The sequence below is a fragment of the Centroberyx affinis genome, unplaced genomic scaffold (genome assembly GCF_046629955.1).
Source record: "Centroberyx affinis isolate AG114_WGS23_722 - 3 ecotype Tasmania unplaced genomic scaffold, CSIRO-AGI_Caff_v1 ptg001058l_1, whole genome shotgun sequence".
Classification (NCBI taxonomy): domain Eukaryota; kingdom Metazoa; phylum Chordata; class Actinopteri; order Beryciformes; family Berycidae; genus Centroberyx; species Centroberyx affinis.
Genome location: NW_027279609.1, coordinates 244,346 through 388,524, shown reverse-complemented (window position 1 = coordinate 388,524; position 144,179 = coordinate 244,346). Strand labels below are relative to the sequence as shown.

At 40.0% G+C, this 144,179-nt stretch overlaps 3 protein-coding genes across 4 annotated transcripts; 1 reads left to right on the top strand and 2 right to left on the bottom strand.

Annotated features, from left to right (window-relative positions):
• Window positions 1-76,093: 76,093 nt before the first annotated feature.
• On the bottom strand, window positions 76,094-94,071 carry kcnj3a (potassium inwardly rectifying channel subfamily J member 3a). Its single transcript, XM_071523019.1, has 3 exons — window positions 93,394-94,071; window positions 91,854-92,070; window positions 76,094-76,683 (listed from the first exon to the last, which is right to left on the bottom strand). The coding sequence occupies exons 1-3, from the start codon at window positions 94,069-94,071 to the stop codon at window positions 76,094-76,096; spliced, it is 1,485 nt and encodes a 494-aa protein (XP_071379120.1).
• Window positions 94,072-110,497: 16,426 nt separating this feature from the next.
• galnt13 (polypeptide N-acetylgalactosaminyltransferase 13) lies at window positions 110,498-132,479 on the bottom strand. 2 transcript variants are annotated; one of them, XM_071523047.1, is made up of 11 exons: window positions 132,338-132,479; window positions 124,196-124,364; window positions 122,148-122,314; window positions 121,634-121,841; window positions 119,799-119,969; window positions 118,605-118,722; window positions 118,316-118,496; window positions 116,290-116,429; window positions 114,010-114,108; window positions 112,876-113,010; window positions 110,498-110,683 (listed from the first exon to the last, which is right to left on the bottom strand). In XM_071523047.1, exons 1-11 carry the CDS (start codon window positions 132,477-132,479, stop codon window positions 110,498-110,500), a joined length of 1,716 nt encoding a protein of 571 aa, XP_071379148.1. The 2 variants fall into 2 exon arrangements, with proteins under 2 accessions (XP_071379148.1, XP_071379149.1); XM_071523048.1 differs by having other exon boundaries at window positions 110,498-110,653.
• A 6,451-nt stretch (window positions 132,480-138,930) lies between these two features.
• On the top strand, window positions 138,931-139,296 carry rprma (reprimo, TP53 dependent G2 arrest mediator candidate a). The gene has a single exon (XM_071523067.1). It carries the CDS (start codon window positions 138,931-138,933, stop codon window positions 139,237-139,239), a length of 309 nt encoding a protein of 102 aa, XP_071379168.1. The 3' UTR covers window positions 139,240-139,296.
• The last annotated feature ends 4,883 nt before the right edge of the window (window positions 139,297-144,179 follow it).

The following is a 144,179-nucleotide window of genomic DNA, read 5'->3' as shown; positions in this document are numbered from 1 at the left end:
ACACTTAACCCAGTCCAAGATATAGGGTCGTGATGTGACAAATTCCATTAAAAGAAAGTAACCTCGAGTCCCCCAGACTGATATATCACACTTTAATTCAATAGAGAGTATTTACTTGCGATCATTTCAATAAGGTGAAACGGTCATGTAAAACAGAATTGCGGTGGCATGACAGTTTGGTTAGATCGTCTTTGGAGAGCTCTTGCTGCGGGCAGAAATCATGTCTCTGTCATTCTATATCATCAATTTTAATTATCCTCACAAGTGCTCATTCTGCTTCAGGCACTAGCAGGAAAGGCAGAATCTGGGAAAAATTCCTTTAATCTATTTGGGACCTGAAGTGTGAGACCCCTGTCTGTCACAACACCCCCCAAACACACACCCCCGACCCCCACCTCCCCTTCACACACACACACACACACGCACACTCACACACACATTTGCGCTTGGATGCACACGCACACACACACATACAGTAAATGCTTGCTCCACACTCAAGTTCATGCTTGTACAAATACATACATAACAAACACAACACAAACACACATATATAGGCCTACACACAAACACTCAGTTATGCTACGTGAATGAATAAGTCACTTAATCTGTGATTCTACAACACAAAATGATATAAATTTTTGCCTTTCTTCCTGCTTCAATGTTGTTTCCAGTGTTGTTGCTGCACCCCACTAGGAGTCTTCCAGTAGGTCAATATGAGCAAAGGTCATGCACCTCCTTGCCAATCTCCTGCTGTAATTGACCACCACAGACATTTAGTGATCATTATGACGCCCCCAGTTCCTTCTGTCCTCACTGACATGGCGGGGGTCCCTCTGTTCACCCCCCGACCCCCCTGCCCCCACTGGGTGAGACCACCTTCTGTCCAGTGACAGACCATACGAACGGCAGCCACTATCTGTAGTCTCTTATGTGCATCTTTTTCTTCTGTTTGTGTAATTGGCTTGTATTGTTTGTTTTTTACCTGCTATGGATCTCTTTTTTAAGATGAGTCTTGAATGAAGTTTGAATGAATGAATAAATGAAGGCTATAGCTGGATTGGGCTGTAGTAGGTGTGAAAGGTGGGATGAGGAGGATGCGGAGACAAAGACATCTGGTTGGACAGGAACGGGCTGCTGATGTTGCTCAGAGTTTAGATTACTGGTGTTGATCTGGCAGTTTAAGGTACAACATCACCTGCCAACCAGAGTTTTTCAGTCGACCGGTGTTCCCCTACAGGCACACTGACACAACACCTTCTATTTAACTGCCGACTGTTACCATTACACCACCCCAAATTTGAGGTAATGGAAAAGTTGGGTCCTAACATCACTGAAGGGAAAAACAGAGATGATTATATTTGCTTTCCTGATCCACAGAGTCGCCCCCCACCCTGCCCATCCTGTAATATAAGAGGCTGACCCTTGTCTAGGGCCGTGTCCTCATGCTCCTGCTCAATGTGAACATATTAAAGTCACAAAAAGCCAGATGAAAGGCTGACAGGGCCATCCACAGTTGTTATCACACTTACCAAAAAAAACAATAAAGATAACAGTTTTGGACACTGCAGATAAAAGGGCAGGTGAGTACCTCATATTTTTGGGCTTACATCAAAACAGGAGTATAAAAGGGATATTCCAACATACAGTCATTAGATAGTGATTAATACTAAGCCTTTAGCCTTTAGAGATTTCAAAGTATCCAAGACAAGTTATATTTTTTTTTCATGGAAATGAAAATGGGACGTTTGCAGGACAGAAAAGTTGGGTTCAAGTTTTGTAGTGCTGAGTTCTGTCACTGGTCCAAATTTATGATATACAGTCGATGCAACCATTATAGAATACCATAGCTTCGGTATTTTCTGGCTGTTGATGTTGCCTTTATTTACACTGCCTGTAGTTCAATAAATCTGACGGACTATGAGCGATTGGAAATCCCTATAGCAAATAAGCATGCAATATAGTTAAATCCAATTGAGGCAAATTGCATGCATTTTCTGTGATCATTGAGTTATTAGCAACACTAGAGGGGGCACAAAAACACTTGAAAAGATTTCTTTGCTAATTGCAATCAATTCCTTCCTTTCAGAGAAACTTCCGGTGCCTTATAGGTCTTTTGCTTTCATGGATTTCAGGTGGGATTTCATGGATCTGCTTTACCCTAATAATAGCAACAGTGTTGTCGGCCACCGAGAGAGGAACTCTTGAAACATGTCTGAGGATATATAGCTCAATATTGTAGTTCACAGGAGGAGATATTTAGGTGCTACTCTGCATACAGCTGACCCATTACCAATAAAGTGTGGGCTAGGATGACCCATAAAAAGACACAATTAATTGAAAAGGGAGTATGTATGATTGGCAACCACCGAGAAGTGAAACAGACAGAAATGAGAAATTCATAATGAGTTCTTGGCCTCAGTGAAAAATTCCTCTCGCCCCGGGGTGAGAAAGAAAGCTAACCCTCCTCTCCATAAAAAGCAAGGATAAAGGAAATAAGTTTGGGAAAATCACTGCCCAGCTTTTATGTTTCACTCTGTCAGCTGAGTGTCAGGGATTTGCTGTCATAAAGATAGTGAAAGCTCAAGAGCTGGTGCTTACCAGGAATTAATCAGTTTAGGTTTTGGTCCTGAACAGAAAATGTCAGACATTGGCTCTCAACTCTTGTAGGTGATTTCTTAGAGCTGAACAACACAATAATCCCACTCTCACTCCTATAGAAGGTCAAAGTTGGTCAGTCAGCCAAGAAATACCATATCAGAGCTTCCTTCCTCTTCAATTGCTGCGAGTATAAATTATGGAATTAGTGTATTGATTGCCAACTATGACTTCAAGCAATCACTTTTACAGCCATGACAAGATTATTTTATCCTACTTTTCCTGTATTATTATATGTTGTGTTTGAGTTATTCTTCCAGCATGGGAAGTGACAGCTTGAATTTATTCAATAAAGCGGGGCAGTTAGGGAAGCCAGTGAGGCAAAAAAGAGAAAACGCGGCATGAGGGAGAGAGACAGCATTCCTGCCTGCAAGCCTGCCATCCTAAATAAAGAAAGATTTCTGCCCAAATAGTGCGCTGATCAATACATTCATACAAACACAAGCACATCATTTGTTAAGTCTTGGGTGATATCCTCGATGTGTTGCACATGGGGAAGGAGTGAGAAAAAAAACACACATCATAAATTACAGATAATAGAGTTTGCAATGATTTGTAGTATCTGAATGGATAACGTGCCCTTGTTTTTGATAATACACTGATCTAGTTTCACAAATTATTAAATAGTATTATTACACCAGTAGCAGGTATTCTCACATGTATCGGATTGGAGTTAAATAAGTCGAAAGTGAGTGTGCCTAAGAAGGAAAAGGTCATGAAGTTCTCTGTATGGAAAAGCCTCCTGTAAGGGCAGGGGGAGATGTCTATAGTGTACTCTATATACTGTATATCTACTATATAGTGCAGAACTTAATAAGTCCCACAGTTCTCTGCAGTCATACAAAAAAGTAAATCCAGACTTTGATCGTAACTTTAACATTTCTAATTTGTAAACGAGATCTTAATTTCAAAATGCGATTGAGTATAAACTCAGTGAGTTTATAGCAGCCAATTAGTGGAATACCTTTTTGGCAGTGTTGTAAAATCATACAGAGTCCAGGCCATCTGTCTCTCTCTGCTCAGGGAATGCCCAACTACTTTCTCTCCCATACTCCAGATGTTTGGCTACAGACAAGTGTTAATGCAATGATCCATACAGCTGCTTTACACATACTGAGCCTGCTATGCAAATTGTTGTCATTTACAGACTGTGAATTTCAATGGATCTGGATCCAGTTATGCTAATCACCAATTAAATTATGTTGTGTGCATGATGCTGAATCATGCGTATTACTCAGAGGCAGGCATGCTCTCGCACAAACACACACTATGTACACTCGCACAAAAACACATGTGCACACACATGTAGACAAACACTGATCAAACACAAAATAAAATAAAAATGTAACTTTAGATGTAATGAAAGTATTTTTGTCTCCCATAAATGATACAATTTAACTGGTACCACAGTGGTTGGTCGAGGTAAAAAGCAATATTACATGTGAGCTCTGATTGATGTACTTTCCCATTTATAATCTCATTTGTATTGGCTTTCCTTTTCTCAACTGTATACCTGATACCTGTTAGTTTCCTCTTTCAATTTCATTACACTAGATTTACAATCTAAAATGTAGCCCTTTACATAAAAAAAGGTTTGAGACTTGATACCATGAGTGATTTCCAAAAATAATGCCCCAAACAAAATACTGTGTAGAAAATTAGTGAAGAGAATGCAGTTTTCACACTGAACTGTGAAAAGCATGACTGTATCAATGCATAACAGTGTATATGGCTGTTCTCGCCGGTTTAGCAGTGAATAACCCAGTAAGAGGAATTTAAAGGAACCAATTTGTGCAAAAAGTGTAAAAGATAAAAACAGCGGCTCAGTCAGCGGAAGACAGACAAGCATCTTTGGTCTGGTATTGCATCGAAATGACAGGCCCCAACCAGTAATCTGACACATCTTGATCACAGCACAGTCCTGATCTTTCTGTCACACTGGGGATTAAAACAGAAAACACAGGGCTAACAAGGGTCAGATATGAAATTTCAAGGAAGTGACACATGACAGGACAAACAATTAAGTGTCAGTACGCTGACCTTGGGGCAACAGTTTTACACCATGACCCTCTATGCATTAGTCATTCCACCGGCAGCGATGGTGGGGAGAAAAAAAGGGGAGCCTCGATTCTCTTGTTCATCCATTGCCACGGGCCCAGTGTTGTTCATTGTTTAGTCATTATGATTAAAAGATGTACAGCGCTATGGAGATGGGAGAGCTTGCGATTTGTCTTTGTCTGGCCCACCTCCTACAGTATTCAATGCGAGTCACAGATCCGCATCTTAAGCTAGTTGTGGTCTTTATCAAGCACGCACAAACACGTATTGCACAGCATACACACAAACACAAACAAACGCGCGCGCGCACACACACACACACACACACACACACACACACACACACACACACACACTTGTCATTCCTTTTCAAAGGGGTGAAGACAAAACATAAATGAGGATGCAGTTCCCCCTTATCGGTTTTGGTGCCATGGTTTGCTGTCCAATAAGACAAGGAGCAAATTAAACTTTTTAGCATTTGGCTATTTTAATGACCTACACAATGAAATTACAACAGAAAACTAATCCTTCACAAGAGGGGCCTCTATCAATCTTAGGATTTTTCTAATGTGGAAGCTATACGATTGCATCTCAGAAATCAAGGAGGTAATTACTCATGCAGACAGCACAAAATGAAGGAAAAAAAGCCATGTTCTGCTGAGTATTCCTTTTAGAGTAAGTAACCGAGCAAGCAATGGTGGCGCTATAATCAGTCAAATACCACTGCTAATTTTTCAGGTGGTGAAGGCTACAGCATTTTTACTTTAGTAGTACCAATGTTCCACAATAAGAGAGTTAACTAGGAGATCCTCCCTTTCATATCTCTCCCTTCTCTATCTATCGTTACATGATAAACATGACATCTATTTACAGTACTATAATAATAACTTATAGACAAAAAATACTAACCTTTTTTAAAACCACTGACAATGCACATATGTAACAGCCAACCGGTTGAACACAAATAAGTGCAAAGCAGTTTTGGTACAGGAAACAATCTTAAAAGTAGTGTCAGAACATTACTGTAAATTTAATGCTTACCTTTGGTCAACAGGTGGAAGTAATTGCTGGAATAGCAAATAAATATGTAAGCAATATCAAAAGGTTTCATCTTTTAAAAAAAAACCATTTTAAAACCATATTCAAAAGAACTTTTTAAAAGATTGAATAATGCATGTGGTTGTATCACTGCCTTGCACATAAAACAATATTGTCTAATTAGTCATTAATTTCTAAATGTGTTTTTAATCATCAGAGACATTGGCCAGTATGGTCTCATTTCTCTGTGACAGCTGGTGATGCTTTCCTGCGATTCACGGTAATCCACTTTTTATTATGAAGAAAATACTGGTATTTTTTTATACAGCCGGGAATGAATAAATATTATATGTGGCAGGGACATATGGTACTGAATTGCTCGTCTAAATCAGAACAGCAATTACATAGCCAAAATTTCAGAAACAAAATTCAGCACTTTCAAAGCTGCAGCCTACAATTAATCAAGCTGTTTTGGTTTAATTAACTTAAGGATATTCATAGGTACTTGAGGAACTGTAGGAATTGTTCACTAAAACACTCTTAACCCATCATTAACCCAATATGTTATAAAGAATTCAGGGCCAAAATATATTTTGAATAAAAACAAACTTTTATACCTTCAAAAGTATGCTTGAAACTTCATTTTATTGTAGATGACACAGATGTTGAAATTCAGGCCAAAGATCTTGGCCTGAATTTGTTTTTTTGTTAAAAAAACAACCTAAAAAACGATATCTTAATGTTTATAGTGTTGCTTGCACTTTGTTTTCAGATAATGCTGGCAGCGGCAAGAACACAATACACCCACATTCAGACCAATGAATGGGTTACAATTTATGACACCTCACAAAGAAATTTGGCATAGTCACTGTAGTGATGGAATTAGCCAATTAACCAAGGCCAACTGCCACAATGAACCCATGAGTCCCACAGCATGTAATATCCCCTTTTAGCTGGCAGAGCAAACACCATAAATACTGCAAATAATACAGAATCTCAGAGACATACATTAACTTTTCATGTAACGAAGGTAACACGCCAATGATGAAGTGTAAGCACTTTGCCTCATACTGTAGTTTACTTGCTTTTATAATGCATACTATTATGTAAATGAACATGACATGACCCAAATCTGCTCTGTGTAAATTAATGTATTTTACCTTTAAGATAAGATGTGTTGTATCCACCAAGCCATTTGTGTAATATGTTAACAGGGAGGTATAGCTCAGATTTAGTAGCTAAAAAGCAGCATAAATTACATTAAGATGAAGCTGCTGAGCAATTCTGCTACTTAATGATTTCCATAAAAAGCATTAATATCATTCTATCAGCAATAATAGTGTTCACAAGGTGCAAAACAAATGCCATTAGTCAGCTGTGGCCTCTGTGCTATAATGGTACAGTATGTCAGTTTCACTAACTTAGTTCAGTAATTTAGTTTTGGACCAGTCAACACAGACTCCAATAAAGTTCACACTAGCAATTTCATAGTCAGGCTTTGATTCAATAAATATTTGCTCAGGTAAAAACCAACAGTATATAAGTCTCCAGAGGCAATCAGCAATTATTGCTCCTCTCTGGTAATAATTGTCTTTTGTTGTCATTTTTCTAAATACAGCTTAATGTGATAAGAACCTCTGGGAATCAGGATGTCAATATTCATTCCCTTTTGTTCAAAAATGTCACACTTTGACAGAATTACATGACTTTATGTTGCACAGGCACAATGTATTACAATTAATTAACCAATTTTGCTGGATAAATATTCACTTCTTGGAAAATAATTTGGGAGGCGCAACTTCCTAACATCGGAAACATCAAGGCAAAATTCCAAGAAATCCTGACAAATGTAAACCTGAGATCGCAACCGTACAAAGAAAGAATACCAAGCTTGGCAAATTAAAACAAACTAAACAAACAAACAAACACACAAAAGTCTAAGAAGCACATAAGTGGGGTTATGACCGCTACAATATGAAGCGGAGAGGTTGACTGGATGGAAACAGGGGGCTGGGGACACCTTTTTTAAACTACTTCTCCTGCAAACAGCATTATCTTGATTAAAGTTTAATTAAGGATCACATTTGGCTGTGCCTTTCACAGCGATCTACATGAGCAGATTTCCTAGGGCTTAACTCTATCGCTGGGAAAATCCTCCTTTATTACTTTCAACCTGTTGAAAAGCTGTTGGCACGGAGGGACGGCTGCCTCATTCACTGGCCTTGTTTGCTGCTGGAAAAATCCCAAGTCTCTGGAGATCTCCCCACAGTGGTTCAATTTAATATCTGTCCTATCACTACAAGGCTCGGGCTCATTATTAATGATACTATTCATTAATTTCTTGTTGGGCTGATGTTATTTATTAAAATATTAAAGAAAGCTCCTGAGACACTCTCACGTAATGAGGGATGTGTCCTCCTTCCACTACCCCCCCCCCCCCTCCCCTCTCCCCTCCCTCCTCGCTCCAACCCCCCTCTGCTGGATGGATGGAGGGTGGAATTACCCCACTCGGACGCTGCTAGCCTGCGCTCCCTCATTAGTCGTTCTCCAGGGCTGAGTGACACCATAAATCCATTCTACACGCCGACCAATGGCAGCCATATACAAACGCACACCGCTCGCCTTGCCCCGTTAATGAGCCATTCCCATGCACAGGGAATTGACTACTGTCCATCCACCATAACTGGACAGTATTTTTTGGGAGAGCTAAATTGCAGCCGTGGTGTAGATTTAGGGCATCGGATGACAGTTTAATTTCTAATTAAGAAACTATCATGATATAAACTTGGAACTGAACTGATTGGGCATTCGGCACTGTTTACTATAGTAGTAAACAGCTTACAATAGTAGTAAACAGCAGCGTGCTGATAGTGTTAATGTTGATCAAAGCAGCATACCTAATAGTTAGAAAGACTATAGGCAAGTAGAAAACAAAGCAAATGACCCCACATTTATTTCAAGCAATGGAAATTAAGTAGAAGTTAGAAATAGCATAAGCCTGATTTTCACCAAAGGGTATTTCTTTATTAAAACAAATAGTCAAATATTAGCAGAGACAATAATCTATTTAAGTACCATATTAACAAGTATATTTTAGAAAAAAAGCTGTTATATGATTTTGCCAGAGGGAAGATAATTGTAAGAAAAAAATACAGACCTTTATCTCCATAGAGAGGCTGAGAAAGTTCCCTGGTAAAGACGTTAAAGTGAGTGGTTAAAGAGGCTTGGACATTACACGCTCAGCTAGCATCACTCTGGCACCTTAAATTTGTGTATGTCGTCTGTTTGAAACCCGCAGTATTAATGGTTACACATAGAAACCAAGAATCCATTAATCATAATAATTAATCTGATCCAATTATATTGCATAGAAATATAACAAATTGCAGGGAAAAATAATGATCTATCACTGCCATGTCATAGGGATATGGGACTAAAGCAGTAATTAGACGGAGGGATTTTAAATAGTATACACCAAGCGAGCAGCTGATGGCTCTACTGTTTGGATCTGATGATGTAATTAGAGAGGAGGGTGAACACAGTGTCTTCGCTGGTACAACTAATGAAGGTCTAGCCAGAGGTCTAGCCAGCTTTTCAGAAGCAAGATGTACAAGTAATTAATGTTTTTTTTTGTTTTTTGTGATTGTAAGTAAAAAAAAATCACAATTGTTGTTTTCATTTGTATGGTAAATGCTGTTTGCCTTTGTTGGGTGAAATCTGGACCAGACTTGTGTATGCAAGGTACCTTTTATAGAACAATTACATCTCACTTCACAAAAAAAAAAAGCCTGCACATTGTTAGAAGTATTTGAAATTGACTGCAAAATACTGTAACCTATGGTTTCAAACTGTACGCTATTGTTTATCTAAATTTGGCAAGGGAAAGTTCATGAATGCAGAAATTTCTGGGGTGTGTGGGCAGGAATGCAACAAGAGGCCTCGGCAACTATGACAACTTTGATCTCAGTGTTGTGATGAGTACAAAGACGTCAGCCGCTTATCACAGCTGCTCCAGAGTGTCTCCACAATAAGACCTCAGAGATGCTCTAAAATATGTTAAGATGCAGTAATTTCCTCGGGCTGCAGATAAGACTCACAAAGAAGGTAAATCCTCAAACATAAAACCCATTCAATATTAATACAAACGCACTATTTTTCACTGGATATAACACCATGTGCCAAATGCTACAGCATATATGTTGCTGCTATACTCTCCACACCACACTTAATCACAAGCAAACTACCCTTAATAGGTAACAATAAAATTCAATAAGGACATAAACAGCACTTTGTCAAACACCCTATAAAGCCAATAAAAACATAAAGTAAAGAGACGGAGTGTTCTGAGCAAAAAGCCCCATAGAAATCCTCCTCCGCTCCTTGTTGTGGGAGCCAATTGTTGGCTTCTCGTGAGTACAGAATTAATCACCTGCCTGCCTCCCCGGTCTCTGTGCTAGGACCTGAGGACGGAGGTAATAAGACAGGCCCTTCAGGGACGCACCACGGAGAGTATAAATATCAGCTGCTATGCATATGTAAATCACTCCCACATTTATTTATTTATAATTTTTTTTTTCCTCAAAGGCTCAAGTGTGCTAATATCAAATAGCAAGCTTTTAGGGAGTGTTTAATGCCTGTTGGTGGGTGGTAGGGAGCGGCGGACTCTGGAGCGTGCAGCAGTTCATGAGTAATTAAGGGGTGTTTTGCTGAGCATAAATAATGCTGTTTGTATTGGCCTTACACAGGAGTGGAGCGAGGAGAGAAGAGAGAGAAGGGGGGGAGGCTGGGGAGAGGGGGCAGGCAGGGACAGCAGGGGTTAACCCCTCCACACACACCTCCCCTCACCACTCAGCACCTCTTAACACAACACACAAGCAGGGAGAGACTCATTTGTTAGTTGTATACCACTCAACATTACTTAAAGAAAATTATTGTCCGTGAAGACCGCTATGACGTGAGGAAGCGGGGAGAGTTACAGTGTTTTTTTTTCACTACCCTCCCTAATCACACTTTGTTAAAATACATGACATAATTGGGATAGATGGGTACTAATATGGCAATGAGCACTAAAACACAGAAAATACAGTTTTCGTCGTAATGTATGAGTGTAGCATTGTACAATATTAATAGTACTGTATATAAATATGAAGAAAAAATATCTCCTCTGCATTGTTTATTGTGTAGTCACTGTTTCGGTTGAAAGAACTTCCTTAAGACAAACAAGCTTAATAAAAGATGCAGAGGTTTCTTTCTTGAAAATATGGAGGGCAAACTTTGCGTGTTATTCCTCTCTATTGGTATTAACAAGACATTATGTTAACTTATCAGTATTATCATAGAGCATTTGTAACAAATTGAACATAAAAGACTGTTCTCCAATCATCTGAACAGTGTGTACTTTAAGTGATGTCAGAGCAGGTGATTTTCAGCAGAGGTAGGAAATATAGTTATTTCCTCACACCTTTGTAAAGGAGTTGACAGGCCATAGAATGTACTGCACTTGAGCGCACTAATGGTCAGTGAGCAATCCCCTCACTGCAGAGACCAAAGCAATGAGAGCCATTTATAGATCCCTCTCTCACGTTTCCTTTCACCAACATGTTCCCTTGCTCTTAAAAGTACCGCGGTATAAGCAGGCTTGTGCAGTTCTACTTGCCAAGGATGCCACTCGAAGTGCTGATTTTTTTTTGGCCACAGAAAGAGCACACAAGCTTGATTTAGAGTGAGTTTTTCTTATAATCAAAGTGATACCTGGGCTACATTTTCAGCAACACAAAACATTTATCATGCACATGAAAAATGTATCTTGTTAGCATTCATCCAAGCAACACAGCAAGGAGTATCGCCATGTGAAAAAAACAAAGCTCTAGAGGAAATATCTAAGTGATTCTAAACGGTGCTCTACTTTATGAAACTGTGTTCCAATATTGCTTCTAACAAAGAGGGAATAGATATCACCCTCCTCCTTCCAGTTTTAGATGCCACAAAGGACTATGCTCTGGAAGAGAAACAGGCTCACAATATAGGCTTACAAGTTCCTCTGGGTACAATTATACCATATCTCTCTAGTAACAAGTGGCTTAGGTAAGGGGACAAGGGGACAACCTCATGAGTGAAACAATTTAGCTGTCATGACTGTGTGGCAGGGCCCAGTCCTATTTGGGAAGCTGGCCAATCCCCAGAGTCACAAGATAATAGTGTCCAGCCCAAAGAACCAGTAAATCAATCTGGTTTAACAACCACATTTCACAGACCTCTGTTTAGCTCCATCAACAAAAAACATCAGTATGTGCCTTTAAAACAAGCCTCGGCTATTTTTCACCGTGACATCCACAAATATCAATTCACTTGAACGGGAGCAGCATTTTATCTATATGTTTCTCTGAGCATTTCTGTTTACCTTCCAGTTAATTAAAAATTCTAAAAACACAATTTCATATATTGCTGCTATATTCAAACATATAGTAACTGAGACTATTATCCAAGACTGCTAAGAGAATATGAAAAGTTTATTCCACTGAACTAAAGACAATCAACTCTATGATAATGTACATGGAAAAGAGCTGTTTATTCATTAGACTTTTAATAAGCCAAGGTATCACAGCAGATGCATGCTGGGATTGTTTGTGACTCACCAGGAGGTAATGTAAAGCTAACAGGGACTGGCAGCACCTGTGCCCCCATGTTCAAGCTGCCAGCACTGTGCTGCGGGGCCCAGGAGAGGCGCATTAGCCGGGGCTGCAACTGGAGCTCAGCTAGCCCGGTCCCCATGCTGGGGAAATGTCAGCAGAGAACCAGCCAGGTCCACCGAGCCCTGAGCCTGGCTCTGGCGCCCAGCAGGACTCTGACGTGATCATGGACGGCGGTTGTGACACATGTAAGCAATGACTCCACACAGCTATCTGATCAGCATTACGCCTCTGTCAGAAGGCAGTGACTACAGGAGCGTGATGGGAGCTGTGATAGGGCTCCCTCTCTCATACGGGTCAAAGATGGAGGTGGCCCGTCCAGCTCCCCAAAAAGCACTGAACTCTACCTCTCTAACACTAGATCTGCATGGACAAAAGACTACTAGAATAACATTGAGAATATCTTTCCAAATGTGTTCATAATTTTAATTTTTTGTATGTATTTATTTTTAATGAACACACAAGTAGGATTTAAAATACGTCGGGAGCAAAACAAGCATTATTTGTCATAAGCCTGTGTGTGCATCAACCATCAATCACTGCCATCAGAATTGCCATAGTCTGCTGTCAGGCCCTATTACCGCTGAATTCATTTCCCTCAATTAATTCAAAATCTAACCCCTTGGCAGCCACCAATGTATGTTTTTTTATATCCATCCTCCCACCTATTTGTCAAAATGGACTCAGTGACAATACAGTAATGCACATTCATTATAAAAATGAGAAACAATAGTCCACACATATCATTAATTAACTCAACATTTAGAAAAGACAAATATACAGCAATAGGTAGCATTTCTGTAAATACTGTGGTAACCACAAGAGTAAGCTTAAAAATGATATACTTAGATTTCCAGAATTAATCTATTGTTAAGCAACTTTAAGCAATTTATTTCTTACATGTTTTGCCCAAAATAGGAATAATGCATTCTGTCTCTATCGAGAAGTACAAATCTCTTTTTCAGAGAATATTTGTTTTCAATGATTAATGTTAGCAAACCCAAATCTTCTTTGATATAATTAATAATTTTTCAGACCACAATGAACTAGCAATGCTGATTCTAACCAAACATGTGAGATCCCATCAGCTAAGTATGAAACAAGAAAAGACAAAGAAATGTCACTGGAGTGTATTACTGTCTGATCATTTGTCTTATCTAAATCCACCCCCCAGACCCCCACTCCCCTCCACACACACACACACACACACACACACACACACACACACACACACACACACACACACACACACGGGAGCGTTTGTGTGCATACACAACAAAATAGAAAGACTATATAATTAACACACAGCACAAAGCATAACTATCCTTATCACTGTGGCTATACTATAAAACAACAGTTTTGAATAGAGGAGGACAAGGAGACATTAATGCTTCAAATGTAGTGTTTAAATTAATTAACTGTAAACATGATTTAACTTCAGGATATCATTTGAAAGTATAATTGCCCACTGGGATTAAAATGAACTCTGTGGGCTACAGTGTCACCCCACTGAGCTCCCCATGTTGGGAAATGTCCAGTGTTAAGATTAATTTGCATCTTTGAGGGGAAAGTCTTAATCTCAATCTTAAAGGACATAAAAAAAAACAAAAAGAACACTTGGAACCTTCCTTGCAATCAGATGCAATTTGACTACAACGTTCACCATGCAGAATCTGCGATTACATTTTTCCTGTGCATGATTCCAATCGCTTTAGCGGCTGTGCGGGGAGCATTTCACCGTGCATATTAATTACACAGGGGCTTTGTCGTGTGAGGGTCTCAGCGGCCATGCCTGCTAAGCCGGCTCATTTGAACTGAGAGTGCAGCTTTGTGAGCCTGCTGTGCACATCACGCCCTCAGTCAGGAGGCAAAGGGCTGCAGAGATGGGTTGCTGGTATGATTACCGGTTCAAAAATAAATACCAATTTCTCACCTGCACCTGCAGAATTCATGCGCCTAAGCATCGCACAATAGGATTAAAGTGCGCCTATTAGCCTGTGTTTATTAGTGATTAATGGATCAACGCTGGAACAGATTAGAAAGTTAGGAAGACTGATACTTCTGTCCACTTACAAACCTATGACATCTTCTAACTGCACTTTAAAACTTAAAATACAAATTGATTTTGCTCCAATAATGAGAGTGAAGAAATTCCTTTAAAATATCCTGTACAAAAAACCTGTACTAGTGTTGATTTAGCACCACAGGTGGTGCTATTCTCCAGTTTTGTAACTTTAAAAGCACCTGTTCTTCAAAAGAATTGATCACTGGGTCATGTAAATCAATCGGTCTATTCCTCTATTTGTTTCCTTTGCGGTGCCATTGCCACAAGTCTTAGTTGACATGAGCTCATGTGACATTTGGGAGGAGGGACGCGCAGGAGTCTGGGCTGGTTAGGCATACAACACTGACTCAGCTTGCTGATGTGTGGGACATTTCTCACATTTCTCTAGGCGAACCCCCGTACCAAACAGCTCCAAATAGCTCTGATTAACAATTCCCAGACAGGCAGAAAAGAGATTTTCTTCCCATTTATTCCGAGGGGCACAAACTTTGAAAATGACATGCAATTATGTCTAAAGATCACATGAGAATATGCCCTCAAACATGTGTTATGCTTTGTTTTGATTCCTCCTGTACATAGTGCAGAGAAAAAAAACACATGTTCCTGATGTTGAAAGTAAAATATCTCATGTTAGGATTCCTGACATACTTCTAAAATAAAAAAAACACTGCAAATAATCCAATAATCCAAATGATTATGTGTTATAGACACATAAAAAGTGTGATAGATAATAATTCACTGTAGTGCTGTAACTCACATTATGACTTTGACAATCATGGACAACTCAAAGCAGGGTCAGTTCATCGCTATTTTGTGACCTGCAAAGGGTTAATTGCTTGGGTGATGAGATATACAGGTGATCACACTTGTTTGACTAAATCTAAGGAAGTAATGATTGTCCAATTTGATAATATTTTATAATATAAAACATGATTGTAATGAACGCACAACACACGGTATACATATTTTCTGTGGTATTTGCATCAGAAAGCCACATCTGCAGCAACTCTGTGTCCTTGAAATAATTACAGTACTGCTGTTATGGAGGCAATAATTCATCCTCATTGTCCTGAACTTTCCTGTATAAAAAAGAAATCTCAAGACACACTGTTAATGTCCATAAAGCATTCATTGTTCAGTGGGAAGCATGAATTAGGCCCCATTCAGTATGTAGAAATGATATCCAAATCCTGTGATGTGTCCTTTTGAGGCACACCTAACAAGTTTGCCCGTTTCTGATTAGCTCAGCAGAAACTGTGATAGTTTACCTTGATAAATTAGAGGAGGCAAGATTTAATGAACGGAACATGGGGGTCACCTTTGTTTCTTGGGGTGATAGAATAAGAAAAAAACAAACAGATTTTTCTTACTGCCACATGCCTCTCCTTAATAATCAGATTTCTCATCCTCCTCGTAATAGAGGGTGCACAGAATCTCATTACCTTCTCTAGCTGAGGGGAGAGAGGCAACACTTCTTCTTTGACTTCCTCAGTAAACTGGGAGGGGCGGGGGGCTTCGGGGGGTTGGAGGTGGGTGGGGGGAGAATGGGACACACAGAGTTCTGCTTATTTGCACATACATCGACATCCCCTTACAGATATGTAAATGACTCAGGCAAAACCCAAATGCTAAAGTCTACACCATTAGTTTTCCACTTCATAATCTCCACATGGGGCCGTTAGAGGGATAATGTACCATACAATACATGGTTTACTTTTAATTAATAGGAAAAACGTATTTTGAAATGAATATTAAATCTAGATTAATGTGGAAAACCTCCCAGCTCCTTTTAAATTTAAGGCTGTGTACCATTGCAAGAAAGGGGGGAAAATGGTGAAAAGAGTTTTGTTAAGAGAAAAGGTTCTATAAATATTTAAATTCAAGAGGCATGAAATTGTTAAATGGAACAATGGGAGATCACAAGTTAATTTCCTGCAAAATAAGGGGATGGCATGGTTATCTTGTCACCGGAGGAGAGACACAAAAGCACGGCGGAAACAAAAGAAAAATGTTCACATTGAAGATAAAATGTTTCATAATTGGTATAGCTGTAGTAAATGCTGCTTATGTATCCTACCTTCAAGTGTCAGAGGAATACAACAAGTCAAAAAATAGAAAAGTCCACTTCCGTTTGAAAAGCTCTTTTCTGTTCTATTCTATTGGCTTGAGTAGTCAGACATTGCAAATACGATTATCATGCCAAATATAACTCAATACTGTACAGAACAAAGAAATCTCATAATACAATATACAGTAAACTCCATCAGTCTCATTTTTTTTGCATTGACTATTGTAAGATAGGACATGTAAAAATAGAAACGCCCATAGAGAACTTCATTCCAAGCTAAAATCCTATGACAGAGGCCCAGCCGTGGTCTAGGTTTGGAGCCAACATCAGTCCTCTTCTGAGGTTTTAAACAACATCTTGATCTGACATAGTCCACAAAGAAAAAGCAAAAGCAAAAAGGACAGCTCCTCCACCACCCAAAGTGGCATAACCCTCTACACCCTCTCTGCTCTCCCCAAATGCCACACTTTATTGCCAGGTACTGCCCTGGTTAGGCCAATCTGCACTTCTAAAATCCCCTTTCATCACTTTTATTGTCAACCTAGTAAATCCATCTTTGCAACTTCACAAACTTCCCTGATCAATGTACTGCAGGATTCTTCCTTTAGCCCACAAGCACGCATGTGTCAACCGAGCTTTATGGCTAAAGATGGGATGTTTGTTTATATCCGTCACTGATGGCGGTTCATATACTAAGTGTTTATCTTCTTTTCTTAGCACATGGGGTTCTACGACTCCCCTCAGCAGTAGGTGACAAAGCATTTAGCAGCTCTTCTACAGTAAGTGACACATTTGGCTGCAGTTTGCATCAAGTACAACAATTAATGCATGTTAATTCTTAATTATGCTAATTTCATTTGAAATGGGCTGTGAGGTTCTAACAGGGTGGCTGGGTGAGAGAGGATCTGTTGGCGACACGAGGTTGTTGTTTTCTCTGGTAATGCTCCTAGCACATTCACATGTCCTCTGGTGTTAGGGACCCTTAATGAGGACGGAAGTCCAAACATGACATGTTCTCGGCTCATAAACATAATTGGGGTGTTTTTTATCTGTCAAAAAAAATCACAAACAATGTAATTCACTTGCATGCATCCCTACCAAAATTTTTACTGGTAAAGAAGAGTAGTTTAAAACACCATGATTGTGTTTTTAAAACAAAAACTGTAGTGCACCCAGGATTGACTGAAGGTCTTTTAAAACACCATTTGTGTTCTTTGAAACACAGTTTTCACAAAAGAATTACCTTTTTGGTAAAAATACCAAAAGACAAAAACATTCTGTCAGTCATAACCTTAATTAATTTAATTATTATAAAGGATCATATTCTTTTCATTTGGAAATATTGAAGTGTCATAACTTGGAATATGGATTAAGATATAATTTGTCTAGAAAAGAGCACAGTGACAGGCAAGAGTGGCTGAATAGACATATACACTCTCCTGGGAAACTGTTTGCTCTGCCTTTATGGTTTTAAATCTAGCTCATGCTATACTATGCTACAGGCCTACATCTCTCTCCACTATTCCCAGTCTATTTTCAATATATTATCTGAAAACAAAACCTGTTGTAAAACGCTTCTGATGGACTTCATGTTTAACAAGAAGCAGTTAATGCTCTCTCCGTCTCTACTCATTAATATACGTATGGTCAATCATAATTAGAATGTTAAAATTCATCCATCTCAGTGTCATCCTGCTTAGAGCATATTGCCTCTGAAATGTTTGGGTTCAGTCCTGTGTCCGGTCAGAGCTTCACACTCTACATTATAATTCCCCTGAGGATAAAGCCCTAAACCAGAGAAGTGATCTGTCTGGTGGGTAATGTACTGTACACATATACAGTAATGAGATAAAATGAAAGCACACAGTGTGTAGACAACTTAGTGTCTCTAATTTTTAGATTTTAAATTGTACATTTCTGATAGATGTGCCACTCATTTTGGTGTTCTACATCTACATGACCACATCATGTATCGTTGTATTGTTATGTACCGCTACATTGAAGTTGTAAGAGTTCTAAGAGTGTAACAGCACTGTAGCCCTTAAGGGTATAACCTTGTAAATAAAAAACATAAAGACAAACTGATGAACTGTGTGTTGAGGAGATGCAGTGAGATTGTTTAAATGGAGTTTATGGGTTGAGAAATACTTTCATTATGCTCCTAAGATCAGGGTGAAAGTGAGGAAAAATGTGTTAAAGTGTAAAATGCTGTAAAAACTGAAGCATCATTTTGAGTGTTGAAATGACTTCACCATGTCTAAAAGGTATTCAAAATCTAGAGATCAGGTGTTTATTTAAGTAGGACAGTAAAATGTGTCCCGGTGTTTCCAAGTGTGGCTGCTTATTTTTACATAATACCACAACTGGAAACCTACAAAATGTGCAATTTTGATTTTACAGTTCCTTACTCTCCTGTATTGCAGGTATTCAAGGAAAATGAAGAGGACATGGTTTTGCACAGTTAAAGACTGTGGCAGTCGGAATATTTCACCTGACATGAGCTGTGCAAGTCGCATGGCACAACCAACCACAATTGGGCCATTAAATATATGTAAATGAAGAGAAACACAAGAGAGCCGGGGCATAATAGCACGCACAAGGGAGAAATGGATCCTGGGTAGTGATTAATTTATTTGATGATGCCTCTAGTGAGGAATTTTAGGTCACAAATGAAGTGACAGGATGACAAATTACCATTTTAAGGAATTTACTGGGAATCATTAACGAACAATTGTCAGGTAGTTTACGGCAGGCAGAGAAGATGGAATAAATGTAGATCTTTTTCCTTATCTGAGATAAATTATTTTTTTTATTTTTTTTGGCAAATCCTTGTTAGAGTGCTTGTCTTATTATCTGAAATGTATGATGTAGTTCGAGCTAAACAGTAAATTCATTTAGGACGGGAATTGGCACAATTAAATTGCTGGTTAGCAAGAGATAGGAAATTAAGTTAGAAGCGGATAAGGAGAAGCAGTAGACTGTCTTTTCATCAGGTTGCCAATCCGGCTAAACCCTGCTGTCCCCACTATAGTTTCTTATCTATGTTTACGTTAACAAGCAACTAAGAATTGTAACACTAGAATTTCAGTCTTGACTTGGCATAGTGTAGCCTAGTGACTTCAGTTGATTCTGTGAAGTCCCTTGGATGGAGTAGTTTCTATTGAAGCTCTGTCACTACTTCAGGGAATATAGCTATCAAGCTTCCCAGACTGGGGAGTAGTGATTTAGGATATCACCTTGATCATCCCATTCATAATGACCTGAAAAATAATACAGTAATCCTACTGTAGATCAACACTTCTAATGATGCTTGATAATTTCCATCACAAGCCTAATTGAGAAAGAGCATGATTATGCAGAGTGATGTAAAACATGGCTTAATCCTTATAGGAATAGTATACAGGATTAATTTCTTAGTAATAAATAAAAAAAGAACACCCAGGAAGTGTTGGGAAGAGTACATTTCATACATAGTTACTGAGCTGAAGTCGTCCTTGGGGACTTGCTTCTCATGGCATCTTTCAAACTATTTGGCTTTCTAACTGACAGAATAAATCAATTCATTAATTAAAACTAAGCTCGTGTAAACGATGGTATCATAGCTTATTTAAGTGTTAAAGGAGACAGATGCTCTGGCAAGAGTCTCTGTCAAGCTTGTCTGTCCCGTTCAGTTTGCTGCCTTTAAATGGCTTTTAAAAGCCAGTGGTAAGAGAGAGTTGAAATGACAGGAGGAATTTTCACTGTGCATATTAATTCGACAGATTCCTTGATTCCCCTCCTGGGCCCCTCTGGAGGGACCCAATGCTTCAGCGACTCGATGGTACATTACAGTAGGTGTGACAAATGTCTTTGGTTTAGAAGTGCCAGTGGTATGTTGCTTCATAGATGACATGTCACTGGGATGTCTAGAAACACTCATAAATGCACTTTCCAAAAGGGAAACAGCCTCCCAATTTGGTCCACGCTGCAATCATTTGTCCCGGAGAGGAACCTACTCCGTGTCTGGTATCGTTAGATTTGTTGTATGTGAGGCATCATACTAGAAGAGCATATTTTTGCTTTGATGGCCACAAAAGAGAAATTCAAAGAGAGTGTTGCCTTTGAAATAGCTGCTATTTAGGAGTACAAAAAGCTGTTTAAAAAAGTTACAAATGTAATTTCAACATGGCTGCATGAACTATACACCAGAATTTACAGAACAATGTGGTCTATTTTTCAGCCCCTTATACTAAATACTGAATATCTACTAGATGAATGGTTATGGAAGCCACATTTTAAGAGTTCCTTATGACCCATTAAATAATGGTATTATTCGCTTTTAGCTAGAGAGTAGGAGTTGCACCTCTGCCTGTCTCTAAATTCACTGACCACTGCAACCTGGGCAGGGAAACACACTGTCGATGTGATAGAAAAAAAAGGAGCATCTCAGCATCTGCAGGACAGAATGAATATGAAAAAATGCCTGACAGTCCTCTTTTACATAACATTTCCTTGAAGCACTTCTCTTGATTTATGCTACAGTACACAGCAGCAGTGCACCCATATCCCTTCCTCTGTCCCAGAATGCATTAAATCAAATATCACAGTGGGGCAACTTGGTGTTCCTACGATAGATCTGGGTTATTTTGCTCACAAGTTTCCTCTAAATTAATTACATGAATGATTACTTTGCTCAGAAAAGCAACACACTTACTGAACTGAAGTCTAGCAGTAACACAACAGCCTATCACAACTCACTGGTGCAGACAAAGCCTATTTTTACTCACTACTTGCTGAGTTTCAGTATTGCATTAGAGGGAAAACATGGTGAAATTGGATGTTGAAATTGAAAACTCTTCTTTGAAAAGTTGGCTTCTCTGAAGAATGAGCCACTTCTCTTGTTCTCTTTCACCAGTCAGAAAATAGAAACTGATTTATTGATTATTTAATGGGGTGGTTAATCATTTGTCAAGATGTTTGTTGGCACTCCAAAAGAATATATCATGCATTTCTCTTAAAAGTTTAATTTGAATAATTCAGTTTTGCTGTGACAAACAGCATTCCTGCACACTTTGACCTCAGACAGAATTGACCAATACACAGACATAACAAAAGGTCTATGGTCACTTTATTTTAATTTCAGGCACGTATTATCATGCTTTTGCAGAATTCTTCTGGGTGAACAAAAAGCTGTAGCTAATCTGTTCATCTCCACAACAAACAAACAAATACATAAATGACCTATACAACATCAACATGTAGATCCAGCAGAAAAGGTTTCCCTTTTTGCCTCTGAACTGAAATAAAAGTATTTATGTAATCCATATTTCCACTGTGAAGCTGTTTTTTTTCTTTACAGGTGAGACATGGATACTCTACCTCTACATAACCCCTGACCAGCCCTTTTTGGTGTCACAGCTGAATGCATGAACGACCGGGGTAATGTTCACACTCTGCATTGGATACACATTGCATGTACCATGAAAGTGAGTATGAGCTTCTTTCCAGATTGTGCCCAATTTCATGGTCCTATACACACACGGCATCAGTTGATCACACTGATTTGGCATATATACTGACAGTGTTTTCAGTAGTTTAAGGTACTGTCTACGGCATGCCTTATCATGGATAGTAATGGCACAAATATTATGCCGCATTCTGCATTTTCAGTTATACAGTCCTCCCACCAATATATCAAACCATATCTTTTATGTTTTAAAGAGGTGTATGGGACTCTATCAGTGAATTTAATGTGCCCTTTGTATCATTTTAAGAGCTAAGAAATTACATCATAAAGTCATAATGTAAAATTGGGAAGTTGTCCTTCCTACACACAACCTGTTTTGAGATAACAGAGACCATGCAGCTAATTCCGTTACAAAACACACGCAGAGTAAGTGAGATCATTTCCCCTCAGTGATACAGAAAAAGAAGCAGATATTCCTCCTCTTTTTCCTCTTTCCTGCTCTTGGCCTGTGTGATGAGAATAATAAGCAAGGCTGAATACGAGGGATGTTGTGTGTGGTTGTGGTTTGATTAACCTCTGCTCCAAGCTGTTGCTCCACACAGTATCATTGCCTATTGACCTGCAGATGCTCAGAGCTAGGGCCGGTGCAAAGGTCTGGAGATCTGGGACCAGCAGTGGTAACAGGCCCCGGCCTAATTGTCTGTTCTTTGTAAGCTGAAGTTATTGGCAGCTGCCACTGTCTCAGCCGCTCCGTCCTAGCCCCGGCAAAACGAACCAGGGCCTGCTAATTGCAATGGCCTTTTCATCATCTCAAATCAAACGCTTTCATACAAGCCCAGGGAAGCAGCATCCTTTCAGACCATTAGTGAAGTAGGTAGCTACTGTAAGTATAGAGCTGAGCTCAGAGCTGGACAGGCACACAACCACCACCACCACCGCTGGGGTGTTACATGTTCTCCCTCGCTAGCTATGGGAGTATTTAGCACACAGCCCCATTGACCTCCTCTCTCTCTCCGTACCTGAATGCCATAACCCGATTTTACCAGTCATTTAAGAGGGTGGTTGGGAGGAGAGCGGATAGGAGGGGGGCGGTGGGTGTAAGTGGGGGTGTGATGGTGGGGTGGTTGGAAAGTTCAGTGGTGCTGGATTGTAAGGGAAGGCAACTGGTCCTCCTGACAAGAGATCAATACTGTCCTCAGAGTGGCTGGAGTCAAGCTGCTGGGTCTGACAGGGGGCCGTGTGGCGTAATTGGATCAGGGGGCGCAGCAAGTCGCCTGCCCACCCCCCCTTCAGCACTGTCACAGCTGTCACATGTCATCCCCCTGCACCGCTGTCACCCCAGGAGGCTAGTGGTTCTCTCTCTCCCCTTCCCCTCGCACCCATGCAAATGTCCACTTAGCAGATGAATGCCGCTGATATTAGGCACATTCTTCATGCTTTTATGCAAAAGAAAGATCTATGTCATCTGAGAATTTCATGGAAATAAAGTCGGCATTTATTCAGCGCCGAAAGAGTGAAACAGCCTGTAAAAAGTGAAAATGGTTTGGTTCAGCTTATTAAAAATGGAAGCAAAATAAGGCTTTGGAAAAACAAACAATAAAGGAGTTCGGGATAAGGGGAAATCGAAAGAAATAGCTGATGAAAAAAACTTTATAGACAACATACAGTAATGAAAAATCTCCCACCTCAGTATTACCTCATATAGCACACCAGCAACATCTAATCCAAAACTATTGATTGACTGATGTGTAAGATCTCAGAATGTCTGTAAATAAAACCTTACATTGTGAGATGTAGGACTCACAGAATATTGTTAGATCTGGCTAAAGTCACTGGATCCTCAAGCATAAATGGATGAAAGAGATGTGTAGTATCTTAATTTTATTCTAAAATGAACTACATGATCACTTTAATCTGTCATTTTTCAGTACAACACAGGGGAGACGATGATCGATTTCAGCAGGGAAGATTGCGTGCTGTAAAAGGACAATAATGGAGATAATATGATTGTCTTCAGTTAATCTAGCCAGTATGAGTCCAGTCGAAAGCCCTTAAAGATTCAGAGCAGTGTTCAATTCCTGGCAGAAACTGAGATGATATTTTGTCCACCGTGACTAAAATGCTTTCTTAAAACTAAGAGTTTGAAAGCTGCAGTAATTGTCACCATTTTATCAAAAGGAGCCCAAGCACGTTTGGAATAATCACACATCATGTGACAGACGCAGACGTTTCCGACGGCAGACATCACAGAGCTGGGTGGATTAAAGGCTGGTTAAACATTAAACAGGAATCCATATGTAAATTTACAGCACCAATTAGGAGACACTGTCTGTGATGTAATCCTCCAAGAGACTCTCTGCCCTCAATTTTCACACACTTAATCAAATTAAAAGCTTAGGAGCAGCATGATTATCGGATTATCAATGATACATGTACAATTCCTTTTAGTTTGGGCAAATAATGAGTGGATTCTGGTACAATCTATCCAATGGCTTAAGTCAATGTTGATTTTTTTGGGGGATATCTATTGTGTTGCTCCCTTTGGGGAAAAAACAACAAAGTTAGAATGACTTTTATTATATCACAATCAATTTATCCCACTTCAATTTTTTTTTCCTAGAAACAAATTTAGCTAATTTCCTTTTGTTGAGCATGCATTTATATTACGCAATGGGCTGATTTTGAGCACAAGGCATGTTGTAAAGGTGTAGACAAGGCCATCAGTTCCATTTTTGTCCCTGGTGACAGGGAGATTGGTTGTAGACATTGGGAATGGCAGAGTTCAGATGGCACTGCTTTGATCATGAGTCCTGAAGGCTCATGGACCTCAGGGCTGGAGAGGCTTTTCAAACAGGCAGAGCACGTATCACATACACACACACGCATGTGTACGAACACACACACACACACACACACACACACACACACACACACACACACACACACACACACACCGTGAGGGTTAATACACACACGCGGGTGAAGCTGAATCATTTAGTGTTTCACTGCTGCATTTACATGGAGCCTTTTAATCAGAATAGTAGCCCAATCAGAATAAAAATGCCTCATATAAACGCCTCAATCAGAATAAACTGGCCAATCCGAATGAAATTTCATTCTGTTTGAGAGAGGTGGTATAACCCTTTCATAATCCGGTCGATGGATACAATTTTGTCATGTAAACACTCATTCCGATCACTTTCTCTTCTTTCTCTACTAAAACTGTTGCTTCATCAGAAAGAACAGCGGTAAAGAAACAACCGCCGCAGGTCCATCTTTGAAAAACCTAAGCCCATGTTAGAGTGCTGGATTCGGTGTTTTGCGCATGTCAGAAACCTTTATTCTGATTACATACTGTGGAGCATGTAAATGCACATCTCAATGCGATCGTTATATATTTAGCGCTCATGTAAACACTTGCGTGGCAATCTTCCTTCGGAATGATTTCATTCAGAATGAAAAAAAATGTCTCATGTAACCGCAGCTTATGACAGCAAAGCCTCCTTCAGGGACCACATGTTCACCTTGGCAGTCTCAACGGTTCAGCGGCCCCAAGGATGTGGTTAACAAATGGGGAAAAACCTCTCCAACTTCAGGGCGGTCTCGGGCTTGTGCTAAGTGATCTGTATTTCCTGTGAATCTGCTGTTGCATAACCCTGTGAAATTAACAGCACTTCCTGAAACTTGCCCCCCTGACCTCTCACATAATACAAAATTCACAAAGCACCATGCATGAGTGTCCTTGTGTAATGTAAAAAGGAAAAAAAAGGGGTCCAGAGCCAGGGCCAGATATTTGCTGGCAAAGACATATAAATATATGTAATTCAATGTAACTGCGCCGCAACATACCATATATGCTCAAATAAGATGGCTATTTAATCTTGAAGAATTGAAATTTTTTCTTCTCTCTCTCCATTTTGGAGACTATTCTCAATAGTAGGAATTCCAGGAGGATGTACCCAAGTTTTGATATCTGGAGGAAAAAGAAGTGTTTTGTAGACATAATTTATCAGATACCACCTGGTGTATGACAGTGAACAATATAAGGAACAAGGCTCTCGGAGTATCCAGGAAAGTAAAGATTGGCAGGTGAAAGTGAGGCTTACAGGCTGACCTACACACAAGACCTCTTCATCCGTGACTCATAATCACTACTCTGGGGAAGTCACATGGTCTGCTAAAAGGCAGCCAAAGCCATTATGGGGGTGCTTAAAACTCCACTTAAAGATCACTTTATAGCCTATTACTTTAACTGTGGTTTGGTATTTACATGACACTTCCAGCAGCTTTTTGGTTTGGTAATACAGTGGCTCGTGGGTAGAGCATGTTATGTGAGGATCTGCTGTGACAAAAGCAGTCAACATCCAGGTAATAACAATATAAAGGCATAGGGGATTCCCGCCAAGCCATTTAAGCTCTTGATGTTATTGTATTGAGGCATACACTATTCAGAAGCATCTGATGAAGCCATATAGTCTGGGATGTGTATGACAGGTATAAGTACATTTGAAATTATATTTTATGATTTGTAAGAAAAATCCACAAGTCTTTGTTACCGAACACCATCACAATGTCTTACAACTGAAATTCTATAGATTTCTTTATTTTCTTGGAGGATATTTGTATGGTGGCATGAAATAGTGCTGCCGCTGCTACATTGTGTATTGCATGACCAGGGCCTGGTCCCCCAGCAGGGCAAGCTTGGATCAGTGGAGACAGCCCCTACCCCGGGGTCAGCCGCGACCGCGCGACCACACCGCTCTGATGTGATGTGGAGCCGGGGTGATGGTGTGTAAATAAAGGGAGAGAATTGTGAATCTCGTCATGGCTGCACCGAGCAGAGCAGTTCAGGCAAAGATGGTTGTCCGCAAACCTGACCGGGAGGTGGTTTGTGCGTCTTTGTGTGTGGCGGTGGCTGCCTGGCTGGCTGGGCAGAGAGTGACTACGACACCGTCACCGTCACCGTGTCCCTCTCACTGCCTCCCTCTGGCCTGACAGCTCAGGACCAATTCACCCGACTGCTCATTGCTGACATATGACTTAATCACCCGCATGTGCTCTAATGAATAGCCATATGAAAACAATTATGGCTATCAGACTGGCCATGGCAGGTATTTTGTTGTTAACAATTCAAGCTTTTTCTCTGCCTCTTAATCATATCCGAGAAAGTATGATTACATATAGTTGTCTCTGGTCACTGACAACTTCTAATTACTACTTTCATTTTTTTCCCCCCTACACTTTGAATGTACGATAGATAATCACACTAAATAAAAGGCCATTATCAGGGGTATTCTGACAATTAAGCTTCAGATGGATCAAAATTATTATTTTACTTCAATATTTCAATATCCTGCTCTGTGTGAACCCCATGCATTGTGCAAATGTCTCCTCGACAAAGGATTACAATCAATTAAACATTTATGAAAATGACATCGCTTCCTGTAACACTGGGCTGATTCCTCTGACATTTTGCACCCATTATATTTTCAGACATTTGATGCTGTTCCGACTCACACTTGGACATTTTGATAAACACGGGCATGGGCAAGAGTGAGACAAGGTAACCCAGTGAATCTCTCTAGTCTGATTTTAAACAGCAACTTGTGTTTTCCCCATGGTGGGAGGTTAAGAATAAGTCATTCCTAGGGTTTTTTTCAAAGCTGTCAGAAAGGCCATGAACTTGCAAATCACAGGCTAATCATAGAATAATTATAATCTTTACCAATTGCATTTATAAAAGTGCCTTTAGATGGGGGTAAGCATTCTCTGGGACTTTACAAAAGTGTTTAACTGTTACTTTTTATAGGCCTGAGATGTTTGGTGTGCTTCTATAGCTGTTTTCATCTGTAGAGTAAATACATGCTACATAACCATCATTAAATTCAAATGAGGTATGACAGAAATGATAGTATTAAGAAATATGCTGATATGATGAACATTATCTTTTGCTTTAAAAATGCTGGACTGAGATTATTAGAGGTTTTATTTCTTGCATTTCCATTTCCACTTCATGAGCGGCGCTTTTGCCTGTAGCTTGAAATAAGCAAACAGAGAAAACAGGAGATGTGAATTTATGTAGGGAGAGTATCTATGGGTTGAATTGGCAGACACCTTTACCATTGAATAGATTCATATCCTCTGTTTATCATTCATATCTATGTTTATGCATAATACCATTTCACATTATATAACTCAGTTTAATCAACAGGCTTTATGTGAAGCAAACTCCTTTTCTGACAGAGTTTGTCTAATATGAGTGAGGCCATGGGGAGAGGTTGTCAATGTTTGCCAGTGGGTTTGCTCAAGGATGAGAGTGTGATGAACATCTCACTTCTCTATATGCAGGAGACGTGATTTTAATTCACTGTAAAAACACAACTCACCACCTTGCCACTCAAGGCTTGAAATTCTTAAATATTTCACAAAAAAAGTTGACTATCACACTTATTCGCCATACAGTATACGACTTCCATATTGTAAATTGTTTATTAACTTTGCCTGTGATCTGGTGGTGGTTCATTCCTATCTTAAAAAGGGAAAGCAAACATTACTCTGATATATTCATTCCACATCGCCCTTCAATAATGCATTATTTCAAGAATAAACCTTGAAGTCTTGCTTGCCTTTTATGCATTTGTACACTGACAAAAGGTCTATAATTCATGCTGGAATTCTGAAAAAAAAGAATAGTTTGGATAAACAGCATGGTTCATTCCACCGTAATTCTTTATTCAACTGGCATATCATGGAAATTTCAACAGTCATAGTAGATTAACCTTGTGTGTGCTTTCTGTGGCTCCCTCTTTGATAGATTTACATGCATCCCGATCAAAACTCTGTTTGGAAAGAGACAGACGCTTTATTGCATTTCCATCCTTTTCTCACCACCTTGACGACCTTCCTCTTGCAAAATAATCACAACTGTTATGTTGGAATATTTAGTCATAATAATTATATAAATAATGAATCGCCTGAGGTTCAAGTATTCTAAATGGACCATGCACATAGAGCATGCCTGCCACCTGGCTTGTGACATGCAGTCTTCAAGACCACAGTGCATAGGAAAGATCATACCTGGAAGGTCATATTAGGCAGCAGTAAATAAGAGAAATAGGTAGTTTTGTTTTCTGAAATATGTAGTTTGCTTTCTGAAATCACTTCCCAATGTTACGAATTATGAAATGTTTGTATTTGCTATTGTCTTGGATAGAGTTCCTCTCCAAGCACTGGCTTTGTGACAATGAATGCAACATTTGTTAACCTTGCAAACCTCGCATCAAAATCCGTTTGATGTTCAAAACCGGCTTGAAGATCTTTAAAGAAGCTCTGCAGGACCAGTGGCATTCCCTCTTTTTATTAAGCTGCCTAAACTCTCTATGTATTCAGAGCTACACCACTGCAAACACAATCATGCAGGGATTCAAGGTTCATCTATAAGTCTGTACTGTGTTTTTATCCTGAAATGCAAGTGCTCTGCTCAATGAGCTTTGAATACTTATGTTTAATACATGGCTTGGACATTCCTCTCTTACGTCCATCTAAAAAGAGCTATGATGTCCTCTATATACGCCTGACAGTAACAAGTGCTGCCTCTTTCCATGACATGGTTTGTCCTCTAAGCAAAGTTGCTGACATTGTGGGAGGATGAGTGAAGACATAACAGAGCGGTGCTTGTGATTTGCTTCACATCGGACCCCATTCACACCACTTTACACAAATTAGTAATGGTATCCCCAGGTGGGGTGCACAATATACAACTGTGTGATTACAATATCCATATGCACTGTGGGACCCAAGATATGTAGCAGAAGATAGGGATCCTCCATACAAATATGAAAATCAACAGTGTCCCCCTATTCCATATATAATCAGTCAGCCCACTGCAGGAAGAGATATCAGCCTAGCATTCCATTTGCTGATAGTGGCATGCGGCGGCATTAAGAAATCACCCTGAATGTGCTGGGGTAGATAACTGAACATGTTGGGTGTCTACAGGAGATATATTTACACAAAACAGGGAGCAGACAGGGTAGATCTAATTGACTAGGTAACAGTTTGCCGAGGTTGGTACGACAGGTCTCAGAGTCGAGTGGACGAGGGGCTTACGGAGAGACCGTCAGAGAGCAACAGATTAGTGCTGACGTCTCTGCCACATCAATTACAACCCGCTGCTTGGCTGGGGAGGAATCCCCACCACTGTCTCTTCATGGCCACCAAGCACAAACTGGCTGTGTCAGAGGTCATCCAGGGGAGGAAGCTCAAGGCCTTGGCCCTCCCAGTGGGAGTCACTCCGGTGGGTTGGTGGTTCAGGCTCCCCTGTGGAGGGAGGTGCCACAGAGAGTTTCATAGCAAACCTCAGACCTGTCACTCACTGGAGCCGCATGGTCCTGCACAGTAGGAGGGGAGTGGCAAGGCTGGAGAATGCTATTTCTTTTGTGCAGGCTGTTTTCATGTTTTGAGCATAGGTCTGTATATTCTCATACCATAATCCTGTGCTTCTCCATTCACTTCTGGATTACAAATCAGCAATATGTTTTGGCCAATTCAACAGTCCAAAGACATGTCGAACAAATGTATTCCCAAAATAATAATCAAAACAGCAACTTCAATTGTTCATTAACAAAATATTGTATAGTCAATAATAACAGAAGGCCATGTGAATTAGTAGATAAATAGTGCTAGCAATGAGAGTTAGTGTTAGGGATGTGTTAGGAGGACCCAAGTAGAACAATCAAGAAAGCATGCTATACAGTTTGTGTTGCCGATATTTCAATGTTATGTGGAAAGGGGACAAGGGAAATTTTTGAAATGGTTTCCCACATGACTCACATTTATTAAAGTTAATGTGAATATCATGGAGAATCTTCTAACAGAGTTTCCTCACAAAGGCTTAATGGCTATGCAATATAATGTTAGTGATACCTTGAACTCACAGTGCTGTTCATCAACCCAAACATCCGATCCACCTATAATTCAACAGTTCCAAAGCATCTCTGACTCTCAGCTAACATGTACACAAGCTCCTGGTGTGCTGGCTCAGTGCCGGAAGCCACCAGGACGGAACGGCAGGAAGCCATCACATAGAGTTACCCTGCCTTCTCTGGCTGCCTGTTGTTGTCCAGCCTGCCCAGCCGAGGACCAGTCAGAGCCCCCACCACAACACACCCAGATCCGCGTCCCTGTCGGTGGGGGGCTGACACCAGGCATTAGCCAGCCAGGGCCTCTGATAGCACCAACACCTCCACCTACAGCCCGAACCCCTACCGCGAACCTCCACCACAAAGCCACAGCAGCACAAAACCAGGAGCTAGAATCTGCAAAATACATTTTGTTCCTTGACATCAGCAGTATTTTAATGGAATTGTTAAGAAAGGATGTTTTCTGTAAACATAGAAAGAAATTTACCCCAAAATCACACTTTTTAAAATTATTCTTCTCTCATAACCCTTCTGAATTTTTCCAGATAACATTTATTTATATATTTTTGTATACATCTCACCAGATTTTGACTATATTAGTATCACCTCTGCTTTACTCTCTACCCTAATACTAAATTTAGCCATTTATTCAGTCAATTATAATCATGCATACAGGAAAAGCAGAGTGATGAGGCACTAAGACAAACAATCTTATAGAGGCCCAAATCACTATAAAGCAGGACTGCAGAGACTGATACAGTGGCATCACAATCCCATTAACTTTAATTAGATGAAAAGTGATGCTCACCTTTCTTCTGTGACAACAAATTAATGATAAGCCAAAGAGAATTAAAACCATGGTAAGTGAAACCCTTTTCTTCCCCCCAAGCTGCTCTACTGGGTCCCAGCCTCACCTAAAAGCTCATGAGAATTTAGATCAAACCCCTCCTGTGCAGAGCTGAGTGAGACCAGCCATAAATTGCTAATAGACTAAATGAAACGAGGTAGGAGGCTCCTGCTTGGCAGCAATTACCCCTTAGATCTAGTCATTCATATCCCTGCATGTCTCGTTTCATCAGGCTAGTGCCGGCACTTTGTCAGGCCCTTTTTGTTGTGCAGCTCTGGCTTGGTTAGAGGACTGACCATGCCATCGATATGCTGGGGAGCATTTGAAACAACAAAGTGCCGTTTGACTGGCTGGCTGTCCACAGGAGCAGCTCCTCTTCCTGCCTTTCATGTGCATGGGTTTATATAATCAATTATTAATCAAAGTCGCGTTTTGAAACCCAAACTCAAAACACACTTCTACCACACTTAAGTATCTCTCTGTGTTTTTGTATTCGCTTGGCTGCCTTTTTATGACTTCATTTATGATGCCCTTATGAGTTTCTGATGAGCTGCTATTAAGGTACAAGTTCATTCAGTAGAAGGTTCGTTTTTGTTATGGTGATCTATACTAGACAAAAGACACACATCATGACCATGAATTACTACAGCTTGAATGAATCAATTACAAATACCTCACATCCAATCCGAATATAGGGCTTGTTTTGCTTATTAATAAAGCCATATCACCTGCATACCATGCAGAAAAGCAACTAAAGAGTGTCATGAGAGATAGCATCCAAACTCAAATTAATATTCAGTTACAGTATTGTATTTCACAGATTTAAGGGATAATGCCTGCCTTTCATGTTATATCCAGATGGCTATTTGGCATGAGAGTAGCAACAATTGCTGAAACTGAATGCAGAATTTTTAATAGCCATAACAACATCAGTAAAATGTAGCCACTGCAAATGAAAGCAAACCATACATGCAGTCATTGTAGAAGATTCACTTTTTACTTACTTTTATTCTTGCTGCACTACTGTTGCAATGTTGTTTTACCCTGGAGAGAAAATGTTTGCAAACTCTAATTCTGTTCACTATCCAGCTGCCAGGAGGTGTAATTATATATCAGCCGGCTATTTGAATGACATTTTTTGTGTTTCAACATACCTAATCAATTCCACTTTACATTTGAGAAGCAATAAACTGAAATGGCCACCATAACTTTATAAAGATTTGACATGTTTGCACTCATCGATTGAGTGAGTAGCTTTGTGGCTTCACATTATGTCCTTAATCTTGAAATAGTTTAGGCCTAATGCCTCTTGTCTGGCCCACCTATCTGTTATTAGCCTACATTTTTGACAAGATCAATGTTAAGGCTGGACAATCAGACATGAGGGCACTCAGACAGCACAGACCTCCTGCCAAGGTTCGTGCTATTATTGCTTGTCCATGAGTCGGATCCAGATCCGCTCCAAAATGTAATGGGTTCTTCCTTGGCCCATGCTACACCCTTCCACGAAGTTTCATGAAAATCGGGCCAGTAGTTTTTCCGTAATCCTGCTAACAGACAAACAGACAAACAGACAAACAGACAAACAAACAAACAAACGGCAGCCAAAACATAACCTCCTTGGCAGAGGTAATTTATCGGTTTATCCTTGGGGGACTGAAAGTGGGTGTAAGAGGGTCACTTGCAGGTGCAGGATGGCTTAGCAGATAGAGCGGTGTGTATGGAGTGCAGTAGAGAACTGGTGTGAGTAGGTGAGTACAGGATGAAGAAAATCAGGCCCATATAGACCTCTGGACTTGTTGTATGGGTCACTTTTCAACAGAACATCTCTGTGAATAAACCCCTATGAATAAATATTGTGCCACTTGCAACTCAATTCAACCATTCAATAAAAAATTCATCCATTCTTTGGGAGACTCCAACTCTTCTGTCCACCTTTTATTGTTAGACAAATTGAAGTGTGCACTGGGAGGGAGGCCAGCGGTAAACACAGAGAATCCATTTAGCCATCCCATCCCAGGCTGAGAGGAGAACTGGGCCCTTCAAAGGCAGAGGCAACAATGTGAGTGACATCAGGTCATCCTGCCTCCTCACAGTCACCTGCCTGATAGAATTGTTCTGGGGCGAGATAGGAGGCCCTGTGAAGCACAGCTTTTTTGTCATTGCCATATCTTATGATTGATGGCTCCATGGCCGCAGTGAATCTGCCCTTTTTAAATAATTTATGTTGCCCATCGCTATGGACAAGTAGCTTATAACCGGGTTGTTATTTTTCCATTGACTGGAGAGATCAATACTTTAAAGACATGACATTGCCACTAATGAACTATTTAAGTGGCTCTCTGGAGTGCAAAACAATTGCAGTGTTTACTCAAAGCAAAGAAAAGGGTGAAAACAGTTCAACTTAATTGCATATAATAAAGTTCTACTTTATTGGATAGAGACAAAAGAAGACAGTCAGCACATACAAAAGGTGCAGGCCAGGGTTAGGGTCAGTTCACTTTCAATTCACTCGATTCAACAAGCAAATAGAAACTGTAATCCAAATAAAAATGATGGAGCCTTCATTCTCAATATTTTTTTATAGAATATATAAGAAACAAAAGATTTCTGTTTTCAATTTTGATGCAAATCCACATCTTGGTATGGCTGACTTGAAGGTAAAGTGGCCTAAAAAAAAGTAACTACTAGAAGTAATCAATCTTTCTATGCGGGTAGGAATATTTTCATTATATCACAATAACTTAGTAAGCTGTAAGATCATAAAATATGCCTATTATTATCACATGGTTGATTTGAAGTAGTGAAGTACTGAATCACCTATTTCACTGGCCAAAAATCATACAAATAATACAAAGGGACTGAGATCAATCAATAGTGCATCTTTGATGCTGCTGTTAGAACATTATAACACACAATCTAAGACCTCTAAGATACACTGTGTAATTCCCTAAACCAGTCCAGCAGAGTTATGTGTTGTAAATCAAGACGCTCTTGTTCATTCTCCCTCTAACAAAGTGACAAATTAGCTGAACAATAGTGTTTGAATTCTTATTAAAGTTGATTAATTCATATCATTAGTTGATCACACAACAGCTCATAAAATATAGTAAATTAATTTCTTTACTGTGATTAATATGTGAAACACTTGAATTAACATCAATAAATCAATTTGTGAATCAATTATATTATCATGTTTAAATACAGAGCTAATAGTGTACATTAACTAGTGGTGTAGAAGTGATCATATATCATTTGACATTACAAAGAGGAAGAGCAGAAGAGCAGCCTTAAATGATCAACGATCAAACAGATCCAACTTTGACCTTAATGGGTCCCAATACATTTTGCATGACATTGTTACTGTGAAACAAGGGTAAGTGATCCACCACCAGAATTCAATGTAAGTCATGCTTCCTTTGATCTTACATTTACTGTATTGGACTAGTTACAAGGGAGCTGCACTGTTCCCATCAAATTACACACAGATAATCCTGGTGGGTGCTTTTTGTTACTGAAACAAGAAGGTGATGTGAGCCATTAAAGTAATGCCTCAGCAAATCAGTTAAGTCAAATACAAATACTGTACGCATAGTTGGACCTACTCCAAACAATTGAAATATTTGAATCAAAGTCCATCTCCTAAAGTGCAAATTTACAGATAACCAGATTCCCTGTATCAATTATGTGTGAAGTTGAACTTGGTTTTAGAATATATGTTAAGTATACTGTAGCTGAAGTGGAGACACTTCAGAATCCAATTTAGCACTTGAAAATTGCCTTGTATAGATGACTGCCTGCTCCAGTATGAACAAGCCAGGTATGAAACGTGTATCAAGTCTTCCTTCTGGTTGCACTGCAGAGAGCTACAGACAGTGCCGCTCCCTTACAGGGTTGCTGCTCAGGGGTGTGAGAGGTCTACTCAACCAGCTGTTGTGTGGATCAGTCAACAGAGTTAACGTGACACACTTTGTAGAGAATTACACCTCTACCACAGCGAGCTTTGGGCCTATATGGTCTCGTTAATAAACCTGGACCTTGTAATGGCTGTCTGATCGCTCAAACGTAGGAGCAGCAGCTAAGGGAGGACAAGGAAATGTCATCAGACATGGAGAGGGAATGTACCTCCACCTTTGTTTAAGGTTCATGTGGGTTGAGTTTGATTGGTCTCGGTGTTTGTGCCAGGGCTTGTTATACTATATATGGGCATAAGACCAGACTGTTTTTTTTTTACCACCTGGCTTGGTTAGGAACCTGGCTTTCCAATAGGTTGAGTTTATCAAAGATGAATGCAGCTATACAGTAAGGGGTGCTGCATATGATCTGAACAGAGAGTGTATAGGCCTAGTACATGGAGTACACTACCAGTCAAAAATGTTGACACACCTGATTGAATGTACTATGATTTTCATTATCTTAAAGCCATTTTGATCTAAAGGCTTATGCTTAAATGCTTGAAATTTGTTTCTTAGACAAATATAAATAGTGAAGTTGATGCCTATGTATGAATTTCTTTCCAAAGCCTTTGCCTTTCCATCAAGGCAAAGGATGGCTACTTTAACGAATGTAAAATATAAGATAGTTTCGATTTGTTTAACACTTTTTTTGGTCACTGCATAATTCCATTTGTGTTATTTCATAGTTCTGATGTCTTAACTATTATTATAAAATGTGGAAAATAGTAAAAATAAAGAAAAATGTGGTGTGTCCAAACTTTTGAAGCGTAGGTCTTATATTGCTGACAATGACTGAATCCATTATTGCTATGCCAAAACTGCAAACAAGAATGGATCAATAAGCTTAACTTAAATGTCCTCAAGGTCAGGTTGTGGTTAGTACATGCCTTTTCTGACATAATATCCTACTCTTGTGGCCTATATGCCACAGGGGGCACACCATGATGGACATATGATTAGGGCTGCAACTAACGATTATTTTCATTGTCGATTATTTTCTCGATTAATCGATTAGTTGTTTGGTCTATAAAATGTCAGAAAATGGTGAAAAATGTTGAATGTTTCCCAAAGCCCAAGATGACGTCCTCAAATGTCTTGTTTTGTCCACAACCCAAAGATATTCAGTTTACTGTCATAGAGGAGTAAAGAAACCAGAAAATATTCACATTTAAGAAGCTGGAATCAGAGAATTTTGAATTATTTTTCTTAAAAAATTACTCAAACCGATTAATCGATTATCAAAATAGTTGGCGATTAATTTAATAGTTGACAACTAATTGATTAATCGATTAATCGTTGCAGCTCTACATATGATCAATAATACAACATCATAATATTCGCATATACAGTATGTAGCATAAATCTCATGTGCCAATTCATTAAAATTTTAGGTATTATTGTATCTAAATCTTTTTTTTTTCTTTTTCTGTAGGATTGTAAGCATCTTAAAGCATCCCTTGACTAAACTCCTTGTGGTGCACTGTGGGCCTGGCCCATTCAAATGCCACAAACGCTTAACAAAAGAAGTCTCTTCACAACAGATGTAACAGCCAGTGGATATTAGCCCCATGTTGCCCTCTTGTATCTTCTTCCTTAGCTCTTCCCATTGACTCCACTGATGTATTTTATCACATTCTAAAAGACATACTTACAAATGCATTACTGCATCGAAATGCTTACCAACTTGAAACAATCCATTATCATGGAGGGGATTGAATTAATTCCTTCTCTTGCACCAAGAATTGCTTGACGCCTCAGAAGATAATTTGCCATGTAATTCTTTTCACCCACACAGATGCACCAACATACAGTACCCACAATATATATTTTTTTATTTAACCCTGATAACAACCATTAATTCATCAAGAGTAAATAAAATGTTTAGTTGGGAAGGGACATTAATTATCACATTCATCTGCTTGCTGTTTCCAAACTGGGCTATAATGAAATGTGCTGTAATAAGAGATTGCTCTTGGGGAGGCAAGCCGTTTATGAATCGCTAGAGGTGCAGCAAGCTGCCTTCCCCCTCGAGAGATAGAAATTTATGCCGTACACCCCGCTGATTGTTGAGAAGGTAAAGAACCAATAGCAGCATGTTCAGAGGTTTAATTTAAAGTGTGTTTCTCACTAGGCTGCTCACAACACTTAATTAAACTCTGCTGTTTTGGCAATGACAAATGCTGCGGTGCAGGAGGAAGCTGGGTTGCTGTGACTGAGAGGCTTTTGTAATTTCTTTCATGTGCAGCGACGGCCAGATCCAGGTCAGAAACTGTAGAATTAAAGAACTAAACAAGATTTAGACATGTGGGATGGGGGAGGGGTGTGCGAGAGTGTTACAGTCATTTCTTTCACGGGAATACATCTTTTTTCTCTCTTTTTTATGTTCTCACTCATTTTGGGAAAGTTTTTGTCATAGATTTATGTGGGTTGAGCTTCTGTGCCTGGGTTTCTGCATTTATTGCTTTTCACACTGCAGTTTCCTAAGGCATGTGTCTGCTTGATGGAGACTTCAACATTTTACTGAAAGGTATGATGAATAAAATGAATAGTAGGCTCATGCACAGCATATCACTCCTATTATTTCAAAGAGCCTGATCTTTCTATTAGTCTCTTAGCATGACTCTTGATTTGCCGAGCCATATTTTCACCAAAGTCAGCAATACTTTTAAAATATGCAAGTAAGTAGGGGATTTAACGTCAGAGGTAGAGCGCACAAAACATCAAACTCGGGGCAGTCAACAAACTGACAGAGAGTGACTAATAGCTTTTTTTCAGAGTAGAAATCCAATTCATGCCAAACAAAATCTTATTTTGTTTCAGTAATGGTATGACTGTATTATTGTGCATTTCATGAGATCCATTTAAAAGGTGGAGCCAGCCTAGCACATACCCACTCCACAGCCCTGCCTGCTGCCGTGTTATGAAGAACTCCAGCTATACTACCAGGAAATAACCACAAAGATGCCTGCAAGGCACAAACAGGAGCTGGAGCATTTCATTCAATAATGTAATCCAGACTTAAGTAAAAGACCTCAATTCTTATGTCCTTTTTTATTACTTGAGTGAATGGTACCACGTTATTTTTCTGTGACAAGCCAATGTTTTTGCAGAGAAGTCTATCAAAACTGTATAAATAAGTAGTGATTTTACTGCGTATGTAGCCAAGAAAACATAAGAAAAACAATAAAGTACGCTGGAGCAAGTTGGAGAATCTTTGACCACAATACACTCACCGCTACAATGTAAAATTTTTGTTATCAGGCAAAAACTATTTAAAGCCTTAGATCAAATTTAAACAAATCTAATGGCAGCTGTATCTTGCATCACATCTTAAACATTTCCAGTTGTCATGAAGATAAAAAGACATCAACTATTAATCATCTACAGAATAACAAATCTTAAAGCACCTCCAGTCATATGATAATGCTAATCATAATTTAATTAAGGGGGGCACAGTATTTACATTGCACTAAGCCAAATTGTGAAAATTGATCAATGCAACTGCATTAATGTACATGGACAGACAATTATATCTGTTTTCATTACCATGTGAAAAATGTCACGCTCGTCAGTTCATTTAGACATTTAGAAGAAATTCCACCATAAGTGAAAAAGAGTAAAAAGAGAGATCACAAAAAAGGAATAATGCTTGCCATATGCAGATAAGAGAAAATATAGTATTTATCCTATTTGATATAGAGGATGAAAACAGCCCCACATGTATTTTGGTGTTCTGTAAATGCCAGTGAGACACAGCAGCATCCGTTGGAGTTAACGGTGCAGCACTTTTGTGTTCAGTAGCACAAATCATTAATCATGAGGCCGGCCATATTCTTGTAGTGCCTGTGCTTTCATTACTGGGCCTAATTAAACAGTTCTGTGAACTGGAATCTCAGATTCCTCTGTTACAGATTATCATTAATTATGGTGAAAGTGCTCAGAGATGTTGGACTCAATTATATTCTGCTCAACCCTGGCAGTGGGGTGATTCATTGTTCTGAGCACTCCACAGCCGTACTGTCTCTGCTTATCACCAACCTCCACTTTTGTAAATTGGGCTCTGCCAGCCAACAAACTAAGAATTATGTGCTGCTTTTTTCATTACAAACATGTTGGAGGAGCACAGACCAATTAAGGCTGGGATATTTTGTGTGGAGTGATGAGGCAGGCATTGGTGCAGGGAGATGGGGGTTGGTTGGGGGGGTAGTATGGGAATGAGCTCACCATGCTGAAGTTGTGGCTTTATTACCATGTGTGATGCAGCCCACAGCCAGGGCTAGCGACTGATCATGCCCAGCGTACTTCCTCAATATCTCAGAGCTCACAGTATTGTAATGGTTGTTAAAATTGGAATTTTGACTGAATATTATATTGATATTTCAATGCAAGTGTGGTAAACAGATTTCCATTGTACTGGAGGAGGGTTTAACTGGGGATTTCTACTATATTGTGGCAGCTATGAGTGCGTATAGCTTAGAGGAAAGTGTTAACTTTTCATAATATTTGTGTATGACATGCAACTTTTTATGCAGCTGAACAATGTCAATATTACTTCTCTGGTCTTATGTAGGGTACCTTGGGGTCTATGATGGAATAAGTGTGTGAATGAGATTATTGGCCACCTTTTTTTCGGGTCACAGAATCTAGAAGGAAATCTGAATCAAAGAGAAGCAAAAGTTCCAACAGTAAGCCTGGGCCTTAGCAGTTTGCACAATTTCATATGCCACAGTAGGTGGTGATTTTAATATATATGAAAATCAGCCAGTGCTGTGTGCATGTGTCTCTTATAACATCACCGGTGGGAGATTTTCACCGCCTTACAAAGCAGGACTGTTTTTGTTTCCCCTCGCTACAGTGTTTACCAATACCAATCACAATAAAATATCTGTTTGGGTTCCTTTACCTTCAAGAATTATCATATTGAGGTAAAGGGATAATAGTCTGAGAAAAAAATAACACAAAATTTAAGATTTCACAATTTCTTCCTTTTCCCTAAACTATGGTTGGCCTAATCCCATAATTCCCTTGGCAGAGGAGCAAGAAGTGGGATCTTTCCTAGTCGTGGCATAGTGGCAGCTCATTGAAAATGTAATACACTACTTCCAAGTCACAGGTCAGCTGGCAATCTGAATTTTAAAAGGACTGTGAATAATATTCTGTTTTATTTTGAAAATGAACTTTGTGGCCTCCATCATGAATCCAATATATGTCTTAATCTTCTGGGCTCTTGAAGCCCACGGCTCTTGGAGAGGGCCTTTGACTCCTGAACCTAATAAGGAAATCACTTGTTTTCTCATCCGTCTTCTCATTTTATAGGGACTGACACAAAAAAGTCCTTTATTTTAAAAAATAATTGACAAAGCATAAAATGTGTGTTATATAATGTAAAGGCTTTCTGAGATGTCAAGTTTTCCGCCCCTTTTCTACATACATTGAAATTATGTCATACTAGAGGGCTGAAGCACTAACAGAAATAAATAGAACCATTTAAAACAATCTAGACTTTTCCAAATGGTAAACATCAAAATGGAGCAATTGAATTTGGAATATCCTTTCATGGATTGTTCTTCTAGATATTAACACAGCATCTTGCATTTCTGTTTTGTGGATAATTGTACATATAAGGCATGGGGAATTGGGCACTTATCACGTTTTGCTTTAGGCATTTTAAACTATTAATATTATTATTATTATTATTTATCTCATAGGACTGCTCTCTGGCCTGTTCTATGGAATTGTACAGGTCAATATGCCTACTGTATTCTAAAGAAGAGCAGATTAACATCTGAGCATCTATTGTTATTCTGAACTGAACATGGCTGACAGTGGCAGTGAATTTAAGCGTTAATTACGCACTAACCTTTTCAGAATGGATATTTAGACATGCTGTGTCCTGCGACTCTGAATGTTCAGGAAATGAAAACATCCAACGACCAATCAGTATCTACTCACATTAGCATAGTCTTTTAAAGCCCATCGCCCCAAAACATGGCACGGAAATCCTCTCCTATTTATCTTAAAATAGCCACTTAACTTTGACTGACACTAATTCTTACTACATGAAACTGTAGAAACCCCTTCATTTCCCCCTTCTGTCTCTGTCAGAAAATTACAAAAGACAGAGTTTGTGATGTCCCCAGTGCGCAAATCCCTTTATTCTGTCAGATTACAGCATTTGATATGACGTAGCACGGCATGCTGGCCTCACACGCCTGCCAGAGAGAAGAGACCTGTCAGCGGCGGAGGAGAGCAGTGCAGATCATCACTCTGACTGATCCACAGGCCCAGAGACTGTCATCTCCTCCGACTGTACAAGTCAACACAAATAAAAGTGAGGAGGCAAAAGCCATAATGGCTGGGAGAGATCCAGGCTCATTGTGGCCATTACTTTTATTCAAACCTTACAGATGACATGATGTGAAAAATGAGCCTGTGTCTAGTCGGGTGCCCATTAGTGAGTGAGCACATTATCTCCCCTTTTTCACATTGAATCTCCTCCCTGCATGCAGTGGCAGATGCTCCCGAGGAGTCACTCACTTTTATGGGCTTTTGACTGCCGTACTCTTTTAAATACAGGGGCCTGCACCAGGCAGAGATGACGTATGGCTGTCAGTGCTCTTTACCCCACTGACAGATGCCTTCAGTGGATCCTTCCTTAAACCTTCTTTTCGAAACTGAGGGGGACAGCTAACCTCTTCCCTCACAGAGCAGACAAGCATGCATCAAATAGATTATTACAGCAAAGGAGGTGATTTCTAGCAATTTCTATTACCAGACAATTACAGTGCAATTTTCTTAAGTACTGTCTAAAGGGTCATTCCGTGTCAACTCAACCAGAGCTCGGTGGCTCGAACTTTTGATTTTGATCATTTTTCTCCTGGAGGAAGATATACATAAATGATGAAGAAAGTCCAAATATTAAAGCTCACTGATCATCATTTACTGAGTTTCCCCCAATTTTGTAGAATGAGGGTCAAAACGATAATTTTCGCCTATGATTTGGAGCAAGTTTATGGGTCTAAAAGCGACACAGAGAAAGGTAGCAGCTCCACTATTTTTCTTTTACAGAGAGACTTGGAGGTAGACTACAAGATTCTGGCAGTTTCAGCACTTGATTTTGTGATGTGTGCCTATGACAGCAGCCGAAAAACAGAAAACACATGAGTGAGTGATTTTTCTGAAAGTTTAAATATCAATCACTCCAAAAGTATCAAAGATACCCCAATGTCCTTTTCCTTCCTTGTTTAAAATAGAAATATCTCAGTGTCTATGCATTTGCAAGGCCCTGGGTGTTTTTTTCTCTTAGATAATGACCTGTGAATACAGCTCCAGAAATAAGTAGTCAAATTTGACATGTTTTCAAAGGTCAAAAACCAACTGTGTGACACAAATAAAATCTTACTTACTTACATGGTAGGAAGCTAGTCTTTTGTGTCCATAAAGAAGAGGTTCTGAAGTAAAATAATATAAAAATTGGAAATGTATCTTTTTCCTTCATTAAAAAAAAATAGGGCAAATATGACCAAAAAAAAAAAAAAAAAAAAAAAAAATATATATATATATATATAGTTTTCGAGGGTCAGAAATACACTACATTGGCAATGTGTGACAAACCAATACATTCATTGTTCATTGTTGTGCCTGTAAATTGAATTAAGAACTTTTCCTCCTGAAATTCACGGCTGGGGGCAGAAAGTGGCAAAGTCAGGTCACTCACTCATGGACGGTTTGCAGGATCCTGGGCTTCGTCAGATGGCCTCTAGAGGGCGCGCCATGGGTCTGCAGAGGATCTGTGCTTGTTTTTTGTCACATTTGCCCTAATTTTGTTTTAATGAAGGAAAAAGATAAATTTCCAAATTTTATATTATTTTTACTTCAGAACCTCTTCTTTATGGACACAAAAGACTAGCTTCCTACCATGTGTCACACAGTTGGTTTTTGACATGTCAAATTTACCTACTTAATTTTGGAGCTATATTCACAGAGAATAAACCACCCAGGTCCTTGCAAATGCAGACACCAAGATATTTTTATTTTAAACAAGGAAGTAAAAGGATGTTGAGGTTTCTTTGATAGATTTGTAGAGATTAACATATAAACTCTTAAAAAAACACGTGTGATGTTTTGTTTTGTTTTTTTTTCATTTTTCAGCTACTGCCATAGGCATACATCACAAAATCAAGTGCTGAAACTGCCAGAATCTTGTAGTCTACCTCCAAGTCTCTTTGTAAAAGAAAAATAGTGGAGCTGCTACCTTTCTCTGTGTCACTTTCAGACCCATAACTTTGCACCAAATCATAGGCAAAAATTATCGTTTTGACCGTCACTCTACAAAATTGGGGGAAACTCAGTAAATAATGATCAGTGAGCTTTAATATTTGGGCTTTCTTCATCATTTATGTATATCTTCCAACAGGAGAAAAATTATCAAAATCAAAAGTTTGAGCCGGCGAAGTTTCTGAAATTTTGTTGATTTGAAACGGAATGACCCTAAAGGCATTCATGAAATACTATTGCTAAAAAGCCTTACAGTGTTACCACACAGGAAAACTGAAAACTTCATGAAAATTGAATTTCATTATGCAAGGCTTTGTGCAGAAGATAATCCTGTATTTGACAGTTAATTGCTAATTGTACAAAGTCATTCCACATATTATGTTAACACTATAAAGACATTTTCTCTGAGGCTTTGATGTTAACAAACATGAAGTTCAGGCCCCTTTTTCTCTCACCCCTAATAGTCGTTAAAACACCTCCTCCAGCTGATGAAGGAAAATCAATTACTTTCTCAAATCACTGTGTTCCTGTCACATTGTTGTGGCTGGGATTGACATGACGAATGACAACTGCTTCCTCGGCACTTCGTCCATCTATTCAGAGTGGAAGAAGTTAGCAACTCCACGCACCAAATCTACTGGCACGGAGACACTTCTACCACGATTTTCACACTCTCACTTGGTTTCCAACACAATATCACATAAATGAGGCATATAATTTACAACCCCTTAGTTTTCAGGGCTGTCATCACCCTTTCGTAAATGCGTCCAATAAGTACAGTGGGACTTTAATCCGTTGCCAACAGCACGCATCTGATCTATGCAGAGTCATTTTCAGTGGTTGTTGGGATCTGGGTTGAACATCACCAAGCAGATTGACTGACATTGACTGAAAAAATATTTAGTATAAGATTAGACTTAATCCACAGCTGGGAAACCAGCTATGAGATCATTAAATGATCATAAAAACACATGCATTATTGACTTCATATCAATGGCACTATGCCTACAACGAGGCACATGTGAGAGATAGGCCTATCCCTTTCTTCATTTCCAAAGAACAATTACGCACCAAAGCACTGTATGCTACTGATAACTATTCAACAGCATGGAAACCCCCATGGAAGGAGCCTATTTTAAAATACCATATACTGTATTTTAACAGAAAATACATCTGGATGCTCTGCTACAGAGTTAAAGGAACAAGCTCAGAGGTTGTGGTCAGTGACAGAGAGTCTTGGCCTCTCCCAGGCATGAGTATGAACCATAGCCGCTTGGTTCAATCTAATCTCTGACATGAAACAACAAGCCTTTGGGACGCCCTCCCAGTCCACCCCTACACCGCACAACATCATAAGCAGCACAACATAGGGGGTTAGATCTACTGTAGCTGTCAGGGGAGGAATATGTTTCCATTTTACAACTTCACTGGCAGAGAAGACCATACAAATGCTCCTCTATTTCTCCCACTATTGCTCACTCGTTTGAATCTCATGTCAGTTTTCCCTCAGTACACACACTCAAAGGATTCCCTGGTGACTGAGTCCCATTACTGTCCGGAGACTGCTGCACAACAGAGCTGCGGCACCAACATCCCCAACGATGCCAGTCAAATCCCCACATCCCCAAGTCCAGCAGCATGTAAGAGAAATGGGGTTTTGTAGTGGGGCCACAAGTGCAGTTTCAACAAACTCCATCTCTTCACTTCTGTCTTTTTCACAACTTCCTGCCTCATTTAGGCAGTAAAAATAGGCCAATATTCGCCAATGCTCCTCAGAGTACAGTAGTTCTCATGTAGGTTCAGCTTTGCATTTCAGATCATAATGAATGAAATGGTCAAGGGGCCTGGTCATAGTGATCTGCTCTCATTGGCCCCAGGGCCAATATGAGGATATTGATTAAATTAGAAAAACTTTCAGTTCCTCAATGAGGCAATCTATTGGGCGGCATAAAAAACTCAACAAAAAGTCAACACACTGGAGTCTACTCTCATTTCAGCAATAATTCCACAGCGATTAAATAAAACAAGGCATACTAAAATTAGTAAAGTGCATTGTATGATAGTTCTTATAAGGTCCGTTAAAAAGAATAGAGAGGTTGTTCACATGGTTCCAGTTTGCGTTGTCAGTGTTTATACAAATATACCAATGTTACTACCTATCATTCCAGAAGGATTTCAAGTATGATTGTGCTAATCACCTGACACACCTGATTTCCCGATTCATTTTCTCCATTCATCTTGCATCTTGAGCAAATGTAGCGACAGCTTGCAATCTGTTTGTTTTGAGTTGTCAAAAAGGAACCAAAGGCATGTATCAACACAGAATAAATGCTGCTGCAAGATGTCACCAGCTGCACATGATATGATGAATTACAATCATATGTTAATCAGCAGGAGTTGCAGTAATGGTTTGTTTACACGGCATTCCATCACTAACCTTCATGGACTGTTTTCTCAGGAATTTTTACACCGATACAGATTCTTGAACAGACAGGAGTGGACTATCATTTGCAATACCAATATCCCCAGATTGTTTTTTTGATTTGTTTGTTTGTTTTTTCCCAGCAGTATGGAAACAACTAAAAATGCATTTATAAAATAAAAAGTGTCTTCCGTGAAACATTAACTGAGTTTGTTCATGCATTCATAATTACTTCGTCTAAATCTGCTCGCTTATATTTAGCTGTTGTCACACATTTCATGTAAGACAACCGCTGCCCGAGACACAGCTGACAATAATGGAAACCCAATACTGTTTTTCATCTTTCATTATTCACTGTAACTCTCCCAGACATGCATGCACAAGCATATAATGTGTGCGTGTGTGCGTGCGTGTATATATGTGTGTGTGTGTGTGTGTGTGTGTGTGTGTTGTGCAAGGTTGGCTACAGAGCAAACAGCAGTAGGTCCGGCTACAAGGTCAATACCAGCCTAAGTACCTTTTTATTTCCCCAGCCACCCACAATGTTAGATCCTGCAGTTTGTCCAGCAAACTTACTAATGACTGAAATAGCCCTGCTGCTCCACTATTGTTTTCCTTATCCATGTGTGGGTGAGTGTTGAGGATCTGCAAAGTATCTAATTAATGGACACTGATAAAGGTGCTATTAGAATACATCTATAGCGTATTAACTACATAATTGGATTTAGGATAACAAAATCAATATTTAGGTTTGAAGTGTCTTAAAAGCGATCTTGAAATCAAAGCATCCCCTCAATATGACATGTCGTTAAAATAGGCCTAATCTTTTTCATATTATTTACAGAAACAAATCTACATTTTGTATGAATATTGATGTATAACAAATATATATTTGCATGAATATAGCCTATACATTCATAAATTCCTTTTAGGTAGATGTCCTGAGAGGACACCCGATCCTCTAAAAAAAGAAATCACTGACTTATCCAAAAGTCAGACTCCAGTCAACTGGTGCGCTCCCATGATACCTGGACATCAAGAGGACAGGTTCAGACCTGATACCCTGGGTGGCACTACTATCTCATCCCTGGATCTTCTTTAACTGGTACCGCACAACCTCTATCAATCATCTCAAACATATATTGTACATACAGTATAATGGTAAAGGCACCTGGAGATATAGTTTAGAAGTCCTTGGTTAACTTGAGGACCTGGGTAATCCTGCTCAATGGAAATAGCCACATACTGACAGGGAAATATTAACTCGATGAAATGGCAAACAATAAAATATTTTTAAAGGAGTGAGGAATGACAATATAAAGTAATTATTACAATATATTTTAAATTATCTAGAAAGGAGGCTACTGTGCAGTGTATAAATAAATGAGAGTCAAGAGTAAATAGAGATATCACAAGCACAGTCACACTTATAAACTATGCTACAACTAAATTGCTTCCACACACCATGGGCTCAATATGCGATTTAAAGGAGCCTGGCGGTGGCAATATTCCTCTGATATGGTGTTTAGTTTTAATAGGAACCCTCAGCTCAAATACGAGCTGACAAACACAGCAAGACAAACACAGTCTCTCTCCGGCAATGAAATATACACTATCAAATAGACCTGTACCTTTTTGAATCCGCTGTGTGGGTGAAACTAAAGCGCAGAACAAACAGCGTTCTGATATGGCTTTGAGGGTGATAACAGCGTCTGACAGGGTGGAGAGAGCAGGCTTTGGGCTCGGTGCGAAAACACAACCTGTGATTGACATGATTCCCTGGCCTTAGAGAAGTTTACCTTTTAATAAGAGCTCAGAGAGGCCCTCTCAACAACCTGGTCCGGGCTCTCACCGACAGCAGGCGACGGCTGGGGAGGTGCGTGCGCGTGTGTTTGTGTGTGTGTGTTTGTGTGTGTGTGTGTGTGTGTGTGTGCGTGTGTGTGTGTGGATGCACATGTATGGGCGTGCATGGGTGTGTGTCCACTTGTAGCAGATTTCAATCAAGGATTTCAGCCATTCCCAAATATCCCTTCTCTTTTGGGCCAAGCTGTTTGAAGAAAATGAGTGGATTCAGGATCAAGAGCCTTTCTGGAGGAATTTAAGTCTGTTTGAGGATTATGACTTCTTCATCCTGTACAAAGCCTGCAGAGAGGGCTATATGCTAGCCCTTGGAGGCCGGGCTTAGCAATGCATTCCAGACGGCGATATAAAAGTGATAAAACCCAGGCAAGACACCACGCTTTTGGGCACAGATCTTCAGAATAAATACAGAAGTTGAAAACTTTTAGTTTGACTCTGGATTATAATTCTGACACAGTGTTATAATATGCATGCGTACAACATGTAGTTATGGATTTATTAAACGCAGTAATAAAGAGTACATAAGGAAGTAATGAGGCCAAAAGTAAAGAAAGTCTTTCCTCCTACCCTCACGTAATGCTTCTGAAAAAATATAGCCATATATTCCTCCCTCACAATCTCAAACGCCCCCCTCTTCAGCTAGTGCAACATATTTCCAAGCCTATTTATTGCCTATCTGAAATAAACATTTGTCTGATCCTCCCATTCCCGGCTTACTATTCCTGTCGGTGCTTGTTTCCTTGGACCCGACAAACTGCTGCAGCAACCACACCTCCTATCATCTGACTTATAAATTACAATTAGTACACCAACGCCTCCCCTGCCAGCTCTGATCAACATCCTCAGTTTTCAGCAAGAAATTCCTGTAGCATTGACAACATGCCTGATCTGTTTCTGAGACATGTCACCACTGACCTACTATTCATTGAAAAGCTGAAATGACCGCGATGGCCACTTTCCAAAACCTTCATTAGTTACACAGCCGCTGAATGAACAGCAGAGCCTAGGTCTGGATCATCTCTGAAGGGACCTTCACTCAAATCTGTCATTATTTACCCTGTTTACAGCATAACCTGAAAGCAAAACAAGTAATCAATAGAAAACAGGGACAAATTATTGTATGTGCCAATATTTAAGACAGCTGAGATAAAGGGCTCTCAGCCTGTAATAGATTCTTTGGGGGAATACACTCGATTTACCTTAAGCTTATCAAGTAGAGGGTTTGTCAGTTGCTGATAAGACCATTAGCTGGTTGTTGATGAAACAATTTGGTATCATTATAATTCTCAATTTTGTAAATGGAGATCGTTCAATAGATAAGATTAACATCCAGCGAATATGCCAACTAAATTTTATTGCAGGATATTCTCAATTTACTTTAGTAATTTTTTTGTATTCCCGTTTAAAACTGACAGAAATTGTAGGCTTTAGTGTAATTCCTTTAGCTTACCTTCAGAGAGTTTAAAGTGTGTCCCTATGTAAGCAAAATCCACTATGTAAAGCCTACAGTCCTGTTGTAATCTAAGTGGGTTTGGAACCACTTTCTAGAAACCAAGAGACAATCATCCCTCAGACACCATGTTACCTAAGATCCTCGGCATAACGGACTATGAGCATTTAAATCTTTCTTAACTAGCCTGAAAACTCTGACCAGGAATCATGGACGCCGCTAACAGTCTTATCTAATCGTTTAGTCAAAAATTCTTTGCTGGAGCGCTGTTACACAAGATGTTATGGCAGGCAGCAATTACTCCATCACCACACACTCTGAAAAGGATGCTGGGACACTGATTTCAGCAACCATTTCACCAGCATGAGAGTCTCAACTCTGCCAGCTTCGTTGAGGAGGTCATGGGACTTTTTTTTAACCCCAGAACAGTGTGACTTGTGTAACTATGGCTCTTCTGTACTTCACTTATTATAAATCTTTTGTTCTTGATCAAATGCGCCCACCCCCACACAAAAAAACAGCCAGCCAGACAAAGTGAGGCGATCCTCCTGAGCAAGGGAAGCCATGAACGAGTAGGAGAGGGGAAGTAGCTTCTCCTACAGACAGTCGCAGCAGGGGAGGGACTAACTATAGCCACATCAATGACTAACTCTCACAGCAAGGACACCTCCCTTCACTTTGAAAAGAAAATAAATTAAACAACAAAGAGGGACACTGACATTCACTGCCTTTCAGTTTGTTACTCCAAATAACTGCTTGTAGTATGTCCACAACAGGATCATTGTTGAGCTCAGTAGCCACTAAGACAACAGTAAAATGAAGAAGTGTTTTAAGAGCAAAGTTTGCTGCCCAGCAGGAATGATAATTTGTATGTGGATTCCTAGATGAAGCAGAAAAAGTTACCTCATCTACTGGCCTAATATGGTCATTCCAACACAGGAGGAGACCCATCTCTGCACTTCTTCATGCATTACACACACAATCAATAATGGAAAAATATACACTGCGAAAGGCCTTAGTCGCACTGCCTACAAACGGCATTGATAAATGATTTTGTGCCAGTTATGACAGCAAGGTGCACACAGTGAAGAGAGTGGAAGGCCTTTTTAATAGTGCAAGGAGAGAATTAAATCAAACCCAGGAGGGCCTCCACTGGAAAGGAGGGATGCTGCATCTCTCTGCTCTAAATCACGGCTCTACTTAAGCCCAGCCCTCTCTTTGCCCATTTTTCTACATTATCAGAGGAAACCTGTCACTGCCGTCTATGGGAAAGTTTACAAATCATGATTTATCAGAGAGAGGAGCTCTAAACACCTGTGTGAGAAAATAAGCATCTCCTGCATTATTATTTATAGGCCAAAAAGTTTTTTTTTAGTCACCTTTGAGTTAAGCAAGTATCTCAAACAATGTAAAGATGTTTTTTACTGTACTCAAGATTTAGAGTTTTATCTAGTTCATAGTTTTGTTTAATGAATGCATTCAATTTTAAAAGCCAAAAAAATGCCCTGATGAAATATCATCGCTATACCTGTACACTATCACCTCTGTATATCTATACAATTCCTGTGCAAACAGTGTGCTCATTCCATAAGTCATCAATGTAAAACCCTGTAGTGGGCAATACAACACACAGCACCTTATTATCTCAGGTGGGGAAAAATGAAAAAAGGGCTTAAAAGGGAGTGAAAAGTTTCCAAAGGTCAAAAATTAATCAAACTCATTACCTGTGGAAGAGAGGGATTATTCCTGGTTGCTGCTAACTGGTTTAGCAGATTTTTAACCTCTGTTTTCTTTTCAAAGGGCTGAAGATTCCCAATGGGGCAGATGTCCATGACTCCTCATTTACAACAGGATAAGTGAATCATAGCGGTCCTCCTGGGCCTGCTGGAGACACAAACATCATGTTTTTGAAAAAAGAAAAAGAAACATATATAATACATACAGTAAACTCTTTTATTTATCTTGACAAACATGGCTATATTATACCAAGCACATTACACCACATGGCTAATTATTGCTTGTTTTTAATCCTGTGACTTTAATTCCCTGAACCACAACCCAGTTTCTAGTCAGTCTGTGCTCGAGAAACCGTCAAAGCCACACCAGCTGGGGAGAGAAAATCCTGCTTACTGGCCACCAAGGCCAGTCGCTACCACTTTATCCAGTAAATACTGCAGAAGAAAGCGACAGAGAGCGAGAGCCGAATGAGAGGGAGAAGTGGTTTATACTCATGAACCCAGGGTGCTGGGCACTCTGGTCCACTCTCTTCTCTCTGGTCTTAATGCAGAACTTTCTACAGGCAAGAGGTTTGTATCGGGGAGACGCACTGAACCTGACAGACAGAGGCAGATGATGAGACAAGCCTGAATAGGCACAGACCTTTTGTGTATTGGAAAAATATTAGCCAATCATTACTGCAAATGTCTTTACAAATAATTTAGCTGTCAATGGGGAACAACGCGTGGATAGTTAAATGTTGCTGAGTGGAGATTGATGTTGTCAGATAATAAGAAAACCAATGTATATTATTAATACTACATCCATATGTTAACTGTGAAAGCATAAGATTCAACAACAAAGTAATTAAGACAGATCAAACACACACACACAGACATACAGACAAGAGACTATTACACTACACGAGAGCGTAAGATTTAGCATGTTATCACATCAAAAAAAATATCTGCAGATTTCGGAATGTTTTTTTTACTTATTTTTTATATTTGTGATTTAAAATGTTTGTTTTCCATTTGAATATGAAGACTACATTTTCCATTTTTTACAGAATTGGTGAAATAATTTATATCAAAATGTGGATTGTCTTGTCTTTTCAGGGGCAAAAGGATACGAGATAGCATTTAGGGTAATTTCTCATGCATATAAGCCTAATTTTGGGTTGTAAAACCTCATGTAGCCTAAACATGGAGAGTGGTTGATGCTAAAATTTTAAATCTCCATAGAAATGTAAAGAAAACATGACGAATGGTAAAGTGTCCACATGGCAACATCGTGCATTGGTCTTTGAATTAGAAAGAATTAACCTCTCACTCCACTTCCATTCCAAAAAAGTAGTCCTTTAACTGTTTTCATTTACTAATTTGAAAGAATTGCAGATGTAAAATAATTTAGCTTCATTTTAACATTTAAGACAAAGTGCAATTTAACATGTAAGACCACAACATAAAAATATAATTTCTATGAATTTTATTAGTACTAAAATATAGCTTATCAAGAATTGCATTTTCCCCATCACAAATGGAAAAAATAATCTTAAAAAAAACAAAAAAAAAACAATCATAAAAAAAAGAAGGAACCGTAAACGCTCTAAGGGAAGTCCAGGCTGTAAATGTGCACAATATTCCACATTATATACATGTCATTTCAGAGTGCACTCCGAGTGACGCAGTGTCAAATCTGTGTGACAGATTTAGGTGAACGCTGGTGAAGGAGCCCTGCGTGGGGAGAGCGGCTTAGGGCTGACTCAAGCAGCCAGTACACGATCTCCAGCAGGCAGAAAGGAGCCCCGTTCACTGCAGGCCGCTGCCTGTCCAGCCCACCAACACTGACAGCCAAGCAATAACCTGACACCATTGCCATCTTCTGACAATATTCACACATGACTCTTTGTGTCGGCTTTTTGGGCCCATTCTAAGTTGGGATGGCATGGCATTTGTTGAGGGATTGACATGAAAACAAAGCCAAGGCATTTAGGCTGTAAGGGCCAGTGTCATATCTAGTAATGAAAAAAAAATAATGCAATAAAATATATATGTAAAGTAGTCTGGACGAATACCAATTTGGCTTATAAACTTTATGGTTTATAGAGCTTGAGTTAGTGAGACTGGAAATATGAGACATATGCAGATGATTCTCAAAATGAGCTCATTTTTGGTCATCATTTTTAAGGTAATGTCTCCCTCTTTTGGCTGATACTGTAGGATGAAAACAGGAGACACAGTTTCATGATGACAACAATCAGCTTTGGATCAGAACATCAAAATAGGTGTATTTAGGTCTTGAGGCCCTTGGCTATATGTCCTTCTTTTATAATTGTTCGCCTGAGTTATTTAACTCTCCAGAATGGTCAGTGTTTTCATGTAGGCTATTCTTATTATTTTATGCAGGGAAAATGCATTGATTAATTTTACTGTTACCTGAAATCATTGGGGCATGAAGGTGTTTTGATTGTACATGTGATAAGCAGTCATATTTTTCTATTCAGTTGGATTATGTTTGTTCAAAATAAACTTTAAAGTAAGGCACTCATCAACGAGGGATGAACATGGGGGAGCTCCTTCTGAAAACTGGGAGCTCCCTGACATCTAGTGGACAAAACCTAGACTGTTTGGAGTTTGGAGTGTAGCACAGGCCTTCTGCAAGAGCGAGGTGGAAAAGACCCTCTACAATTTGAATTTACACTATGTTCACATTGTTTTTACTGACATTTACAGCTTAATATATTATAAACTTGTCATTTCTGTCCAGTTATGCAGAACCACAATGGTACAATAGGCTGTATTATCCATAACTTAATAAGCATATGGATTTATGGATCCATACTTGGCATTCCAAGTATAATAACATAACATATACAAGTATAATAACATAATATTCCAAATAACATGGTGAAATATTGACTTATTGATTATCTTCAAAGACAACAACCTTCTGTTTCTTAATGTCTTATACATAGGTCTGTCCTTATTGCTCTGGATAACCAAGTGTACTATTCAGGTTGAGCATATATCACATTATCATAGGTTCATGGAATAGGGCCTATGATCTGGAGAAAATGTGAAATAAACTAAACACTTTTAGCAACATTTATAGTCTTAAAGGCACAGTTTAGTTGACGGTGTAAATTTAGGATAAATTCACGTTATTGAAGAGTTTGACTTACAGTATAGTAGATGTAAAATAAGAATTTTAGAACTTTCTTAGCCAGTCATAAAACAAATCAGAAGTCTCTTTTACTCCAATGATTGAAAATATAAAAAATGTAAACAAACATTTACAGCATAATAACAGGCTACATGCAAAATTCACATTTGAATGTCCCTTGCTGCGATTAAAGCAGTCCTGTTAGCCCCCCAGTGTTAGACTAGAAACTTCAGAATAATAAAATCTTCAGTCCAATAAATCACTATGTACAGGTAAAGAAGCCAAATACTGAGGTGACTGTTTCAATACTTAACGCCATATAGGCCTACTGCAGTTATGGATTGGGCCTTCAGGGTCTGGCCTTCACTAGTATGGAGACAGGAACTTGAAGGGTAAACCCTAAAGTCAGCTTACCCACCTATTTATTTTAGAGTTATATATACTTTACCCTCGTTTTAAGCTACCATGAATCCTTATGGTATAAATTCACAGTAGGCTACATCATAGTAAGTAATATCAAAACTGGTCTAAGTTATAGGGTCTTTTGAGAAAGAAAAAAACAACAACAAATTAATGCTTCTCTGAAAATATAATGGATTCTTGTTCATATTGGTGGTTATTTACCTTATGTTTACCTCTCTTTCTTTACCCACCTTTTTATTTACATCACTTGACAAACCCAAACCCAACTTGAATCAACTGAATTTTCTTGTCTCTCATGCTAATGTCTGTACCGCCCGAAAAGCGTCTCGCTGTGAGGAAGACAGGCTAGAAAGGCTATATTGTACTACCGTCCGACGCTAAAATGATCCTAGTGCATGGGGATGTGACTGGACAGTAGTTTGACACACCTTTACCTCAAGTAATGCGGTTCAAAGTTTCTTCCCACTGAAGCATAAGGAGGTCTCCGGTGCAGGTAGGTCTTCGGCGGGGAAAATTAACCGACGCAGGTGGCTAATTAGGAAACAGGCAACATCCTCCACAGGTTTTTGGCCGTTATATTAAAGTAGTCTAACATGATGTCGCTGGAGTTTATAGCTTATTCTGTGGGGATTGCCTTTACTGTCACTTTTCCAGTTCCCACAAGTCCTGAAGTCCGAGCAATAGCGCCCTCTGTTGATAGACTTCTTCTTCTTCTTCTTCGTCTTCTCTCTCTCTCTCTCTCTCTCTCTCTCTCTCTCTCTCTCTCTCTCCAGTTTCAATTTCAATTTTCAGTTTCAACGTGCTTTGTTGGCATGACATCTAAATATATCTGTGTTGCCGAAGCATACCGGTTGATATAACTGACGAATAAAAGGAAAAAAAGAAAAAAGAAACATCTGATAATAACAATAAAAGTAGCTAAAGTATAAAAATGATTAAAAAAAAAAAAAGTTACACATTTTCTCTCTCTCTCTCTCTCTCTCTCTCTCTCTCTCTCTCTCTCTCTCTCTCTCACTGACACACACACACACACATATGCACACACATGCGCTACATGCACATGCTCACCTCTCTCACTCTAGTAGTTAAAAATAGACCAGGCCCAGACTGAGGTCCATAAAGATGACAGCCTTTTGTTTTGATGTCAATACTGCTTTTGTTTTTATTTTACTTTTCACCACAGCTTTGAGTGGCTGCCATTTCATCTACTTGGTCCATTATTTAAAAAAAAAAAAAAAAAAAAAAAAAAAAAATCTGAAGTAGGCATGAAATTGTGTATCATGGTCACAGTGCTCTGAGACTTACTAACTGTAAACTTCACCACTGACTCATCATCACTGTATCCCAGCCCTGGTCTGCCATCTCTCTATTTGTTCAGCTTGCTTTATTGGCATGACAACTACAATAAATACATCTCTGTTGCCAAAGTAGATAAAAAAAAAAAAAGTAGTAAATAATAAAGAAAGAGAAGCATGGTGTAGGCTATAAAAAGGTGAACATAAGATTAGGATCTAACAATTAAATAAAATACACAAGTGAATTTAGTGCCCTACAATATGGTACTATGTATATTATGTCTCTCTCATTTTCTTTCTCTGGCTTTGTTGTTGAATGTAGTGAAACTTTATATTATTTGTTTGTCCATGTGGAACTACATGTGTGCTGCTAGATAGATAGATAGATAGATAGATAGATAGATAGATAGATAGATAGAAAGAAAAGTGTTACCGGAAGAAGTGCTCATACATCAGTTTGCTGAAGCTGATTGGAGCTGTGATTGCTGCACCTTTACAGAGTGGTTTGTGGTGGCAGAGAGTGGTACAGTAGGTAGAAATCTTGAGTGACTATAGTGCTCTCTCAAAGAGGATATATGGGCAGGTGTGCTTAATGGAGGTCTTCATAGGTCATAAAACCCAACCCCAAAATAACCAAACCCAACTTATACCCAACCTGACAGGACATGACATTGGTGACTTCAGCCCACAAGAAAAGAATATGTTGAAGAGTGCTTGGCCCCCAAGTAGGCAAAGAAGAACTGCCAAAGATCAAAAATAATATATTGTTGTCATGATATAGAAGCTCAGTACTCCTAGCAATGAAACTGCACCAAGGACCAGGCCAGGTCAGGGTGAGTAGCACTGGTTTTTGGGGAAGCAAGTGTAGCCGAAGACTTGTAGTGCCAGTCATCGGACCACATAGGGACCACATAATTTCTCTATCTGTCTTTAGTCTAAGGTCAGGCCAAAGATGTCTTGATAACATAGAAGGTGGAACTACATTATTGATCACGGTTGTATTTTAAGTCGATGATAACTAAGCTGAAAGGTGGGTGTATACTATAGGCTTGTATACACCAGATATAGAAGTGAAAAGTTAAAAAAATAAAAAATCACTTGTAGAGTGAATTCATTTTCCTCTACAGCCTCCTTGTTTTCTCTGTGGCCTGGAAATTGGAAATTAGTAAAAAAGCTGCCTGCACTGCTGTTTGATCTGAATTATGGTAAATGTAACCAACCACTGAAAACAACAATGTGTGAAACTGGACTGTTGTCAGATGTATGACTTCAGTATGGTTTAAATAGTAGCCTATATTGAAATCATCATGTAGCATGTTAACATTTTTCTCGTACTGCATATTATTACAGTAGACTGTACGGTTAGGAGGGACACCACTAGCTCACTGTAGGATTGTGTATATAGTGAACAGTTTTCAGATGTTGCAACAGAAGTGTTGATGAGTGTTGCTCAGTTCTGTTCCACTTCATCACGTTCTGTTCCCATCTTCTCTGGTGATAACTTTTTGACATAGAAACAAGAAAGCCCTTCTGCTTTTCTGTACAACCCTTACAAACATTTCCTCTGATGCTTAGAAGTGTTCTTGTGGTATTTCTGTGTGGTACTTGATTTAAGATTAAGAGGATAGACCAATTCTGTGGTAATTTCCCATATTTCCCATGATAATGTGCCACAGACATTACCACACACCACATTTGTTGTGATGATGCACCACAGGCTTTATGTTGCTGTACTGCAGATGTTTACACATAGAAACCAAACAGAGTGCCATGCTGTAAGTATCAGACAAGTATGGCTCGGGTACAGAAAAGTCTGCCCAAGTACCCAGTATCTCAATATAAATACTAAAGGTGAGTAAAAAAAATCCTATCGTAACTTGTCCAACAAAACCCCACAAAAAGCAGACTATGACAAGAATACCACAGTAAATTTTCACAGAACACAACGGTTACCGCAGGAACAGTTTCTGCTGTGCTAGAACCACAGGAACATGCAGTGTTTCACCACTGGATATTTTTGTAAGCTGTCTCAGCTGGGATGGCCCTGAGCAGTGTAGAGACTGCCAATGATTCAGTGAATTGTAATGCCTCTTTATAAATACAAATGATATATTATAATTTACTTATTTACAATATAACTACAAACATTCAAAAAGCTTATTAAGGAGGGCAACTCTCTGCAACATTTACTCTTTTAGGTCCCGGTAGTGGAGTTGATGAATGAAGCTGCTTAAGGATCTTTGGAAGTCTCCTTATCAGAAGATGCTCAAGATTTTCAACTTGATGTTGCCCACTAGGGAAAAGAGGTAGGTCTGCTAAATTTGCCCACTATTATCAGTATCTTCCATCTATTGGTATTATAAATATTCATGACTCACGTGGACCTACATCTTGATGTGTCAAGATAGTCATCAGACTAAAACTTGATCATAAATATGCTTCAAGCTGATGGGGAAAATCTTATTAATTTAGTAGTTTGCATATTAAGGACTTGGACAATGCACAGTCATGCACTTATGAACTACAGACAAAACCACAAATGTTCCAAAGGCTGACTGTCTTTTTGTCTTTTTTTCTCTATACTCAAGTGAATCCTCTCTCAAGATGGCAAAGGCCACAATTTTTTAAACATGCTTGGGGGCATTTGAGTTACATCTGCTTTGTCTGCAGAATGTGAAAGTTTGTTTCATACACCTAAGACACAATTTGGCAAAACATTGGTACTAGCAGCAAGGGAGGTTCATGCCTATGAAACAGAAAAGGGAGCATGTGCCAGTGAGGCAGCGGCAGCATACAAACAGTCAACGAAAGAGTGTGGTAAATCTGCAAAATTGTCAGAAAACTCAAAAGAGTAAATTGTGCTGGGTCAACAACTGTGTTGGCCATGTGGCCTTGGCTCCTGTACATGCCGCTATCAGCGCTGGTTTTGATTGAGCATCTGGTGTAAGACATTCTTCAAATAGAACGCAGACTCCTCCTACTAGACCTGCCTCCAGCGTATGCTGACTTGGTCTACTGGTATTCTCATAAATATTCAAAGCTGGGGGATGCTTGTCCAGGTCGATGTGTGTTGTGCTCATTTCATGTCAGGCCCATCATAGAGACTAAAACTTGCTATCATAATATGTATCACAACTGCAAATATTTCCATGATATGAGATAGTTGGATTATCGTAAAAACTGAATGGCATTAATTGATTATGGAGGATCTGTACTGGTCTCTACAGAAAACCTGGCAGTGCTGTCCATCATAATGTATCTTGTCTAGAGTAATGGACAGCCAAATAATGGACAGTGACATATATGGCCTGAAGCTTACATGGACTGCATACAGTAATTTACCCAAGAGCTACTGCAACCTGAAAGTGGCTAGGGAGACAGAGACTTGGGAAGAGGCTCTGGAGTACTGCAGGAAACATCACACTTCTGTCACTAGCCTGGAGTCTCAGAGTGAAGTGCCTCAAGCTCAGAGGGAGATCGGGGAAGAAAGGGGATGTCTGTATGTTGGCTGGCCTCCACTACCCAGGATACCATTGGCAGTGGGTGAAAGGTAATTCTCCAGAGAGAACTGGCACCAAGGAAGACACAGGCAGCTTGGAGTCACTTCTGTAGAGTTATAAGCAAAGACTAACCAAGGGACTGTGCAGTCTCTATTATGAATGCTTCCAAGAATCAATAGAAGAGACTGAATAGAATAATACTTTGGCTCAGTAAGGTTAATTCCTCAGTTTGAATTGTGCAATGTTGTTGACAATTCTCCTTTTGAGCATTAGATGGCACTATTGTCCTTATAATGTAACTTGATGATTGCACCTCCAGACAAATCAGAGTGATCTCCAGTCATTAAACAGCATGATGGATAATATCAACAGCTAGTTCTAGGCTATATCCCATTGGGAAGTAGAAAATGGTTTCCATTTTCATTTGAAAAGTTTTGCACGCTGTGCATGTGCTGTTTAATATGGTTACAAATTGGGTATCATGAATGCAATTTTTAGCAGTGATGGACGACATGTGGAACGAAATGTCTGATTGTCAGTGATTTCTCCAATGATGCATTGCAGAGTGAGAGGAAAATGCTGTCAACAGCATAAAGGAGCATGAAATCTGATTGGTTCGGAACATGTTGAAAAAGTCTATTGTATACTGCAACAAATCAGCGTATGCACTGCAATGTACATCATCACTTGTATGAGTATTGTAAAGATTATGGAAATCAACACATTTTATTGTTTACATGCATTATGTATTCAAATGCAAAAGCCATCAAGGCAACTGTTATCTGCATAGTTTTTGGTCATGTCTGAGAAGTGTCTTAAACAGCCTTTGGTTTTTCTGTTGTGATACCTTCTATCCCTCCAAAGGCTGCCTGGTGTTTTATTTACCTGGAGTTAGTGCCTCAGTACAGAGCAAGCCCAATGTTGTCATTTTAAATGAAGATGCATGGTGCCAACAGGCTTACATCCTGCATCTACTTCATCTTCATGTGTTCTGGTTGTACTTAAAGAAGGTAAAGATAACCTTGCTTTTACAGCTTACATGCTCTCACCAAGGTTTCCAGTGTTACAAAGAGTAGCTAAGCATACAGAAGGTCTCTGAGTGTACTCACAGAGAATATTATTTGATCACAGAGGAGGAATATGCTTTGAAAAAAGACAGGTCATGGTGATCGTAATTGCTCGGAAGTGTTCGTGAAGGTAAATAAAAAGATCAGACCTGTCTCATGATAACTGGAGCAGACAGAGAAGTATATTTGTGCAGGATTTCGTAAGAATACAGCGCATACAGCCCAGAAATATGTAAATCTCCCTTCGCTGTCACAAAGGATTACTCCAACAAACTCTTCTAATCTTTCATCCTCGTGGTGTCATGCTTGTAGGAACCCCAACACCCACTCTTGGTGAAATCATTGATTAGTAAATAATGTGAGGATGGTATGAATGCACAATGCAACTGTCCACAGAAATAAAGCTATTTGTACAATTATCCAAAGCATGCCATGGCATAACGATTGAACTAGAAGCATATTCACTTTATTACTTAGTATTTGCCTTTTTGCTTGATCCCTTGTCAACATAGATTTGACTCTGATTGCTGAACAAACTTTTCTTTTAACCATGCATTTGTTTTAAGTGATCTCCTCATCAGCTCAACAAATAGCACATTGAGGCTGTTAGGTGAAAATCTTTTAAATCAAATTTGGATGCTTCATATGATCGGTGTGTTTTGTGATCCTAGGCCTTATCAAATCCATTCAGAACACATTGCATTGAGTGTATACTTGTATATGTGTGTATACTATACAAAAAATTAAAAAACGCATGGTTGTTAATATGCAGTTCTAAAATTACAATAATGCATGGTTGTTAATCAGAAATTGAGTCAGTTATTTTTAAATTCCTGAAAAACTTTTTGGAAATAGAGTTTTCTTCCAACATGAGTGACATCTGTCTTGGGGCAATGCAGTCATTTCACTACAAAGTTGAGATTAGTGCCAGGTGTACACTATGAACAGCATGGGGGGGATTATGTAGGGGGCTTCGTGGGGGCTGAGGGAGGAAAGAGACGTTTTCTTCCAACCCCTACAGAGAAAGGTGGCCTGCTCAACATCAAAATGGAAAATCTTCAACACCTGACAGAGCTCGTCTGACAGAGGGAGAGCTGTGTCTCATTATAGGTGACTCATTATCTGCTCTACTTGGTGTGCTGTGTGTATGTGCAAGTGTGCATGTCTGTGCACGTGTGTGTCTCTGTGTGTGTGCGTGTGCGTGTATGCTCGCGTGTTTTTTTGCCTGTGCGTGTGCATGTGTGTGCACAGCTGTGTGGTATGACAGGGAGACAGAATCACAGTGAGGGAAATGCCGTATCATTCCTGGCATGAGGGGATTTTCCCTTTGAGCATGCCAGACATTTGCAGAAGAATTACATTGTATCCAAACACATTGTGACCATAAGTGGGAGTCTAAGTTTAATAATGTGACCATAAAGGGACATAACAGGAGAAAAGTGGTCAGTGTTTTATTAAAAGTGACAATTCTCTGACCTTTATGTTCATTGTTGTAAGTCACGCACACATACAAAACGATCTTTCTCTCTCTGTTTCGCTTTCGCTTTCTCTCTCTCTCCCTCTCTCTGAACTTCGCTCCACTGTATGTACACAGGGATATAACTATATCGGCTCTAGCTGTGGCTCTGCTTCACTGGACAGACCTGTTCTCAGCCCCCAGTTTTCTGATTTAAATGGGAGGCGTGGGTATCTGAGCAAAACACCGCGTTTTCCATTGGAGTGGCAGTAAGGATGATATTAATTAGCATAATTGCAATGACCATGCGGACTGAGATTATTGTGTGGCTGCTAGGCTGTCTGTTCTATTGTAGCTCCTCTCAGAGCCTGTGGATTGCTCATTGACTCACCCAGCAGTAGCGTTTCCTAGCAACGCCTCTTGAATGTACTGTACAGTACTTCCCCATCTCATGGGCGCCTTTAATAATCTGCTTTGCTATTTCCATGTAAGCGTTGTTAAAAGATTTATGATGCATCTAAAACTGTGCTTTTCTGACTGCTGTTCTCTCAGTGTATGGTAGTAAATACTGTAGATTCACAGGATGATATGTGGCACACAGCAGGCCAAATGATTTTTTTTTATATGCATCCCTTTCTGTGATGAGAGAATTATAACGATGCAAGAATTGAAGGACTCCAATTCACACAGTAAGGGAAAATGCGGACCACCGCTCACAGCTCAGAATGAATTGCCCCAGTGTGATGCAGTGCGCTGTTGAAGAATGGCTTTGACCTGGGTAATTTCATTAATTGTACCACACTCCTGATAGACAGTTTTAATAAGTGAGGATAATTGCACTGATGTCCCTGGAGGGACCTTGTTGTCATGACGAAACAGTCTGAAGCCAGACATCGTGTCATGGTATTACACAATACAACTAGCCAGAATTTACAGTGCGGCCTCAGTCTCCTCTGTTGTGTTATGGTGGAGAAGTAAACATCAAATAATAACCACAAATGCCTCATATAGTCCAGGTTCACAGGTTTATCAACAGCACCCAGTCTATAAATGAGCAGGAGTGCATTAGATAGCAGCAAGCTAAGGGTAATAGGAATTGAGAAAGGTTATCTGTTTGCAGGTGATGAATCCCGGCGTGACATGTATTGTTGTTGCCTGGGTCCAGCTGAGAAATTTATGGCCCATATAAAGGCTCCTCATCATGTGGCTGACAGACAGTATATATTCTCAAAGACAGGAGATCATGACTCCTGCTGCCTATGTGAAATTGCGACAAGGATCTCTCGCTGAATCAACTGGAGAGAATCTGTCTGCATGTGGGTTGGTATGTAGCCCGCGTCTCCCTGACTTTGCCCTGAAAATGAATATGTATGCCTGTGTGTTTTCTATTTTCCTTTGCAAGTCCCTCACCTCCATCACCTCACCTTTATCCTGGCTAATATATTTGGAATCCCACTATCGTTACTCAAAACGCCCCCGACCCCTCCCTCCCTCCCTCCCCTCCCTGCACAGACGCATTGATAAGGATTCTTCGGGGGTCTCTCCAGCATTAAATCACCTGCTACAGTATCTGACTCACTGAGCGTGTATAAATATTAAGGTCTGCAGCTCCTCAGCACGCAGCAGGAAGCCTCTTTGGGAGCTCAACATGTTTTCCTACATCCTGCTCACCGCGCTGTTCGACCACCTTTTCACAGCGTATTGTTTTATTCATGTCTCATATTGAACTTCCTCTCCTATCACCGAGAGCTAACCTAGACCCATGATTGCTGCTTGACTGCTGCATCCAGCGTTCTTGTGTCAGGCCCAGAGTTAGCTCCTATAATTCTGTTTCTGTTGTTTTTTTTTTTTGTATCATTCTCTCTCTCTCTTTCCCTGTTTCTGCCCAGTTCTTTTCCCTGAGGTGAAGAAGATGTTGTCTCCCATCTGGCTGACTTCACAGCAGACTGACAGTCTGTTTGCAACTCTCTTGTGACTTGCTGCTGCATGGTGTTCATCCCACTGCCAGAAGCCCCTCTGAATTAATCCATGCACATTTCTCTTTGAGTTTGATCGTGTGTGTTTAAATGTAACCGTAGTCTTTTGTTTGTTCGTCTCTCAAACACCCAGCATCAGTAGAGAGAATTCCACCTGGGATATTATCACAAAGACCCTTCTTTATTCCAGTAACACACAGCACATTAGTGGATGTCCGTATCTGAATTAGCTATTTTACTTAGTGTCTGGGACAGTAAAAGAGCTGGACTGAGTATGCAGTGCAGTTTTTTCTTTTGAAACGACAGTCATCTAGAATGCTTAATCGCTCTTTAGCGTCAATGGCTGCAGGGAAGAAATCTGACACTGAAACTATCCCACCGAGATAAGATTCTCTTCAAATCTGTGCCTATATTTAATTTGTTTGCCCCCCCTCGACATCACATTTGGAGCCACAGTTTTACAAGGGTTCTGAAATCCTGTGACTAATGGCTGAGTGTATGGCTTCCAGCATTACTAAATGTTTTCCCACAAATATTCTCAAAACACATCGTCCCCTGACACATTTGCATACTGTAATAACTGGACATTTTATCATGTCATTCCAATGATCAAATTAAAGAGAGTCAGTCCAAAACAAGATATCTGTCATTTGAAAAAACTAACATCTACTTTTACATGAATGCTGGCCTAAAATTAAGGCACTAATAAAGTTTTAACTCATCTGCAGACCTTTGCTTACAAGATAGCTATGTTTTTTTGTCTGGGTTTTTGAAATATTCAGGTCAAGAAGTTGTATCTTTGTAGTATTGTGTAGAGCTTTAGATATATTCTAATTAAGCCATCAAGCGGCACATTTTTTCTTAACACTGGACAAATTTGGTGTTAAAGAGCCACCTCAGCTCTCCACTGTGACTATTTTCCAGGCCAGGTGGTTCTATTTGGGCAAGGATAAACTGAAATGAGAAAGAGTGAGTCAGCAGTTAGAACTCACAGTGAGGTGATTAAAGGTAGTAGTGAAGGCCCTTTCTGGGAGCAAGAGATTAAGACGATGCTACTCTCTCATCTTCCTCAAAGTCAAAACCATTTGATGTGGTCCCTATAGGCTACTCGTCCAAAGCCAACTCAACGTTTCCTGGCAACAGATCACAAATGAAATACACATATTCAAATATGTTTTGATGAGAGTGGCTATCATTAGAAGATAAATTGAAAGATTGGCTTGGCACATCACAGAGCATTTGAATTTCCTCCTGCTGAGGAGTTGGCAACAGAGGAGATTTTATATGGCCTGAGCCTAATATTTGCAAATATATAAAGTCGTTCCTCTTTCACTGGTGTGTAGGACATTCATATAATACATGCATTTGCACTTTATCACCCCCATAACAGTGAATGGAGAAACAAATAATTGTTTAATTGAGATGGTAAGCAGCGCTAAAAGCATCCTGGCCTCATAAACTTTGTTTAAGCTTTTTGTTTGGATGTCCTGACTCTACCTGGTTTATCTTCAACATAAACAGTAGCCTACCTGGGGCGACAGGCCTTAAGGACTTCAACTTTTAATCCTTCTGTTGAAATGCTTTCCCCTTTGGCAATAGTTTGTACCTCATCAAAGGAAGGTCAGAGTTTGTTTAGGAACCTACACAAGCTCTCTTGCTGCAGTCTCTTGAGACAGCTTGTTTGTGAAATGTTGTTCAACGTTTAATTTAGTCCGTGGATCATCCGGTGTATGTGCATGTGTATGTGTAAGTGTGTGTCCGTGCATGCGTTCATGCATGCATGTGTACGTACAGTATGTGTGTGGGTGTATGTGTTGATGTGTATGTATTTATACATATGTGTGTGCGCATGTTCGTATGTGAGTGAAAGGCCCATTACATATTCCACTTCCATATGTCCCTTATTTTACTCAGGGGGATAATCACATTAGAGTGAGTCACACTTGACCTCCCTTGCACAGGATTTAAATGCATCATAAATACTTCTCTAATGTGGTCAAATCATTGATATATTGCATGTAAGGTTGCTGAATGTGCCAGTGATTGTGTTGTCAAAGTGGTGAAATCGTAATAGCCGTTGATAAGAGTAGGGACTAGGGAACATTCATTAACTGTGTTCCTATATGAGCATTATTATCCGTGGTCTTTGTCAAGTTTGGAAGCGATGGAGCAAATGATTCAGATAAAGAGCTGTTTTGAAGGCATTCATACAGTGCATTTATGAGCTGAGGTCTCACTCCCTCATTGCTTTCACTGATTTCCTGATGTAGAGATGGCCATTGTACGCAGATGATGCAATTAGCACAGATACATTAAACATGAGCCATGAGCCGGGCACCGGAATAAAATGGAACAGATGGTAAGCATATTTTGAGCTGAGCCAGACTGAATAATTTCCCCAACTGATGATACAGCACCGCCAAAACTGCTACCGAAACTTCCAACCGGTTGTTAGCAAAGTTTCAGTTCATATATGCAAGTCGTCTTGATCTGGCCCTGTGTCAAAAATCTTGGAACAGCACATTTTATTTTAAAATGTTTCTGACAAATCCCAAGTTTAGGAAAATGTGAATGTGCAGGGCCGTTCTAAAAGCGTTCACGACCATGCTCAACAAGCTCCTCCATTAATTTAATTACTTCAGCGTAAACTATCGACAATCATAACGCACCTTAAAATCATTAGCAGTTACTCATAATCCCCCTATATAGGTAAGCTCCATTTAATCCTTGCAAACAAGGCTTTGTTGCATGACATTCTGTCTTCTGTGTCAGACAGCATGGCGCCGATGCAGCAGGTTAGCATGTCACGTTGAGATACTGGATGTTTTTCCTTGAGGGACAGCTGCCCTCAGACCTGCCTGTCAGTTTCAATAAGAGATGGCACAGCATTTTGCAGTACATTTCAAAAATGTAATATGCCCTAATTGTTTTTTTCTGCAAAGTTATTTTCATTATCTAGGAACTTAAACTCATTTATGTAAAAGGTTTAGAAATTCTTAAGTAATGGTTTGACTTGTGACAGCTCCAGGAGTCAGCAAATGTTTTATTGAACCAATTGCCTGGTCAAGCGTGTAGCTTATTATGCATCAAGGTCACAGGTTTCTTTATAGGAAAGGCCCTGGTTTTGTCACTCCACTTGTCACTGACAAAACTCATATTACTGGGGGCAGTGTGGGGGTGTCTAGATATTGATGGGCCCCCACAGGTCAATTGCTGCTTTCAAATATCAACAATTTCCATTGGAAAGCTCTCCCATCTGTTTATAAATGACAATTTAGTAGATGATTATCCATGTGCACTTGCATTACATTCATAACTATACAAGCTAACTCCGTCTCACAGCTCACTATTCGATCTTATTTTGTTTGGAAAGCTTTCTGGTCCTCCTATTGAAGTTTACTTTTGACTTCTTTGTTTATTTGTTATGACTATATTTGACATTTGATGCTGAGGCAACCAAGCCAAACCATAATGGTCATTAGTCTAAAAATGACATTTTTCACAGTAACTTTTTGTTTGACTGCATTATGCATTACGGTGCTGAATGATTCATTCACTCTGACAAGTAGCCCATAATTGAATGTAACCTTCATATGCAATGCTGTGAAAGCTATCAGACTCACCCACGTTTGAGCTCATTGCCTCGGGGAAGCCTACTCCCCATTCTACCCCAATTAAGATTGTTTCTCCATGTTATTACTTTCAGCTTAACTCTCTAAAAATGAAATACAGTTAAGAGGGAGAAAGGAAAGAAGGGTCAAATTTACAATTGAGCCAACCAATTAGGTAGTATTTTCATGGTCCCACACTGTTCATAGTAGGGTTTCTATAAACAGATGTGTCATTCATTTGTCTAGACGAAGACAAATAAGGTGTTCTTTCCGCTGTGTATGGTGCTGTTCACCTCTTTTCAATCTGTCTCTGCAGGATGGAAAAGCAACATTAGCATATTTAATCAGGAAACTGTCAGTGGGTTTAAGTAAATTATGCGCCAAGTTGTTAAACTAATTCACTTAAATTAAAACGTGTCTGTGAATTATCTGAGGAAAGTTTCCTTGTGATACGAATCATGCTTAATGTAGCAGATAACAAGGGACTTACCTTCGTCATTTTATCTTTATCTTCATTGTCCAAGGTCCTGCCACTTATTTATCTCATCAATCCTTAAAAACAACAGCAAAGGTGGAAAATTAATATCTTTTGTGGTTACATGGCTCCAATAAAAGGGAAGGCAGAGAGAAAGAAAACAGTGGGATTTAATGTTCTATTCTGCAACATTTAGCTCAATCAGCTCCCTGTGGCTGAATGCTGAAGGGAGGCTTGACTCCTGTGGTGAAAGAAAGTGGCGGCTGTGAGTCTGCTCTACTTTATTTCTCTATAGCATCAAAAATGCATGCAGGTGAAGTGCATTATGGCTTACATGGAGTGCTATGTGCGACATATCCATACAGCCTATGCATTTTACCCCTCAAGTACCACATGTTGCTACTTAGCATCTAAGCATCAAATATGGCTGGCCCCTTCATAATGAAGCATCCAGCATCTATTATTAATAGAGTGTAAAGTCTGTTCTGAAAATTATTTCCTAGAGACAAAAATAAAGCAGGTTTCTCACCAGTATTATTACATACGAATTTGCTTGACAATAATATCTGGACTAGAGGTTTGTATCCTAAGAAACATACAGCTACAGATTCTTTAAATATTGATTTTAAATTGTTGTTAGTGAACAGGATTAATTAACCAGTTTATCACAGATGAATATATTAACATGTTTAATAATAATTGAGTGGAAAGTTGGGGTGTGTTCAATAATAACTAAGTGGAGAGTTGTAGGGTGAAATAAATAGGGGGACGAATAGCAAAATTATGTTGTAATTGAGTATTAGCAAACAGCCAAGTGTCTGTGTAAACTGAACAGGGTTCTTGGCAGCATTTAAACACCTGAATACCTGGGGAACAGTACTACACAGTTTACAACTAAGGAAACAAATGCCGCACAACCCAGACTCTTGAAATATTCATCCCACTGCTAAAGGAAACACTGAAATGGCAGCGAAAAACAATGATGAACTGAATGACCAACAGCAGGACAGATTACAGAGACTTCACCTAACTAAATGAGTCCTTTCTGGAATTTACTGTGGATTTCAGTGCAAGAATAGTAATCCAACCGGTCAAAATAGAAAGAGAAATCATGAATCACAATCTTCCTATATAAAACATGTACAGAAAACGCTGAATTTAAATTAAGCTTGAGTGCTAGCATTATGAGGACATCATTTAATCCAGTAGCAGTTTGCTGTTGCTAGGTAACAAGTGCTGTAGGGGGAAACCCTCATCATGAAGTATTTAAAACGCATCATTAATTACTAATTTTCAGACAAAAGTATCTGAATACTTCTCTTAATAATATTATTCACCTTAGCAACAGCTTGCCGTGTGGTTACCTTGATTTCTTCACATAGTTGGGGTTATTTTTAAAAGGAATGCAAGCACTGCTCATGTGGTAAACTGAATTGTGTTGGTGAACATTTGATTTTAATAGGGTGTGTATGGGCCATTACTGTACTGCATGCTAGATCAAAGCAGTCATGTATCTCACATTTGCAGATGGATAATCACACACATACACACACACACATACACATGCAATCTCTTTCTCATAACTCCATAACCCTGTACTTATCAAACAGTTGCCTCCACAGCAACAGAGCTGAGGATGCAGCCGAGAATCCACCACCCTCGTCTGAACAGGCTTATTTTTAGCAGGCATGGATTATGTGAGAGCACTTGTTTTATTTCAGTCCTACTGGCTCTGCTTGAAGCACCACAATTATTTGATGCCCTTCTAGTATGCAGAGTAATTTTCCTCAAGCGTACATCCAACACATGGACGAACAAAGGTGGTACAATTTCTCGAGGTTCCTTGCAGCGCACAGAAACATTCCTTGTGGCCAGTTATTTGGACAGGCACATCCTGGCTTTGCTTCTTCTGTAAAATCACTTCAGTGACTTGAGTAATGGGGTAATTTGTCACGACTGAAAATGAAGTCCTCTTTCACAAAATTTCATGCAGAAAATAACATTAATTATATCTTGTTTGCTCGTTACTGACGTAAAGGCACAGAGAAACAGGAGATACAACTCGCTACACATCACACAACATGACAGCAAAAAGAACAAACAAGATATTAAATTAGACCATAGATCATTTTTCAGTGACAAATTACTGTACCAAGGAGGCCAGCGCGATGTCTGTACTGTCAAATACATGTTGAACTGTGCAGCGGCAGTAAACAAACCACAAATCATTGTCCGTGGAGGTTCATGTTCTCTACTGGACTAAAGTGCGGCGGCTTTCCTTGGCTGGAGAAAAGGCAACAGAATAGCTCATGCTCTCGGAGTAATATTTTTGGCAAAGGAGGGCGACAGTTGCACACTGATCTTAAAGCAAACATGAAATGGAAGGGAATAGATAAAGAGAGCATCAGGCAAACAGGCTCAGTATTCCACAGAGAGTGGGCTTGGTGTGATGTGTCCTCAGCTCCTTTTCCCTGCGCTGTTGGCGACTAAAGCAGAGATGGATTCTGACTCAGGTGCAGACAGAGCTGTTTTGCAGACGCCTACACCAGTTATCTTACAAATACAATACACCAGAGACGAGGCATCTGTTAGGCTCTGTGTGTGTGTGTGTGTGTGTGTGTGTGTGTGTGTGTGTGTGTGGAAGGGGCGTGGGGGGTGGGGGGGTGGGCGTGAGGGTGCGAAGATGTGAAGGTGTGTGTGTGTGTCTTTGTGTGTGTGTATACATGTAAAACGATGGGAGAGAACAACTGATTCTGATAAGTATTTGACTTGTGTGTACAGTTCTAAATATGCCGGATGATGAAGGATTATTTAACATCATTTGACCTTTCCATCTTTCTGTTACTAGTGTTACTGCATGAAGCAAACTCACAGCGATATGCTGTAGAAAATAATCAGGCAAAACAGGGACAATCGAATCTCAACACTGTATAATTCTCCTGAGATTAAAATGTGCAGAATGCAAACTACACAATGCAAACTGGACCAGGCAATGTGTTGTCTTGATAGCAGTTGCACTAGGCTCTGGCTGCTGTTTCCACACCCGGTTATCAAACCTGTTTGTATTGTCAGGATACGGAGGAGCTAAGGGATCTAGAGTAAAAGTGTAAATGTAAAACAAGCCATGACAGAATCTGACAAGAGACAGAAATATCCTCTGCTCCTCTCTCCCCCTCTGGTGTTCTCTTTTACACTCTCTCAACCATTTTAATCTCCCCCTTAATACCATCCCTTGCAGACTCAACTTTGATCACTGTCATTTTGCAAACTTACAGGATTGGAAGGATTGAGACGTATGCATTATTCATCCCACACACCAATTTAGGTCTCCTCTGCTGCCTGTAATGCACTTCTCTCATCTCCCTGTCAGTTTTGTCTTTTGTTCAATTGCTCTGTCATAGGATGGTACTGATCTTTGGGGATCTGTAATGGACTACAAAGTTTAAACCAAAAGGAAGTCTCACAAAATGACACAGTGTTAACAGTTTTTGAAAAAATAAAAATAAAAAAGAATCATATTATAAGAATATATATACGATTATTAAGGTTTATTGTCCTTTTTGTCCAAGTTCACTTGAAAGGGCAAAGGCCCATTACTAGTAAATATGTCATGTTGTTTCAATGACATATATATATCGATATATAGTGAGAATCTCAGTCTTTCCAGTCCCACACACCCATAGCCTTCCTAGTGCATTCGGCATCAGTTTAACTACAGTGTCAACAGGCGTGTAAAACAACAAAAAAATAATATGGCCCTCATATTTGTTTCATTGTGCGGGTATTGTCTAACCAAGGCCATGAGCGCCTTGAGCAAGAACAAACACTTAAATGCCAGCTCCCCTGACCCAACCTGCACCTCACTAAATCACACCCAGAACTCATGAGTCATGGACTCCATAGCCGCTGCAATGAAAATGAATTGGAAATCACAGCAGCCTTACACAGTAGATTCACTTTCTAGGCAAATGGATTTCAGACTTATCTGCACTACTAAAAGAAGATCACCATGTAAGAACACTTGACATTTCCTCAGCTGATTTATGAGTACATAAAATGGCATGTGTTACTGTAAGAAAGGTTCCTTACAAATCACTCCACATGGAGCTCCAAGTAAGTGGAAATGACACAAGCTGACTGACAATCCAACGAGGTTGCATTTTTATACTAAAACTGGGTGCACACTGACCCAGGATTGAATAATAAAGATCTGTTTTCAGTACACCGTGAAACACACTTACATGTTGCATTTGAAAAGGCAGACAATGCATGTCATTAAAAGGGAAAACATCATCAAAACAAATCATTGTAATGCTGTGACACTTGTCTTGCTTCACATTGTCTCGTTCAATACAAAGCGACCCGCATTTCCCCCATATGAAGTACCACTCTTCGTATTTGATACACCATGAATCATTCCATCTTGAGGCTGATACATGAAGTGGAGCAGTCTCTTCTCTTCACTGAAAGGAGTGTCAGTAATCAAACAATTTCCCCCTAAACATTTTTTGGACAAGACAACCTGTGAAACAGCTTTATATTTAGCAGTCACAAAGGGTCTGTTAGAGTGTCACTCAGCGAGGGACAGTGGGAGAGGTGTGCAAACAGCCAGTCATCTTAAGTCAACATGCTATATTTAGCTTTGAATGTTCAACCCACTGTTGTGGTTATGAAAACAAAGTGGAATTATCATTGCAAATTTCTGACTGGAGGAACTCATCTGTTTTTCAGCAAATACATAGATGGAGGTGGGGGTATTTATGAGAGCCATTTGGATTCAATAGAACTCATGAAGGGAATGGAAAATACAGTCATTTCAGTACAAAATTGTGTTTCATTTGTCCTGTAATCAGCAACGAATACCAGCTGTTTCCTTGCCACAGGCTGCCTCTATGTCAGATATCCATTCTTAAGAAGCCTGATAATGAACATTATCAAAATATCCTTCAAATGTTTAAATTTTTTTTGCACAAAATGCTAATGAGTCTTTAAACTCAGAATAACCATTTTCTTGCCTCCTACTACAGCATAACAATACTCCCACATCTTCCAAATACACTTGAGTCAATTACTGTAGTATTGAAATGCTATTTCTGTGGTGATGCATTTATGGATCTCCCCTCCTCCCACTGCTATCAGGACAAAAGAGGAAAGCAAAATGACACCTAGAGCAAAGATCTCCTTGGTGATAAAGGCTGATTGACTCTGGGAGAGAAAGTGCTGATTTAAGGTGCAGTAAAGGGATTTGCACCCTGTCTTCAAGACTTCAGAGGATAATGCCATCAGCAGTTCTAATATTCTGATCCATCCCATAGGTTTATTTAAGAGCTTCAGAACAAGGGGGTTATCTCTGGATAAAGACAGAACAGCCCAGAATTAATCCAACTGCCTGTGATTCCTACAGTTGCGGCACTGACTGGATTTATCTGCACAAGTCCTTTAGGGTAACTCTTGAAATACAGTTATTATTTACACAGCTTATTTGACAGCAACAAAGTGTGCACTGTGAAATATGAACAACTGCAGTGATTATACAGGGTATGATCAAAATAATGAAAACGCCAGAAGAAAGACTTCTCTCGGTGGCACTGGCTCTGCAACGTTGCGGGATGCTTTATCTGACATGGTTTTGGTCCAGATTTAGAAATAGATCACATCATTTCACAGGCCTCCATGTCGTCTCAATAAGGAGAGATAAATTTACAAAAATAGTATGAGTGATTCATTGTGAACTTTGTGTCTTTCATGTTTTACAAAAGGTCTTTAGAATGTACCGCCGACTCCAAAAAGATACAATCGTCTGCATCTCTGCCCCTGAGATTTTTGGAGAGGGTTACAGTCCAGTTATCTGCTGGAGCACAAGGTCAACATCAATCAGAGTGGAATTTTTAAATGATCATCCAAGCGTGTCATCTTTATCAGGCCGTTCTGACTCCTCTGATTAAGTGTGTACTTGTATGAGGCATTTACAAAGAAACAATTTCCTCTAAAAAAGGCTGTTGGGAAGCCGTGGCACACTAACATCATCATACTGTTGACACTACAGTATGGTAAGTAGGGGTATTTTCGTGCTGAAAGACACTGCATCCCAGAGAGAAATGCATCATATGGATGGAGGTGATTGTGGCCGCTCAGAATTGTTATGTCTGCAGTGATTTGAATATGCTTAGCCCTAGGCAATGATTAAACCTAAACTATTGCGGGAAACACACCCACAGCTAGCGCAGAACCACCACAACACTCTACAGTGGCAGAGGAGTGTTGTTGGACTTTCCATCATTTTGACCACACCCTGTAATAGGCTTATTCATTCCTTTTACTTCATTAGAGCGGGTAAAGCATGCATTACATTTAGTCAAAGTAGCAAGGTGTTAAATATTTATGTTAGATCTTTATTCCTGAAGAGGTTGGGTATCATACAATGTCTTTGATGCGTTTAGAGGAACCAGATTTCATGGCATGAATTCAGTAAACAGAATGGATATGGGGCTGTGGTAAACCCTGTGGCTATATAAAGATTATAATCATAATAACATTATTGCTTTCATCACAGAGAAGGGAGAATACGGGCTCTTAAGACAAAGGTGGTGACTTCCTTACTGTTATAGGCCCACCTCTAAATCTATGAGTAACCAGTAACACTTAAGTTGAAATTTTAATAGAGTGTAGAGTTTGACCATGTAGGCCTGGATCCAGCTGATCATTTTAATAATGAAACAAAGTGATTGCAAAGTATCGAGCAGCTGCACTGAGCAGTACATTTATGTCAAAATGCCCATAAATGCTTACTAATAACACAGGGTATTATATAATGATTGTTTTGTGCTCATAAGGTCCGAGTATTGACCCTCTCAACTTAAGTGTTACTTTAATAAGTGAGTGAGAATCGCGTAGCATTGTGCCCAGTTCCAATAGGTCATATGATGTGGATAATGCATTTTCAAATGTAAAATGCATCATCCAGCAAAATATGTTTGATCAAATAATAAATTCATAAAATTGCACATGGTAAAATATCCTATATCTGAAATACCAAAAATACAGCTGTGAACAAACATGGAAATGGAAACAAGGTAATATAGTTAAGGCTAAACATCTTTGTCTATTACCTTTGTATAGCTAAGTCAATAAGAGTAGCATGCAATCAACATAACATTGCCACAATTTTACATTAAACAACAAAAGCAATCAACTCAAAACAAATGTATGTGCCCTTCGTCACCACAAATTAGAACCATGTAATGTAGGTTTTCCATGTCGTAAACCATATGGCTTTGTGCAACTGTTCACTGTCAGTAAATTCACTAATGAAATCATTTTTGTAAAATAATATATCAATAAATGTCATGCCAGAAATTATTGAGATTCTGTTCTACATGCGCTAAGTGTTTCTTACATGCCAGATTGTGCTAATCGTACATCATCCTGAAAAAAATCAGAGGTCTTTCATCATAGCATGTATACTTACATCCAGGAACAAATGTGCTGTATTCCATCACCCTACTTTATATAAGGTATATGTGCACATATTCATATACTACATTTCTTTTAATATAAGAATATTGTCCATTAATAAATTAGGGAATAGTACAAGGAGGGTTCAAGGAGGGAGGAAAAAAAGGGGTACGGCGCAATAAGTTAAAATATGTCGCCTGTTTTACGTGAAGCGATCTGAATTCATCTTTCTGAGTTTGGGAGGCAGGTGTCCGTCCATCCTGCCCCCCCCAGCCAGCCGCTGCAGCTTGGGAGGCAAGTCCGCCACCGACTTACTCATGGGCTCCGTGCTGATCTTGGAGGCCTTGCCTGCCTGCTTGTCATCCGAGACGCCGGGAACGGAGCTGATGCGCTGCAGCTTCATGGGCAGGTCTCCCAGGCTGTAAGTCATCTCCGAGGTGGTGGAGCTCATTCTCAGCAGCTTCTTGGGCAGGCCGTCGCGACCCGTCATCTTCTGGAGCTTGGTGGGCAGCTTGGTGGTGCTCTCATTGTCCTCCAGCGTCTCCAGGCAGTCCAGGGAGTTGTTTTTCTCCCCGCTGTTGCACAGGGACGGAGCCATGAGGGGCGAGGAGAGGAGTAGAGCTTCTTCCTGCTCTTTCACGCTGTACGGCGGGGTGGGCACCTCGAACGTGGCATGGAACTGAGAGTAGTCCACCTTGAAGAAGCCTTCCTCTAAGGAGATAACCGGGAAGAAGCGGTGTCCCCACAGAACCTCGTCCTCCGTGTAAGACGTCCTCGCTTGGCAAGTCATCCCTGTCAAAGAGAAAAAACATACAGAAACGATCACGCTCAACAAATTGTCTGACTGTTATTACTGATTAAAGAAACACGTAGCACTCAAAAGTCCATTGTAATTCTCAAATTATTTTAATAAACTTAAAGCAGCAGCGGGGACAGGTACACAAACGAGAACGAGGGGACAAGAGAAACGCTTGTGTACCTGTTCCCCTCGTTCTCATTCTCACCCCTCATCGCCTCTCATTCTCCACTAGTCTCATAGGCTCAATAGTCCATTATAATTCTCCAATTATTTTAATTGGAGAATGAGGGGCGGGAATGAGAACAAGGGGACGAGAAAACGAGAGAATGAGGGGCAGAGAGAAATGTTAAGTGTACCTGTTCCTCTCGTCGCCTGTCGCCCCTCATCGCCCCTTTCTACAATTAAAATAACTGGAGAATTATAATGGACTTTTGAGTGCTACTCCCTATTTCTTTAATGAGTTGTGCTTGATGGATTCAGCACCAGATCCTTTTGGTTGTGTGCAAAGTTTTTGATTATTGACTGTTATTCCTGCAAATTAACTTCAAGGCTTCAATTTCACATAGCAAATTATGTGTCATTGTCTTGTCACAGCACAACACACAAGAGGCTAATGTTTTGGGGATGAAATATTTGACTACTATAGTATTAAACACCACAGCCCTGATTCAATTATATGCCTGGCACTGTGCCTCGAGACTCAATAATGCAGTATTCTCCAAGATTCTTGCCATTTTCAGATAACTAAGCAAACAATATTGTAAACAAATCTGCATAATGAATAAGTACTTATTACAGAGGCAGCTGCCTAAATAAAAAGCTTAATTGATTTTCGGATTCCAAAAAATGATGATTATGAGCAAGCTCCAAGCTAACTTGAAAGAGAAGTTCAAGTACAGCTGAGTCAGTTGCTGCGTCTGTAAGTTTTTATATGAATCGCTAATCATTCAACTATTTACAAGCCTAGTTCTTTCTGAAATCACTGTGAGACAAATGTTCATAAAGACACTACAATAAAAATTGTCCTCATCAGATTGTTACAAAAGTAAATTTGACATCAATTTAGTTTTCATAGTGTCTAATTTCTTGAATTTTGTCCAGTGGACCTTTATCTGAGGTGCCACATTCATACATACAAAATTTGGGCTGACTAATGACCTACACACAAGACAGAGAAACAAGCTACCCTAAAATTTAGCCAAGAGCATATAACTTTACTGAGAGGGAGAAAGATTGCTCTATTTAGACCCTTAAAACAAGTAATGAAGGTCCTCTCCACATCCAATCTTAAGATACTTAACAATTCAGTCCACACCTTGACCTTGGCTAGTCACTACAAAAGATAGAAGATTAAGCTAATCAAATTACTGAAGAGGCAAACCATGGGGGGGGGGGGGGGGGGGGGGGGCTGACTGCAGACAAGGGCTCCAGGAGATTTAGCTCACACTAAAATTTCTTTGGACGGTGGACAGCTTTCTTAAACATTAAAGGTAGTTTCAAACCAAAACACAAAACACACGAAACCTCTGTTGTGCGATTTTCTTAAGCTTGACAAAAGCCGAGATGAGTGAGAAAATCCCTGTTCAAAGCATTAAATTCTGTCCTTTTGAGACTACAAAATAAAAGCATGTAACCCAATTAGAGTTATCTATTTAACATCTTCTCAGTGTGTGTGTGTGTGTACTGCTAACTAAGTTCTGCAAATTCAGCACAAGATAGGAGATTATGATGCATTTGCCATAAATTTTCCCTCACAGGGGACAGTGAATTAAATCCATGCTTAAACACTCCCCTCACGTCCTCAAAAACAAATTAATGCAATTAGTAAAATTACGAGGTTTGAATTAATGATCGACAACATATTTTTTTCTTCACACAAAGTTATGGCATGATTATCCGTGATCACTCATCAGCATTATTCAGCAGCTGCTATCATAACTGTCTGAATATGAGCATTATATCATATTACGCTGCTTACAAGCCCTATCCATCTTAACATTTTTAACATTCTTTTATCACCACATATTTTTCACCTTATAATTCAGTCGGTATAAAAATCTATAATTCAGTTTACATCTTAAACAAAATACTGAGTTCATTGTATCAGTCCAGCACAGTAAACTAGCCTTCTGTTTAGCATGGGAGTAATGGCTGGGGGCGCTCGTGTTGAGGCTTGTTGAAGTCCATTAGGAAATGAGTGATTGCAGGACATTATTATCACATGTTTTAATTACTGCCTTAATATTGCTCTGGCAGCAACAATTGAGTCCAAACTAAGTCGCAGCACTCGTTCACTGCATAGATGTCGTCATTTAAACTAGAGGCATCTGTGTTTCCACCCGATTCCCAAGGTCATAAAATAATTCACTGATAACAGCTCTGTACACAATCACAGATGTGCGAGAGACTGAACATCAAGTGCGTTTGGGGTATTCAAAGTATTACTTCTGCACTATCGCTTCAGAGTCCTAAAGGCTTCAGGCATATGGAAGTGTGCTGCGACGAGTGAAGCAGGCAAGGCTAATGAGAACTTTAGGCCAAAACGATTGAGAGTAAGTGTGAATGGAAATCTTATTGCATTGTGAGCTTGTGAGACTTCGCTTCCAGCCAAAACATAGTCACCGTTTGATCATCAACAGGCTCACGCATCCTATAGTGAGAGAATGGTAGTGGAAATGTATGTCTTTCAGCTGTTTTCGTTCTTTTTTTAACAACTATTTAACCACCACTAGCAGCTTGCCAGACTTCACTCTTCCCTGCTTTATAGTGCGACCTATGCTGCAATGCTAAATGGCTATCAACATTTACAGGACTTGTAAAAAAAGTGCTGGAAAATGTTAAGAAAAAGATTGAAACGATTGAAATGAAATTGTGCCTGAGGCAAAGAGGTTGCTACAGTAATACACAAATAGACAGGAATAGCTTCATCCTTCATCTATTAATAATGCTATGGTGTTCCTGCAGATGGTGTAGGAGTGACTGGAAGACCTGCATCTCTGGAAACACATGTCCCCTGCTGGCCTGGGGTTGAATCCCCGCTGAACCTGCTCTGCTGCTTCCCCTCCTCTCCAGCCGCTCAGCCTCCAACTGCCTCAATAAAGAAGAAACCTCTGTGGTGTGGACTGCCCACTCTTCTTCAAAAAATGACAATGCTATATCAGTTAATAATGCTCATGAATTTATACACGTATTGCCATACATCTTCACATCTCATATCACTCAAGATACTGACGCCTGAACCACTGCATAATTTTAGATGCGTCTGCATCATATACTATTGTCTTGCTAAAGAGCAGCAGCTTTGCAAACACCCACATCCATATGGTTTACAGCATAACAGAGACGGCAGTGGTAATAATCTATGCGCCTTGCCCTTCAGAGAGGCCATCGACACAGTCGTATATAACAATAGATCATTTCAACAATTATATTATTCCTAAAAGTCAGCCAAATTTGTGCAGACAGACAAAAACAATGTTTCGTGTGTATTTTGTATTATTAAAGCCTTATGTAACTCTAAAATTCATACCTGCCCTGAACTCAGTGTTTCTATGGAAACCAAACTGTAGGAATCTGTGCATGTACCACATGACAACCATAGACCTTTTCACTGTTGAGTTCGGTCAAAAGTAACCGCACTACACACACACAAAAAAACAAAAGTATCATCCTTCTCTTGGATCATAACAGTGGAAAAGCATCTCCAGCTCCAAATAGGGTTTAGCACTCAGGACAGGGTCAAATCATCCATCATGCCTCCAAACCCAGGCCGAAATGGTTTTACTGTCAGTGCAGCCATGACCTTTTACGACACATAAGCCCTGCTCAAAGTGCCTTTGTTTTGATGGGGTTGTGGAATCATATATTTTGGTGACTTCTCATCAAAGAAGTCTTGAGCTCATATTACAAATGTCATCTTTAATAAAGCAGAGAGCAATGTTCCTCGTCTAGGTCATACATCACTCTTATATTGCAGTGTGTCTTATACTTGTGTCATCCTCATGTTATCCACATGCGTGCACACACACACACGCACACACACACACACACTAATGATCCTATTCTATTTCTACCATTGTGTGCTGCTGGGGATATACAATTGAAAGACATCACACCGGGGAGAAACACCTCCGATTGTGTGTACAGTGTTGTCACAGCCAGTTAGAAGTGTTGGTAGCAAAAGTGACCCTGTTACACACATGCACATACACACACACACACACACACACACACACAACCACAGAACTTCAGATTATTTGTTCCAAGTTATAGGGGTTTGACTGATATGAGTTTTTGAAGGTGGATACAATTATCGTTATTTTTAGACTGAAGCCAAAAGCCAATTTTGTGCCAATTAAGGTTACACGGATATATTGCTTTACCTATATATCAGTTTGCCAATATATATATTAGTTTGCCGATATATTGGGATGATAATGGCGTGTTATTAAATATATCATATATCATAGTCAGTTTTTGGTATGAAAATAGTAAATTTCAAAAATATTGAATATCGGCACAAAAATCGGCTGTTGGCAAGACCATTTTCATGCAACAAAATATTCAAGTATTCAGTGTTTCCCTCAGAATTTTAGCAATTAGACACAAGGCACCACACTACACCCCCTCCCTTATTCAGTGGCAGGGGATACATTGGGAAGAAACTGATATATCGGCCTAACCCTAATACACACTTACCTTAACTAAAAAGGCACGGTAATAACTCAGACTGAGAAAACTCCAGCATGATGTTGATGATGACAATAATAAGAATAATTGTTACAAAAACAAAAACAGTATTAATAAATGAGAACTTTGTTCATGCAGCACAGTTCCAAACACAATGTAAATGAAATACAATACACAAACAAAAATGAAACCAAAACATACTAAATATAAATCGACATTTAACACCATGAACATAAATGCAGCATACAGTAAGAAAAATAAATGGATTAATTTAAAAATCTGAAGATCAGATATGATTCAAAACATTGAAAATAATATGCATAATACTGCATTTCCACTTCTATGAGCTGTTCCTTAAGATTTCCTTGAATTTTCCACAAAAATATGCCTATGCAGGATGTAGGGCATAAGGGTGATATCTACTGACTGGCCTGTGTATCTTAATCCCACACAAAATTTTACTAAGTGTGAAATCCCTTCTGAAGTCCCTAGTTGCTGAAGTTCACCCAGCAGTTTGCTGCGCTCATTCCCATATGCGATATCCATATGACAGCATGAACGGCATTATAATAATCCTCTGCTGAATCCACAAATTCAAGGCAAATCTTAAAAACTGCATCTCAATAAAGGTAAATTTCATAGGGGAAACAACATGGAAATCAGAAAATAACGGTCCTCTGCATCGATGAGAATCAAAATGATGATATGACAATCAAACAGAAAATTATATTACAGCCATGTGCAATCTCCAGATTGAATGTCTGTCTTGAGATTATAGGTGCTGTATACATATATATTGTACAGTATGCAACTCACTTTCATTATGGACTGAAATAAAATGCTCACATCCCCCCAAGGAGACGGCTATAGTGTCTAGTGTCTATAGTGTCTAGAATAAACTTTCAGATTCAGAGGCCCAAAAGCCATCTCAGCTCGAGACTCTAAATAAATGCACTTTTCCTTGATAACACAGAGCTGGCTGCTTTTGTGGTCTAACAAAGTGAAGCAGCCGCAGAGTCGGTGGAGTGACAGCTACGATAAAATGGGTTCTTTGGTGGCTGGAATAGAAAAGCACTGTAAACTCTGAGGCAGCCTGCCAGTGTTTCTTGATAGTAGCTGAGAAAAGCCAAATGGTATTCACAGACTACGGAGGCAAAAAAAAAAAAAGAAGCTTATCCAGGTTATGGAAGCCAGAGGATCATATCCGCTTGCTGCCTGGCTCAGTCATATTCTCTACTGTAGATCTGGGGTTGACACACCCAGGCCTGGATGTGTCAAGGGCCAGACCGAAGAGCATGGAGCCATTTCTCTGCAGTTCTGTCAGTCCATCTAGGCAGAGTTTGAATCTAGGTTTATGAAAAAGTCTGTGCTATTATATGATTCAACAACCCACAGGCACCAAGCAAATGACACTCAAAATTGACGCCTTTGTGAAAATGAGGGTTTATTCAAATTACTTCTCTAGATGAACTCTCGCAATGCAAGTCACTGAAAGGAAGGTGGGCGTCAAAGAGTTCTTCCCAACCTCCTATTTTGTGACAAACTCACAAATAACCACCCAATCACTCTCTCTCTCTCTCACTCTCGCTCTCTCTCTTTCTTTCTCTCTCACTCTCTCTGTCTGGCTCTCTCTTTTTCACTCAGTCTCTCAAATACTCACAGCCACAAACACCCTCACACTCACACTCACATACACAAACTCCTCCATGCAGCCTCACTCACCAGTGCAGTGCTGTCAGCAGAGTCCCCTGACAGTCTATCAGGGCTGTAGAAACAGCTCAAGTGTTATGTATGAGAAAAACGCTAGCAGAAACAAGCATGAGAATCTGGATGGTGAATACAGAGAACATCACGACACAACACCATCCCAGATTCAGCCTTTTATCCAAGCGCTGCTCCCATTGTCAGCCACTCGCTGGGGCAAAGCCTATCAACAAAATGCTTGGCAGTGCAATCACAAATGCCTTTACTGCATCACTAAATGGTGAGGGACAACAATTAAATGCCAGACAATTATCTTGTTCTTCATTTTGCAAAGCATGGAGAAAGGATTCCCATTTGTCTACTTTTAGGATCTGTGATATAAAATATTAAACAGCTGTGCTGAAGAAGATCACTAGCGCTGAGCGGAAAGCTGAAGACGAGGAGAAAATAAGTATGTTGGGCAATGTGCCCCAGCTTATTGAAGAGAGGGCACTTTAATTCACAGGACTGAATAATACAGTTACGAGTAGTTTGGCTTCTTCACAACTGACTGGTCACCCTTTTCAATAAAATGTTTGAAAGGATAGAACAAATTGTGTTTATAAAAGGATGAAAGAAAAATTTCATTTTGATACAGATATTTCTATTGTGGCCACAAGTCCTCTCTGATAATCTGTTTCTATGGTGACCACCGTCAAGTGGTAAAGTGTAGAAAAATCCAGAAGCTTTCAGTGACCTGTTTTTCTATGTTTGACTTCTCAAAGATGGAAATAAGCCCCCCCCCCCCGTCAAATACTGTTTTAGTATTCAATCCATTTGCAAAGGTGGCGTCCAGTTGGTTTATTCCACCCGTACAACACAGGGTGAGCGATGAGCGCAAGGAAAACAGAGAGGAGGAGATTCGCTGAGGGAAAAGGCTGTGGAAGTGTACTGCTATGGGGGAGGGGTGCTAGGAGAGCCAGGATGCTGAGGCAATTGCTTGAGTGTGGAGGTAGTTGGGAAGGGAAGGAAGGGAAGGGAAGGGAATAGGAGTAGGAGCTGCCAAAGCTCTCTTCACGAGGCGGGGTGTCAGGCTGGTCAGAGGAACGTATGGCCGTATGCCATGAGCAAAACCAGGAAAGCACATATTACCAAGCAAAGGCACTGCTGAACACTGCTGTACAGGAAACCAGCTTAGCAAAACAACAATCGATGGATCGCCTTTAGGCCGTACAACCACTATTAGCCATGAGAAAAATCACACTTGGGTTGTGTCCATAACAGTTGGAACAATGCATGGCTTTCTCTCAATATAGTTATTATATACTGAGTGGAATAAATGATTAGGAATCCCTTCTCTATGAAACAGAGGTGAAAACTGCAATCTCTTATTGATTTCGCCTATTTAATCCACTTCAGTCGTGAAGAGGAGAGCTTGATGAAGGAGAAACAAATGATTTTTAAGCCTTGAGACAATTGAGACTTGAACGCTACTAAAGAGGGTGTAACTCACTATTGAGAAGCTGTCCCTATTATTTTGCAAGTTTGCCACTTTTAGCACTTGAGCGAATTGGTCCAATAAGCTCAAGCATGCCTGAGTGACAGAAATAGAAACAGGCATCCCAGAGGAGGGTCTTACTAGAAGACTAGCCCTAGGAACAAAATGTTCGTGCGGCTGTGTGTTTAGGCCGCAGATCGATTCACCTGCACTTCAGGGACAGTCAAGGCGCTTCCAATCAATACCGCCAGTGACCAAAACACTGCGAGCGGATCACAACCTTTCTCACGAGGATAACCTCCTACACAAGTGGAGCCACTATATTCTGTCAATTATGACCATGTCCCACATTGTCCTGAGTGTGTCCCTCCTCCATTATGACAGGGGTTAATGCTGAAGCCTACAGCCTGTGTAGGTTATTACTAAAAAAAAGTGTTCTTCTCACAACACCATGGCATGCACGTCTTCGGAGACATAGGCAATTATTTCTAGTCAATTATTTCTAGCTCTTTGTAGCGTGACGAGAAGACTGAGGCAACCTGCGCGAATGTGTTTCTGGTGGTTTCGTCACAAAACAGGTTCATCCCGGGTCTGCCACCACACCTCCTCTACCAATGATTTATTACCATCCAACAGAGACTTGACAAATCCCTAAAGACACAATTACCTTGTTTCCCCTTGGGAAGCCAGCACAGTTCATCTAAAGGGGATAATGAATCCTCGATGTCATAGCCGGTTCGTTGCAATGCCCATTATTTGGAGTTCGACCCCAGCGCAATTATTATATATACAGTCGTCATGAGAGGTAAAGCCCACAAATGTGTTCCCTGAATAGCTTTGTTTTTTTAGTCTGAAATTAGTAATGATAAATTCAGTGTTATCTGCCAAGTCCATGTGAAATGCAAGGCAAGCCAGATTGTCTTTGTCAGAAGCATAATGAATGTTCATACAGTAGCTACTTGTGACAGGTATTTCAAGCCTCTGAAATTCTAATTTCAAATCTATTCATGCTGCCTAACTTTTACAGCAAATAATTTAAATGTCCTATATTTTACACTTTCCAGTCTTGAGGTCCATTCAAAGCTGTCTGTGTGGTGTCATGTACTAAAAACACTCTCAATCCATTTTTACGCGAACCGGCTGTTTCTGTTGCTGTGTCTTTAAGGCTCATTAATATTAACGACCCTCTGTTCTGATTGGCCAACTATTTCAAGAGTGAAACATGAGACACCACAGCCCCGGCAGCTACAGATAGGGAAAACTCTCTGGTAAATAAACAATGGCAACCGCTCAACCGCTTTGAAAGAAAAAAAACGCTGTGTTAGCCTATTATTTCTTACAACAGCTGGTGTTGTAGGAGGACAACTGATAATGAGCGAACCATTGTGACGCCACAAAGTTACGGAAGTCTAACTGTGTGATTTTAGTTGCCGACCGTGTGTTTTGACATTGTCACGATGTTTAGATAGCACATCCAACTCCTTTATAATCAAAGAGGCAAGGGAAATGCCGTTTTCCACAATGTGGGACCTTTAAGATAGAAATATGTAGAATATTTTAGAATTTTGCAGTATATACAGTAGTAATATTGTAATACAACAGACTCATTTCGTGTACTACCAGGGAAATACCTAAAATGTAAAAATCTCAAGAATAGCATTATTTCATTGTATTCTGATCCAGAGTTTACATATCAGTGCACACCTTAATGACACACATGCAACATAATCTGCAGCATGTTTGACATTATGAAAGATTCATGGCAGGTAATTGAGAAATTTGTTGTTAATGAAGTCAAATGAACCGAATGAGTGAAATACATTTTTAAAAAGCGAGCTGTGAGATATTAAACATGTGGCTTATCGGAGCGCCTCAGCTACACAGGTCGGGCTCAGCGGGGAGGGCCGCTGCTCTCCTGTGCTCTGACCCTGGGCACGTTAGATTTAATTGGAGACTCCCGCTCTCACCTGATCTGCAGCCTTACTTCCCCACTGAACCCACATTAACCCTTTGAACCGCAGAGCCGCGGCGAGGAGTGCGGCACATGGAGGAGAGGACATGCTCTCGGTGTAATCATTCAGAATGAATTATGGTCACTTTCTCCAGAGGCCGGTCTCGACTTTCACAGTTGGCTCATATGTGAGGTTCACTTGTGCCAGTGTTTACCTAAGTTCTGCAGCTCCTGACTCCACGCGACCCCGGTCCTCCAGGGCGACAGCCTCTTACTTATATGCCTGAGACTATTAGACCTCCAGTGCAACAGAAAGCTCTCCATTTCCATTTCAATTACTGCTGTTAATGATAAAACACAGATCAGGCCATGACATTGGCTGCTCTGCTAATCTGTGGCAATAGATGTTTCCAATTAATTATGCTGGCTGGCTTTACTACTAGACCAAGTCTCCATCAAAGCAATTATTACTCTCAATTTCACATTCTAAGTGTATATTTTTATGTGTATTTGTTGCATACCCCTAATTACAAAAGCTATAATGAAAGTGTAATGTCACAAAATGATAACTCAATGCTTTCTTCACTACACAGGTATTTTGTTTTTCTTATCTACCCAAACTGACATAAATCTCTTTCTCTCTGGTGCCTCTTATTAAATCTATAAGATCCAAATACATACAAGTTCCAATCATACTGTAAGCAATGTCTTTTCCCAAAATTAAAAGTTCCTGAAGAATACAATTCAGGTCCAAACAGACTTGATTTAAAAGATGCTGTTGCACCATTTCTATTCGAGTCAAAGATTGTGCATAGGGGATGCGTCATTATTCAAAGCTGTTCTCTCCAACAGTCACATACTGCATTTATGCACACATAAACACATGAATAAACATTACCAATAGATCCAGTCTATATGCAACCATCTCCTGCCTCCCACACTCATTTTAAAATGAGCAGATAGCTGAAACTCAGTAACAAGGATATTCTATTTTTTCTTCTATAGCAGTGAATCACAAAAAAGCCTTGTGGCGGTAAAAAGAAGGGGGCTGGCAGAAATCTTTGAAAGCTATCAAAATCAATGCACAAGTGTATGGGAGAATAGAGTGTTTCTGATCTTTCTTAAACAGATTGTTTTATAAGCAATCAAATATAATCAAAGCAAGAGATCAAATGAAATTCAGTATTTCATCAATGGACAACAACATGACATACAACACATCGAGTGGATTATAATTCATCAAAAGAGAGATTATTAGTCAGTTTAGTAAGGGTAGCGTTTGCCATACAAATTTGCTGTGTCATCATAACAGTGAAACAGAAGTCTAATTGAAGCATAACTAATTAATGAGCTAAGAAATACAAGCATCCAAATGAATACCAAAGACAGCTGAGTTCATCATGAATTCTACTCTTTAAGGACGTGGTCTTCATGAAGCCTGGCAAAACTGATATTTTCTGCCTGGAGACATTTCTAAATGGCTTCATCATGTGAATTTTCACGGCATGTTCCTAAAAGCATATTGATCATGCTTCATGCATTTGCACATCACTGTAAACAGAAAGAGTTTATGCTAATGATACAGTTTATGCTCATGGATCATTGCTTTTCATAGCTGACACGATGGGTGAACAAAAAAATACTTTAGAGAACTTTTGCAGATCTTACAATGTGTGCTGTGTGCTGACAAATTTCTTTCCCTTCTCTATTATACATTCAAAGTTAGTTCCCAAAGCTTGTGAAATTTAAATCTTAGCTTGTTCATCTTTACTGAGCATCAATCCTGTCCTTGTTTATCTCAGTACTGAGTACAATTTCTTCTCTGATCTCAAAGGTAGTTAAGCATGGTCTTAAAGTAGAAAACCGCATGTTAGATCTACAGGTTCAGGTTGTGGTTTAATTGCATCCTGTGCAAATTCAACACTGCAAATCATGAAATGAATTCAATTGTTTTACAGTGATTGGTTTCACGGTTGGAGGCAGCTAAATGGCTGTTTGCTACAGCATATTCTGCTTCTCTAGAACTGCTAATGAATAAACCGCTTATTGCTTGGTACTTGCACTTGTGTAGTGTTTAACAGCATTATTGGTGCCATTAGGATACTGCTCTTAACTTTTGATGTATTATAAGACTGTGTGTACGCAGATATCAACTAGCTGATGATTCAACTTCAGGTCATCCTGGGCCCTGTAGTGGTGCAGTGGAAATGAGCCGGCAATACTATAAATAATACTATTAATAGGATATTGCCTAAGCATATTGTTATGTGATTCTTGAATTCTTTTTAACACATAACATGCACGATTAGCTGATAAATCCAGGATGATGGCTTGTTAATACTTGACATTCACTCAGACAGCATCAAATTCATCTTTGTTATCCAAGTACCTCACATGTAGTGTAGAAGGTTGGTTTGGTGTTATTTTATACTGAGATACACATCAACAAAGTAACAAAGGGACAAATCACATACCTCACATGCACATTTACTCTCCAAAATGCATGGCAACAATTAACATGACAAATAGCACTGCAATCACTCTAAAACTACTTGATATAAAAAATATTGTTGTAGTTTTTTGTATTGATTGTTACTGTGACCAGACATTATCCATTTTAGTACTGTTGATAAACCCAAAACCTGTTGCTGTTCATGTTATGGTTCAGATGTATGTTTTAAAATTATAATTTTAGTCCGTGCATGATTTATTTTGATGGACGATATAAGGTTTCTACTTCTTTACTAAGTGACTACCCCATGTGTTTCAGAGCAAGGCATCAGACAGCATGTACAGCATATTTACTGCATGCATATATGTAACAAGCAACACATCCCCCCACATTATTTCACCTCAGCACCCCAACTGAAAACATCTTCCTGCAGCTGTGTTAGAAAGCCATCTTGATAACCACACAGCCACAACTCCAGAAGAAAATCTGCTGCTATGAGACATCTTAAATATCTCAGTTGGAATGTGCATCACACTGTAGTAGCGATCAGAAGATTTTGGGCTCCTATTAAAGGAGGAATCGCTCATACAGTTCCTACAATGTTGTTATGTCAGAGGTTACGGCAAAATGGAATACTTCTGGGGTCTTAAGTGTACTTGTTTTTTTTTTTCTTGTGCATAATGAGCTTCAGTTAGAAATATGTATGTATGCAACCTTTGGAGAAAAAAAAAAGGTTTCTATGTCAAAAAGGGCACTATGCTGTGTCTATTAGCTGTGCTCTATAGAGAAAGGCCAAAGAACCCATGAGGGTGTACTTTTTATCTGCAGTGGAGAGTATTTTAACTTGTGTTCCAGACAGTGATTTTTCAACACATATGAAAAAAATAGATCTGGGGAGTTGGGCAGCTTCTTCACTAGTAAACACCAAGCCTCATAAATATTTCATCTTATTCTGTCTCTGCTGTATCACCTGTTCTGGCAAGCAGCGCACTTCATGGTACAGTAGCTCCCCAGTGTCCTCCTCATCATATTTCACAAGAGATCCCTCTTAATACCAGGTGATTTTGTCAATAAACCAATTTCATTTTATGTTCTCCATCCCATGTTTACTGGTGTATTACTGAAATTGTATTACGATTCCTATACCATAGGAATAAAAATCTAAGTTTAGGTGCAGTGCTGCAATCCTGAATACTCAAGGAGAGGTTGCCATGGAAACAGAGTTACATTGGCCAGAAATGAAAGCGTCTGAGGATTTAGACTTTCACTGTACATCAATTTTTAACCATAGATTGTTTTTACATCAGCCTTTCCACCAACTTCACATAACCACAAGTGCTCCTCAACGCAGAAATTTCTGTCAGATGAAAACGTAAGTGAAACAGCTCCAAAAATTTACCCCCTCATGTTTTAGAGAAGATGCCTATTACAAGTCAAACAGGGACTGTTTTGAATGAGCACCAGCTGATAACACATATTTCTGTGACAGTCACTGTAAATATTTTTTAGTTTTACATCTATATAATATAATAGTAATTACATATTAAATCATGTCATTACAATAAATATTTGCCCAAATTACTCTTATAATAACAAATTCAGATTCTATATAGTATATATAGTCTATATACATTACTTATCTATTGATTGTTGCTTGAATATAATAAATAAAACCCTGAGCGAACAGCACATTGTGTATCATCGAAAGAAAGAAAGAAAGAAAGAAAGAAAGAAAGAAAGAAAGAAAGAACGGAAGAAAGAAAAGGAGAATTGCAATTGATATAAATCAGTCTGTAAGGTGTTTTAGTGTGTGGCAAACCAACTTTTGATGGGCATGTCTAACACTGCTCAAACTGAACAAAGGCTCTGTACTATAATCCATCAATATCCTATAAGGATCTACACCTTTTGCCTGAATATATCAAGTCTCGAGTCAAATCAAAATGATATAAAAACTGCTGTCTGTAAGGAATTTAATGTCTTTGCTAGTTGTAGTCTACAGTGTAGACCTGTGAGACTTCGCTGCTTTCTCTGAATCAGCCAACTGTACTACTACTGCTCTTCCGTTAATTCCATAACATTGAAGGAGTTCTCCCCACTGTATTTTCAGCTGTGTCAAATAAACGTTTGAATTCAGAAATAGGTGCTCCACAATCACAGTAGAGAATTTCACTAGGGGCATTACTCATCTTGTGGAAATGGAATTCCCAAATTCCAAAAGGACTGCAGAGAGCAAATGATTATAGCCTCTGAGAATAGGAGCCATGAGGTTAGTGCTGTGGAGGCACAAAGACAGCTTAATGGAATTTGTTTCAGATGAGAAAAAAATACAGCCTAACATTGACTTGCTGGAGTTCTGAAGTGGTCAACACTGATATGCACTTAGACTAAGCAGCGAAGCCTTTCTGGAAAAATAAAATGATCTCTTCAATGTTACATGCTATGGTTTGCAAGTTCTCTCGAAACCTAAACTAGGCTCTACTGCCCCAAACCCAGAAGACCTTTAACACATTAATTACATGCCTGCAACATAAAACTAATCAGGTATGATTTATACATGCTAAGCACTGCCATATGTTATAAAGCACGTTTGCCAGAGAAAAAGAAAAATCAATAAAATGCAATCAACAAGGCATCAAGAGGTCAAGGGAGAGCCCATTTAGATGTGGGCTATTAACACCTACAAAACGGCCACTTACATTACTCATCAGATTCTGTGTATAAATAGATATCCCAGCACCTCAAAACATTTTAAAAACAATAAACCGTATAACATATCCAGCTACTGCACCTGTAGCCTGCTATCAGCCACAACATACTTTGTAATAGTGTATGGGCCCTCATTTTCACAAGTGCAGGCCTATAAACAGGCATGTTTGTGGTTACTCACCTGTGGTCTCTACTATTCCTTCTAGTATCACCACAATTTCAAACTGCTCTGTTTGCATGGATCTCTGGGAGAGTTCGTAGAAGGGGCTTTTGGTGTCAATCACATGGCAGATCGTGAGCGGTGAGACGAGAAAGAGCTGGTCTGCCCCGGTACTGAAACCCACGTCCAACTCCAACTGATCCAGCGGAAGAAACTCGCCTTCAGGCGTCTGGCGAGACTATGGAAGCGTACAGAGAGACAGAGAGAGAGAGAGAGAAAGAGAGAGAGAGAGAGAGATGGTTGGTGGGGGAAGGAAGAGGGGAGAAGGGTTTAACTACAGCTACCAAGTGAGCCTTTGTGACAGCTATTCACATTTTGTAAACAATCAGAGCAATCAATCATCACCCTATCAAAGAAATCACTATAATTTTCTTATAATATTCCTAAAGGGACTCATACACTGCAAGACATATCCATCTCAACAAGTCATTTAGTCTACCATTGAGTCTTAAAAATTTATTTTTCTTTAAACAAGTGAAGCAAATCAACTTGTTTCATGAATTTTCTTGAATCAAGTGACATTTTTTTTTTATACTAGAGGAGTAATCTGCTTTATTCTGACCTGTGTCAAGACAGTGGAATTATCTCGCCCCACTGGCAGAGTTTTTCACTTGTTTTGAGAAAACATTATTTTAACACTAGATATCACAGTAAATGACTTGTTAAGATGGATATTGTTTCCAGTTTGTCTGTGGTACTCCATACTGAGTTCATAGTGACCTTATAGCACTTTATAGTAGCCTATCTTCCTATACTATAATTGTATTATTCCTAGACTATTCCTATAGGATTACATTTACAATTTATAGTTTTGCAGTGTCATTTGTATAGTATCCGTCTACCATTTATTATAGGATTACTATAGTTTTCGTAAGGCCAGGAGATAGACAGCAGAGGGAAATCCACTGGTGAGACTCTGCTAAGGGACTTCAGAAGACCAAGTTATAGCCCAGTGGCAACACAAACTCCCTCCCCACTTTGTAATTCAAATTGTTAAATCAGGTGCAAAAATGAGCAAATGTAAACAATACTACTCCCAAGACCTCCGTGAATACAGACATGGACATTTTGTTGTGCTAAGGGCGTTTTGCCAAACTTGGTGGTGGATTTTTTTCCTCAACGAGACACAAATATGCAAAATGTGTAATTGGAGGGCTCATGTGTGGCGAAAATAACAGGCCTTCCCTGCTATGGCATATCAATTAGATAACGATAGCTAATGGTCCAATGGGTGATTGTGGTAATTCCATCATTTGTATCCGTTACAACGTATAGGCCTACAAGGGAAAGTGGAAATGAGGATGATGCTTGTTAAATGCCATCAACTGCCATTAATGCAGAGGAGTAAATGTTTAACCTGAGTGTGTGAGTGTGTAGGCCTATTTGTGTCCAGTCGTGAAAACCGTGCGTTTGATTGAACTGGGGCATAATAAACAATTGTGACAGACAAAATATTTATTGGAAAAATATTGGGCGCATCCACCAAAGTAGTGGCACTTACTTTCAGCAATTTGCAGCGGATCTGTGCGGAGACCATATGGCTATTACGCAGGTTGCCGACCCTGAACATGAGAGTTAGTTTTCCATCTCGCATAGAAATAGCCGCATGTTCACTGAACATTAAAGTCTCGGCCCTTTTTTTGGGCTGAGACATCTTGATGAACATACAGCCGATCAAAAAGGCATCGACGATCGATCCGAGGATCGACTGGAAAAGAAAGAGAATGATCCCCTCGGGACATTTGTCTGTGATGTATCTATAGCCATATCCTATAGTGGCCTCAGTCTCTATGAAGAATAAAAACGCTGAGGGAAAGTTATAGACATTGGCCACACATGGAGTATACTTGTCATCGTGGGCTCTGTTGAGGTCTCCTCTGATGTATGCAATGACCCACCACATAGAGGCCATGAAAAGCCATGCGACTGTGTAGGTTAAGATGAAAATGAATAGATTCCAGCGCCATTTCAAATCTACTAGTGTTGTGAATAAGTCTGAGAGGTATCTGCTGGTTTCACCACCCAGGTTTCCATGCTGGACGTTACATCGCCCGTTCTTGTCCACGAAGCGTTGCCTCTTCTTCTTTTTCTCTGGGGGAGGCTGATTGAATCCAGACCCGCTAGATGAGGTGGTCACTACCTGATAATCGTCCCCAAATTTCTTTCGAAGTGCAGACATACTATGATGACAGCAGCGAAAGAAATAATAAAGGATTCAATGGGAAAGTCTCGGTTGTAGTTGCTGCAGTCCTTAATGCCCGTGCGCAATGCCTCCTAATTGGAAATAAGACGAGAAAAAGTGCGCTGTCTTCGCCCTAACTAGTCATGCACCGTCCTCTTTCTCCACACAGTACTGTTGCTACAGTCTACAGCCATGAAATGTCAATAATTTACGAGTAATTTACAAACCCCGAGGAGAAGAGCCATATGAAAAATAGGCGACGCACAGGATAAGGTATCCAAACGCGCCAGTCGCAGTCCAGGTTTTACAGTTTTATCATTTGGTGCGTCGTGGATTACTCATCGCCCATGCAGGTTGGAGCTATGCAGATTTGTTTAAAACTGTCCTCAAAGAGTAAGTTTTCATTCGAAAGTTCAAAATCCTTCAGTGGCCCATAAAACACCAATATCTCTGCGTAATTAATCGTTGGAAACGGTTTCTTCGATGAAACGGATCTGTGCGCACTTCCGACCGATTTGATGGTGTTGGAGAGGATTCGGTTCCCAGTCCTTCCTTCGTGGTCTGTATACATAGGATATGAATTGCATCCAAGCATATGACTGTAAAATATGATGGACTGGGGGAGAAAAATCACTGTCCCACTGTCGTCATTTTTGGCTGCGCGCATCGACGTTAATTGCCAGACTCTTTCTTGTACCTTTTCCCCTCTTCTAATGAAATGTCGACTGTATTCTCATGGTCAGCTAATAGAGATCCACCAGATGCTCTTTTGGCTCCTTAGATCCTTTATTTTCCTTCGATTACCCCGCACGGCTCCTGCGCACTTCCACGTTCCCTATGCAATGATGCACTCACTATTGCCTAGTGGTACTACAAAGACATACAGTTTGGAGGGGGAGGGAAGAAGTCTCTGCTACTTTGAAAGGGTTTGTTTTTGTTTTTTTTCTAGCAAGTGGTCAAATCTGTGAAATTACAGCGTTAACTGCAATAAATGTCAAATGGCTTGAAACGAATCAATCACATTGAATGCAACATTTAATAATCTATTCGATGCCTGTCACAGGAGAATTAATAGGCTGCTGGCTCTTTGTAAGGTTGCCATATTGGTGAGACCAATTAAGGTGACCCTAACTTTATGATGATGATGATGGTTATTATTATTATTATTATTATTAGGTTAACTCAGTAGAATAAATGCATGAAGAAATAAAATAGTCTGTTAATAAATTGGTAACAGTCCTACATATAATGGTGACAGTAAATTCTGTTTTCATCTCTATTACAAGACACTGCCATCAATGTAAAGCATGATCAGTCTACCTTGTATAATGGTCATGGTAAATATATGTTCCTTGTTTGATTCAGTGTTGTATAACATGCAGTCTATCACAACCTTATTATCATTTTTGTGTCAGCTTTATGAAAAGCAGCATATCTGCAGTAGGAGGAAGACGCCTCCCATGTGTGGTGGACAGTTATAGATGCACCTTCTTTACCGGCTGTTCTTCTGGGTCACCTCTGCTAACAGCCACTGATAACCCCCTTCAATCCCATGGGCGGGTGCACCTGCCTTATTCCCAGAATGCTTTTCTTCCCCACAACAGAAGTGGATGGATATTGTTCATCTGAACAGGGTAACAGGTTATGTGCAGGAAAGCTGCTGACACTCGCCACAGACTGTATTAGATCTCATGGGGGACAAAGAGCTCTGATGGAGCTGCAACCAGGATGCACTACACACGATTCACTCATCATATTACCCAGCGCATGGCCACCAAGGAATACACCCACACCATAGTTACCCAGGCATACACGCTGTCTCTCTCACACATATAAGGCAGTATGAACAATCTCCCTACCACCACATCTCTCTCTCTCTCTCTCTCTCTCTCTCTTTCTCTCTCTCTCTCTCTCTCTCTCTCTCTCTCTCTCTCTCTCTCTCTCCTGCTCCCCCCTCCCTAAATATATTATGATGCTGTGTATTTCTAAATCAATATGGGCTGGCAATATTCTACCATGTTAATAAGCCATTATCACTTAATTAAAAAAAATTAGTCATTAATGATTAGGGCATTGTTCCCGAGCAAATTCCCATGCGAACCGGTTGTAACTGGAGAGAGATCAGTAATGAACCAGCGCAAGGATCAATTCACTTCAACTGAGGAAGTTCAAAAACTAAAGTGAAACTGTAATTAAATTAGCAGACTCGGGACATTTATTCTCTGTAAAGTTGGGATGGGATGGGAATATGTGTGTGTTCGAAGTTTTTGAATGCTTGAATTGGATTGAATTTCAAATAAACCCGCTCCCAGAGTGAACTGAATCCGCTGATGAATCGCCCGGAGCTTTGTGATTAACCCACCTCACCTCTGAATCAAGCATGACAGCCACCCACAAGGCAGTGTTACTTATCATGAGTTGATGTGTCAGTGTGAAGCATACTGCTTTTTTACCCTCTGCCCTCATGTCATGCAGCAGCTCTGAACTTCCTTATGCCAAGATACGCTGTAATGTCTCATTGGTTTGGTTTCATTGCCTGAGCTCCCAGGGATCAATAGACTGTTAAGTCAGTCTGGTCCAAGATGAAACCTACCAGTCTCATTATAGCTCCCTTCCCTGGTCTACTACATGATATTTCATATCCAGTCTGAGCCCAGCATGCCCTACTGTACAAATGGACATCTTCTAAAAACAGCGCTGAGGCCATTGGCTAACATAACTGTTTCCAAGTGAATGATTGCATAACAGTACAGCTCTCTGCTGGAGCTTGTGTCAGTGCAATGTTAATGTGCTTCCAATTGCTGTCTGTGAAGCTCTATAATTCAATCCTCTTGAGGGGGGTAGGAAAAGATTTCCCCATCAGTCACCAGGCCTTCATCCCAGCCAGGTGAACACCAGCTACAGTACTGCAGGACTTGGCTCTGTGCTTTTATAATGAGTGCAGGGGGACACGGGTCATCCACCATGCATTCTGGCCCTCATTAGGAGGGAAAGGCTACTCACATATTTGCAGAGCAAAAACAACGCTATTAGTTTGAACTGGCCAACAGCCAGACTGCACCATGAGCTAGAAATTTTTAATTGCCATATTCTCAGATATATGCATCGAAGCTTAAGTTTTTCACAACTCTTGTCAAAGTATCTGTCCTGCATGTACTTTTAGAAAAAGCAATTAAGGAACTCCCAAATGTGGTGGGATGTGTGATCACATAGACCATCTATTTCCTTTACAGCGTTCTTATGTCTGTGTCATCACTCAGTTTTACGTGATACTAACTATATACCGTAAGCAACAAACCTGGTAATAGGAATGGATTATTGTCACTTACCAGAAAAATGTTTTTGCAATCCTGGCTATTTCTATGTGTTTCAAATTCATGAGCTCCAATTTCCACATGGATTCATTTCAGCAGGATCAGTCAGAGTCAAAGTGAGACAATTATACAGTCAGCAATTGCATGTGGTGGAAAGTAGTGCTATTTATGGCATGCCCCCGGCAAGATCGGCGATAAGGGACTCTATGGAAACCCTTATTTGAGCTATCATTTCAATAGTGTCAAGCAATCACAACCCCACACAATTAGTTTTATAATTTTACTGATCATATTGGCTTTGTCACTCAAAACTGAACACAAGAAAGAGGTTAAGGGTTGGGCTCATTCTTTTCACACACTGAGAGGCAGATGATGTGTAACATTGTGCTCTAAATTGGAAAATATGCAGATTAGTTCTTGTTTTGAGATTACTCCAAGTATGAGAATCTGTAGAAAAGCACAAATTTTGCTCCTCTGACACTTTATTGCCACCTCCAGAAAATGACAGAAATGTGGTATTATTGTTTCATGTTTATTGATTGCTTTTTCCGCTATAACACCATCTTCCATCACCATCATTGACTAGTCTTGAGTAGGGGCATGTAGTAGACACTTCCTGCAACAGCCAATGTAAAATTCCCATCAGACAACGATGAGAAACACTTTGATGTTCTTGTGTAACCCATTTTATAAAAATAGCCCGGGCAAAACCTGAAGGGGTGGGGGGGTGGGATTGATTTATTAATCTAATCAGACCAATATAGGAGAAGAGATACATTTATCCTGCTCTCTGTATCAGCTGGGATGGCACTTGAGGTCACTCTCTGGGAAGATCAGCCAATCACTTCACCCGATCTTCTCTAATTTTCCATCTTCCTCTGTAATCTCTACAATCAGGGACATAGCAGGGGCACCGCCTCTGCTTTGATGTTGGGTTTGATGGATTTGTTCTTCTATTTCCCCCCACAAATTCACTACTTCCTCATTCAAAATTCTCTGTAATCTTGTTCTGCTGGTACAATATTGATTTTCAAATTCTAAACCAACAATCCTCTGCTCATGAAAGACGCGTGCGATGATTTTCTCCCGGCAAAGATGAGGTTTTAACGTGATCTGGAGCATGCTCACTGGATCTCGAAGCACTAACAGGCCTTCCTCCATCCTTGGCGTGTAATGTGAAACCATGTGGTGGATGGATGGACAGAGCAGCCATCTCTAAACCGGTGATCCCATGGAGCAGCGCAATTGGGTCAAAAGATGGAGCCTCCGAGGGACATATGAAACTGTCAGCATCTTGTGGTAATCAAAGGACATTACAGTTGATCATGAGCTGCGGTGTGACTGGGACAGGAGCAGCAGCGTCTCATTGCATTGGAAACTCAGGATGGAGGCAAAATAATGGCTGATAACGAGAATGATACCTCTAATGCCAACAGCTTCTCAGGTGGGGAATTATTGTGGCTATAGCACTATATAGGTGTAACAAATAAAAATGTGTATGGGATAAACATAAAGAAAATGTGGCACATTTACTATTGTAGTCTGTAGGTTTTCCTTTCCCCAACTGAGGCAAGACCTTATTAGTTGTTGCCGTGGTCAAAAATAGCATCTGAACAGGAGTGTTTTCTGGAACAGCTCCTGGTGATTGATGATTGATTACTACACAATTACTGTTGAAAGCAGCAGGGCTCCTCCTCCTAATCACTGCTTTCGTCGCTAAAAGGGGATTATCACATAGGAGAAGCTTGTTAGAGCCACTTCCTCCCTACAAATCAATAAAAATTACTCAAGAGATCGCAAACATACATCAGGGAAGTATCATTTGAATCCTAGGCTGGCTATGCACATTTAAAGACATGTAATGTACGGTACGGTACGGTGTGGCGTGTGTGTGTGTGTGTGCGTGTGCGTGTGCGTGTGTGTGTGTGCGTACTTGTCCCTCCTGTGGCAGAGGATCTGACCCCCACTGAGACTCCTAGCCTCAAACCATGTCTAATTAAAGCTGCTTTTCAATGCAGGCGCTTTGGAACCTCAGGTCCCCTCAACAATTAAGGGCAGGATTTCTCCTCTTGTCTTGAGTAAAAAGAAAGGGCCCATCCAGAGGGTTGATTATCCCTTCTCTCCTCCACTCTCCCTCTGCCCATTATTGGATTCACTGACTAGATGGAATCCCATATATCGAGCAGGGAGGGAGAGACAGGCAGACCTGCACACAATCAAGTACACCGGAGATGCATGGAGAAATAGGACAAAAGAAAACAAAAAAGCGGTTATCTTATTCAAAGTCACAACACAAAAGTGTTAAGAGCCACTAGGCATGACAGGCTAATGGTTACAGACAGGTTAGGGAGGCAATCCTGTAACCAAAAGGTCAGAGGTCCAATCCCTGCCATTATGTCCTTTTGAAGCATCCTTGGCCAAGACCACAGAACTTGTGAAGTACAATCTTTGCTAATGCTACGTTAACCTTGTCGCTAACGTCAGCGTTCAATTGAGATTTGACAGTTTGCTAAGCACTCATGTGAGAGACTCACCTGCACAGTTCTCAAGCCAGTGTGACACACTTAACGGCCTTAATGTCCAGACTTGCGTTGTCACCATAGCAACTAACCCTTAAAATTCCATAATTGTAAGCATTGTGGTAGCTCAGTGGTCTAAGGTGCATGCCATAGGTGTGCAGGTGTGAAGTCCTGGGTTCAAATCTGGCCTGGTATCTTTGTTGCATGTCATCCCCTCTATCTCCCAGTCTTTTCTGTCTGTCTCTACTTTGATCTGTTGAATAGGAGTGAAAATGCCAAAACATTTTTTTTTAAAAGTCCATAACTGCCATTTTATGCTGTACTAGCCAAATTACCATGGCAAACAGTGGAAGGACTGTTCTATCCATTCAAGTTCTGCGGGCAAGACACTGAACCCCTACCTGCTCACTCACTGTAAGTTGCCATGGATGAGCATCGGCTAAACGCCTAAAATGTAAGCTGCTGTTTTAGTTGCGCAGCAGCAGCAGGGCGATAAGCATAAGAACTGTAAGTGGTTTTACATCGCCTGGATTAAAAGCATAGCCACAGTTTTATCATTCCAGAAGACCCATTACCTAGTATGAGCCCGTGCTTCATACGGTCGATAACTGTACAGTGGAACGGAAAGAGTTAACCGCCTGGCAGTCTCCATGGTGAGAAGCTGCGATCACGTTCTACCTCTGAGAGCCACAGTGAGCCATGTCAGATAAGGCTTCCATTAAGGCTATTATTTTAAACCATCTCACCCCCTAATGGACTCCCCAGGCCCGGCCACAGCCTGGCTATCTTATCCCCACGGGCCCATTCTACCGTCCCGGTTCTGCTTCCTACAGGTGTGAGACCGGCTGATTGCCCCAGTCCTAGAGGGCCCCTGCTGAGGCTGCGGTGAAGTGCTGATGTGTTGTGCAGTTAATGTCAGCCCCATGAGAAGCCATTAATAACTCTGGAGTGTTTACCTTGGAGAGATTTACAAATATTTATTAAAAAGCCACCCATCCCTCCTGAGTGAGAGAAATGGAAAAAAAAGTGCAGTGGCAGAGTGAGTAAAAGGCTAGTCAATACTTTACATCGATGTGTTCTGTAGAATAAAAACTGCTTCACTGTATGGATTTCTATGTGCTGTAAAAATGTACACACATTTTGTTAGTAATATTTGTAGTGTCCAGTGTCATTTGGACATTCAATCTCCCTCAACAGGGTTAACATTTCTATACATTTCTGTATAGAAATGTTAACTTCCTTGCATAAATGTATACCAAATAATGAGCCATATCAAAGGTACCCCTCAATGGATGACAATGGCAGTGGCTTGAGACAGTCACATCCATTATAATGCGTTTGTTTCGGCATCCAGTTGTATGTGTTTTATGCTCTAACTGCCACCATGGAACAGAGGTTGCAAATTACCACCTTTAAAAGCCCACACATCCTCCTCCAACCCATAGAAGACCGGTAATGAGATATACAGGGGTCTTAAAAGCTTCAAGAACAAGGTTTATTAAACAACTGATTTATTGGTGTTCACAGTTTCATCAGTTTGCTTGAAACTGAAATGAATGCTGATTCCAGGTTCAGTCAAAGTTTTATTCTTCACCCCATTTTTTTTTCTTTTTACAAAAAAGGCAAAAGGTACAAACAGGTAACGTCACTTTACGACCAGCACATTGAAACACAAACTACATTCCTATTGTAGTACCATGCACTTTAAGATAATGAAAAACAATAAATATGTGTACGCAATATGAAAGAGTTGATTGAATTTCAGTCTGAATGCCAAGCAGACAGTTGGCAAGGATTCAGTATTCAAGCAGCATTAATAGTATTTCACCATTAGTTGCTCCCTCATGTACAATTGCCTAAGGTCCTTTAGGTAGTCTGAGAATTGGTTTCATGGGACAGATGATGATTTCTCAAACACATTGCAATTTCAAAAACCAAGGTAAGCATTGGATTTTATTACCATATTTATGAATAAACCATTTCAATACCTCATGATCTTTTACCATTCAATGTCCTTTTTTGAAAAGGAGTGTTCAAGTTTTACAGCATCTTAGAAAAATAATTGGTTCTGTATGTACAACAATAATGGTGATAGAAACATGTCAACAGTATTATGTACAATAATATTTGTTGCCTGATCCAGGTCAATAATGTTGTGAAAAGTACCTGTCACGTTTGCTTGGGTGCTGACTGAATATTGATATATTGAATATTGACTTGCTGACAAATGCTAATGTGTAACTGAATGTTTGGTCGAGCATAAATATGGTGATGACATATTCATGACATATGACATTTATTTAATATCGATATACTGTACGATTGACCTGAAATGAAAACAGACTTAACATTCTCCTTTTGAACAACAAATTAATTAAATCGTCTAAAAACTGATAAACCAAATACCAATCAACATTCTAAAGGCACACGCAACTATTCAGTTCCAAGACATCATTTTTGCTCAAGATATTGTAAAGAATTGGGTAATATCTTAATAGAAAGAATCAGAACTCATGTCCAACCTGATCAAGATGATGAGAGTATTTAATGAGGCCCACAGACGGCCTTGATAATATCATATGGAACAGAAAGCGCCACAGTGCAGTACAAATATTTCAGAGGAACACGTGTCCATGTAGGACAAACTATTACATTCATTCAAAATGAATCCTATCTGCACATATCAGAGTGCTACTTCATTTCCCAGCCACTTCTCTCAATACTTCAAACAACTTGCAATAAACTTAACTTTAAGGCATACTCTATCGATCCAAGGAACAGGTCCAAAGAACTGTGGCCTCACATTTTCAAAGCGGTATATATAACTCCTCTCTAACAATGGAACATTAGGTGATTGCTCATGTTGTTATTTTTAAAAGAGGGAGGATGTTATAGCTGCACTATTTTTTCCTGCATTCATTCTCTATGTATGATGGTAGTTTGAGATCTTCAGCTTGGTTTTTTCTCTCCCGATGTCCTTACAAATCCTCCGTAACAACATCACTTTCCCATTAGTCCATTGTAACTCTGACACGGATATGAAAAGAGGATGTGCAGCACGTTGTCATGAAAAGAATTGTCTCCTTTTAGGATTGTACCTAGACACCAACATACCATATGTAAAGAGCACAATGCAGGTCATTTACAGTGCAGACTTATGGGGAGATGTACATTGTAATGCTCTGTGTTATAGATGCTATAAGTCCTGGAGCTAAGCATGGCTAGCAGCTGGCGTACACAGTGTGAGTGCTTTGATATCAGCGTCCTCCGCACACAGAACTCAGTCCTCACAAATCATTCTCCCCGTCTGGACAGAATGAGGAGGTCACTGAAGCTACAGCTTGTTATGTGAACTGATGGCAGGCGCGGCCTCCATCAAACCTGTGGCGAGCCGTCAGAGGAGACGCCACTGGAAACCTCCGTAAAGGAAGAGAGGCCACCGCGGCCCGGATCCCTGTATAAGTTGGCCGGGCGATTACAGGAAGGAGGCGTGGGATGTGCGTGATAAAGAGCCACCTGGTGAAGGTGTGGGGAGCCGGCACTGGTGGAGATGAGGACAGAGTGGCGGGAGAGCGGGGAGGTGGGGACTCAGACGCTCAGGGTCATGTTACGGAGCAGCCACTGCTGGGAGCGGCTGCCTGTGCAGTCTCTCAGCGTGGGGACCATCTTGTCCTCCTCAGAGGGCATGTCCAAACACTGGTTGCTGTTCACATGCAGCAGGGTCAGTCGCTGGAGAGACGAGAAAAAAGCAACAAAGGTAATTACACAGATGAAAGCAGGCACACATAAAGGTACAAACACACCGGTGTTGCACGACTCAGTATTGATGACTCAGACTTAGACTTACTCAAAAGGAGTGAGGACTTGATCTCAAAATAGGGATTACATTAGACATAGGCTACACATCTTCTTAGTGTAACCTCAAATTTGTACCTGATCATCAGGTTGATAAACAGTATAGGCCTACATGTAGACATAGGCTATGAAATATTACAACACAACCACTGATAGGATGATGTAACATCGCTAGCCAAGTGATAGATGAAGATGGCTCCACCATGTACTGTGAGCTTTTCTTACATAGACTTTACATTAAATTGTGCAAAAAGTAGTACCACATGTAAAATATGTGAAAGGACAATAGAGGAAAAGACTGTTCTAGCATGGATTACTTGGACTCAAACTGGTTACTTGAGACTCGACTCAGACCTTGGTGACTTGGTCTTGGATTTGAACACTGAGGATTTGGGACTTGACTTGGACTCAAGGTTTTCTGACTCGACAACAATACTGAAACACACAAATATATGTTAAAGGAAATTCCACCCTGGGATATTCATATATTATTATAAATCATCTATATATCATCAATCTGTGATGTTCAGCGTGTTCTAGAAGTTATTTTGTGATGTGAGGTGTTTACTTTTTTCCTACTTCAGTTATTTAGTTCCTACATTTCCCAAAATGCCTTTCGCCAGCAATAGATAAGAATGGCGATGACGCGGCATAAAGGCCACGCCTGCAAAGTGCGGTACAAGTGCGAAACCCTTTTCATTTACTATGGGCAAAACAATAAATCAACATTTTCTGTGGTTGCTTTTACTGTGTTCTAATAATTTATGTGAAATGTATATGGTATAAAGAATTTGACGTTACCTTTTCATGGCTGTCAAACAACAGCATGATCATTAAAATGTTTTTTCTTGATGTGTCAAAATGCTAGCATGACTCTTCTCTTGAACGAAAGTTTGCACGGAGGTTTGCTAGCTTGTTAGCATTTTGTGACTTCCAGAAAAAAACAGTGCAGATGCAGTTCTTTGATAACTGTGAAAAGGTAACAACAAATTATTTACACCATATACATTTCACATAAATTATCAGAATACAGAAAAAGCAACCACAGAAAATGTCGATATTTTTAATAAGTTAACTTAAATAACTTTATAAGTTTTGCCCATAGAAATACAGCGGGGCATATCACTTGTACTGCACTTTGTGGGCGTGGCCTGTTTGAAACGTCACGCCATTCTTATCTATAGCGATAGTGATAGCCAGAGCCATAGATATATGGCTCTGGTGATAGCGATAGGAAGAGCAAGAGAGCAGGTTTTTCCAGTCAAGAAAACGTGGGAGATGTGCCCCTGACTCAAAACACAACATGCCTTGCGGCTGCATTGCATTATGGTCTATTGAAGCTGCTGTCAGTGAAGAAATTGGTCTCTGCCAGTTCTAGGATGGATTTCTCCCTGTATGACTGTTGAAAGTTGGTGCAAAATGTCTAAAAAGAACGAGTCCATAAAGAAGCCCTTGCTCTTTGTTTCTGAGGGACTAAGAAAAATACACTACCAAGCAACAAAACGGGCCCAGAAATGCAAAGTAGACATCACCAATAGTTGTTTTTTTTTTAGGGTGGATATTTCCTTTAATAATTTGTAGTGCACTGAGTTATTTTTCTCCATTATATCTCTTAGAAAGACTCTACAGAAATATTAGATCTGGGTTAAGGAGAGCACAATTGAGCACAGATATTTTCAAATGTATTTCTGCATTACGATTTAAAAAAAAAAAAAAAAAAAGCGCTTTCCAAATAGGCTTCTTCTACATTGCTATTGATTTTGCAGTATCTTAAAATGGGAGAGTAATACCTGTGTCCAGCAGGATTACAGCAAAAAGAGAATGTGAAGCAAAGTTTTATTGAATACCATCTATTGAGTTTAATTCACTCTCTTGTCCACATAGTTTGGAATTTTAACTCTTTAATGCATGGCCCAGAAACTTAGCACTTTTCCATAACCTGGGTCAAAATTACCCATCATTTATTTCTTATGGAAAATCAGAATGTTATTACAATAAATGTACAGTAGAGGACATAATTTGGTGTAGAAAATTTGGCATACATACAAAGATCCATGTAGAGTATAAATGCCTTTAGCCATGTCTGTAACCTGTAGCGCCACCTATAGACCGCATGTACAGTATTTCAACGCTACAGTAGATGTACAGTAGATATGAAACATTGATGTGGAGACCTAAAAAGATAGATAGATAGATAGATAGATAGATAGATAGATAGATAGATAGATACTTTATTTATCCCAAAGGAATGGGTCATATGCAGAAATATTTTTCAGCAGATATGAGACTGATAGATAGAAAACTGATAATTTGGAGATTTGCATATATTTACATACTGAACAAAAACTATGGTTAAGTAGGCTATGATAGCAGCTGCAGCCACACACATGTTGGGAGCCTGCAGCACCTATGGGCCATAGAGTTACTTTTCAGGAGATATGTCAGTTGTTCCATCCTCACGTTAATTTTTGGATCAATGAATTAAATGATGCATTAAACCATGCAGAAGAAGGTCTCTCCTCCAAAGTATGATTGCTACTGCACATTTAATAAAAATAAAAAAAATCATTGAATTCCCATTATAAATGAATTTAGGGTCATTTTGACCCAGATTATGGACACTGGAGTAGTGCTCCAAAATCATCACTTCCTCAAAAAAAAATGAAAGAGAGAAGTGAAATTGAAATTGATGCAAGTTATAAACATGTTTTTCAAGGATTACAAGGAATATTAATGTATGGTATTTTATTTACAAAATTCTGCAACAAAAATGATGTCACTGGGTCATTTTGATGCGGTTTGTGCATTCAAAGGCTGGGGAATAAACACCCTAAAACAAATTAAGCATGTTAACTTATTCCTATGAACACTGACAGTTCAGTCTTGATATGTCAGCATGGACAAATCTCTGCCAAGGCTAGACAGAAGAGAGCCAAGACTCTTTTGATGAGCTGCAACATTGACAGTGATGGGAGACTGATTTTGTGGACAGTCAGCTCCTAGGGTGATTTCAGAGGGATATTGATACTATTTTATGGTCCACAACTCAACACACTGAAATAAATCTCATTTGGATGGAAAGGCTATGAGTCCACAATCAGTGTCCAATTCATTCTCAATGAAGCAGTTCCAGGTTTTGTCTCCGGATAACATCACAGATTAGAGCCTTGATCTCTGGCTTCAGGCTTTGGGTTGTTGACGCTCACAAATATCAGCCAAACTGTGTCAGATCATGGGAATGATTTAATTGTTGTAAGGTGGATTTTAGCTTTAAATTGTTCTGACAACTGTAATTTAAATGCACATATTACTGGCCATATAATATAACAGCACTTAACATTGCATATTGCTCATTACACATGTCTGTACATAACGCAGGGCACATATCTTCTATTTTTATTTGTATTGTATTATATATTTTTACATTTTTACATTTTTCTTATTCATATTAGATTTTATGTTGACATCTGCACTAAGAGAAATTCCTTCTATATTGTACTTGGTGAATAAAGTTATGATTCTGATTCTGACAGAAATTCTGAGAATATTTACTCTGGAGTGTAGCATTTTAAGTAGCATATAACAATATGAGTTCAAATCTGTCTGCTGACCCGTTCCGCATGCTGTGCCCTCTCTCACTCTCTCTACTCGTTCCTATATCTCTCTACTGTTCTGTCACGTAAACCAGAAATGCCATAAGATAGAACAACCCATTTTAAAATGTCTAGACTGGAACGCACCCATTGTGATGAGTTGAACTGAGGCACCATAGGAGCATGTGGAAATCAATGTCTGACTGCCATCATGGCCAAAGCTCCACTAATGGCTGGAAGAGAGGGTCTCAATGGCCTTGATTAACCATTTATGTCCATTTCCTCAGAAGTAACATACAGTCGTTCAGCAATTTTGTACTGCAGTGGCATGAGTTGCTTTTCTGATCATAACAATCACATGTATAGGAGTGGAGGACAGGGAGTGTCTTTCTCCTGAGAGGCAGTGCCTCTACTAAGGAAAACAATGGCAACAGACAAACTGCAAAAACTGTGTTCTACTGAAGGTGCTAATAAACCACCATACAGTGTTGCACTGTATGGTGTAACACTATGGTTTTCTTGTGCAAGGATTTACCCAAGAAAACCTGGTTCAGCCTTGGAACTCAGAACATGTATCAGTGTTAACAAACCAAAAAATTAGAGATTTATTCTATTATTTTCAAACTCAACAGCACAGAACACATGAAAGGAATTAAATGTAAAAAAAAAACAAAAAACAGGAATGGTGGATGATAATGATGTGTATTCACCCACAACTACAGACCAGAACCTGCAGGTGACTTTGTAAAGCATGAAAACATACGTATGGGCAGTATTTCTTATCCTGAGGTTGTGGGTAATCCTTCATTAAAACATGATTGTGCCTCGACTGTTGACAGAGGATATTAAAACTAATGAGCACACAGTGAGGCAGAGGCCATGTTTGAGCTTAAGCCTCACTCAAAGCTATGAAACACAAGGGCCTGACGTTCATTCTGCCTGGATACAAAGAGCTGCACACACACATACACACACACACACCCACGCACACACACCTCTTTACTGAAGTACACGTTGCAGACAGCCCTACAGCACACATTTGTTCAAACAGAACAACACCAAAGAGAGCAGGTGGCATATACCCTTAAACACCTGCTGTAGAAACTGAAAAAAGAGACCAATAGGGCGGCTCTACAGTACAAACGTTTCTCTATTCATGTTTTATTACACAAAATAATTCCTTTTTACAGCACTCCTTGGACTGAATCGCAGAACCCTCAAGAGCCTCAAACTTGACTAACTTCTCTCTATGCACTTTTGGGATAAGCAGAGAAAATCAAAAACATTTTCTCAAATCAGAAGCCAGTGGTTTAAAAGCTTTACTAGTAGAATGCCCAAATGACGAGCCGTAATAGTAACGGATGCCATTGAGGTAGGGTACTTCTTAATGGCATATTCAAGCATGCAGCTGCTGATAACAGGAGGTAGGCCTAATCAATAAATCATAAGAACATGGCTGAGGCAATAATGAAGGTACTATTTTTGCTTTCATTCAAAGATTCAAACCTACTCTAGTGGCAGAAATGACACAAGAAGAATATAACAGTGGGAGGAAGAAAAGCCACTCCATATTTAATGAAAATATTAGAAATGTGGAGGCCTTGTCCTTTGCTCATAATTATTTCATGACTCCTCTGGGCAGTGAAAACACCCATCTCAGCCTCCCAGCAAACCAACCGGTGTCGGAGGAGCAAGTCGCTGTGTGTGTGCACAGCTGAGACCGGCTAATTAAATGAGGACGGTTTCTAACCGTCAGCCCTGGGTGAGGAACATTTATCCCCTTTGTCACCAAGCAGCACACCGGACTTGCTGACAGGCACAGAGCTCCTGCGTAACGTGCGCTTGTGCCGACACTGGAAGGCACTCTACAGGGCTGAGCTGGTGTGTGGCAAATATAAAAACAGCAGACTCCTTCTGTCAGGAGGCAGAGTCAGACAACAGTCTCATTTGCTCTAATGGTGCCCTGCCCCTGTGTCCGTGTCCTCCTCTCGTGCCTCGCCATGCCACAAGGACCGGAGAGTGTGGGAACAGCAAATCAGGCCATCTAACAGCAGGTCACTTCACCACCGCAACTCTGACACAGACCAGCAGCCCCGGGAGCTGCTTACCCAATTTACCCTGGCTGGCCACAAAAACTGTGGCATGCTACAATGAAACTGCTCTTTACCTTTTTACAAGATACACCGGTCAGACTCTAGAGACTTCTGCAGAACAGAACTGGCTGCAGGGTGAATGATAGGCAGGTACACCTAGATTGGAAGAGGCAGATAAATAACAACCGTATAACAGACAGAAATGCTGAGCCGAAAAACATTCCTTAAAAAATATGTAAATAGACAGGTAGAGTGGTGAAGAGCATTGATAATTGAAATTCATTGGTTCTACAATTGGGATATGGCACACAGTGTACACAGCTGCTTCAAGGCCATAGGAGAGTGTTCAAATGCAGAACTCACTTCCCGAGAGGCCAGGGCCATGAAAGGTACGCTCACAATGAAGGATCACTTCAAAAGAACTTGTAAACAATGGCAAGCCCATTTCAATCTGCCCAGCGCATAGATAATCAGCTAAAAATAAACACATCCTCCTCCATTTCAGGCATCATTCACCCAACGCTGGCAGTCCAGTGGACGGCCTGTGAATTTTCACATCAAAATCAAATATTTATGTTGGAAAATAAATGTCAAATGAGATCTAATTTAGCATGAAGGCTGGCTAAAGGTCTTGCAGATAGCAGCTTGTACACAGCACCATCTTGACGGGACATCTGTCATTGCTTTATGTGTCGGTGTCCCTGTCTTTATGCATTCTCTCTGAAAGGTCACCGGTAATAGCTACTAAATACCTTTTAAAACTATTTGCATGCACATTCTGACTAATGCCTGAAAGCTCACATCATAACAACAATTTCTGCATATATTTACCCTCACAGACAAAAACAAGAAAATTGCAAATACAGTAAAAGCAGAAACAACGATTGACTATAAAATTACCAACTACAGCCAGAACAGGGCAAACTAATCTACTTCCAGCTCGCACAACGCTGAGGACAACCTACACCACTACACAGCAGCTAAACCGAGCCCGGGACTCTACTCTAAGCCTTGTTGTACTAACCTGCTCCGTCCCAGGCCCTACACCCCTAGAGAAAATAATCAGTGGGACTGAAGTAGAGGCGTCTAAAGACCTCCAGGCGCGTGTAGTTGCGAAGGATCCAGGCCTGCATGGGACTGTTGTTACAGTGCTCCACAGTGGGGCCGTAGGTGCCGTCCTCCAGGCGGCTGATGGTCAGACATGACTGGGTGATGATGTGGAGGAAGGTGTGCTTCTGCAGGCAGCCAGGAATGAAATGAGATGAGAGATGGTAGTGAAGGTGAGAGGAGCCAAATGTATGACAGGATATCAAAGAGGTAAGTCTGACTCATGGTGATTAGCTATTCTTGATTTCATCCATCTTTTCTTGACAGCAAATTTTCCAGTTTAGTAAGTGGCGATTTTTCAGTGACAATTATTTGGAGCTGACAAGTGTTGATTGGAGTTGTTTGTTCACTCATACAGCAGATATGGCTCTGAGGCGGCTGTTCAAAACTATCTAATATTATTCAGTTTACTCTGATGGGTGTGGACTTAAATAAACATTTGCAGTGTTGACATCAGTGTTGATGTCGCTGTGTTACCATGAAATATTACAGACAAAAAGATTTTTTGATAAAATCAAGAATCTAGAACTGATCTTTCTTGGTTGCTAAGACCGCTTGACAACTGTCTTTCAGTTGGACAACTACAGTAACTAGAGCATTGGTCTCTACGGTACTAACACAGGACACATGTCTATTCAATTAAATTAAATTCATATTCAAGTAAAAAAAGTACAGCTAGATAACTGGATAAAGGGATAAATCTTAGCTAAAAGTCACACTGCAGAAAATAAATAAATACATAAATAAACATATTCTTTATTTAAATGTATGCTGAGGCTAGAGAGATGATTTGACTGCCATCATACATGTAACTGGTATATTGGTGTGTGTTTTCTGCTGGAGAGAACAGAAAATACAGCTCATCTCTGGCTGAAACCACAGCTGAGTGGGCGGGGAGAGGGAAGGCTGTCTGTCTGTCATGGCTGTGAATCAGAACAGCAGGAATATGGAAAAGTCAGGTATTTCTGTGACACCGAAACTGATGACCAGATGAAATGTTAATGGTATTGTAGCAACCCAGGGTTCAGCCGTATCAGCCCTTGTCCGTCACACTAGGGCTAAAAATAACCTCGGCCATTAACAGTGCTGAGACCCCAGTGCTGTTTATGACGGAGACAAGGTCTTCTTCATTTATGAATTATTCAATTTTTCATATTAAGAATGTACCCAGAGAACAAAGTGTAATGAATGGATTCCTCCTAGGGTTTGTACAGTGGTTGATGGAAAGGCCTCAAGGCTTCTTCTCCTAGTCGTATCTACTTGTCAGCAGATAAGACATCTCAATCATTGATAGATGACACCACATATCATCTTTTCTAACCGTCTCCCAGCGGTGAGAAAAAAATAACTACATAAATCATTAATATAAAGGATGCTTTTAAGTTGTACAATCCAATGTATTGTGAGTCAATGGGGCTTGTGGAGAATATTGTAGTTTTCCTATGAGATTCAAATTGTCTTTTTGTTTTCCCTTCAGCGGCCTGCAACATCTGTTTCTAAAGTTGACTGAATATTGAAATGGAAAATCTAATGCTTAATGTACAAACTCTCCCATTGTCACTTATCCAATCTTTGTTTTTTGCTACTATGATTGAACTGAGACTCACACATTTGCATGTTGTATGCATCCAATAGTGTCTTGCATGAGTTGCAGGCCAAATGGTCTATAATGTACCACTCAATATCAAATTTTATTAGGGTCATAACTCGACTGGAGATTTTACTATATTCCTCTGGCTAAAAGGCTCCATTTTACACCAAGATTTAAATGATCTTCTCTAATGACTATTGACACTTCACAGTCCACACGTTGCTTTATGGATGACAGTCTAAACGACCCACGATCTAAACATTGTTATAGGACATTACTATTATGCAAGCACAGGACTCAAACTAAGGGACAATAATCAGAAGCGATGACTTGGACAGCTTACCTCAAAATCATATTCCCACTTGCCAACATACTGCATGAGAGGAGAAAATTCTTATGGCAGACAAACATATGGCAGATGCGTAGATACAGTTGCTGGGTGCACAGTGCAACTGGAGTACTGTGCTAGAACTCAGAGGTAAAACTCAAATACTGATATAGAGCGCCATCTGGTGGCACAAAACTGTTAGACCATAACCAATTTGCCATTACATGAGTCTACAATGTGCATTACTGTACATGCAATCTCTTCCGAGTACAGAAAGGTCCGATCAATCAGCATTTCCACATAGTTATGATTCAAAGCATCATCCATCCAGAGGAAGGAACAGACTGCCATGAGAACCTTGTTGTGGAGTGTCTGGCTACTGTGGGAGACATGGGTCTTACCTCGGCGTCATACTCAAACATCTGATTGCCCTTCATGTGATGACACTTGAGCATGACGACAGGTCCGTTGAGGCGGGACACGTCCAGACAGAGGTCGTCCGTCCTGATCTCTTTATCCGCCGTGTACGAGAACACCTGGAACCAAGATGCCCAGCTCAGTGGATGCGTGGCACCAACAATGCCAAGATTATTCATTTACCATTCCAGAAATGCATACAATCATGGTGCTGGAAAGTGCTTTCGATAAAAGGATATGTCACTAAATTATACTTCTATTTATACTCTGACTTATTATTTAAGTGCTGTCCAACCCGTGATGACTCAGATAATGCACTCGACCTGATGATTATGGTGCAGTGCTTTCAGAAAGTATTCAACACCCCTTGACTTTTTTCCGCATTTTCCAGTGTTACAGCTTGAATTCAAAATGAATTAAAATAGGATTCTTTGCCACTTATCTACACACAATAACCCATAATGGAGACTTGTAAGGATAAAGGGAACAATGAATGGAGCCAAATACAGGCAAATTCTTGGCAAGAATCTGCTTCGGAGCACCAAAGAGATTAGATGGAGGTGACTATTTATGTTCCAAAGGGACAATGATCCAAAGCATGCAGCCAAATCAACACTGGAATGGCTCCAGAACAAGAATGTGAAAGTCCTAGAGTCGCCCAGCCTTGAATCCTATTGAAAATCTGTGGAATGACTTGAAGATAGCTGTTCACACACACTCCCCATCCAACTTGACCGAGCATGAGCTAATCTGCGAGGAAGAATCCAAAAATCCAGATGTGCCAAACTGATGTATCCAAGAGAGGACTTGAAGCTGTAATCGCCGCCAACAAACTGCTTCTACAAACTACTGACTCAGGGGGTGGAATACTTATTTAAATTAGATATTTCTGCATTTCATTTTCAATAAATTTGCAAAAATCTCTAAAAAACATGTTTATCAACTTGTCATTATGGGACATTTAGTGAAGATTTTGACAAAAAAATATCCCAATTTAAATATTTTGAATTCAGGCTGCAGCATCACAAAATACAGAAAAAAATCAAGCGGGTTGAATCCTTTTTGAAGGGACTGTACATGTAAATAACAAGAAAAATTGTTTTTCATTTTCTCCTCACCTGATTTCCACCCATGCCATGACAGTTGAAGAAGCCAACTTTCTCGTTCTCTTTTCTTCCCATGTTGTCCACACATTGGTTGGTCTCAACATTTCTGATCTACAAGTAGGAAGTATGTAGTGTTAGAAGTTCCTCTAAACTCGAACCAGGGCTTGAAATTAATGTTTTGGCTCTAGTGAGACAATTTGGCTGGTGGATCTCAGAGTTACTAGCTGAAAATGTTGAAATGTAACTGCATGCATTTCATCATTTTTATTAAGGGTTAGGTTAGATTATAAGAGGATGATTCCAGAGTATTTTATTCACATCAGTGAATTACCTGTATTATATGTATTACCTGTATTATATTGCCCAAGGTTGCTTGTCCAAACAACAAAGCAAAATGTGACATTTTGTAGTTTTCTATGTCAAACTCAAGCCAGTCACAACCTGCTCACCATTTCTCATTAAATGTTCATGGTCTTTTCTTTACCTCCTATTTTTCATTCACCTCTTCTTCTTCACGGTCACTGAAAACCTCAGTCCTTTTTGTCTCTTTCTTCTTCTTAAATGCTACTGTATCAGCTTCAATATCCTGCAGTCTTTTTGCACCACATTCTAGCTTATTTACCTTTTTCAAACATTAGTTATAATTGATCTATCTAGCTTCACCTTCACTTCATCCAACCTGACAACAATAGTTTTTTGTTTACATTACGCGCTGGTGATGCTGAAGCAATCAGAGCACACACAAATCACAGCCACAGTATAATATAAGCTTTGTTTTCATACAGAAACTACATCAGAGCACCTCACCCACAAAAGCGGCAGGTGGACCAGTTTCTGCCTGTACTTAGCGAGTTGGCAGGCATTAATTTCAAACCTTCCAAATTCCTGTTAGATTACAAATTTGTGCCATTTTGACACAGATATCAAGTCTAATCACACAACTATTCAGTGTAAGGTGTAACCTAACCACATTAGATATTTTGCCAGTACGATGTGCTAATGTAACTCCTAATTATGGACACTCTTTTAAGGCTAAAAAGAATAAATGATCTGACTACACAGTTCTGAGCACCCCCTTCTATCACCAAACCCCAAAAATATTTACTGACTTTATAAGCCACTGAGCTATCTAATAAACTAACACATTCCTAGAGTCCTATAGTTGAGCTGGCTCTATATGTTGGCTAAGCAGCTTATTATGCCTATCATGCAAGAATAGTGGCTCCCATAATTAAGTGATATAAAACCTAATGGCTCCAGCTGTTAAAGATTGGCTGACTGTGTGTTATGGAGGAAGAGAATCAGTCAGGAGAAGTCTAGTTATGAGGAAGATGGGAGCTGAGGTGCCGCAGTGGCTAAGGGAGAGAGAGAGGGAGAGAGAGAGAGAGAGAGAGAGAGAGAGAGAGAGAGAGAGAGAGAGAGAGAGAGAGAGAGATTCTACTGCAGCACAGCACAGCAGCACGGATGAAAAATCTTCTCATTCTCAGCAGTGTGAAAGTTGGAGGATTACAAACTCATTTCACCATCAATTCCTCCATTCACATTACTTTAGATGGCCTCCTTGTATCGTACACACACCCTCTTCTGTTGGAGTACTGTATGTCAACACAGTGCCATGGGCATCAACAGGCAAATCAGTCAGTCAGTGGTGGGACACTACCAATTGTGTCTGTTGCTTAGTGAGCAGTATCTAATTAATACAAGGAAGTTAATCTTCTATTATCAACTTAACATTAACTATGAATCCTCCAACATTAACAAATGTAGGAACAAAATGCAAATTTTCACACAGCTCCCACAATCCCCTTCTCAAGCTCAGAAAGAACTACTCTATCTGCTCAATCTTTAACTACTCATGTCAACATTAGATGCAATATTTCCTGTGTTTTTGGATGTATGATATTGGAAATGCATATTTTATGCAACAAAAGGTAGAACCTCTTGGTCACAATTCACAATTCCCTGTCTTAGATGGCTTATAACTGATAATTGCACTTTTGCAAGGTGGTTTGAAATTCTTTCTAGCTAAATATGAGGTTGGTATCAACAGCTACTGTATGAAAATCCCTTCTGTTTGTTTATCATAGCAGTTCAATAAGAATGGCCAGGGCTGTTTGTTTTTTATCTAGTTCCATTCAACCTTTTGCTGAATCCTGAGATTTTCAGATTTATCTCACAGCGATATTGTCTTGTGAATACACAGCTCTGAAGCAAAGCCGTATCTGACTCACTGCAGAGGGGAACAGTGTAGCTGCTGTATTATTGGAGATCAGAGTACAAGAAAGCTCATACTTCACCAAGTGAGTAGTATCTCCTTGGGATCTGGGAGTCTGGGTATATGTTCTCTAGGTACCAGGAAAATGGTTTGCACTGCAGGGCTTCGCGAAGGGCTTTGCGAGAAGACACGTCTCCGTAGTCCACTCGCACCACGCCTGCAGACACAACAAGACGAGGAGTCAGCCCGATGCATCATGAAGCATCATTAGTCACTATTTACCTTCATTCTCTGTAGTGTTGAAAGCCATATACTGTTCCCTTTGTTCTGAAAATAGACAGGGCAATCCGGTGTACTTGCACCACCAAGGCTGAACACCAGAGGGACCCTCTATATCATCACATCTTGTGAAAAGTGCAAGTTTATCTGAAAACACAAGCTATTTGGGTGGTCAAGGAATGTTTTTCTATTGAATATTGTGTAAACAGACTAATTTGTGCAAAGGGAAATAAGTCCTATTCACACACCTAAAGTATTGCGAGAGCTAAGGCATCTCCTATGAATGGACTGCACCAATCGTTGTGTGTCACTGTGTGTTTTACTTCATCCAAATGGAAACTACACATGATGTATCAGCCTAGATGCAATTGAAGATTGAAGAGGGATTAGACAGCAACTGGGCACAAACACTCACAAACACATTAGGCAGATGGTTTCTCCCTAGAGTGCTTCTTGAGGAATCACAGCATACATGTAGATAAATCCAGGGGGTAATTTATCATGAAAGAGCACGATTGCAATAAATGAAAATAGAATATATTTTCAAAATCAGCCAACGTACATGACGCTACAGTGCATCCACCCACCAAACGCAAGCCGCAGACAATGCAAACAACACCTCCTGTGATTTCAACAACTTCCAACACTTTAATCTGAGACGTAGCCATTGCAAGTTGTCAGATAAAAGGTATGAACTGAAGACCGCTCTCTCTCCCCCCCCCCCCCCCCCCCGCCTCGCTCTCTCTCTTCCTTTTCTCTTTCTCTCTGTAGGGTCTGAGCATCACATGTTTCAGATGATGAATAGCCTCTTTGATCTTGAAATCACCAGTGCAGAGGAGGGACGAGGAGGGAGATGCACTTTTTAATAGGATCACTAGATGCCACTCCCAAACTCAGCCTGAGCACCATACTGCGTTCCTCTGTGCCAATATGGGAGGCCTGGCAGCAGCGTGGCCCAGATCATTCTCTCTAATATCCTCGAGGAACAGACAGAAAGACTCATCCATCACAACCCCAGCTCTGTCTCCGCACCTGCCTATAGAGAATACTGCCTGGCTGCTCCTCCACAGAGGGTTTATGAGTGGAGGAGGAGGTCAGACTCATGCCATAAAATCAGCAGATTACGGATGATCCCTTATAGGTTGCCTGGCATCTAAAACACTTAACCAGATATCTCCAGGCCGCTGCTGTCTGCTAAAGGGTAATCACATTACTAGGCCCGACAGATGGAGGGGTACTCATCTCTCAATCTGCACAATCGTATTGTTGTAGTTTGTCTGTGGGTGGCGGAGCTGGAGTTGGAGCCTCTCCAGAGATTTGGAGCACATCATAAAAAAGACCGTCTTTGATAAATTTCTGAACTCAAGTTGAGAACAACACGCTTGCACTTAACAATGTGGGAATTAACCATTCCCAATTTGGGGAAGGTGAAAGCACCACTGCATGCCAATATAAGACAGAGGAAGGGAAGAAGAGAATTAACATTTTTAAATGGGCGAGAAGCATACAGCACAAGGGACTTAGAAGAATAATGAAGTGAAGAGGAAGGGGTTTTTCCTTTTCACACCAATCTGTTAGATGTAAGCTAATGCACTACCAGGAGGCATATAACAAGCACAGAGGAGTCTGGTAATATTGTAATGAGAAAAGGACTGTTCATATCCGCTTTTGAACACAGATGCATACTGCATAATGCTTCTATTAAAGTCCTATAAAACATGCTGGATTTAAGCCATTGTCAGCATCGTCTCCTGTGTGTGACTTTGCTATTCCAGCAGCAACAAGATGTAACCTAATGAAAGTAGTTTCACCACAGCACCGTACCTGGTGATATGATATAGAAGAAATCTTTGAAGTCATCCATCCAGACCTCAGCCAGGCGCCTGTTGTTCTTGTTGATGACTTGGCCGGTTCCTCCAGGGAAGCTGTATGGGGTCGCTTTCCGGAACACATGGCCCACGTGGGAACATGTGACAATTTCCAAAGAGCCACCGCATTGCCAGATCTGCACACATAGGGACAAGGTGGATTTATATGTGGCATGAAAACAGACAAATATACTTACAGGTACAAGAAAGATACCAGCTTTTCCTACCGGTTGACTGTCACTTACTCTGAAAGACATTTCCAAGTTTTCTCCACCCCAGATATCCATCCCTGGATCGTAGGTTCCTATTTCTTCAAAGTATGTTCTGTCTATAGAAAATAAGCCTCCTGCCATGGTGGGGGTCCTACAAGAGACACAGAACAGATTAACACAGGATACACAAAAAATATCATGTCTTTTCATACACTACCAGTCAAAAGTTTGGACACACGCATTTTTTTTAGAATAACAGTAAAGACATCAAAACTATGAAATAACATAAATGGAATTATGGAGTGACCAAAAAAGTGTTAAATCAAACAATGAATGGAATGAATGAAAATGAATGAATGAAAACTATCTTATATTTTAGATTCTTTAAAGTAGACGCCCTTTGCCTTGATGGAAAGTCAAAGGCTTTGGAAAGAAATTCATCCATAGGCATCAACTGGCATTTAAGCATAAGCCTTTAGATAAAACATAGCACATTCAATCAGGTGTGTCCAAACACAACATTCAGAATATAATATAGGTAATAAAGATAATTTGAAAACAAAAAAGCCTAACAGGGGCTATTATCTTTATCTTTAAATTGATTCTATATTGAACTAGGGTCTGACTTAAGGATATTGTCTTGTTGCTGGAAGTAATTTGCATACAGATGACAATTTGTACCTAGCTTTGTATGATACCTGACAAGGAGTTTAAATCATATGTAAAGGCATCTCTGAGCAGACTCTGTATTTTCTATTTTTATATATTGAAGATGAATGAGCTCATACATACTGTAGATACCACAGGAGACCGCAACCGCAACTATGTGGATGCTATTTAGACTCGATGGTTTGCTGCCGCATCAGTGGGATATATTACACAGAGGAAAAGGATCTATTTCTATCTGCAGATAAAAATGGCACCTTTCATGGCTATCAACATCAGAAGAGTGTTAGTGAAAGAAGCTAACCATGTCTTCTCCGCGGCCGACTACCTTCGCAAACAAACCCTTTTTCAACTGAGATGAGAAGCCGAGAGCTAACATTTGTTCGAACTTACAAAACTGTCTTTTCAATATATGTTTTTTTGTTATTTATTTGTAATTTGACTGTCCCTCTCTTGATTCTTATCACAGAGCATTAAGCAAGAGGAAAGTCAGTAACAGCTTCCGTTGGAAAACTCTTTGGATATAGCTTCAGAGGAGGGAGGAGTATTTCCTTTGCGTACCTGACAGGGAGCGTTCTGTCCCCTTTGCGTCGATCCATCTCCCGCTGGGGGACGGGGTACCAGCGGAAATTCAGCTTCCAGTTGAATCCACCATAGGTCATGTCCGAGCCCGCCATGTATTCAAACGTCTCGTCGCTGATGACATCGATGATAGGGCACACCACCGCTTTCCTGAAGACAACATATGGAGGAATGTATATTATATTTTTATATGAGTTATTTCCTCATAACTCACCATTATAATATGGAATACAAATTTGAAGAGGTATTAGCATTTCCATTCCATTTTTACACCCCAAACCGAAATCAACAATCCCTATACGTTTTCTGACTGTGAACAGATCTTTTGTCTTGTAGAAAGGAATTAACTGCCAACTGCTGACCACATATATTACTTTATGCTGTAGCTGCATAAACAACCGCTTTGCTACCAGCTCAATACTCAGAGACATCTGCTTATTATTTTTCCTGGCATGACTGCTAAGGAGAATCTCCAGATAGCTGAAAAATAGCTATTGCATTATTGAAAGTTTATCAGCATATGTGAAGTCTTAAATAACGTAGCCATCATGAACAAGGGTAAAATATTACAGTGTGTATTGTTTACAAGTTTTTTTTGTTTTGCTGTTGGCTGGCCAGGGGCACAAGAAAAGAACAATGGAGAAGCCGTCTGAAAACAGATAAAAGTAAATTGGAAAATGTATTTTTCAGTGAAACTATATGACTATTGCAAAGGTTGCTAAACGCATGACTAAGTCTTACCAGCATCCAAGAAATACCCCTTCTTGCTTTTTGAGGTAACAAACCAACCTGTGTTATGAATTATGTCAATCTGCACTCAACATATATTTCCGGCACACAATCTAATCAGTCTGAGCGCCTCTATACTCTTGCACATACTTATAGACATCAATACATGTGCAGGAGCATACAGCAAAAGTGTAATGGTTCTATAATATAATATTCTGTGTAATATGATACTAATTTCTGCCAGGCACCTGAGGCAAAATGAATGTCTGACCTCAGATAAGAGATGGAGCACAGGAGAACTATTATCAATGCAGCCATCCATTTACGTCACTCTTTCACATAGATATACCCTCCAGCTTTCTTCTCAGTATAACTATGAACAAAGGCTGAAATAATTCCTCATTTCCTAACAAATAGTAGTACAGCTTATACACCTTGTCACTTTAAGTCGACATTGGAATCGTGGCTTGATAAACACATCTACAGTCCAAAAGCTGTGGAGGAAAGCACCTTAATGAAACAAACAATCAGATTTCCCACTCTGCTGGGACGGCATTAGGTTTGGAAAGGCACATACAGCTGTCGCAGCTGAGGCTGCATGTCCTTTTCCACTTTATTCTAGACTCTAGCTAGCATCTACTATCAGCATCAGTTGTAGCACAGCTAACACAAAGACAAAGCTAATTAGAGCTAGCTGTTCCTCTGAGGCAGCAGCAGAAGCAGACGATGTAAAATGATTATCTTCTCCTATCAGCAGTCATGCCCAAACACTGCATCTGTGACTGACAGTTTGCTGCCACATCAATATTCAGATATAACTTTGCCTCAGTTGATGATGCAACTTAAGTGAAATCTGATAATACCACTATAACCGAAGCCTCATTCAGAGACTGAGTACTCAAAAGATTATTTTCAATTGCAGCAATATTAAAATGAATGACACTGAGTAGCTCTTAAGCGCTCCTGTGCACTGCTCCAAAAAAGCGTCTTTTATCTGCTATTTCATGTAATCTGTAATCGTCAGTTCTGCCTCAGAGATCAGCAGCAAAGTTGAGACTTTCAGTATGTAGCATTTTGGCCCCTACCTGTCCTCTTTGATGCGGGCCAGCAGAGGTTCCAGCCAGCCCATAGTACACTCACAGTGGGCGTCCAGGAAGGTGATGACCTGTCCTTTGGTGGCTGCCGCCCCCCTCAGCCTGGCTCTGATTAAACCTGAGCGCTGCTCCATCCTCAGGACCCTCACTGGCACCTCCAGTGTCCGCACATAGTTCTCTAGCTTCTTCTTCAGGAAGTCTGTGACAAAACCACACACAGTACACATCACCGCATGGTTTTCTCTAGAGAAATTAATCTTGATTGTGTTTTATTGTCATTTGCTATAAAGAGTAAATGCTGATTCACCGGATCCTTGTGAATTAACTTGAGATTAACCATCTAATTGCGCCTGATCGACAGCTTTGTTTCATGTTCACAACAATCAACAACCAGTTCAAAATATATTACTCTGTATCGGTGACTACAAAGTTAAACCACTGACTCTGGCAATCAGACAGCTTTTGTTAGCTGTTTTTGTTCTGAGTGATAGTTTAGACTACCAACCTCTCTCACTGGCGTCATCGACTAGTAGAATCTCCACTAGTAAATGTCTGGGGGAGCGGTTAATGACACTGTGGACAGTTCGCAGCAGGGTGCTCCACGCCTCGTTATGGAACACGATGACAATGCTGGTGTTGGGCAGGTCATCGGGGTGCACCTTGGTCTTACAGCTGATAGATCGACAGTAAAAACAAGGGGTCAGTAAATCACAGTTAATTAAAGGGACGTTGCAGAAGGGTTGAGAGTGGAATAGTCTGGGAGAACAGAATTTTAGTGTATCCTGTTGCTAGCCAATTACGCCCCAAGTGCAGAAGCATTGTCACTGGAGATTTATTGCCAAATATCTCCCAAAACAAGGAAAACCAACGTTGACAGCTATGTCAGCATGTCCTTGGCTTGATGGGGTGTCTGTCACAGCCAAAGAGTGAGGATGTGGGGGTCTGGGACGACGTTGTAGTGGATGAAGTTAAATAAAGAATGAGCCTGCGTTAGAGAAGGGGAGGTGGAAGGCCAGGACAGCCAGCGTGGCAGTAGGAGTGGTAGTGGGAGTGGGAGGTGACGGAGGGTGACAGAAGCCATTGGAGCGGACAGCATTGCTTGCTTAGTCCCGTCCATTCTTGGTGACAGCAGAGACTGACACAACTAGGCCAGGAGGGTGGCCATTAAGACAACATCCTATTGCCCTCCAGAGGCAACGGCCGGCTCTTTTGCACAGGACTGGGCAATTTTCACCATACAGCTGGTGAAATTTGCAGAGCCAAGCTGTGTTCTGTATTACTGCTGCTGGAATATTTATATGTAGGGAAGGGTAGGGTCCGTAATGGACAGAAAAATTGAAAGAATTCCAATCTGCTGAATGTTCACTTTCTCTCAGAAATATACATTATCTTTTGCACTACGTAAGCAAAATTATCTTTACATTTGCATTCCAGTATTGCAAAAAGAAAATGTCTTTCAGTAGCATCATATATAGGCAAAAACAGTGGTGGGTGGGTATGAAAGAAAAATATATTCTTGTAGCATTTTGCTTATACTGTTAGCTGACTGGCAGAGACCTGGGACTGCACTTAATGAAAGAGCTGTTGAGAACTCATGTTCAATTGGAATATTTAAACGTGAATCACTTGGACGATGTCTCGAAGAGCGGAGAATGCCTGTGCATATCAGCAGCCGGAGATGAATGTGCTCATGTTTCACGCAAATTGCTCTTCGGGTTTTCATTAAGTGCTCAAGTGGATCTTAGATGACGGTAAACAAAGCCCTACTCCCAGTCAACTGTCAACCCTAATGTACACAATTGAAGGATCTGATGGATTTGTGCAATGATGCAGTGCCAGTAATTAGAGATTTTTTTTTTTCACATCAGATAAAGTTACTAGTACAGATAACATCTTATAGAATTTGGTTACCTAAAAAAGCATATAGGAGAAAAATAGTGTATAAATAGTTATCTTTAATCATCACGATTACGTCACTTTGATAGCGTATATATAGTTCTCTTTAATCATCAGGATTACATCACTTTGATAGTTCAGAACATTTCATTTGTAGGAGCGGCGCCTTTTATCACTGTCTGCAACCCTGCTGAGTCTCTTCTGAGGAGAGAAAGGAATCCCTGCTGCCATGCTGAGACGTCTAACAAATTTGTTAGAATCCTGGAACACTTTCTAGTGAACCCAGACCCCAAAGTCTAGACACATAAAAGAGCTGAGAACCTAAAGTCTAGAAACATAAAAGAAGTAAGGAAGCAGAAAGCAGAAACTATCAGCTGAAATGTCAGCTTTTTGATAAAGAAACCGCAATACCTACTGATGTGTGATGGGTATGAAAGGTATCAAAGCTTATACGAGGATGTCGAGGCTGCGAAGAATGTGAGCACCGGTGCTGGAGTGTGGTTGGTTGGAGTGTGTGTGTGTGTGTGTGTGCCTGTGTTTGTGTCTATGTACATGTGCATATGCTATACTGTAGGTGTAATCTGTAACCGAACAGTAGTATCAGGGTCTGGGTCAGTAGTGTGATTCACAGCATGCGTATGGAAAAAGCTTACTCACCCGTCCAGCCTCACGTCTGGCAGACTTCTGTTGAGTGCGATCATGTCACTGGCCATCAAGTTGAACTGATTAATCTTAAAGAGCTCCTTCATTTTCTCCTGGTCCTCCTTGGGGATGTTCACCGACTTGCCCATCTCCCCCGGACCCTCATGGCTCCGTGATATCACCGCTGGAACAAAACAAGAGGATATTGCACATAAAGGAAACTCTTCACTTGTTGGATCGTTTTCTCAGTAAGGAGGTGAGAAATTAACATCAAAATATATTGTTGTAAATTCAGTCTGTATATACACTACCAGTCAAATGTTTGGACACATCTGATTGAATGTACTATGTTTTTCATTATCTTAAAGCCATTTTGATCTAAAGGCTTATGCTTAAATGCTTGAAATGTGTTTCTTAGACAATTATAAATAGTGAAGTTGATGCCTATGTATGAATTTCTTTCCAAAGCCTTTGCCTTTCCATCAAGGCAAATGGTGGCTACTTTAAAGAATCTAAAATATAAGATTGTTTTGATTTGTTTAACACTTTTTTGGTCACTGCATAATTGCACTTCTGTTATTTCATAGTTTTGATGTCTTTACTATTGTACTAAAATGTGAAAAATAGGAAAAATAAAGAAAAATGTGTGTCCATACTTTTGACTGCAGTGTACAGTTTATTTATAAAATGACCAGAGTTATGAAAAGCCCAGAGACAAAGTGACAAATGCTCTTTTTCCTCTGACTGACCTCCCTGGCCCCGGTCTGCTGGCCGTTTCTCACTTTTTATCAGTGAGAAACAATGAAAGAGTTGCGGTGAGGGAACAGTGCAGAAGTAGATTATATTATAAATGCAGAACTGGATTTACTGTAACCAAAAGCGTATTCAGTCAAGATGAAAGTTATACATGACACAAAGTTAGAACTGTGCTCACACTTCTTTAATAATATATCAGCTGCTTTTGAGAGAAAGAAGAGGGAGTCTCTAATCTCACTTATTCAAGGCTCCGTGAAAAGAGACTGAACTAGAAATGAACTCTTAGTAAGTGATCCTTGTCGTTTCGAGAGTGTATGTCAACTACCGGGAAGAGAGGATGGCATTGGGTCATTGTGAGATGTTAACATCCGCACATCATCTGCACTGGACATTTCAGGGACAGGGTCATTAACTGTCCCTTCAGGCTGAAGAGAGGCTGAACACAGTCTGACACTCACACAGCGTAACGACGCAGGCTGGATCTACCACTAACACTCTATATAAAAGCACTCCATATAAATCCAAACACTCTATACAAAAACTTGAATGTTTCTATACATTTTTGTAAAAAAAAAACCATAAAAAACAAAGCAAAAACATAATTTCCCAAAGATAGGATAAGATGAAATTTTGACAATAGTAGAGTGAAAATAAGAATATAGCAAATGAGGGTTCAACACTAGAATGTGTTAAGCAGAATGTATTCATGAAAACTATGAGGAAAGGTATGGATTACGGCATTATGTGGGTGTGTACAATAACAGCAGGAAAACTTACTGAAACAAAGAACAAATGAATGCAGAATATGTACAATATGAAAATATACCAAAATATGAATATGCAGTATATGAAGTAAGTCAAAAACATTATAAAAAAATACCAATATGTACACAATATATAATAATGAAAGATACGAGAATATGAATATGAAAACAATTATGTAAACTTAAAGCATGTATACATGGTGTGCAAATATGTGTCGTATTCACCTTAACCGCTCTACAGAGGCCATACATATGTACAGAAAGTGTCTAGGCATGTAGACATACATTATAACAGATTATTCACCTGATCAATATATTGAATTTAGATATGTAGATAACATATGCACTAAATGTGCCTATTTGGAAAAGTGCATTGCTAGATGTACTCCAGATGGAGTACGTGTGTGTTGAAAAAATGACATTGTCCGAAGCACGTTGTGCATTATTGTCTGTTCTCAGTATCACTATCTTTATCAGAACATACTTATGAATCAAGGTTTCTAACTCTCTGACTCAATCTGTGAGAAAGATCTGAGTTCAGAAATTTGGGAAAACATATTGATAGATGGAAAAAAAAAACGAGTATGAAACATCTTTCCTACAATTGTTCACTATGCGTTGCTATGTGCTATTAAGGCGCACCACGCTCAGTCCAATATCTGCAAAACATCAGCACTGCTGCTGTTGCTGCTGCTGCAATATAGCCAGCTCCCTTCAACAAAGGTAAATAACCTCGCATGGATTTATGGACTGTGCTCTCTCTCTCTCTCTCTCTCTCTCTCTCCAATAATCTCTTAGAGTAGAGGCAGTGATTTCCATGAAAGGGGGCCACACAATTCACATTAGCTGCATGGCCTCAGGTTAAGAGGATTCCCTACGACCCTTCGCGGAGATGGCCTGGTGTCTGTTGGATTGTTAACCTCAACTGATCCGGCTCTCTTCTCTATGGTTGCTGCTGACACTCTCCATTAGGACATTGGCTTAAACCGGATGGACCTGGCTACAGAGCTGAGCAGGATTATTGAAAAAACTGTCCATCAAACACATGCTCTTACCAGCCTCTCCAATCCATCAATCTATAGGGATGGATCATCACAGATCAAAACTCTTACATGACATGCAGTTGAATATAGAAGGTTCTATGCTCGACAAAACCAGTTCAGGCATAAGCAGAAAATCCAGCAAACCATCAGTTTGGGTTGCCCTTATATTGTTTATCATCATCATATCAAAAAAATCGAACTATTGATTAGTTATAGCTTCACATAAGCCTATAGATACTGAAGTAAAACATCTTCCAAGGTGGCTTTTTGACTGTTGACAATGGATTACTACTGAATAACAAGTGGGAAAACAGTATCAGATGGGAACAACTGCAGCCAGCAGTTGATTTTGTGAATTTTGTAAGAGAGAGTCCTCAGGCCTTGAAATAACAAGCAGTAGGAGTTATCATTCCCTGATTACCACTGCATAGTTGGTCTCTTCATGGCTATGTACAAATAGACGAAAAAGTTGCATTCCTCAACTATGGATTGACCTATATTTGATACAGTGTATACAGGAGATTTACTTTTAGCTTTTAGCTTATTCTGAACCAAACCATGTATTAATTCTGTGTATCAGGGTTTGTCTTGGTCACAGGCTTATTACAGGTTATTACATCATGTGTGAGTTGATGTGGGTTTCAGATGTGAGCACATATTCATATATGAAGACATTTGCTGCCGTCATTATGACTGAATATTATAGTTTTTGGCCCCCAACACTTTCAAAGTTGTCCATCTTTGAAATAATACAAATGGCCAAGGTTGAATATAAAGGTCAGAAAGACAAGCACTCCAAACTGATTTCCTTTAGCAACACAGATCAGAGCCGCCTTAGAAAAAAAGCTTTCCATGGCGGTCCCAGCCCAACACACTGGTATTGACCTCCTGACAAAGAGCATTCATTATAAATGATGACCACAATCATCTGGGAAGAAAACAGTGGCTTTGTCCTAAGGCCAACCAATCTAATTCAATGTCCCTGCCTACCGCTTTATCCCAAGCAAGTACGGTGAAAAGGTTCCCCCTCACACTCACAGGTAATGAGTCTTCTGAGATATGATCACTTCCCGGCTCAGTGTTGAACAGAAATAGAGAGCAATATGTCTCTCTATCTAGTTTTCTGTGTTATGTGACAAGCTCAGAACAGTGGGAGTTCATTAGCTGTTGTAACCAATTAGCAATGTTGTTTTTTCCAGTGATGAGTGCAAACAGCATACACATGGCACATATGCTTACATACTGTGCCTATTCTGCAATATATTTCATCAATGTCTTTTGAGAGTTTGAGAGACAGGTGTGCCTAACCTCAGCTGGACCCATTGAGTCCTGCCTGCAAGGTTGCATATTCCACTTATCAAGAGGGACCAATTGCTTATTCCAGGTGGACTGAGCCACTGATCTGCATGCAGCCCGGATTGTGTTATCTGCTTTTCATCCCGTGGCTTCCAACATCCCCCAGCTATTTTCACGCTAAATTTACTTTACAGAGGAAAGTCTGTGCAGTGGTGCAGAGTTGGAGGCTCTTTCATAGGCTCGATCCACTCTTTCTCCCTCCACCTCTCCCCTCTCCCACTCCTCTCTGTTTCGTGCCTGCCAGTCTGACCCAGCTGGCATGACATGTATCAGAGATGCTCCTGCTGGGCACAGCACCAGAGGAGGCCAGGCACAAACACCCTGCAGAAGTCTATTATGCTGCTCCACTGTGTACCTTAGTCCTAATTGCAGTATACCACCTTTCTGTATTACCACCAAGTGGGGCAATGCTTACACAAGGTACAAAAATATGGGGCAATCAGGATTAGATGTGTGACATTTAAACGGAACATTTGCAAAGGTAAGAGTGTCTAGAAAATGGTAAGCTTCCTCTGTGAGGGGGGCAAAGTCTAAATAATTCATACATTTTTTGTATTCTGGAAAATAACAGAAAGTATGGATTGGATTCTGTGACACACCCCAGATATCGAATTCACAAGAGTGGTGTCATGACAGATCTCCTCACCTCAGCTCCTTCTGCCGTCTCAACAGTGACGTAACTCATGGTATCACATTTAAATCAATAGCCAACTGTTACACTGCAACTATCTATTCTGCAATTGAAACGACATAGAGATATCTGTATGACACAATGATTAATTCATGAGGATAAGTGCAGGCAGTACCAAGAGAAATAAGTGAAATTCTTTCTACAAATGAAATACTTGACAAAAAAAGATAGTTCTATCTTCTTACTGTTAATGGCCTTCTTGTGGTTGTTAATGATTTTTAAAGTATATGCTCCATCACCACTTGAGGAGTAATACTGCAGCTGAAGACAAGCTGACATTTAACAGTATTTGGATAGTATGTATCACTAAGGCCTTGAACACACACTGGCACTTTGTAATGTTTTGAAAATGATTTCCGCTCCATAAACCTGTCAACACTTTCAAGGCTTGTTACAACATTTTACTTTCAACCACTGAGGACATGGTTTTGGAAACAGATCAAAAACCACTGAAAGATTTAGCGGTGAATGCGTACACCGAAGAGGTGTCAAAACATTATCCACTCCACCACTTTATGTTGACTCTCACACACAATTCCATACATACGGTAGCTTTTACAGAATAAATTAATCTGGTAGATTTGGTTTGTTTATCTCCAGGTACTATCAAATTCCACTGCTAGATTTTAGGAGAAGCGTGTTTATTGTCAGCTGAGTAAGAAGCGAGGGAAGATTCCTAATCAACAGCAACTCAACTGCTGTTGCTCTGTTTGCTTCATCAGTGGCAAAGGTGTGAACATTTGAATGGTTAATGGTGCGGGTCTCATTAATGTTAGCAAAGACTGCAGCTTTGTCTCCAGGTGAATCTCCTTCCCAGACTCCATGAACCCTCAGCCAAGCGTTATAGATAGCTGGTTCAGCCAAATTTTAAATTGCACACTGGATTTGGGCAGAACAGATAACATTTCCACCAGAGGAGTGAATTTAAACAAGTTCTTAAACCCCATTACATACAGTCAGGACTTGAGCCACACCAGCCAACCCGCCAAATGCAGGTTAAAATTGGTTGTGGTGGGTAACTGTCAATTCTCCCTCCCATTTTGGCAGTTGAGGTTCTCTGATGTAGTTTCTGTAGGAAAACAAAGCTACTACTATACTGATGTTGTGTTTGATGTGTTCTCTGACGTGAATCCAACATCACCAGCGTGTGCTAGATAGATCTTATAGAATTATAATTACTGCTTACAAAAGAAAATTAACTAAAATGTGGTGCAAAAAGACCACAGGATACTAAAACAATAGCATTTAAGAGGAGGAAAGAGACAAAAAGGACTGAAGTGTTCAGTGACCATGAAGAAGTAAATGAAAAATAGGAGGTGAAGAAAAGACCATGAACATTTAATGAGAAATGGTGAGCAGGTCGTGACTTTCTTGTGTTTGACATAGAAAACAATGCATTATTTTGTCAAGACTAATGGATATAAGCTGTGGAGAACTCTTAAATAATTTTGCTGTTTGGACAGGCAACCTTGGGTAATATAATACAGGTAATACATATAATACCGGTACACTGATACTAATAAAATACATTTTGATGCTTGTAATCAACCTCATCATTAATAATAAACATAATGAAATGCATATGGTTACATTCTCTGCAATCCTTTGAATATATTTAAAGAAAAGAAAAGGGCTGTTATTTCTAAATTACCACTAAATTAAAATATTTCCAAAACAAAACCCTCTAAAAAAACTACGACCCCATAACTGTGTAAAAGGTAACTTGATATTCTCAATGAACGTATCCAACAGCGTGTGTGTCTGTAGCTTTCAAGCCTGTGTATGTTGATAAATGGACATATTTATGTTGTTAGCCAAGATCCTGTGGTTACATGGGCCTATAAATAATTAATGCATCAAATCAATTGTTTGTCTAGACCATGAGAAAGATTATGCAACTTCTGTGTTCCTGCCTTTTACATATTAGCATACCACCTAACACTCCTTAGTATGTCAGGGAATTTTTTTCATTTGTGCTGTACGTGAAATGTTATATGAACACATGGGCAGGAGTGACCGGCCATAAAGTTTATGTTGATCAAACCGAGAGGAACGGACCGAAGCTGAGGTGTACCTGCTCTAATCAGGAATTTAAGGCACACATTCTTTCAAAGGCCATTATCGACCCGGTGATGAACAACCTGGGATTACTGACCCCTTGTTCAAATTAGATGTAATGGAGTGGAAATTGATCGCCATCCATAAGCTCATACTGTAGGCTTGTGCAATTCTCATATCAAAAGCATGGTGGATTAGAATGAATTTAAGGCTTCCTATGTACTATGGTCTCTTACAGACTCAACTGTTACATATTGAGATGTAAAGATCAAATTCAACACTATAATACAGTAGCCCTTTTACTGCATAAGCTTTAATTGAATGATAACTACTTTAGTGTGACTTAACTGGAAGGCTTAGTGGATGAGGCTGTATCTGAACAGCTACTTCATTCTTTATTCCATAAATAATCAAATGGAGTTTAATCAAAATCCACTCAAAAAGTGAACATAAGAAACAGTGCCAGATTAAGAGTGGCCTAAACCTTCTTTTCTGGGCAGAATGAATACTTGAGTCTCATTTGACAATTTAATTTGCTTAAAACACTCACAGTGCCAGGGTCTGAAAATAGCCTCAACACACAGTTCCATGTATTCAACTAATTGTCACATTTAAACTAATTTAAAAGCATAAAGTAACTCCCATGTAACATTAGACTTTTGTAATGCTAATCAGTCTCAGTAGCAGGGCGACTTTATGTCACTCTGCCTCATTCTAACCTTGAAAGCAGCTTAGCAATCCTCTTGGAAACCTGCTTATTTGAGGGCAAGTGAGGAAATGAACTGCTAAAGAAGGACAGTACGCTGCGGTTGTTTAGGTTCATCACACTCACACACACACACACACACATTGTTCCATTGTTATCATAAAACTCTTACATCAGCCCTATTGTAGCAATTATATATATATAATTATATATATATATTCACATACATATATATATACATTTATGATCAAATATTTTGAATGAATTCACTTTGAATTTGACTTTGAGAGGTTAAATTTAAGTTTAATTATATTGCATTTTCCGGGTAGTTTCAGACTAACTCTCATCACAGCTGGACCTGATTGGCTCCCCTCACTACATAATTATTGCTAAAATCCCTCCACCAAGTTTGCAACATTTTAACTGCCTGTGAGAACTTAGTCTTCAAGTTAATTTAATAAATACTGTTTTAACTAAACTACATTTATTTGCCATCATGAAGAAAATTATTCTTATCCTGAGCCATAGTATATTTGAAAACAAAAACATGAAAACTGAATAATGAGGCCTCCAACCTTTAATATTAAAGCTTGGAGTTTCATGAGAAGTGAGTCCAACCTGAGACTTGGTCACTGCTTGATGCGTCCCTGACGACTTCAGGCCACATCAAGGTTCACCTTTTGGGTGAAAGGTGTAACGGTGTAACGGTGTAACGGTGTAACGGTGTAACGGTGTAACGGTGTAACGGGGTAACGGTGTAACGGGGTAACGGTGCAGACTCACCTCTGAGGGCGGGGAGCAGCGAGCGGTCCTTCCTGTCGTCACATTTGTTACACTCGCTGAAGTAGAGCAGCAGGAACACGTCCACCAGCACCCACACTAAAGAGGTGGTTAAAACCACCTTGCAGTAGACAAACCGCCGCATCACCTCCCTGGGATGTCAGCCAGCCAGACAAACAGGAAGGGAAGCAGTGAGTGCTCAGGAGCGCCCTGTCTGCTGATGAGGCGTTTGAACCGTGGAGATAGGGTGAGGAAGCAGGGGGGATACTGAGGATGTTCCACCAAGAGGCATCATCCCACTGTGGAGAGAAAACGACAGGCAAAATAATTTTAAGTTTAATGACATCACCCTGCCAAGGCAATACAGGCTCCTTTAGCTATCCTGATAATATTCTTCCTACTCAGATTCAAGACAGAAAGTCAAAGTGAAACCAATGATGATCTAAAACATTGAACTCATGAGGAACTTATGAGGAAACAATATGTCAGCAAAATCTGTGAGGAACTCCACTTAAAGTAGATCAATATTTTTCTCTTGTAAAAGTGATTAGTAATCAACTTCCCGAAACTCTTCACTTTATGCATTTCATGGCTCTACACGATCACGGATTACTTAGCATTTTTCCATTTGAACGGATAAGTGAATGCTCATTTCCCCTTTGGAGAGTTCTCCCACTTCATCAGTGGTGTTGCAGAGACCAACCAGAATGCTTTTACACCAGAGGCGATTTGTGGGGGTTAGAAATCTCATTGGCATGGAATATATGCCTCACAGTATTTCAAATGAAAAACAAAATCATTTGCTATCAAATGTGACTTTTACTACACTGAAATTATGGGCTTGTGGAGGCAAGCCTACTTTTGTCTGCTGAAATGTTTATGAAAGTATAATCAAAATTGAACTGACAGAAAACTAAGCTTTCAGCTGAAGAGACTGAAATGAGTTGAAATGCAGAACACAAATCTAGCCAGCAGCCTGTTAGGACTGCATAACAGATTGACAAATAAGCTGCAGTAGACATCACATAGCATAGTACATTTAAATATAAAATATCAAATATGTTTGCCTTTATTACTCTATAGTCTATTGGGGAGAGAGAGAAGAGGATGACATGCAAAAAAGGTCCCAGGCCAGATTCAAACCCAGGATGTTGTGGTCACACGGTTTGCACCTCACCTCACCCCCCAAATACTACAGATTTATTATATTAAACATACAGGAAAATCAAAAAAAAGTCAAATTAGTCAGGTTAACCTACTACATACAGACACATGCACCTTGCACTTGCACTTACATCAGAGGACTGTTTTCTATTGATCATATTTCCATACCAAACACTATAAACAGAAAGTAATAGTGTGGTATTGCAGTAAATATTGCAGTTATGTGTGTATATGTGTGAGTGTGTCTGCCTGTATGCACGTGTCTGTGTAATGTCTGTATATGTTAATGTGTGTGTATGTACATGCATATGTATGTGTGTGTGTGCATGTGTTCATTTGCAAGTGCCTGTGTGTGTAACAGCTTATCATACCCCGCTTTACTTTTACTACTAGTGGACAATGCCTTCAGCATCTCTTGTAGGGAATTTGACAATCTCATTTCCTTATCTTTCACTTGCAGCATGGTGACGGTTTAGCACTCCACACACACCGTCCTCTCCGCTCCCTGTCTAAATGTCCATCACAGGAGCTGACACCGCTGCCCTGGGCTAACTGTTATCTCATTCAAAAACAAGGCTGCCTCTGTCCAGCCGCATCAAGAGCCTCAGATCACAGTACGGTGGCTGCTCACAGACAGACAGTACACTTGACCAGAATTCACACACCATTCATAGTCTTCTGACTCAAGTAGATGGACATTTTGATGGGGTCAGCCCCAATCCACATTTCCTGAAGAATGATAGTCTAATCAACAAAATGGTCTCAACGAGTTAAGCCTTATGAATCTGCATGAATGTATGTAGCATAACATTTGAAACTGATTCAATACAGCATGTACACACCGTTAGAAAACAGAACTAAAGAGCACAACCGTGCTGAAATCAAAGTCTGTATACAGCATCTCACCTCCGCTCACATCACTGAGAGTTTGATGGTGACTCCATCTGATCATGTCTGTTTGAATCTCTGACCATCTGCTTGGTGTATCAGTGGGAGAGTCATGTTTGGGTTTGGTACCACCAACCACGCTACAGGCAGCTTGCTGCTCAGCGCTCGCAGTCTCCTCCAAAGTAGTCTGGGTCATTAGTCCAACCATCTGCACAGATGAATATTCCTGTCTGCTGAGCAGTGTGCTAAAAAGAGGTCTCTCCACTCATTACAGGCCACATATCCCACTGAACACATCAACACAAGTCTAAACAACCAGGCTTTATCGACCACTTTCCTGAGGTGTTTAGCCCCGTTAACACTCTTTGCTGCAAAATGGTTGGTGCTCTGCTGTCAGCTGAGTTATTATTTATTCATCATTCATTCATCAGGAGTACTTCAGAACAATTACCAGACTGTGTTAACTAATTGCTATCCTCAGTAATCTATACAAAGTCCTACAATTGGACACGCCTGAGATCAATACTTGACATTTGGTACCATGACAGTAAGGTGAGGAATGAGCATTTGGAGAGAACAGCAAACTGACACAGAGTTGGGCCTTTTTAAACCTTTCTTCATCTGTGCTCCTCTTCAGCAGCAGAGCCATGCTACACACTCATCGAGTTACTCTCCTTCAGACCTGGGAGTGGCCAAGTCCAACCACAGTCTGCTACTGTTGGCCATTGAGTGAATGAGGGTTAAGTGCCTTGCTCAAGGGCAGCCGTTGTGGCAGTAGAGAGCATTACTCATTCACTCTGTCAGACCCAGGTTTCAAACCTTCCAGTCACAAACCTGACTCTCTGATCACTGGGCTATTATCGCCACCAGATGCACCAGAGAGCTGATCCCCTTAATCCCATCTGCCAATCTACTGTACAGTAACTGCTCTAATCACCCAAACAACAACAGAGGTAGAGGTGTGCTCCTGTGAGGCCGATATCAAGCAGTTAGATTACAGTCGTTTGTAACACAGTTTTCCAATAGAAAACGCATGTGTGAGATTATCAATTTATGATTCTCAGGTTTGAAAGGTGTGACGTGTCAACACACAAACTCTCTCCATGTTTAGTGTAGAGATGCAACCATCTGCTGTTAGCCTACCTCGTATAGCTGTACATTACAGTTTGACTCCATAGTTTATTCTATCAGCTGTGGGATGCGATAGGAGTGAGATGAGAAAACAATGTAACGACAACAGTAGTCAACCGCCAATAAGCACTCAACTGATACCCTATAAACACTACACATGATATCCTAGGTTAAAAGGTTATTTGAAATTAGAACCATTCCCATTGTCAGCATCAGCATCAGCATCATCTATGAATTCACCCACATGTAATGTTAGTGAAGCTCGTGACATTATTTTGCTAACGGAAGGTGTATAAGCAATGGAAGATGAGAATATTCTTTACATACCTAAATTATAGATGGAGTGAACCAATGACCCGTTCCAGCCTTGCTTTCCAGCAACGTGTTGAATAGGGATATCAGACATAACCTAATGCACAATTAATGGCTAATTGAAACTGGATGAATCGGTCCTGCAAACACACGGTTTCTCCAAACGAGACCCATAGTCCGTGTCAGGAGAGAGTAGTCCACAATCAGCGTGACACTGCCGGTCCCGTAATAGCTCGCATGGTACCTATTTGGACTCCTTGATATAATTTGTCCCTAGTTGTGTTGCAGTCGCCCCGTCATACAATCTCCATGAATTCCCCCATTCGGTCCGATTGCTGTGCAGCCAGTGCTAAAAAAAAAAAAAAAAGCAATGCAAAATATGTCTAGGTATGCACCTGTTCTCCGACAGAATATCATATGTATAGCGGTGAAGGGACAGGCGAGATATTATTCTAGCACAATCTAACCTCAGTCAGCACAGACCGACCAGCCAATGTCTGGTTTCTCCTCTGTGATTGGCTGCAAGCTGCGTCAATCATGAAATCCTCTAGAAGCGGAGCGCATCTGGTAAATGTAGGCATTTTTTCACTGCACCTAAAAGCAGCGCTAACCCTAAACAGGCACCGCTAAGATCATAGGCCTTATAGTTTTGCGATTTGCATTCGTTGTTTAATTGCAATTAAATTGTAGGTTATTTTCAATTAGTTTTTAGACAGGAAGTCGAAAAAGAGAATAGAGTGGCTTCCATATTGGGATTCTGCCTGGGAGGCATTTGTTGAAGGTGCTCTTTGGTTTCAGTTGTTGCATAATGGGAAAAAAAAATTAGTTCAAGGCTCTTTTGACGCAAAAGCTTTTATTTCATGGCTAGTTGAAAGAGCATATTAGGTAAGTTTACTTTTAGTCAACTATAATAATAACCTTGATAGGAATTGACCTCTTTGTTATCTCATTGTCACCTCAAAGAAAGACTAACCGAGTAACTCTATCCCTTTATCTAATAAAATCAAACCAGAATGTTGGAGCCCTGTCAAATGATATAGATTTGTTGAAATACCTTCTTCGACATCTTCAACGTGGTGGTAGACTTTATAATTTCATTGTTTTAGTTCATAATTTTACCATCATGCTGATTGCTGAATGATGCAACTTCAGTTGCTTAAGAATGTTCATGTTTGTTTCTTCTTTGTTCTTTCTTTCTTTCTTTGTTGTTGTTGTTGTTGTTGTTGTTGTTGTTGTCTTTGCATGTAACGACAAAAGGAAAGTCCTCTCGGAAGTTGGGTTATATCCAACAAATATCCTTTCTTGAACTTACAGAATAGTGAGACGTGAGTTTATTATTTATTTAATTAGAATTTGACATTAAACATGCTTTTGGGTGTTAATCTGACACAACCTATTGAAACATTTAAATAAACAACATGAACTGCATACAACTGTGTGCGTGTATGCGTGCGTGCGTGCGTGCGTGCGTCTGTTCCTGTGTGTGTCTGTAAAGCAATTATTTAAAATTTTACAGATACACTTTGTAGTCTACATTACAGCAATTTTGTGCTAGGCCTTTTTGTTGGTTTCATGTTGAACAATGCTGCCATCTGCTGCTACTGGAGAGAGATCTTTAGTGCTGCTGCATAAGCGTATGAGAAATCATTATAGCCCAAAACACTTCGTCAACATAATTCTTGATAACTCTGCTCAATTAGATGTTGCACAGCACAGTCTCTCTCCACTGTCTGTGATTTAAATGAAACTGTTTTGACCCCATTTAACATAGTGCAGCCTGATAAAAATAGTCTATCCCTTGTAGGATAGATCTAAACCCCATTTAAGGACCAATAGCTTGCATATGCAGATAAAAGCTCGAATTGGATTCAAAACAGCCACTAGATGTCAGTGTATGTTCTGCTTCCTCTGAGCTTCAGTTCTACTCCTTCGTGTCATGGCTTTGTGCGCCTGGTATGGAAAAAAAAAGTTAAAAATTAAAAGTGATGAATCTGAAATATGTCTCTTTGTAATTTTTGATGATGTATAATGGTGATGTAGTGTCACCACCATCACTATTCAAAGAACCTCTTGAACCTCTTGGTTCCTCAACACTTGAACCATTAGTGGTTCCATGTAGCAGTTGTTATACCAACCTTTCATCCTCTGACTCCTGATAACATCCACACACTATAGGTGGGGCCACATGGTGTGTGTGTAGGCTACGTCTTCCAAACCTATACATTGGTTGTCATTTAGGGCAACAAAAGTCAGTGGCATTGACTTTAATTTATCATTAAAGACAACAGAAAAAAAATGACTGGATTCAAGTATCGGCTACTGATTTTACAATGCCATAGAGCAGTAATGAGTGATTCCATAGAAGCAAATTGCTCTATAAACAGAGTAATTTGCTAATGTCACATAATGGTTCCATCTATTTCTATAGATAGATAGATAGATAGATAGATAGATAGATAGATAGATAGATAGATAGATTTTTTAAATCTCATTTTATTAATCAACCAAGGAAAAATAATGCACTTAATAGACTGTTTGCTCGTTTGGCTTGTATGTTTGTTGAAACTGTATTGGTTCTCTCCCACCAATACACACATACACACACACCCACACACACGCACATGCACACATACATACATACACACACACACACACACACACACACACACACACACACACATACAGTATACATACATACATACATACATACATACATAGGCTACATACAGTAGGCCTACATACATGAGGCTCAGTCTCATGGTGGCGCTCTTGCTGTGTTCTGTGTCCTGACTGCTCAGCACTGCCCGCCCTGGAATGGTTTCACCCAGGCAGGTATAGCTGGGCTATAATAACCACGGGTTGCTGGATTCATTCCGCTGTGAAACTGGCTACGGGACACATGACATCTCCAGTAATGCGATGCCAAAGCAGATTCATAAACTCCAGAAGAGCCTTACCTGATCTGAAGGAACTTCTTCAACTCCCCGCCTCATCATCTTTAGTTTCACTTGATGACAATTTCTCTGGGATCGCGTCAGGTGCTTTTTTCCGGCTTTCGCATCCCTCGCACTGGTGATATCTGAAAGTTTAACAAAGTGGAGATGAATACCACCGGGTTCAACCAAACGGAGAGCGGACTGTTCAACAAGACAGAGGAGTTTTTTTGCTGCAACTTTTCATCCGTGGTGACTGATAATGGCTTTGTGGCCGCCGCTCCGGACGAGAGAAGCCTCTTCATCATGCGGGTCGTGCAAATAGCCGTCATGTGCGTTTTGTCCCTCACGGTGGTGTTTGGCATATTCTTCTTGGGTTGCAACCTTCTCATAAAGTCAGAGGGAATGATCAACTTTTTGGTAACGGACAGGAGACCGTCAAAAGAAGTGGAGGCAGTTATTGTCGGAGCCTACTGATTGATACGGACCGTTACATTTAAGTTGCGAGTCCGTGAGTCCAGCAGCTGATGTCTGATGGAGACGGATGAGAGGAGCGGCGACGGTCGTCTGCCCAAACGAACCCTTGTTTTCATACTGGGTGTTAAACATAACTTCAGAGGAACAGTCACCATGTAAGTGGTATTTGAATCCTGCTGGTGACTGAGGTATACAGGTATTCATCCTTAATTCCTGTGGCTGAAACGTTATGCCAACGTTATGCCAAGACTCACGCATCCCCAAGAGCCTATAGTGCGTTTTAAGCCTCGTTGTTTATAAAGTATTCAGTCACGCACTATTGTAATTTGAGTAGTTTGAGCACCGTCATTTGTCTAGCAGCATCCTTTTGTCATGATAGTGGCAAACTGGTCGTTTTTGCTGCTGAAAATACCCTCTCATATTGCTAATGCAATGGAGAAATGAATGTTTAACATGTATGTTGTATGTGTTTTTGCATACAATATGCAGTATATTAATCAGTGTATTTATCTGAATTTCCTGGTGATTCTGTAAATTAAGATTGACTGCGTGGGCGGTGGAGAGAGCCCAACATAGCTGTGTATCTTGTTAATTGGAATAAATTCATTCTGTAATTAAAGACTTCGTTTTAATTAAGAAGGTCTATTTTTCTACGTTCTCTAATTGAAAATCAGAAAGTGCCCTCCCCTTTCCCAAAATCCTGTTTCCTTTTCAAAAACTAATTACTTGCTTTAATATTTCCAGAGACAGCCCAATACCACTGCAGAGATTTGTATTGTTCTCATTTAATTATGCATATTCTCTGTTTTTTATAAAAGCAGCACGTGGATTAGACACTTACCCTTTTGGTAGAATATATGTATCTTTAATTTGTTAACTCATACTTATATTTAGCTTTACAAGAAATGGGTATTGTGGCTATTGTGCGAATCAAATGGCTTAAATCTCGATAGGTATATTTTTCTTCCATGCATGTGAGGAGTAATGGGGAAAATGAATCATCATGAATCCATGAGTCGTAACTTTACACAAAATGATTTTCCTCTCATTTGCTTTTGCCATGAATAGTCATAATGTAAATGTTCATTCAGTTCACTCCAGTGCAAAAAAAATATTCGTTTCCTCTTGTTTTTTCCTGTTTTTCTTTTTGGCTACTCCCAAACTGACTACATTCATATTTTGAAAGGCATTAATTAATATCCTACCAGTGATCTGTTATGAGTCACAAATGCAGTTTGCTCTCAATTAACATTATACAGTTTCCCAAGAAGTGACATTTTCTGTCTTCGGGGGGCAGATTTTGATCCACGGAGCGTTTTACATCCTTTCTCCTTTCCATCAAAGCATCTGTTGTGTTCTGCTCCTGGCTCACCTGGATGCCAGCTCCCCAGGGAGAAACCAACAGCTTCAGAAATGACTTGCCTTGTCAACCCAGGGAGGATGAAGCCACTGTGCAATATGCTGCTGTCTGATTGCCCACCTGTGCTCCATATACAGAGTTAAATCATTTGAATCTACTTGGTTCCTCTAAACCGCCCACCCATCTCAGTTCTTTCTTGCTTCCTCCTATCCTCCCTTCCTGGCTGCCCATGGTGGATCAATCTGATAACCAGTCAGCTCCATGTATCCTGTTTGACAAGGCCTGTTATTACGTGTTGCGATTGATGGCCGCAGCTTGTTGAGGCTGCAACACTGACCACTGCCCCAGCCCAAGTCCTTATGTCCTAATGCCATCAATTGCACTTGAATTGAAGAGAGAGATACAATCATCACAACAAATTGACAAAGTGTTCCTTGTTAAGTGCTCTTGAGGACTTTTACTTCAGTAATGATCTATGTAAGAAGGCAACAGCCAAGAAAGAAGAAGACGTTTTTGTCAAATGATTTTGTCTTTACTTGGAAGTGCCAAGCAAGAATAGTAGAGGAATATTGTTTCCTGTTTATATGACTGATGAATTGACCAATAGGGGATTCATACATCACATCTGCCCTTCTTGGGACATGCATGAGGCCTGAATAAGTTATTGATGAAAACTGAGGATGTTAAGTGTATGTACTGTATCTCAAGTATGCTCAATTACTATTGTGTACATTCCTGAAACTATATTTTCAACCATTGTTTGTCTTCCTTATAAAAGTATACTTCATGACGGATCAATTTTAATTGCGGTGATAATATGTATCCCTCATTTAATTTGGTTCACATCTCCCAGTGATGCAAAGCATCTACATTTACACTAGTCCCAATTGAGTTAAGAAAAGACAAAGCAAATGTTCAACAGATGCATTGCAAGTATGAAAATCACACTGAATAACTTTTTGCATCCACATATTGAGGTCCCACTTATATAATCTAGTAGATAAGTTGCAGTTTATGTACAGTTGAAGCAACTTCCTTGAACAACGTTATGTATTTGTCCAATTTTCACCCCAGAATTGAATCTGTATCATTTTAGAGCAGCACATTATCTAAAATGTATTGAGACAAATTACGACCTAACCTTGACTGAATTTAATCCCAATATACAGGAGACCATCAAGCCTGTCTTTTTGTAATTAGGAAATAAAACCTCACCCCTAAAATTTAATTCACCTGATCAAATATGTTGTGGTGCAGTGGGTATAGCGAAATTAATAGTTTTAGGTCAAAGCAGCAGGCAGAATTATTTTCCGTATGTGATACGCAGTATTTCCCTCTGCTCGGTGTGATTGTTTTCATTAAGGAGTGCTGGGAATAGCTCCCAGGAAAGTGTTGTGGCAGTTTAATATCCAGCAGAGAACAATTTTCTGTCTGCAGCCGCACCATTGTTAGTTTGTCCCGCGGTGCCTGATACACGCTTATTGAGACTGGAAAGCACTAGATTTCAAACGATTTTTAAGAGCCTTTAAGAGGTAGATGTAATGTTGGAGATAAAAGGTTGAAAATGAGGAATGTATGGTATGAACATTTCTGTAGGAATTATCTGTGCACTACCCTTAAGAGAGTTTCCTTGATAGACAGCTGGCACTACTAACTCAAAGTTTCACACACCTGTCACACACCAATGTTCAGAGAGATTTAGAGGATACAACAACACCAAACAGTCATCTATACCCCTGGCACTCCTGCTATCAACAAACTGATAGTCCTCCGCAGGGCTTAAGAGTAACTCCTCCCTGGATATTTAGGTCTGTGCTGTGAGTTTAAACACAGACTTTTCTCTGCACAAACAGAAAAGACCAAGCCAGGGAATTAACCACACATGGTGCAAATTCAGCATCCGCAGTTGTATGGCGTTTGTGGAAATGCCTCATTGTAAAACTTAGAAGGTCTCATTAGAGTTATGTTTTCACATTTTTTTCTGAAAGGCAGAGAATATCATGGGTCAAAAAAGAAGAAAAAAGGAAAAAACTCTTCATGTTATCAGTATGTACCTGCAGTCTGGGTGGAGAAACCCATTTATATCACCAGCTAGAAACACCAGTAGTGCAGGCCAAAACAGCATCAAGGCTACTTTACGCCTCATCCATGTCTACTGTATGTGAGCTCTGTTCCACAGTCACAGCATCAGCAGGGTGTTGATTGTAGACTAAAAGAGGCTTGAGGTCCCTGCTTGCTCTCATATGATTGGCTGGTTGGTGGAGGCCCAGTCGATGAACTGGATAGCGACTAAAAGCTTCAAATAGCAGCATGGCAGCCACAATCATCTCCCCTATTTTCTCCCATTCCCTCCCAACTCCTCATAGGCTACATCCATTCCTTCTTCTCCCCTGTTCGCACCCTACTTCTGGCATGTGACAGTAGGAAACATGTAACTGTTGATGGGGTATAGAATAAAATAATTTTCTCCACAGTATTTCTCTTCATGAAAATATATTTGACGCACAGCATATTGATTTTGTACTGCGGTTGCTTTCAAAGCCGGGTCTTGCTTGAACTAGATCTTTGACCCCACTGGAAATTGCACTTTTGAGGGGAGGCTCAATAGATTTTTAAAAAGTGAACACAGGCTGTGCTAGCCGGGGAAATACACACACATTTCCATCAGGGATACAAGGTTATTGAGTCTAAAACAAGTGGTCGCTAACATCATATGGTGTAGTGATTCGACGTCAACATCAGTAATCGTGGAATTCCAGCTGTGATAAATCCCCGCAGACTGGTTTTGGAGAATAATTCCATTACTTGGGGTCTCAGCTGGGTCCCGGCCAGGGGATGAGTCATGGCACTCCTGTGCTGTTGATTGTTTCACGCTGAAATATCACAGGGATTTAACATCTGAACAATCCAGCCTCCAACACTTACTAACTCTGCTATAATCCATTATGTGTGTGTGTGTGTGTGTGTGTGTGTGTGTGTGTGTGTGTGTGTGTGTGTGAGTTTTCAGAATTTTATGCAACAATAAGCCAGCAATAACACAATAATCTCTTTTGTAGAATATGCAACATAGCGCCAGTTCAAAATTGACTTGCTGTTGTTGGAGGTAATCAAAACATATCAGGGTGGTAAAAACTAAAAGTGTGATGCTGTAAATATTACTTGGCATGTTATTTAGTTCAAGAGACTATTGCCCTCTTGTTATGAAAGAAACGGCATTTATAACAACAAAATCATTTTACATATAAATAATCTTGTCTTTTCACAATACGATCCTCACGCTGCAGCATTTCACATTATTATGGACAACCAGCAGTAACTCATTATTCATTTTAGTAATAAAACTAATAATAGCTGTGATGTTGTGCTATTGACCCTGAAATCCATTTCAATCCTTGTGTTAAGGGTGTTTCAGGCTTTATTGAACTTCTAATCACACATCTCTCCGGCAGCCGCATCAGCTTCATCGTAGCCTCGTCTCTGAAAGTGAACTATTACTTTGCCTTCAGAGGTAGGTTTCTGAATACATCATTACCACAAAGGTAATAACTTTTCCCAGAAAGTGCTCAAAGCACAGATGGAG

Coding starts and splice junctions, on each gene's coding strand:
- kcnj3a (XM_071523019.1), bottom strand. CDS start 94,071: ATGTCTGCACTTCGAAAGAAATTTGGGGACGATTATCAGGTAGTGACC. Junction 92,071..93,393: donor TCCGCTGCAAATTGCTGAAA/GTAAGTGCCACT, acceptor ACGCTTCCATAG/TCTCGCCAGACGCCTGAAGG. Junction 76,684..91,853: donor AGGAATAGTAGAGACCACAG/GTGAGTAACCAC, acceptor TCTCTTTGACAG/GGATGACTTGCCAAGCGAGG.
- galnt13 (XM_071523047.1), bottom strand. CDS start 132,479: ATGCGGCGGTTTGTCTACTGCAAGGTGGTTTTAACCACCTCTTTAGTG. Junction 124,365..132,337: donor GCTGCTCCCCGCCCTCAGAG/GTGAGTCTGCAC, acceptor GTTTTGTTCCAG/CGGTGATATCACGGAGCCAT. Junction 118,497..118,604: donor ACTTGGAAATGTCTTTCAGA/GTAAGTGACAGT, acceptor CTATGTGTGCAG/ATCTGGCAATGCGGTGGCTC.
- rprma (XM_071523067.1), top strand. CDS start 138,931: ATGAATACCACCGGGTTCAACCAAACGGAGAGCGGACTGTTCAACAAG.